The sequence below is a fragment of the Aquarana catesbeiana genome, linkage group LG06, assembly GCF_042186555.1.
Source record: "Aquarana catesbeiana isolate 2022-GZ linkage group LG06, ASM4218655v1, whole genome shotgun sequence".
In the NCBI taxonomy this organism is placed as follows: Eukaryota; Metazoa; Chordata; class Amphibia; order Anura; family Ranidae; genus Aquarana; species Aquarana catesbeiana.
The window spans coordinates 100,311,324-100,435,613 of NC_133329.1; the positions used below are offsets into that span (position 1 = coordinate 100,311,324).

Below are 124,290 nucleotides of genomic sequence, written 5' to 3' on the forward strand. Positions count from 1 at the left end.
TTGGCCTGCTGGGAGATCTTATATATTCGGGTGAGGTCAGGTGATCTGTGTTCTGTGCCACCCGGACTGCCATCTGGGTGGATGTGTGTCATCTGCTCCGGGCTGCTAGGCCAGAGATTGGGCCTATCCCGGGGGCATCTGGCTGCTAGGCTTTGTGAGAGCCTATCCAGAAGTAAGAGGGCAGCGCAGGGTTGGGATTGCGGCTTGCAGTCCAACCAAAAATGACGGTTCTGCCGGCCGGAGAACCTACCGTGGTCGGAGGTAGAAGGGAAGCTGCTGCAAAAGTGTGAACAAGATATGGTGAAAAATACTCCTGCGCTAGTGAGATCGTTTGCTGTAAAACAAAGGTAGTATTGTAGTCAGAGATAGGACTGGGGGAGATGATGGAGCGTGTCCCGCTGCCTTAGCTGACCAGGGGTGGTCTGGAAAGGACTGTTTAGTAGGAAGTGGGTGGAAGGCGCGTGATCAGACGCTTACATCAAGAAATGTATGGTTTATTTATGTAAAAGAATATAGACATATAGTCATATAGATATAAAATCATACAAATACTACATAATATTAAAAAAAAAAAAAAGGAAAAACAGGTAACAAAATAAGTACTAGGAAGTTAAAATTGGGGTGTGCCCATATTGAGGCAGGTATTTAAGAAAGGCTGACGCGTTTCGAGGAAAACCTCTTCATCAGAGCCAGGAGAACTGGAGCACAGTCTGTATGGGCCGGTAGGCCGACATGTGTACATCTCGAGACGCTTTCTATCCAGGCATCAGCTGCCTCAAGGACACCTCCTCCTCCTCCTCCCCCCCTTCTGCTGCCAGGATCACACGGCTCTCCACTCCAAAGGATCTTTACAGTTTGCAGCTGTGTCTACACACTTCTCCTGAGACAGGCACATCTGACAGCCTAACAGCACCGCAAAAAGAAAATACAATCTATTTACATCCATAGAACACCTGGGTATGGAACTTGGAATAATCAATTGTCCATCACAGGACACATCCTCCTACTAGCAACACCACCTCTCCCCATGTACACATGTCGGCCTACCGGCCCATACAGACTGTGCTCCAGTTCTCCTGGCTCTGATGAAGAGGTTTTCCTCGAAACGCGTCAGCCTTTCTTAAATACCTGCCTCAATATGGGCACACCCCAATTTTAACTTCCTAGTACTTATTTTGTTACCTGTTTTTCCTTTTTTTTTTTTTTAATATTATGTAGTATTTGTATGATTTTATATCTATATGACTATATGTCTGTATTCTTTTACATAAATAAACCATACATTTCTTGATGTAAGCGTCTGATCACGCGCCTTCCACCCACTTCCTACTAAAAAGTAGAAGGGAAGCTGTCGCCACGAAGGGACCAATTGCCTTTACCAGGGACCACAGTGAATAACTGGAGCAAGTACTGGAACTATATTCTCAACAAAGGGCACGGTAGAGAATCAGGAAACTTCAGGCGGTGATCAAGTCAGGGACCCAATCAGCGGAGGAGACACTTGCCCGAACAGCCTTGCGTGTCAAGCCAGGGACCGAGCCAGTTAGCAGGGGTGAAGTTATATGAGTATCTGGAGTGCCAAGCTAGGGACCCAGCAGGGACGCATGGGTGAGGCTTGAGGGGATACCACCGCAAACCTTGAGGAGCTCAAGTGATTCATAGTCAGTGTATCAGAGGGTCCAGTGAGAGACCAGGAGCTCAGTATTGAAGAACTACAAGTAGCAGTTGTAGTGGAGCTGAAGGAACTGATACGTTTGAGTTAGGAACTGTTAAAGGACTGTTACCATAGGAGACAGCAATCTTGCATGTGCAGAAGTGGTGCCTTGCTGGGGCCTTTCCCTGTACGGCTGTTCTCCTATCTCAGAGTCTGCCAATTGAGTTTGCAACTATCTAAGGGTGTCCTGGCCCTAACCCTCTTTCCCCCAAAATATATAGAAATGACTATCAAAAGAAATAAAACCTCTTTACATCCAAGAAGTGTCTGGCGCCCAATGAATTTCACCATCTTTACACCCGCTATGCCTCACAACCCCCTACATATTAAAGCATGTTAGCTATCTTTGGCCTTGGAGGCCCTCATTAGACCAAAAGAGGTAAATAACCTTGCTACACACTAAAAATTGAAGCCAAACTCCAGCTAACACTTTATAAACAGTTACAGCAAACAGCTTTTTTCCCTTTTAGGATAAAGATCTTACATAAATAAATAAAAGCTAATAATTTTAGGCACCCCTCTCAGTGTTGAATAGTTTGTCTCATCCCTGTAACTGCTATTCTAAAAAAACAGACTTACTGGCCAGATCACCAGATGAAAATAGAAGCCTAAAAAAGAAAACGAATGCAGCCATCACATCTAAGGATTGGTAAACTGCAATACAATAAATGTTTGCTTTTGGGTTAAATATCGCTTTAAACACTTAAAGAGGAGCTCCACCCAAAAGGGGAAGCTCCCTTTGTCTGCCCCCCCGCTGCCACATTTGGCACCTTTTCGGGGGGGGGGGGGAGTGGGTTCATGGTTTTGACAGGTACCCGGGGATAATGGCACCCCAATCACAAGGCAAAACTTCTTTTGGGTGACAGGCATCCCACGATTCGGTTTGTTCGATATTCCTGCGATTTGTCGGATGACAATCGTGGTAAAACCATGCCGCGGTTGGGGTGCCATGGCGTGCGCCGCTAAAGTGTTCGGGTTTGGCTTGAAGAAAAGAGGCAACCCTAGTCATGGATCGTGGTAAATGAATGCCTTTCGGCGATCCTACAAGACAAACGAGCCCTATTTGATAAGATCTGGGAACCCTGGATCAAATACTTGTCTGACCCTTTGTGAGATCTCAGGGATTGGCCAAGTTAATATTATGGAGGGCACTTCCGCCTTTGATATTCCTTTCTTCTTACTTTCATTCTTCTCCTTTTCTTCTCCTTTTTCTGGAATTGCCTGTAGTCTTGGTCTTCCCTCTTCCTCCCCCTCCTATATGGAGAGTAGTGGAGGGACGGGGAAAGCAGAGAATATTTATAGTCATCTTCTAGATTACGGAAATGTTATTCGGTTTTGTATTTTTTTCCTCTTCCTTTTTGTTTTTGTTGTTTCTTTTTTATCCTTTTCTGAATTGGAGCAATAAGCTGTAACAGTTATGCAGGCCAGAAGATGATAGTTTACTTTTCTAAAAATGTTCACTGTATAGTAATACTGAGCTATGGAATGCAGTTTAACCTTAAATGTTAAAAATGTCTTGAAAATTTTCAACAAAAATCATTGAAACAGAATAATTGTCAATTATAAAAAGAAAAAACCCCAGAGGTGATTAAATACCACCAAAAGAAAGCTCCATTTGTGGGGAAAAAAGGACATCAATTTTATTTGAGGACAGAGGACCACAAACGCGCAATTATCAGTTAAAGTAACGCTACGTCAAAAAGCATAAAATGGCCTGGTCATGAAGGGGGGGGGGTAAATATTCCATAGGGTGGGTAATCAGGCCAAACATGTTACAGTGTCGATTGGCCACCTAACCGATTCAAATTTGTGTTTTTAAAACGCTTTTTGTATTTTAGAAATATTTAGCTGTATCTTGTTTTTATTAGTTCCTGAATACAGAAAAATTGAGTATAATTTTAAGAAAAATTGCGCGCGTCCTTACTTGGCCCTGTGCAATACAGGGAGGTAGTGCGTTGTGACAATTTTGTACACTATCTAGGCCATGTGTCGCTTTAGTGACAGTCGCCGTACACAGAACTGTCGGGGCCGAGAGCAGCCCATCCGTGTGATGTAGTAAATAACCATTCTTGAGGCGAAGAATGAGCCGAAGCCGTCAGGTGGAGGCGAGGACACCGACAGTTGCCATGGCGACTCTCCCCTGCTCGCTGTATCCAGGGAGGAAGGCTTCTTCTTTCTGCTCTCAGGGAATGGAGATAAATGGCGCGGCTCTACGGGCAGATCATTGGCAGGAAAATAGGTGATTTCAGGATAAGAGTAGATGGGGAGGAGGGGGAGCGATCGGAAGTCAGTCATCATTAATGAAGCGCGCCTATCACACCGCCGACTGTCAGAGACTGAAGTTCCCTATTCTTATCTATGGTACAAAATCACGGCGCCTTTTATTCTTTCATAGATATCCATCAGATAACCTAGCTGAGCAAAGCTTAGAATTCATGCCGGTGTTTCTCCAACCAGTTCATTAACAGGACATGTTTTCCAGATCTCTTGAGACGAAACAGATTGCTAGGTGTAAATTATGATGCTGAAGTTTATTCTGCTTATATTTTAACTTAGCAAGAGAAAAACTCACCCAAGCTCTACCGCTATATAATATAGATGGTGTGTAGAGTAGTCGGTGCTCTGGCTAAGTAAGCTCAAAATATCTGACGCGTTTCGGCCTTAGGCCTTCATCAAATGCTTTTGATGAAGGCCTAAGGCCGAAACGCGTCAGTTTTTGGATGCTGTTTTTGCTGTAATGCTTAAATTAATATTTTCTATGGAGAAGCTGTCAAGTTGCCGGCGTGTACTTTATATTTGAACTTCCCTAGTTCTTCCTTATCCCTTTCATCAACACGCTAAATGTTTATATGTTTACAAATACTGTAGCTGTTGACTTTTAATATTAGGACACTTACCTGTTCAGGGAGCCCGCGATGTCGGCACCCCACCTGATTTTCAGATCAACTCTCGGGTGCAGATGCCGCCATTCATGGTAAAGGAAACCGGCAGTGAAGCCTTTCAGCTTCACAGCCGGTTCTTTACTGCACATGTGCGAAACGTGCTTTCTAACTGGCCTGGCGGCGGAGGAAGGAGGAGGGGGCCGAACTTCCGAGGGATGATGTTGCAGCACCGTCTCCCAGAAGTGGGGAAGGGTACTTATCAACAGAGCCGGGACAAAGGGTGGGCAGGAGGGACGGCAGCCCTTGGCACTGTGGTATCATGTGAGGTAGGGGGCACCACAAGGAGATTAGGGGGGGTGGATTTGTTTTGGAAGGGGCTAAGTATTCTATTAGGAGGGAGTTCTATGAGGGGGCATGGGGGGGGTGCTAAGAGTAGTGATTTAGGAGGATTTGTGTTGGGAGGGGTGATGGGGGGAGATGTGTACTAGGAGGGAACATTTTTATGGGTAGAGGATTTGTGTTAGGGGGATGACTTTTTTTCTTTGGGTTGGGGGGGTGAAATTTATGCAGAGAGGGGGGATTTCAGCAAGGGGTTGGATTTGTACTGGGAGGAAGGGGAATTTATGCTTAGGGGGTAAGCATGCAGATTAGTAATCAGTGTCTAGCTGCAGCTAGATGCCATAATCCCAGTATTAAAGTTTTCTTTCCAATAAAAGTGATCCAAGTGGCTAATTAGCCGCTGGACTACTTTTAGAAACTGCGATTTTCAGTGGTTTTTCGGACTTACCTAGCTCATCGTGAAGCTTGAGAACCGATCCGGTGGTTGCGGTGGATGACCATAGAGATAAGCAGAGGAAAGGTGCCTTTCATGATATCACTTCTGCTTCACGGCTGGCATAAACAAGGCCATTTTTTCCTTTTGTAACCACTTGCCGACCAGCCGCTGTCTTTACACTGCGGCAGGTCGGCTCCTTCCCGCGAATCGCTGTACGTTAGCTCCTTGAAGAACCATAGCAGGCGCGCACGGGGGATGCGATGTCCGCCGGTTACCTGCGATCACGGGCAAGAGAGCCAGAACGGGGATCTGTCAATGTAAACCAACAGATCCCCGTTCTGACATGGGAGGAGAGACAGATCTGTTGTTCCTAGTGATTAGGAACAGCGATCTCTCTCCTTCTCCAGTCAGTCCCCACAGTTAGAAAAACCTCCCAAGGAACACATTTAACCCCTTGATTGCCCCCTAGTGTTAACCCCTTCCCTGCCAGTGACATTTACACAGTAATCAGTGCATTTTTGTAGCACTGATCACTGTATAAATGTCACTGGTCCCAAGAAAGTGTAAAAAGTGTCCGATCCGTCCGCCGCAACTTCGCAGTCATGCTAAAAATCGCAGATCGCCGCCATTACTAGTAATAAAAAAAAATAAATAAAAATGCTATAACTCTAGCCCCTATTTTATAGGCGCTATAATTTTTGCACAAAAACTAATCAATATACGCTTATTGCAATTTTTTTTTTTTACCAAAAATATGTAGAAGAATACATATTGACCTAAACTGATGAAGAAATTATTTTTTAAAAATTGTTTTTGAGTTATTTATTATAGCAAAAAGTTAAAAATATTGTTTTTTTTCCCCAAATTGTCGCTCTTTTTTGTTTATAGCGCAAAAAAAAGCAGAGGTGATCAAATACCACCAAAAGAAAGCTATATTTGTGGGGAAAAAAAGGACATAAATTTTGTTTTGGTAAAGCGTCGCACGACTGCACAATTGTCAGTTAAGGCAATGCAGTGTTGTATCACAAAAAATGGCCTGGTCATTAAGGGGGAAAATCTTCCGGTCTGTAAGTGGTTAAAGTATCAGATTCATGTTTTTTTTTTTTTTTTAATCTGATGCTTTCCAATGTAGGAGGAGAGATGTAGGGGTCTTATTGACCCCAGATTCCTCCAAAAAGAGGACCTGTCATGCCTTATTTCTATCACAGGGGATGTTTACATTTCTTGTAATAGAAATAGAATGGAACACAAAAAAATAATGGAACAGTGTAAAAATAAAAAAATGTAATAAAATAACAAGAATCATTTTTTTTTTAAGTACCACTTGTTCCCCCTGTGTAGTGGTGGTGGTGAACGCATACGTAGGTCACGCCCACATACGTAAACGGTGTTCGCACCACTCATGTGGGGTATCGCTGCGAATGTCAGAGCGAAAACAATAATTCTAGCTGCCTCTGTAACTCCAAACTGGTAACCTGTAAAAATGTTTAAAGCGCCGCCTATGAGATTTTTAAAGCATTTGTTACCCCAACTATATAATGATCTGTGCCTGCTGTATCATGTACTTATATGATAAAGTATCCTGTTCTCTTTGTATTGCTTCCTTTGTGTGAAATCCCTGGCATTCCTGCCAGTCCTTATGCTTTCCTATTAAAAACTGACCACACTAAGCAGGAGAACACATCATGGTCCGTTCTTTAGCTGTACTGGGAACTCAATGTACTCTCCTCCAATGATCAGACTTGTCGTGACATTCCTCCGCTGCACAGACATTCACTGGGAAGCTCAGTGTACTGTAGCTCTTATGCAGCTGAGAACAGAGGGAATGTGAAAAAAAGGGAAAAAAAGGCATTTATAATGTTTTTTTCCATCTATACAAAAATGTTTTGTCTTTCATTCCTATTTTAAACTGAATGGGTTGTTTTACAAGGTGATAGTTTACGCTCAATTTAAATACCATAGTTTGGCGCCATTCCACGAGTGTGCACAATTTTAAAGCACGAAATGTTAGGTATCTGTTCACTCTGCGTAACATCATCTTTCATATTTAAAAAAAAAATTGGGTTACATATTGTGTTTTTTTTTTCATTTATTAAAGTGTATTTTTTCCAAAATAATTGCATTTGAAAAACCACTGCACAAATAATACGTGACATAAAAAATTGCAACAACTGCCATTTTATTCTCTAGGGCCTCTGTGAAAAAAAATACATGTATACTGTTTGGGGGTGCTTAGTAATTTTCTAGCAAAAAAACCCAAAAACGTATTTTTACTTGTAAACAAAAAGTCTCAGAATAGGCCTGGTCTCACTTTTTGCTTTGATACACATGCAATGTATTTATCGGATTTACAGTAAACTAAAGGTACTATTGGTCTTTTAATGCAGAACTAAAGGGATCCTATACTCAATGTTCCTCCAATGGTCCTGTCTCTCGCCGACACCGGCATCGTCTTCTGTGTGCCAGTTTTCTGCCAACTTCATTGGCCAGCGCAGGGCGACGTCACTCCTGAGCTTGTGCAGGAGGTTGTCATTGCGGCAGGCAGGGATCAGTTCGGCTGCTGTAAGCTGAGCTGAGCATGCGCAGCTCAGTTTACACTTACCTCCCAACTGTCCCCTGATTTCGAGAGACTGTCCCTGATTTCGAGAGACTGTCCCTGATTTGGAGCAATGTCCCTCATTCCTCCTCATTTGTCCCTCATTTTGGTCTGATCTGTATAGTTGTATACAGGGCTTTTTTTCTCAGAGAATAGGTGCAGGAACTCAACCATACCCGCCACACACACATACCTGACAAATGGCATGAAATAGTAGCTCTTCCCTCTGCATACAACCCCTCCCTCCACTGCCCTCATCTTCTCCCCCCTCCTTAAAAGCTCCACCATCTGTCATATGTCTTACCTTTGTTGCAATATTAAGCTGAAGCACCTATCCAGCTGTAGTACCTCCCAGCATACTATAAACTTGCAAGGGAGATTATGGAGTAGGAGCATCAACAACTGGTCACCAGGGAAAAAATGGAGACCACAGAGGGTGCAGCCTACCACGCACCCTCTCCTGCCCATGACTGCACTGAACCATGGTTATTTGTTCTGTATCTCTCTTGTCCCTGTCCGGCACTCAGTGGGATCTGCGCAGGAGATCTGACCTGTGGGAGCTACTGGGAGATAAGCTATCACTTGTAAATGCAGAAGCTAGACTTCAGTGTTACCAAGTGATAGTGGTGAGTAGAAGACCCGAGCCAGAGGTGGTGGAACTGAGTTCCCCCTAGTTCCTGCTGAAAAAAAGCCCTGGTTGTATATAAAATGCACTTTTTATCTTCTAAAAAGGGTTTCCCAGTGCTAAACCTTTCATCCAATTTCTAAATTGCTGCATTTGAAAATTTTAAAAGCCAATATAAAGGAATAGAAGTGGTAAAAAAAAAAAAAAAAGCCTTTGTGGATTTAATTAACTTTTTTGGTTAATTCTCCTTTAAGGGGGTGTGGCAGGGGGCGTGGCCTATGCCTACATACGTTTGCTAGTAGGTGTCCCTCATTCCCATCTCAAAATGTTGGGAGGTATGGTTTACATGCAGGGAATCACTGAAAGCAGGCAGGTACGTGGGTTTTATTGCAGAGGAAGCATTGCATGGAGACTACAAACAACATTGGCAATGTTCCTTCTGCAGGCATGGTCCACTGTCGATGTCCCCATCAGGCAACCTGGAAAATGACATAGAGTGCATGTAGACATGAAGTGGCTGCAAAGGAGCTGCAGCAGATAAGTGCTGCTAAAAGAAAAATAACAAGAGAGAAACAGCATTTTATTAAACAAAGTTAGCTGCTTTGATACATGGGGGGTTAATTTACTAAAACTGGAGAGTGCCAAATTTGGTGCAGCAGTGCATAGAAACCAATCAGCTTCTAACTTCAGCTTGTTCAATTAAGCTTTGACAAAAACGCCTGGAAGCTGATTGGTTTCTATGCAGAGCTACACCAAATTTTGCACTCTCCAGCTTTATTAAATCAACACATGGCTGCATGTTACTTGATCTACAGAGAGTCTCATGACTCCTCTAAGCGGTCCTTGCACCCTTTCGTTGTGTACAAATAAAGATGCTAAGCAGAAAAAAAAAACCTGTAGATTAGATTTCCCTAGGTCACCGCATAATGCAATGTTCTGTGGATGCTAAAACTCCTCCGCACATTTCCTATTCCAATTGCGATGTTTATATAGCTGCAATCTCTCAAGGACAGCGAGGGGAGGGAGGGTGAGCGCACGTTGGAGAGCAAGGTGTCCCGGCTTGCCCTGGTAACCTGCCAGACTTTTAATGAGGGGAGGAGAATCAGCCTCAGCAGACATGGTAGAACCCAAACGCAGACTGCAAAACATCATTATTCTAATTCTCGCCAGTCCCAGGTGAGATACAAACACATCTAGTGAGACAATGCCGGGAAAACACGAACATAGTCCAACGTGTCATCCCTGGGAAAATCAGATGTAATAAAGGAAATTAAAGAGACCCTGTCACCAAACCATTCCTTTCAACAAACATCTTCCAATAGGGATATACAGTAGGTGCAATGTATTTATATATGCTGGCTATTAAGCCTCCCTTTTGTAGACATTCAAAAGCTCAGAGACTGCTGTTGGGTGCTGCCATCTTGGATGCGATGTCAGCATGGCCAACAGACTCAAGTGACACTCTATAGCAGTGATGGCGAACCTTGGCACCCCAGATGTTTTGGAACTACATTTCCCATGATGCTCCACTACACTGCAGAGTGCATGAGAATCATGGGAAATGTAGTTCCAAAACATCTGGGGTACCAAGATTCGACTGAAACATCTCTGCTCTATAGTACTGCCCTTCACTCCTCCCGGCACATACATACAGGTGTAATACAGGGAGGTGACTGGAGGGGCGGAGGAGCTGGGCCAGCATAGACAGTAACTAGACACTCCTAGGAAGCTATGACATACAAAGAAGGAGGTAGCTGTGCAAGGGAATAAACTCATCCTGGAGTAGTCATTGCAAGTGAATGAAAAATAATTTTCTATAAAAGGAAAAACATTGCAAGTAAGCTATTAAAATATGATGTCCAGTAACATCCACATGAATGGCAGGACCCAAGGTTTATGACTAAGCGAAGAAATTTGTGAAACGCGTCAACCATGCTCCCCTCTGTGCTGCTGTCATGATGCTGTAACCTCAATGGTTTTTCATGTTGGATGTTTTTATACCAATAAAGCAATTTTCCTTATCCTTGGAGTGCCCAACGCATCAAACTGCCTCTGCCGACTTGCCTTCTTCCCATACTGCATCCTGGAGCCATCTCTTCCCCAGGTAAGTGACACACACACCCAGCAATCCACATGATGTAAAAGAAAACGCGATTCAGCAGACCAGGCCGCCTTCTACCGTTGCTCTCTGGTCCAGTTCTGATGCTCACGTGCCCATTGTTCGCACTTTTGGCTGTGGACACAGGTCACCATGGGGACCCTGACCAGTCTGCGGGCCCTTACACAACAAGACATTGTGCCACTTCATTTGAACCCCTAGCCCAGAATTTGGCGAACCTTGGCACCCCAGATGTTTTGAAACTACATTTCCCATGATGCTGAACTACACTGCAGAGTGAATGAGCATCATGGGAAATGTAGTTCCGAAACATCTGGGGTGCCAAGGTTCACCATCACTGCCCTAGCCAGTGCATCACAACACACTTGCATATTACCACATTGCAAGCCCAGGTGTGACCATTTGGTACATTACAGTCAGCTGCAGTGTGAAAAATTCAGAATTTCTATTAAAATATGTGTGTGTTAAACCAATTCTTAGTGTATAAGTATGGAAGGGCCTGCTTCGATGGGCTTTTGTTTGGATTTTGCATTCCTATACGAGTCTTAAGCCTCGTACACACGATCGGATTGTTCACCAGCAAAACCTCTGACTTTTGTCCGAAGGACGTTGGCCCAAATTTGTCTTGCATACACACAGTCACACAATTGTTGGCCAACAATCACGAATGTAGTGACGTACTACGTGGTTTTTCAGGTCTTTAGCGCCACCCTTTGGGCTCCTGCTATTTTTGTGTTAGTAGAAGTTTGGTGAGTGTTGATTCGCGCTTTTCATTTTGCGCTTTTTATTTCACGCTTTTCAGTTCGTGCTTTTCAGTTCGTTTCCGAGCGGCCGTTCGTCAACCAACCATGTTGCGGAATCGGAGGAGATAACGTGTTATTTATTATTGGCCTTGGAGTATTTGCTTTGACACTTTTTTTTGGTTGAATAATAATGATTTGATTTGTTATATTTTCTTTATTTTTGGATGCATAGAATGCACTTTTTGGTTAAGTTCTATTGGCAGATAGCATGTTTAATTAAGTTTTTAAAAATTTTTTTAATGCACAATAAAAAAATTGTGGAGAATGATACTTGGCTATGTGTTTTACTTCAAATGACAGTTTGGGAGTAGGCAGTTACATTTTAAAAAAATACAATGTAAAATTGACAAGAGACACCAACATAGTTGTATCTTTGATCTTAAAAACTACAGGATAATGGTGTTGTGGTAACTTGCACAAATAAAAAAAAAAAACATAATAATATTATTTTTGATATCAGTAGAAAAAAAAAGTCTTTAAAAGTTTGTTTGCAAAACTCCATCAGTATCACCAGCAAAGCAGCTTCATTATTATCCCATTAAAGAAGAGAATTGTGCGCTGCATTTCGAGATTTCATATTTTTGCCGCGTCACGAATGTTAATTCTCCATTACGAACGCTGGTTTACAAGACCGACCGCTTCTGCTTCCGAGCATGCGTGTTTGTACTTTGGACTTTTGTACACACGATCGGAAAATCATACACATTTGTTGGCGGAAAATTTGAAGACATGCTAGCCAACATTTGTTGGCGGAAAGTCCGACAACAATTGTCAGATGGAGCGTACACAAAGTCGGATTTTCAACCAACAGCCTGACATCGAACACTTCCCATCGGAAAGCCAGATCGTGTGCACGGGGCTTAAGAGTAAATTAAAGGCAAAACTTTTTTTTTTAGTTTTGGATAGAGTGAAGAGAGATTAAAACACCTGTCAGTTTTTTATTGCTGTCTGTGCCCCGGTTAACCTCTTCCGGACCGCCCACCGCATATATACTGCTGCAGGGCGGCCCGGCTGCGTAAAATCATGTACCTGTACGTGATTTTGTGCATGCGGTGTAGGGGCACACGTGTGCCACTGGAGCGCCGCTCCCGCTGTGATTGGACACAGCGAGAGCCAATCAGCGGGTCCGGCGGCCGCGAGGGCCGCTGCAACTTGCCGATCGTTCTGTGGAGAGACAGAGCAGCGGCCTGCCTATGTAAACAAGGCAAACCGCTGATCTGTCAGGGAGCAAAAGAGGGATCTTGTGTTCCTCAATCTCTCTTTTCCTCCAGTGTATCTACTCCCAACCACAGTTAGAAAGCACCTCCCAGGCACACACTTAACCCATTGATCTCCCCTGGTGTTAACCCCTTTCCTGACAGTGTCATTTATACAGTGATCAGTGCATTTTTTTAAGCACTGATCGCTGTATTGGTGTCACTGGTCCTCAAAAAGTGTCACTTAGTGTCCAATTTGTCCGCCGCACTGTCGCAGTCCCACTAAAAATCGATGATTGCCGCCATTACTAGTAAAAACAATTAAAAAATTAAAAGGTCCCTAAATATATCCCATAGTTTGTAGACACAATAACTTTTGTGCAAACCAATCAATATACACGTATTGGGATTTTTTTTTAACCAAAAATATGTAGCAAAATACATATTGGCCTAAATTGATGAAGAAATTAGATTTAAAAAAAAAATTATTGGGAATGTTTTATAGTAGAAAGTATAAAAAAATATTTTTTTTATTCAAAATTGACGCATTTTTTTGTTTATAGCGCAAAAAATAAAAACCGCAGAGGTGATCAAATACCACCAAAAGAAAGCTTTATTTGTGGGAGAAACGGGACATCAATTTTATTTGAGGACAGCGTCGCACGACCGCGCAATTGTCAGTTAAAGCGGCACAGTGCCGTATCACAAAAAATGGCCTGGTCAGGAAGTGGGTAAAACCTTCTGGAGGTGAAGCGGTTAAAGAGATTTAACTTCTCTAATTGTCCTGTTTTCTGCTTTCACGGAAAGTAAAAAAAAATCCCAATTTTTGGGTTGTCACCAGAACAGGAATAGAAGGGAATTCTTCCAAAGGGCACACTAGTTTTGGTGATCCTGGAGACAACCAGGGATTCCCTCTGTTTAGAGGTATTTACCTCAGCCTTTCTCAAACTTTCCACCCCAGAGGACCCACCCCTAAAATAGTTTTCAGGTCTCAGAGAACCCTTACTAAAACCATTTCACTGGGGATCAAGGATAAACATGCCCCTTACAGTGGTCAAAATGCCAACCTTACAGACAGCTAAAGATATGATTGGTGTCATGCTGCTGGCTCTGATAAGTGGCATTGGTCCTTATATCTATGAAGGCACCATCAAATGGGAGGTCAATCAGCCACAGCTCAAGGAACCCCCCAACAACCATTCTAGGAACACTGATTGGGAATAGCTGGCCTACCTGTTGGATACAAATTAACTGGATAAAATATCTTCATATTACACAGTGTTGGCAAATCTAAGGTTGACTGTACAAAAATTGTAAAAAAAAAATAGTATAAAAAGTATTGCTGCTGGTCAAATAGTGGCTGCTATCTTCAGAGAGCTGGCTCTGTCGTAGGCAAGAAAAAAGTAGAGAAGGAAGCGCCACCTGAGTGTAATATTAGGGAATGCTTTAATAACACAATATGAGGTCACACTTACAGGAAAAGGAAGTTAAAAAGGCTCATCTGTATATGAGATGGTCCATACAATGGTCCTCAGTTCCAGTTCCGGTGGTGCTGCAGAGAATCGTTGATTCTTGGCCTTAGGAACGTCCTGTGGTCGTCAGGAAGAGGCTAGGGCCGGCGTGGAACACACGTGGAGTGCACGTTACGTCACGGGTCATACGATCGCTCCGGAAGTACTTCCAGGGGAGGACTTCAACCAAGAAGAGAGACTCTGGATTGGCTAAGTGCTCGGAGCTGCTGCTCCTTCAATAGGCCGCAAAGGGGAAGGAAGACTTCTTGGTTGAAGTCCTCCCCCGGAAGTGCTACCGGAAGTGATTGTATGACCCGTGACGTCACGTGCGCTCCACGTGTGTTCCACGCCGACCCCAGCCTCTTCCTGGTGGCCACAGGAAGGCTGAGAAACAACAATCTGCAGCCCTGCATCTCTGCAGCACCATCGGATCCGGAACTGAGGACCATACTATGGACCATCTCATATACAGATGAGCCTTTTAACTTCCTTTTCCTGTAAGTGTGACCTCATATTGTGTCATTAAAGCATTCCCTAATACTACACTCAGGTGGCGCTTCCTTCTCTACCTCTTTCTGTACAAAAATTGTAACTAATGGTTATGGTGATCTCTATGGGATGCAAAACACACAGGAAGCAGGTCAAACACACTTGATTTCTGAGTGATAACAAGCTTCTCAGAAATAGGCGTGCACACAGGTTGTGCCAGGTGTGCCTGGGCACACCCTAATCATGCGACACAAATTCCCCCTGCTTCTTGGCCCCAGCCGTGTCCACCCTCCCCCCACAGCTGTGCTGGATTCCCTCTTCTCTTCTCCCGCTGGCTGCTGCTGCGAGTATGGAGAACAGGAAAAGGGGCCGGTAAATCTGTAATTTACTGGTCCCTTCTGTCTGAATGAACACAGTGAGTGATTGATACTGATCGCTCCTGTCCATTCATAACTGTGTTTACTATGCTGTAGTTTGTGAATGAACAGGAAGCCTCTCAGCAAAGAGCACTTCCCATTCATCCACAGTCCAGTGCAGCTGAAGCTGCATAAACTTTTCTCTGGGGAATCTCTGTCCTTAGTCTCTTTTCTCTGTCTCAAAAGTGAGACATCAGGGGTCTATTTAGATTGCTGACAATTCACCTAAGCTTCCCAAGGGGGCTGCTAAAAAAAAAATTATAAAAAAATGAAATTAAAAAAAAAAAATATTGTAAAAAATAATAATTTAAAAATTGTAAAAAAAAAAAATACTTACACCGTCCCCCGCCCTACTGACAACATCCACTGCCCTACTGACAATATCTACTGCTCCACTGACTGACACCATCCACTGTCCTACTGACACAAACCTCTGCCCTACTGACAACGTCCACTGCCCTACTGAAAATGTCCACTGCTCTACTGACACCGTCCACTGCTCTACTGACTAACACCATCCACTATCCTACTGACAACCTCCATTGCTCTACTGACAATGTCCACTGCCCTACTGACACCATCCATTGTCCCACTGACACTAACCTCTGCCCTACTGACAACATCCATTGCTCTACTGATGACCTCCACTGCCTTACTGACAATGTCTACTGCCCTACTGACAACGTCCACTGCTCTACTGACACCGTCCACTGCTCTACTGACACCGTCCACTGCTCTACTGACACCGTCTACTTCTCTACTGACACCTTCTACTGCTCTACTGACACCATCCACTGCTCTACTGACACCTTCTACTGCTCTACTGACACCATCCACTGCTCTACTGACACCTTCTACTGCTCTACTGACACCATCCACTGCTCTACTGGCAATGTCAATTGCCTTACTGACACTATCCACCGCTCTACTGACACCGTCTACTTCTCTACTGACACCATCCACTGCTCTACTGACACCTTCTACTGCTCTACTGACACCATCCACTGCTCTACTGACACCATCCACTGCTCTACTGACACCTTCTACTGCTCTACTGACACCATCCACTGCTCTACTGACACCTTCTACTGCTCTACTGACACCATCCACTGCTCTACTGACACCTTCTACTGCTCTACTGACACCATCCACTGCTCTACTGACACCTTCTACTGCTCTACTGACACCATCCACTGCTCTACTGGCAATGTCAATTGCCTTACTGACACTGTCCACTGCTCTACTGACACCGTCCATTGCCCTACTGACACCATCCACAATTCTACTGACACTAACCTCTGCCCTACTGACAAACTCCACTGCTCTACTGACAACGTCCATTTCCCTTCTGCAATATCCACTGCTCTACTGACACCATCCACTGTCCCACTGACACTAACCTCTGCCCTACTGACAACATCCACTGCCTACTGAAAACGTCCATTTCTCTACTGATAACCTCCACTGCCCTACTGACAATGTCCACTGCTCTACTGACACCATCCACTGTGCTAATGACACTAACCTGTGCCCTACTGACACTAACCTCTGCCCTACTGACAACATCCATTGTCCTACTGACACCAGCCTCTGCCCTAATGACAACTGCCACTGCTCTTCTGACAACGTTCACTGCCCTACTGACTGACACCATCCACTGTCCTACTGACACTAACCTCTGCCCTACTGACAATGTCCACTACTCCACTGACTGACACCCTCCACTGTCCTACTGGCACCAACCTCTGCCCTACTGACATTGTCCACTGCTCTACTGATTGACACCCTCCACTGTCCTACTGACACTAACTAACCTCTGCCCTACTGACACCATCCACTGTCCTACTGACATTGTCCACTGCCCAACTGACACTGTCCATGTTTTAATACATTTTAAAATGTTTGTTTACATTATTTATAAGAGTACAGTATATACATACATACACATGCATGTGTGTTTGAGCTTTGGGGTGCACATCCTAATGTAATAGGCTGTGCTCATCGACACAAGTCCAAAGCCCATCAACACGGGCCCTACACCCAGTTGAAAAGCCCTGCTCTCTGGAGAACCTTACTTTGTAGACTTGTTTGAGTGGAGCCCCCTCCTCTAATTTTCAACTCTGTACGTGTTTTGTCTGAGGTTTGTAATCTTCCCTCTTTTATTACCCAATGTACGATGTTGCATAACACGCTGTTCTTTCATTCATAAAGGATAATAATAATCCTGCTTTATTAAGAAATCAAACCTACAATTTACACAATAATGCTCTGCTTTTACGATACTGTATCTACAAACCCAGGCTGTCGAACTTAATTAACGCAGCCCTGGTGCAATTAATCACACGCTGACGCAAAATACAGCACATTAGTACGACTGATACAAATCATTCCCCTTTATTAGGCTCACTGGGGCGGCAGAATCCTCACTGGGGAGCTTATGAGAGCGACTTAGAGTAGTCGGAGCAGAATTGGAAGCGAGTGAAGCGGAATGTCGCCCCGTGGGGAAGGCACATGTCTCTCTACGGACGCACATGTTAAAAAGCCTTCCTAGTATAACAAATATGACATTATCACTGTGAAATACTGAGCTGGTAATATTACCCAGGACTCCACAGAGCTGGAGAAACACAGGTGCAGCTAGTATTGAAGAATGAGGGGCAAATATTAAAGCGCTGTTATATTTTCCTTCAAACATCATGAAATCGATTTTTTACCACTTGCCGACTACAATACGTATATATACATTGAGGTTTGCATATAGAGGCCCCTCCCCTCTCCAATGTATACAGTTGGGAAGAGAACTACCTGCCCCAGGGAGATCCCGTGGCCCACGGACACCACAGAGCTGCCGATCGCCGCCTCCCACCTCATCCCACTGCATAGAGAACTGCAACAGAAGTGATCTGATGTTCAGGGGGAGATGCTGACCACAGACTATCAACATGTGGGTGAGTGACTATGGGGTGAAAGTGGGGGGTACAACGATGTGCTGAGGGGTTGGAGGTGGAGTGGGTAAAGATCACAGATGTGTTAGGCCCCTTTCACACTGGCGGACTGATCGGTCCCCGTCAGTTTTTCAGGCAGACTCGATCAGACCATCCATTGCCCTCTATGCAGCGGTAGATATCAGCAGACCTCTGTCCACTGACACCCGTCACCATCAGATCTGGTCCACTAAAAACAGACAGATGGGAGATCCATTCTCCATTCATCTGGCGGATCGGATTGGGTGGTCTGTTTCTATCCAAAAGCCCCATAGAGAGCAGCGTGCTGTGTCCATGTCCACTCTGCATCAGCGGACTGGACAGAGACATGTCATCCATTTGCTCAGCGGTAATCAGGGGAGAGATCCCCCCACTGAGCAAGCGGATTCCGCTCTGTCAACTTTAATTTAATTTGCCGGGGTCCTGCCTCCTGGTTTTCTCCTTTGACAGACAGCATACTTGTCCAATGCCGGGACATGTGTGCTGTCTATCATAGGTAGGAGCCGTCCAGGAGGCGGGACTTGTGTGACAGTCTGGTGAATCAAATTAAAGTTTACACAGCGGGAGACGCCGGCCTGACACCCCCCCCCCCCCAGTGTGTGGGACACTGGGCGGACCGCCCTCCCTCTGCCTCAGCACCCGCCCAGGATCTGTGTGATGATCTGCCAATTTTTGGTAGAACACCGGCTCTCTTCTCCTCTCTGATCCCCTGCACACATGAGACTGCATTCCTGGGCACAGGTGAGGCTCCATTGCTGCGCACAGGTGAGGCTGCATTCCTTGGCACTGGTGAGGCTGCATCCTTGGACACTGGTGAGGCTGCATCCCTGGGCATTGGTGAGGCTGTGTTCCTTGGCACTGGGGAGGCTGCATTCCTGGGTACAGGTGAGGATGCATTGCTGGGCACAGGTGAGGCTGCATCCCTTAGCACTGGTGAGGCTGCATTCCTGGGCACTGGTGAGGCTGCATTCCTGGGCACTGGTGCGGCTGCAATCCTGGGCACAGGTGAAGCTGCATTCCTGGGCACAGGTAGGGCTGCATTGCTGGGCACTGGTGAGGCTGCATACCTGGACACTGGTGAGGCTGCCTTGCTGAGCCCAGGTGGAACTGCATACCTGGGCACCGGTGAAGCTGCATACCTGGGCACTGGTGCGGTTGCAATCCTAGGCACAGGTAAGGCTGCATTCCTGGGCACAGGTAGGGCTGCATTGCTGGGCACTGGTGAGGCTGCATACTTGGGCACTGGTGAGGCTGCATTGCTGGGCACTTGTGTGGCTGCAATCCTGGGCACAGGTGAGACTGCATTCATGGGCACAGGTGAGGCTGCATCCCTGGGCACTGGTGAGGCTGCAGCGCTGGGCACAGGTGAGGCTGCATTCCTAGGCACAGGTGAGGCTGCATACCTGGGGCACTGGTGAGGCTGCATTCCTGGGCACAGGTGAGGCTGCGTACCTGGGCACTGATGAGGCTGCAATCCTGGGCACTGGTGCGGCTGCATTGCTGGGCACTGGTGAGGCTGCATACCTGGGCACAGGTGAGGCTGCATTCCTAGGCACTGGCGAGGCTGCATTCCTGGGCACTGGCGAGGCTGCATTGCTGGGCAGTGGTGAGGCTGCATACCTGGGCACAGGTGAAGCTGCATTCCTGGGCACTGGTGAGTCTGCATTCCTGGGCACAGGTGAGCCCTGCATTCTTTATGTAGTGCACTCCCGAGCCCTTCACTCTGTTATTTCTCTGTCTTATCTTCATAACATTTGGCAGTCATATCTCAAAAAATTCTAAGCAGTATCTTTTTTTTTTTTTATCTTTATTTATGGACGAAACGTGAGAAATTCCATAAACACATAGCACATACATGCATATATAATTTGAGGAAAATATGCTTATAAAATAGTTTACCATTTGCCAATAAAAAAAAAAAAAAAATATATATATATATATATATATATATATATATATATATATATATATATATATAAATATATGTCCCCAAATTAAATTTGAAAAATCTGTTCACCTTACTATAGGTAAGCCTATAATAAGGCTTACAGAGCCCTGTGCCATAATCGGTAGGCTCCCACGCGCATGTGTGGGAGTGACGTCACGTGGCTTCGGCCAGTCACACAGCCGGAGTCCGCGGACCCAGAAAGAAGACGGGCAGAGATGGATGCGTCCTCCAGCGGTGACAACGAGGGCTTTGTTTGCAGGTTAGTTTCACATAATGTGCTAGTATGCAATGCATACTAGCACATTACGCCTTTACATTGCAGGTCAGCTAAAAAATAAAAAAAAAAAAGAGACAATGTTTACTTCCTCTTTAACATTTCAAAATCTTTTTTCTTCTTTTGAAAGAACCTCAGATAGAGGCAACATGGTTGAAAGCAAGGTGAATTCCCTTTCACATGGACAGCTGGCTGAAGAATTGCGTTAGAATTCTGGAATTAAGAAAGTATATCTGCAAAGGTGAAAATGTGATGGATGTTTTTGCTGGCAGGAGGTATCAGGCTGCTAGCAGTCTTATTAATCATTACACCACTCTACACAGATACAGTATATGACATATCACAGAGTGCAGAAGAATTCAATCAGCTTGCCAAAGGTCTAAAGTTTACTCATCACCTATGCTCGATAGAATAAACTAGAGTATAAGCAAGCAAAAAAAATATACATTTTAAATACAGCACATATACATGTTAACTAGATTACCTGCCAACGGAAATGTTGTTCAGTACAGCCTGTCTTATGATATACATATATTAGCCAAGCAGGAGGCACACCTATTTCCTAGGTAAGTTTTTCAGCTTCCTTGCTTAGCCCCTCCGCCTCCAGTTTGGCCACTAGACATCGAATCAGCATTATAAACTCAATGAGCAGAGAGACGATTTAGAAAATAAAATAAATGGTGATGGTCCTGAGTGTATGCCATGCAAACATGCTGGAAACTTTGCGTCACATTTGTTTGAAAATGTATGGTGCAAAATATGACATGCTTTGTACTTTGTATTGCTGTTTCAAAAACTATTAAAAATTATTAGAAAAGTAGGAAAGAAAATAAAAGGGCAGGTTTTGTTCAATACTTACTTTCAATCTGGGGCTGTCCCCTGCAGCACTACTTTCCCACCACTAGATGTCCTCAGTCTTCTGGATTAAATGATAGCATCCTGCTGTGTCATTGAGGCCAGGATGAGGATCCATTGAGCAGAGCAAGGTCCACAAGAGATAGACACACCCACAAGTTTTTGGTTCTGAAGTTTCTTCAAGCGGCCGGTTCCTTTGATTATAGCAGCGATCAGCTAAGCAGGCAGCTGGAGATTTTATGATTACATTTTGCTTCTGAAGAGAGCACTTTGTTTTTACATTTATTTTAATGACAGGTTCACTTTAATTGTCAAGTGCGCCTTTTACCAAACTTTTGGTAACTCCTTTAACCACTGGACCTCCAGAAGATTTACCCCCCTTTATGACCAGGGCATTTTTTGTGATACGGCACTGCGTTATTTTAACTGATAATTGTGCGGTCATGCAACGCCGTACCCAAATAAAATTTATATCATTTTTACCCAAACAAATAGAGCGTTCTTTTGGTGGTATTTGATCACTATTGCAGTTTCTATTTTCTGTGCTATAAACAAAAAAATACCAACAATTTTGAAAAAACAAAACATTTTTTTTACTTTCTGCTAGAAAACATATCCAATAAAAAAAAATGGAAAGTATCAAATTTCTTCATCAGTTTAGGCCAATATGTATTCTGCTACATATTTTTGGTCAAAAAAATCCCAATAAGTGTATATTGATTGGTTTGTGCAAAAGTTTTAGTGTCTACAAACTATGGGAGATATACTGGAATTTTTATTTATTTATTTTTTATACGGTTAGGCTCCGTTCACATCTAGGCGTCCTGGATTCTTCTATTGGGGCGACAGGCGTCCCACAATTCTGTTTGTGTGATTTTAACATGATTCAACGGGCGACAATTGAGGCAAAATCACGCCATGATCGGGGTGCCATTGGAAGTGAGAGGGAACGCACGGGCGGTCCGCGATTTGCCGTGATTCGGGATCGCGATCGGAAACGCCGTGATTCTGCCCACGATCTGTGGCGCCTAGATGTGAACAGATAATAAATGTGCAAATCCAATCACCAGGCAGTGATAATCAAGGCAATAATGAAGCCTACAAGTGCAAAATAAAGCAAAAGCATATACACAATCAAATCTTCAAAGTGCAAAATGGTCAATAAGTATCCTGAAAACGTTCAATGATATAGACCTGTAAGTAAATATATGATTCCCAATACTGATAAGATGCAAAATCTAACAAATAAAATGCATAAAATATCTTCAATACAATTCATAAGTGAAGAAAGTGCAAAAAACAATCGATGTGCAAAAAAGGGGGCGATTAATGTCCAATTCATAGTTCCCATCCACAGTGATGCAATAGCCAACAAAATAAATGTGTAAAAGTATCTTCAAAACAGCTCATATGTGAAGAAAGTGCAAAGTGCAAAAAAACAATCGATGTGCAAAAAAGAACAGTTCATGTCCACTTCTTCCCGTCCCATTCCGCAGTGCGCCACCTGTTCCCCTAGCCTCTCACCTCTAGCAGCGGCCCCTACGGGCCAAATTGGACTCAAATCACCCAGGGACGATGACTTTCCACGGAATGATCGACCTTCAAACATTCAGCAGACACCTTCAATCTCCAGGCTGTAGAAATGAATGGGGCTGCGGAATCATGCATGAAGAGGAGTTAGCTGGGACCTTGTCAGAGGAAAGATCTCCAACAGGGTGGCCGCACACTTAAGTTTGGTCCACATAGGCAGTTGAACCACTCCTGGGCTCTAAGTGGAACTGGCTCAGCAGGATCCCACAGGAAAATCCAGAGAAGTTGTCATTTACTGCATTGTAAGGGGAACGTTGAATATTCCGTCCTGATGGAAGCCGTGTTGACTCAAAAGCTCTCCTTTAAACGACCCTGCAAGGGGTCAAACACGCCTTGCACCCTGTGCAAACATTCCCTCTCAGGGATCGTCAGAGAATCTTGGTGGCTCAAAGGATGAAAGTAATCAAAAGCAGGTAGGTATTGAGTAATTTTTTAGGTACTGAGTTAAAAATATGCACTGTCACTGTACTAATGGCTGGGAAGGGGTTAAACATCTAGGGTTAACTGTGTGCCTAGCCAGTGTTTTACTGTGCTATGTGTGCTGCTTTTACTAGGGGAAGAGATGGATCTTATTCCCTGCTTTGTAGGGACACAAAATCCATCCCTTTTCCCCCTGTCAGAGCAGAGATCTGTGTGCTGTGAGTAATCACAGCAGAAGCGGGGCGGCAGTGGCACACACTCTCGGCGTAAGTGCAGAATCACGTGTATATGTATATGTATGTAGCACTGACAACTTTTGTTTTTAGCCCTATGTGTGTTATACAGGACATAAGTTGTTATCGTGCCATCTTGTGGACAATTGAAAAGGTACAATACTTTTGTGTTTCATGATTAAGAGAAGTGACATGGAAGTGATTGATTGTTTACTTCTGAACTTTAACTGTGACCCACCCACAATGCTCCTGGACAAGAGAAGAACTGAACTGCATTATGGGAGGATATAAAAGGGCTGGGAGCGGCCATCTTAAGTCTCTTGTTCCTGAGACGCGTGGCCTGCCAGCAGGACTCTGTGGGTGCGTGTGTCCCACAGGGTTGTGGCCTACTTTTTGAGGGATCGGAGCGGCAGCAGGGATCCTGCCATCATATCACAGTGTGCTGAAGCAGCAGAAGTGATTGTTTCGGAGACCCGTGGAGGAGGTAACCGAGGACTCCTGGTCGTTACTGAACGGAGCAGTGTGATGGCGTGGCGGTGGTTCCGTACGGACTGAGAACTGTTGAAACAGAGGCATCCATCCGCCCAGATCCCGTGTGGTGAGAGGGTTAACACCCAGAAGTTTGTTTAAATACTATACACACTTAGAACTGTTACAGAGTATTGCTAGGACTGATAGTCCCACGGAACAAGTTAAGTTGGAGAACATTACATCTGTATAGACTTCAGTATTCAAGAATTGATATTAGATGTTTGTCTCCTTCATATAAGAACACTTAACCAGTCTGCTGGATTATAACTGCTTTAGTGTATTACCTTACACTGCGCAACACCCAAGAGGAACCCCTTTTGTGGATTACAATGACAAATTCATAAGCTAGCAAAGACTGAAGACGTCAAGACTATCTCTTGTACTGCAGGGCCCTGCACTTAGTTACAAAGGATAGTGACTTTACGGTTTAGAGCAGGGGGAGCTCCCTGGTATAAATATAGATATATACTTAAGTATATTTGTGTATGTTACTAAGACTGTTATAACTGTTTACTATACTGTGGCACTACAGTTGTGTCAAGGGGATTGAACAATTTAAGAGGGGTAAAGAGATAAGAGGACAGGCCGCTTTAAACCAGCAGCTCCACCGAGAGTTACTGCTACGTGTGTGTGTGTGTGTGATATTGAACAGGAGGGCCATCCTGTAGCAGTTAATCTTCTATGGGGCAGTCCTTAAGCGGTTAAGAAGACATGTACAGAAGACACTGTACCCAAAAAAGGGAGTAAGAGGGCAAATGCTTAGTCACCTATATTGCCTGCACATACCAGATTTTTGAGATGGGTATAAGGGACACCTATTAACAAAAGCATGTAGGCATAGGACAGGCCCCCTAAAAGGAGAATTATATGTATAAAAAAAATGCTTAGTGCTCTTTTTTACCACTACTATTCCTTTATGCTGAAAGATTGAAAGATAAAAAGTGCATTTTATATACAACTATATAGATCAGACCAAAATGAGGGACAAATGAGAAGGAATGAGGGACAGAGGGACTTCCAAATCAGGGACATTTATTAGCTATGCCTGTGGTCTCCCTATAGTACACACTGTTCTTCACTGTGTCTCTGTGCAAAGGCAATCCTCTTGGTAGAAGTAGGGCTTTGCTTCCTCATGTGAGAGCCTCCAGTGAAGAGAACAGTGATCAGCACACTAGTGACATCACCAAATCTCACTTCAAAGCTCCTCAGATTACCCATAAGAGGCAGCAGTGCCTTAGAAGAAATAACACTGCAGATATACAGCTATGAGGCTGTACTGACAAAGAAATGATCCATCTATAATTATAATGGTAGGTTTATTTTAACAGTGAGTGACAGAATAACAACAAAAATATCCAGAAGAACGCTTTTCAGAAAAGTTATAAATTGATTTGCATTTTAATGAGTGAAATACGTATTTGATCCCCTATTGATCAGCAAGATTTCTGGCTCCCAGGTGTCTTCTATACAGGTAACGAGCTGAGATTAGGAGCACTCTCTTAAAGGGAGTGCTCCTAATCTCAGCTTGTTACCTGTATAAAAGACACCTGTCCACAGAAGCAATCAATCAGATTCCAATCTCTCCAGCTTGACCAAGACTGAAGAGCTGTCCAAGGATGTCAGTAACAAGACTGTAGACCTACACGAGGCTGGAATGAGCTACAAGACTATCTCCAGGCGTTTGGTGAGGAGGTGACAATAGTTGGTGCGATTATTCGCAAATGAAAAAAACACAAAATAACTGTCAATCTCCCTCAGTCTGGGGCTCCATGCAAGATCTCACCTCATGGAGTTTCAATGATCGTGAGAACAGTGAGGACTACAGAACTACACAGGAGAATCTTGTCAACGATCTCAAGACAGCTTTGACAATAGTCACCAAGAAAATAATTGGTAACACACTACGCTGTGAAGGACTGAAATCCTGCAGTGCCCGCAAGGTCCCCCTGCTTAAGAAAGCACATGTACAGGCCCGTCTGAAGTTTGCTAATGAACATCTGAATGATTCAGAGGAGAACTGGGTGAAAGTGTTGTAGTCAGATGAGACCAAAATCGAGCTCTTTGGCATCAACTCAACTCACCGTGTTTGGAGGAGGAGCAATGTTGCCTTTGACCCCAAGAACACCATCCCCACCATAAAACATGGAGGTGGAAACATTATGCTTTGGGGGTGTTTTCCTGCTAAGGGGACAGGACAACTTAACCACATCAAAGAGACGATGGACGGGGCAATGTGCCGTCAAATCTTGGGTGAGAACCTCCTTCCCTCAGCCAGGGCATTGAAAACGGGTCATTGATGGGTATTCCAGCATGACAATGACAAAAACACATGGCCAAGGCAACAAAGGAGTGGCTCAAGAAGAAGCACATTAAAGTCCTGAAATGGCCTAGCCAGTCTCCAGATCTTAATCCCATAGAAAATGCATGAAGGGAGCTGAAGGTTCGAGTGGCCAAATGTCAGCTTTAAAACCCTAATGACTTGGAGAGAAACTGCAAGAGTGGGACAAAATCCCTCCTGAGATGTGTTCAAGCCTGGTGGCCAACTACAAGAAACGTCCGACCTCTGCGATTGCCAACAAGTCAACTTTTGCCGACAAGTACTAAGTCATGTTTTGGTAAGGGGTCAAATACTTATTTCACTCATTAAAATGCAAATCAATTTATAGCTTTTTTGAAAAGCGTTTTTCTGGATGTTTTTGTTGTTATTCTGTCTCTCACTGTTAAAGTAAACCTACCATTAAAATAGGCTGATCATTTCTTTGTCAGTGGGCAAAGTCAGCAGAGGATCAAATACTTTTTTCCCTCATTGTATGTATGTGTGTGTATAAATATAAATTATACACACACACTCTATATATCTATAAATATATGTTTTTTTGTATATAAAGGTAATCTATAATGAGGAATTTCGAAGCTGACCTCTCCTCCTGGAAACACTGGTTTGCTGGCTGCCATGCTGATGCAGTGTCTGTACTTTCTGAATTAAAGCAACAATGTGTTAGGCACTTCTATTTTCCCCACTGTGCATTGATTGTATATGTAAAATTGTTGATAAGGAAATCCTGCTAATAGCCCAACATGTCTTCATTAGGTGCATGAAGAATTAAATTGAAGATATATTTATAGCTCATTACTGCCACCTAGAGGCAATTTAGGACACAGCAACAAAATACAATGCAGTTTTACAAATACTTATGCTAGACTTCCCTTCTGTGAATGACGGAGCCGATCAGCAGGTTCCAGTGATCAATCGTTGGCCAGGACCCGCTGATCACCATGTGCTCTAACAAATCACAGAACAGCTGGGACAACCGGAACGTGCTGCCCCCTACTTGGAAGTGCTGATCACGACCAGATACTGCATGTGATCCAGAGCAGCCGCCCTGCAGCAGTGTATCTGTAGGGGCGGTTCCAACATTTAGCTAATGTTTTTGCACAGATATCTTTTTAAGGGACTCTAACAAGTAAAAAAAGTAAGTTCACCCTGCAAAGCAGTAATACTTGGGACCTGTGCACACTGGGCGTTTAGCCCCAGAGCAGGTGAATGGTATGGGTATGTTACTGGCAGCCTGTAAAAGACTATAAGGGGCTGACAGCGGCTATGGCTGGATGTTGCACCGAGCAGCACTAATGTTTAAAGTGCAAAGCAGGGGGAAAAACAGCAAGATCGGTTAGTAAAAGCAGCTCACATTGTTAGGCACACATTTAACCCCTTGATCGCCCCTAGATGTTAACCCCTTCCCAGCCAGTGTCCATACAGTGACAGTGTATAGTATTATCACTATTGATGTCAGTGTCAGTTTTTGTAGGCCCCAGCCAACATCAGCTAGTGTCAGATTTCCCGCTGCACTATCACAGTGCCACTATAAGTCACTAATCACTGCCATAACTAGTATATACCGTAGTTTGCAGACACTATAACTTTCATACAAACCAAATAATTTACACTTAAGGGGATTTTTCTACCAAAGACATATAGCAGAATGCAGTTTGGCCCAAATTTATGAAGAAATTCGAGTTTTGAATTTTTTTATTGGGTATGTTTTATAGCAGAAAGTAAAAATATTTTTTTGTTTTCCAAATTTTCCGTCTTTATTCGCTTATATCGCAAAAAAAAAAAAAAAAAAAAAAAAAAAAAAAACATCCAGTGGTGATCAAATACCACCAAAAGTAAGCTCTATATGTGTGAAAAATAAAAATGTAATTTGCTTAATGTTGCATGACCAGGCAAATGCCAAAGTGATTGTAAAGTCCTGTTTAAAAAAAAACAACAAACATGTTATGCTCTATTGCAGTGGATTTGCACAGAGCAGCCCAGATCCTCCTCTTCTCGGGTCCCCCTTCGCTGCTCCTGGCCCCTCTCTCCTGTCGAGTGCCTCCAGAGCAAGCAGCTTGCTATGGGGGCACCCGAGCCGAGCTGCAGCTCCGGGTGTCCATTCAGACACAGATGCCATTAGGCCCCAGCCCCCCCTTCTCTCTCTCCTGATTGGCCAACTGACTTTGATTGACAGCCACATGAGCCAATGGTGCAGCTGCTGTCTCTCAGCCAATCAGGAGGGAGAGTCTCGGATGGCCAAGTGACTCGTGGACATCACTGGATAGAGATGGGGCTTAGGTAAGTACGAGGGGGTGCTGGGGAGGTTGCTGCACACAGAAGGCTTTTTAACTTAATGCATTAAGACAAAAAAAACGTCTGACTTTACAACCCCTTTAAAATAGCGCAGTGCCAAATAGAAAAAAAAATGCTCTGGTCATGAAGGGGGTAAAACCTTCCAGAAGTCAGGGCTTAGATCTTGCAAATATGTAAATACATGGGAGGTGGGGGGAGACAACTGCATGTGCTATATAAGCAGTCTATGCTTACTGCTTATCTTCATATGTTACACATAAAGACTGCATGGATGAAAACCATAGAGGCCATGTCTTTTTGCCTAGGCTGTGACAGGACAATAAAGTGTAGAGCAGAGGTTGTTATTCATGGCAAAAAGAACATTATTAAAAAGGAGTAGAGACGAGCTGGGGAGTCAGCTTGTGATGCTTCCGAGACTGAGAATTCATTGACAGGTGCATTTGACCTCCTTATGACCTGCCCCTGGCATAGTGCCTTTATTAAATCAACCACGCTGTGTCCAGTTTGAAAGAAAGTGCATCTACATACGCTGCCCAGGCCTCCTAAAATCAACAACTTCTTAGTGCTTACCGCTTTATTTGGTGTCGCCATCCCCTCCAATCGTCAGTATTTGCTGTGGCTACTAAAGGGCCGTACACACGGGCCGAATATTGTGCAGCATCGGCCGGTTCAACAGAAAGCATTTACTATACCTGCTTCATTGAGCAGCAGGTGCTGGTTCTGTGTATGCAGCCATCTTTGAGGTAGACAATCTGTTCCTTGCCAACATTAAAGAGCGCTGTTTGGAGACAGGAGACCCACTTTGAAATGAACTGAATGAATGATTCTTCTACTGGGAGGCACATTATTCAGAACACAGCAGGATGTACACAGCCAGAATTCTGCAAAGCAATGTTGCTGGAAATAGGAATTACGGCTGGAAAACGAAGCCATCATACTGGATTTTTTTAAGAGGCTCCTCCGATTTAAAGGGTTAGTTCACCTTTACCAAATACTGCCTTAGCAGGCAAGGGGCATCTATAGAGAAAAACTGTGCAGCTTTGATAAAGTAATATATTGCCCTTGCTATAGGTGTAGGCCATTTACATACCTCTTGAAATCTGCCCAAAAACCTCCCGTCCTGCCTTGTTGCTAGGACATCACTAAGACACTCCCAGCTGCTACTGCACCCCATTATCAGAGCTCAGATCTAGGGTAAGAGCGCTTGTGAGGAGGGTGGGTTGAATTGGCTGGGAGTGTCTTAGCAATGTTACAGCAACAAGGCAGGACAAGATGAGGCCATCTCTGGGAGTTTTTTTGGCCAGCCTTCAAGAGGCACATAAATGGCCTACGCTTATAGCAAGGGAATTATCCAACTTAAGGTAATTTTGTCTACATGCATCCCTTATCTGCATAGGCAGCTTTTTTTTTTTTATTTTGGTAACAGTGAAATAACCCTTGAAAGCCCACATCCAGGAAACCTAAAATCCCTCCCTTATAGTGGGACTGGACATGCACTGCAAGAATTGACTGCTCTCTCCTGTCTAGAGGCGGTTTTGCTTACCCCCTTCTTTTGCTTCGGCTGTGGACTGTTCCTCAGCGTCCTCATGTCCAATGCTCAGCTATGGTCCCTTTCATCAGTCCTGATACTAACAGAGGACCTTAGACCTCTGGAGCTTAGGGGAGAAGAGGCCGAGTCTAGCAGCACAGAGTAGTCTGCATGAACAAAAGATCGGGTAAGTAAATCTGTGTTTCCAAGACCCTTACAAACAAGCAGCTAAAGCAGCCCATAGATGATTTGATTTTTTACTTTGAATTGATCAATTCCCTCATCAACAGCATTTGATGGGGGGATGCCTCCTGCAGCAATATTGTATTCTGCCGGCAGGGGGGGGGGGCAGAGGTAGCACTAAAGCAGCTGGCAGTAATCGCATGTTAAAAAAAATCGATAGGCTGCTTGTACCCAAGCTGATCGATTGATCAACTAGTTTACATTCAGTCCCTGCTGAACTGTCAGAATTTCGATCCATGTATGGCCAAGCCTAATCCTTGAAGTGCAGGACCAGCCCCACTGCAAGGAAGGGTTTAGGTTTCTTGGAATACAGCTTTAACAATACCTTGTAGTTAACAGATATTTAACCAGCTTTCCATTCCTCACAGCCCACAGGAATATAAAGAAAGTTAAATTCCAATTGCACTCCAGCTTAAAGTGGTTCTAAAGCCTCAAGGTTTTTTACCTTAATGCATTCTATGCATTAAGGTAAAAATGCAAAAAAAAACAAAAACTGTGCTGCAAGAGCCCCCCCCCAGCCCCGCTTATTCGCCCGATCCAGCAATGTGCATAAGAGCAGCGGCTTTTGTCACGGTCTCCCTCCACAATGGGCAGATTGATTGATGCTGTGACGAGGGAGCTGATGGCAGGGCCGAGATGCCCAGTCTGTGTCAATAGATGCAGACTGGGCGGCCCAGGAGTGAGCACACATGGGTGTCCCCAGGGAAAGTGGCTTTCCCTGGGGGCACATGCAAAAGAGGATGGGTCTGTAATGCTGGTGGGGTAAGCTGGTGGGGGTCCCCAGAAAAGGTGGATCGGGGCTGCTCGGTGCAAAACCACTCCACAGAGCCGGTAAGTACGTGTTTGTTATTTTAGTTTAGAAAAAACAGAAGGTTTAATATCACTTGAAATCACAGCAGTCACAGAAATGTGTTAAATTCAGTATTTATTCACAGAAAAAAAAATATCTTTACACCGCTTTGAGGTAGGGTTGCTTATGCTTACAGATTATAAGAAACATTTCAGACAGGAGAAGATTAAGTTCTTTGCTTTCTCTGCACAGTGCCAGCTTGGTACAGGGATACATTAACAGGAAGCAAAAATAATCTTCCCAAAAACAGGTCTCCTGGTAAAAAAAAAAGTGCACAGAAAGCCATGTAGAGCAGCATAAGCAGCAGGTAATGCCACAATTTGATATGGTGACTACTTCAGTAGAATACCTTGATTTTCAGAGGAACCACCAGTGGCTGAAATAGACCAATCTTATTATCCAGATCAATGTTTTTTTTTTGTAAAACTACAACATGCAGCAGCTTTATTCATAAAGCATGAGAATGTCGTGTTTATGAAGCCAGTTTGGCACACAATGATTTCAAATAGTGTGGAGAAGCTCTTATAAAACCTCCATAACCAAAGTTCTTTAGAAGTTTTGGAGTCTGACACTGATTTAATTGCAGCAAAGCTCTAAACAAGACGACTGATTAAATGATATATATAAAAAAAGGGGCTACAGAAAAGAAGTCTCATTAAACATGGTTTTACAAATTATTAACCATTTGTTATATTGTACATTATGTGCACATGGTGTCTGCCTTAGTGTAATTTAGAAAGGGGTAATATGTTAAATTAAATTTGTCATGCACCAAGTTGCTAGTGCAGGAGCCTCAGGCATATGCTGCTGTTTTCTAAGTAAATGGCTACAAGCTGGTGCTGTTACAGTAAGGATTCACTGCCTATCTCGCTACATCCCAGGAAAGAGGTGTGCGCATTCCAAAAGTCTAAGGCTCGGTTCACACTAGGACGACTTGTCAGGTGACCTAGTCGCCTGACAAGTAGCGTCCCGTTCTGTACAATGGAACCGTTCTAAGGGGAGCGACGCAAGTCGCTCCGACTTAGAAAAAGGTTCCTGTACTACTTTGGGGGCGACTTGCATAGACTTCTATAAAGAAGTCGTTTTGCAAGTCGCCCAGGCAGTCGTGTGCAGGTCGCCTCGGTGAGGCGACCTGCAAGTCGTGCCGCCCCTAGTGTGAACCGAGCCTAAGGATGGCATTTTACATCTGAGGCATCTCATACACAGGCAGGCATGACTATTGACATCTCCCAACCGTGACTAGGGGCAAGAGATATGAGCACAGTAGGCCTGAAAGAGGAACCACAGGCAAAATCAAAAGTGACAGATGATGCAGTCTGTCAATAACCATTAAAGTGACACTAAACTCACATTTATAAAATAAATGCCATATGTTTAAATATAAGTAGAATGTATGTTCTATCTCTGGCATCTTTCTAATGCAAGCTTTACACTAAAGACTTCCTGTCTTATAAGGGTGGCTACATTTGTGTATGTGAACAAAAGCCACTCTTTCCTGCTTATCCCCCAAGATGGACTACACACCTACAGGCAGTCCCCGAGTTACGAACACCCGAGTTACAAACGACTCCTACCTACGAACGGCCTCAAATGCCGGTCCTGGATACCTCCGGACACATCCCATACTGCAGTACTACATGGCCAGAAGAGCCCCAGATAACATAACAAGCTCCCGGAACATCCCACATCCATGCACAGGCGAACATTACACTTACGGATGCAGTGCTCTGACCGGAAGTTACACTTACAAATGCAGTGTTGCGACTTACAAACAAACCTACAGTCCCCATTGTGTTCGTAACTCGGGGACTTCCTGTATATGCAGACACATTCAGCTCTGTAGGAATTGTATTTCGCATAGAGCAGATCATGTGACTAGAAAAAACTGGCACGGCTCACTCTACACTAGTTTTTTTTTTTTCCCCTTTATTTACACCTGGTGATCTGGTCAGTAAGTCTGTTATTTTTCAACTTTAACAGACCAAGCTATCCAGCAATTAAGAGGATTGAGACAACCCATTTAACACTGACAGGGGTGCTTACAATGCTCAACTTTATTAATTTAGTTAAAAGATTTATCCCAAAAGGAAAAAAAAACTGTCGCTGTAACTGCTTAAAAAAATGTTAAGTAGATTTCAGCATTAATTTATTTAAAGCTTATCGAAATCTGCTAGTGCACCCAACACTACCCCCCCCCCCCCCGACTATCAATGCTACTCTCCATATGTGTATCCGTTGTTCATTTAGAGTGCAGACCTCCCCCCCCCCCCCACAAGACAGGAAGTGTGTTAATGGCAGGGTCACCAGGTAAAAGAAAAAAAAAAGTTAATAAATGCAGCCATCACATCTAAGGACCGGTAGTATATATATATGACATTTTGTTTTTTTTAGTTTAATACTGTTTCAAAGTGGAAGTAAATGTAAAACCTACTCCCATCCTCATTAGAAGTCTAATCAATTTAGCCAAGTAAAGAATTTTTTTTTACCCATTTTGTGGCTCCAGTCCAGTGCCATGCTGAGCAGTCAGTGGTGGCTTCAGCATGTAGGAGAGGCAGCCAACAATAGAAGCCAATAGGAACTATTAGAACAGGTAAGTATAGCATTTTTTTCTTTACAGGGCTAGATAGATTAGGCTTAGCTTTTACTTTTTCCCCTAAAAGTCCTTTGTTCCAGGTTACCCTATCCACAGTGACAACATTGAGGTTTTCACTGCAGAACAAGCAGTGTTGTCACAATATAGAAAGTAGAAAATAGAGCTAATGCCAGGACCAACAAGTTCCAGGAGAAATTTAGAACACAAAACAGTTGTTAGTGACAGGCTGCATGCATAATATGTGTAATTTTTGCTTTTGCCCATAATTTCACTTTAAAGCATCTGGAAGATAAAATGCCTTTAATATCCCACAACCACCCACCAGATTTAAACTTTCACTTTCCATACTTTTTAGGTTCAAAATTCAATGATAAACCTGACCAGTAGGTATAGGGCAATGCAGACAGTTATTTTGGATGTTCTCACAAAGAAAACCCATATGTGTTAACTGTAAAGATAAACAGACGTACTGCTGCTGTAAAACAAAAGTAGGGAGCGATGAATAAAACTTTGTGGTAGCGTCAGAGACCCTTTTATATGCCTAACCGCTCCTACCAAACAGCCACAATATTCATATGCTGATAAAATGCAATGTATATTAAACTGCCAGATGGTAGGTTTAAAAGATATGTCTGGCCCTGGCTCTAAAGGAGGAGAAAATTGCACTGTGCGGAGTACACTTCTTCAAAACGTATTGGCGTCAAGTCACAAAATGGCTTCCCAGTGGTTTAGCAAACCTGTGTTTAGAAATACTTCAATGACTCCTCATATATTATATACATCTCATCAAGATTAAAAAAAAAAAATATTTTACATGCATTTCACAGATGAAGCTGATGAAAGTGCAAAAAAACAAAAACAAAGACACTAGCCTATTAGATAAACCTAAAGACTTGTGAGGCCAAGCAATCTAAAAGAAAGATGTGCAAGGTACATCAACCCAAAGCAGAAGTCATCAGTGCTGATCCAACTACAGTGGAAGAACATCTGGCCCGGATTGGTCGCTGTAGTGTGCACATCACTGTGCAAGGTTGCTGTTCCCACGGCTTTGCCTAATAAACCTGCATATGACGTTGGGGAGTATTAGGAGACTGGGGGTTTGAGAAAGAAAGCGGCACTTTTATTTTTTTTTCCTTTCCTAATTTTTAAATGGTGTGAACTTAAAATGGCTAACAAAAATAAAGTTTTTTTTCACAGTACACTAATTCCCACCTGAATAAAAAGCAAATTGGCAGAAAGATAAATAAAAAAGAATCATTTTGCAGCGCGGTCACAACAAACGCATTTCTGTACAAAAAGGTTTTTTTTTTTTTGTTTTGTTTTCTTTTTTTTTATAAAGCTCTAATGTAAAAGTCAAATCAATACATTAGTTGTGGCACAATTTCCCATTATTTACATAGCAAGAATTTATATATTACATGGATGGAAAAAAAAAAAAAAAAAAATGAAAGGTAACAAGGTGGAATATTGTCCTATTTAAAGACCTTAGTTGGGTGCTGGAGGCTTGGTTTTTGCCTCCTCTCGGTCAGTCTCTTTGTCTTTGCTCTTTTTAGATTTCTTTTTTTTGTGTTTGTGTTTTTGGCTCTTTTCAGTCTCTGACTCATTGCCAGTGTGCTTCTTATGCTTCTTGTGTTTCTTATGTTTTTTGTGTTTCTTTTTCTCCTTTTTCCTCTTCTTTTTCTTGCTGTCTTGGCTGCCTGCTGAGCTGACACTACTGCTGCGGCTGTGAGATTCCACAGGGCTGTGGCTACGGCTGCGACTTGCTGTTCGGCTGCTTGGAGCAGTGGCAGGTTGGCTGCCTGGCTCTGGGTTATCCACAGGTTCCTCATCCTTGTTTTTGGTCTCCTGAGGGTCATGGGCAAGGTCTTCCTGTTTGACAGAGGCCTCGCTGTCACTTTCATTGTAGTCAGGCACAAAGGAAGCTTCGTCTGTCTCTCTAGTCAGGTCCGTTGAGAGCCGTGTGGATCGGCTTTGGGGGACCTTGGCCTTTGAAGAGTCTTTTTCACTGACTTCCTTTTCAGTTTTTGTTTCAGGGGAAGAGCGTTTAGAGGATTTTTTGTCACCGTCATCTGTTGTTTTTGACTTGGGGGCTTTCTCCTTTCCCTTATCACTATTTTTATCAGATGATGGCTGGTCAGTGTTTGGACGTTTAGTGTCTGATTTCTGCTCAGTCTTCGATGTGTGCTCTTGTCTTGGACTAACTTTAGACTCTTTTGAAGCCTTCTTAGAAGAGTCACTGGACTTGTCCCTGGGTCTTTGTTTTTGTGAAGTATTGGATGTTTCTTTTGTTCTGTTTGGAGAGTCTTTTTTCCGCTCATCCCGTCTCTTGGAGTTGCTATGGTCCCGACCATCATGGTCAGGTTTCCTATCCTTCATGTCATGATCCAGTTTCTTTGTCTTGCTGTCATGGTCAGACTTTTTGTCTCTGCTCTCATGCTCGGCTTTTCTCTCCCGGTCTTTTCCATCATGCTCTTGCCTTCTTTCTCGGTCTCTGCTATCATGCTCGGTTTTTTTGTCCCGGCTATCATAGTCTTGCTTCTTGTCCTGATCAGGTTTCTTGTCCCTTTCTCTGCTGTCATGATCACCCCTTTTTTCCCTTTCATTTTCAACTTTTTTATCCTTGCTGTCCGTATCTGTTTTTTTCTCTCGATTGGGGGTGAAGTCTTTACTAGAGCCTCCACGACTAGAATCTGGTTTCTCAGAAGCCCTCTCTTTAGAAGAATGCTGGCTGCGATCAGAATTGCTTCTCCTGTCATCAGCTGGACTGCCTTTGTCTTTTGCTCTGATCTTGGTTAGAGATACTAAGCTATCTTTGGAAGGTTTTCCATCTTGTGACGTGATGTCTTTTCCCTGTTCTTTAGTTGTTTTTAGTTTTTCAACCTCTCTTTCAGGCAAAATTACAGTTGACATTGGTTTGGTCACAACACTCACTGGCTTTCCGACATTGGACACTCCCTGTGAATCTTTTGTATCATCTTCGTCAGACTCAAAGTCATCCTTGTCCCACTTTGACTGAGGGACCTGAACCATGATAATAACATCCTCCGGGGGTGCTGTGCTGTCATTGTTGTACTCCTCCATGGTTTTGATAACCGTTCTCTTGATATCTTGCCTCTCTTCTGCTTTTCGAACAGGGCTTCCACCAGCGGAACTAGTGCTGTGTGAAGATGAACAAAACGGACAAGATTATAACACAAAAAAACAAAAACTTAATAAAGCAGCTGCTTTAACTACACAAATTATTCTAGATTGTGCAATTAAAAGAAAACTTGGAAATAGCCACATATTGTTATATAAACATGTAATGTCTATGGGCAAAAAAAATGAATAAAAAAAATACTATAGATCTTACATTTACCCTTGTTTTATCTTTTTCAATATAATGCAAGTACAAAAAAATACCCGCTGGTTATCCTGCTAGAAATCCAGTGAGCGTTAAAGGATAACTTCAACTTAGGAAACATGTTCCACCTGTTTTTTAGGGTGGAACATGCAACCCCCATTCCTGCAACCTCTCCCAGATCCCCCTTCTTTTGACAGTGACCCAGGGATCATCTCCCCACACCCTCTGTCAAAATTTGAAAAGAACTGAGTTCTCAGAGTTCTGTGAATGAACAAGTGCCGACAGCCTTTGTAGCTGATGTCTTGTAGTGCTCAATGAACTACCAGGGCGCTGGTGAGCACTCTAGTAGTTAGATTCTTCCTGTTATTCAATAACTGCTGGCCTGTACGAGGTATGGGCAAGACAGCTACACAGACAGTCTGCAGGAGCCTGAGATTGCACTCCTGAACTGCTGATCGCGATTGCAGTGCTTTACAGGCTTCTTAAGAAAAAAAAAAAAAAAAAAAAAAAAGCACATTGACTGAAACTCCAAGCAGTGTTTACAGCTCTGCCCAGTTCACCCCTGAACTACAGAACACCCTCCTCCCTCCACATTATGGCGATAAAAGAGGGAGGTGTTTTGTAGTCCAAAGAGGGAGTAAGCCTCCTAGAGTGAACGCTGCTCTTACCCAGATACAATACAGTGAGCGATGTTAACCTAGGAAAGAAAGTGTGTTACTGGCAGAATCAACAGGGGAAAAAGCAGCCCAGGAATACAATCCCACAAAAAAAAAAACACATCTAAGGACTAGCAAAGCTTCGGTATAGGGCATTTTCATTCTTGGGTTTCGTTAGATCTGTTTTACCTTGGTTTTTCTGCGTGTCAAAAATAAAAAATATTTTTCTTTTTTTAAAGTAGAGTAAGGGAAGTCTAGGACCTTGCTTAGCTATTACTGCTGTTTCTGTGTATGAGATTTACCTTCACTTCCAGTCTGGGGAAACGGTCATCACCATGACAGTTAATGCTATCTAAAACCCCATATAGCAGTAAAAACCCAAAAGGAGATCTAATCAATTTCCACTCTATCCAAAAAAGAACTAAGGCCTCATGCACACGAAACGCTGTTAAACTCGTGTTCAGAGGTAGTTGGACACTTTTTTCAACTGCCCCTGAACACATTCAATGGTATCCTATGTGTCCATGTACACAGTCTTATTTTTTGGCGTTTTTAGGCAGTTGCATTTAACTTCGTTTTTCCAGAAGCAAAAAAATGGGTTCAGACGCAAAAGTTTTCCACGTTTCAGATGCCAAACGCAGTTAAACGCGGCTAAACGTCGGTACCGCGTTTAGCCTCGTGTGCGTTTATAAGTGTTTTTACAGGCCGAATTTGGGGCCCCATATCCCGGGGTCACTTGATGCTAGGAACCTCAAATTTGGTGTGCTAACACAGTTGAACTAACAATATAACATATCCAAGCACTTTTCTGCAGCAGAGAATGACATTTTCCAACCTGACTTTGGGGCCCCATATCTCGCGGCCACTTGGTACTAGGAACCCCAAAATTGGATATGTTGTAGTGCTAGGTCCATTGTGTTGACACCAAATTTGGGGTTCCTAGCACCAAGTGGCCCCGAGATACGGGGCCCCAAAGTTGGGTCGCAAAATGTCATTCTCTGCAGACGCTTCTAGACGCAAACGCGGTAAAACGCAGCTAAACGCGGCATGCAAATGCGGCAAAACCGGCGTTTCTAAACGCCGGTTTCAGCTTTTAAAAACATGTGTTCAGCAGAGTTTGCACCAGCGTCTCATGTGCATGAGGCCTAAAGCTTTTGCTGGACATTCACTTTAAGCGGTTTTTGCATTCCCTACTGATTGTTCAAAAAACAACTACTGTTCTAATTAGAAAACAGCTAATTAAATCTCATTCAAGCACAAAGCTTAATTTACCTAGCATAGTCTACGAGGGTAGAGCCATCAGCAGCAGTGATTTTCTTCTTTACTTTTCCCTTAGCACGTTCTGATTTAGCTTTGGCAACAGCAGCAGACTCAGTCTTCTCTTGGGTTTCCTCTGGCACACCAGCAGCATCGGAGTTAGCAATCTTCTTGCCGGTTTCACGATTTAGCTTTATCTTTTTCACAGTTGTTGTGGTGGCAGGGGAGGCGGTGGTGGTGGCAGCAGCAGCTTTCTCTTTCTCTGGGACTTTTTCAGACTTTGTCACTTCTGACTCGGTCTTCACTTTGGCAACAGGTTGTTTTGAAGCCTCAGCAGTCTCGGTTTTGGCAGTCTTAACTGGAGGTCTCTCTAATGACTTCTCACTGGATTTATCATCGGCTTTTCGTTTACGTTTTTCAGGCTTGGAGTCCACAGTTTTAGGTTTTTCTGCAGCTTTTTTAACCTTTTCCTCTTTAGCTGCTGGGATGTCCTGTTTCAAATCTTTGGAATGTTCTTTTTTGTTTTTGTCATCCTTAGATTGTTTGCTATCCGGAATCTCTTTTACAGCTTTAAGATGGACTTTGCGGGGCAGCATGCTGGATTTCTCATCCTTCGGTAAGGTAGTATGCTTGGAGTTTTCCGTTTTTTGGGTCTCATCTTTGACTTTCTTTGTTGGGGGTTCAAGAGATTGAGGCTTTGCTTTATCTCCATCGCTGCTTGCTTTCTCAGTCTTCACAGCCTTGGAAGAGTTATCCTTTTTGGGCTGGACACCTTCTGTTCTGCGCTTTGTCTTTTCAGGTTTCCCTCTGGGTTTGTCTCGTCGATCCTTGTCAGAAAGAGATTTTGAAACAACAGACTCTGCATCCATAGGCTCATCCCTAACTGGAGTAGCATCATCTTTGCTTGTGGGAACAAAGAGAGGTTCACCTCTTTTGACATCTTCCCCATGAGGGTCTCGATGCTTTCTAGAAGGTTCAACAGGTTTAGAAGGACCTTCGCCCTCCTCTTTCCTTTTTTTGCGATGTTTCCTGTGTTTGCTTCCTCTGGAATCTCCAGCTGGGACGAAAGCTTCCCTCTCCTTAGATCGTCTAGTTTCTTTCACCACGTGGACATCACGGGGCAATAGCTTTTCAGGATAACTGCTAGCCCCAGGGCGAAGTCGGGGAACAAGAGGTGGAGGATAATTGTCTCTGTGGCTGCGATTAAATGGAGAGTGTTCCCTCCGGGCCTGAGGGGGAAGGAGATATCTGTTGTCTGGAAAGTTTTCCCTACCAAGAGGGGACCTTGGTCTTGGCATAGGATTCACTGACAACCCTTTATAAAACTTTTCATACCAGTCACTGTACTTTCGTTCCCATTCTCTAAAAGCTTCCTTTTCAAAAGGATCCCTCAGATCAGGCTGCCGGCCGTACATTGCCTTGACATCATATGGTGGGATTTCACGAAAACGGACGTAATCCCGATCTCCTTCAATTTGGGGGAGCAGTCTCTTATTGTTGGGAGATGGAGGTCTATATGAAGGAGATTTAGATCGAGAGTGGTATCTTCTGTATGGAGATCTGGATCTGGAGCGGGGGTAGCCATGAGAACGTGATCTGGAGCGGTAAGCACGGCCCTTTCCCTGGGTCTTCCTCTGGTAAGGAGGGGATCGTGAGGGAGACCGAGAGCGTGATCGACTGAAAGAGCGAGAATAGGAGCGTGACCTTGACGAAGATCTTGATTTGGAGTACGTGTAGGAACTTTTACTGTAGGATGATTCAGAGTATGGAGATCTAGATCTTGGAAGAAAACACCAAAATTAAACACATAAGTAACAGTGGGTTTAACATTATTCACCTTTTATAAAAGTGCATTTGTCACCACACTTCCAAGTTAACATATTTCAAAAAGATTCTGTGCATCCTTGACTTCTGGTTAAAGTATAACTAAAAGCAAAACTATTTTTCTTTTTTAGTTTTGGATAGAGTGGATAGGGATTAGAACACCTGGCAGGTTTTTACTGCTGTCTGTGTCCCTGTTAGGGAGATTCACCCTCTTTATGTGTCCTGTTCAGAGTTCTCAAAAATGAAAGTAAAAGAAAATCTCAAATTTTGTCCCCAGAATAATAGAGGGGAAATCTTCCAATAAGGACACTAGTTCTAGTGATCCTGGAGACAACCTGGGATTTCCCTCCCTTTGTTTTGGCTATGGGACAGGAAGTGAAGGGAAATCTCCCCAATGGGACACAGATGTCAAAAGAAACCCGACAGGGGTTATAATACCCCTTACTCTATCCAAAATGGAACAAAGTTTTTCCTGTAGTCCTACTTTAAGAGTGCTTTCACACCGAAAGCGCCGTTCATTTTAGCGTCGATTTAGCGCCACTTTTTGGCCGCTACCAGGGCCCTTTTAACCCCGAAAAAAGGTTAAAAACTCCTGTGTTGTGGTGCTTCCGAAACACTTTTCAGGAGCTTTGGAAAGTGCTGCCTATTCATTGCAATGGGCAGGGACGTTTTGCTCCCAACCCACCCTAAAGATACTGCTTGCAGGACTTTTCCGAATGTCCCGCAAGCGCACCGCCCATGTGTGAAAGCACCCATTGCAGAGAATGGGAGGCAGTTTTCAGGCGCTATTTCTAGAGCTAAAACACATGAAAACTGCCTCAGTGCGAAAAGGGTCTAAGTGTTTTAGCACTTCACACATCAAAATTCAAAAAGCATGCCTCTGCCTTTCATAGTAGTCTACAAAGAGATGCACCTTCTATACTTTGGGAGGCAGGAGGTGCGGCAGAGTTCTTGACTTTGGCTGGAAACTGATTTACCTATAACAAGCACTGGCTTGGGTACGTTTTTGGGGCACCAAGAAGTACTTTTTAAACAAAAATATATGCTCTAACTTTTGGCTGCCTTTTGGCAGGGAAATTACAAACAGAAGTAATGTATGTGTGAGTTATGGGTTCCTTAAAAAGATGAAAAGTAACTAAATATAAAATTCAAGTGTCTCAGACAATAAGCAGCTTTTAAAGTGGTTTTAAACCCCCCTGACCTATTTTTACACGTAGGCAAGCCTATAAGGCTTACCTATATGTACTGAAAATATCTCCTACATATGCACCGTTTAGGAGATATTTGCCTTGTTGGCACATGCGCAATAAAGAAACGGCCCTGCATGCCGTTTTTTCCCCAGGGTGTGTTGTGACTGGCGGCTCCCGCGCTCACAGAGCCAGAGTCTGCGGCCCCCATAAGGAAGAGGAGTGAAGATGGATGCCTCCACCAGCGGGGACATCGCGGATATTGTGCAATGCATACTAGCCAATTATGCATTTACTTTGCAGGGGAATAAAAAGGAAGTAAAACCCATCAGGGTTTACTTCCTCTTTAAGGTCCATACACCAAGTTTACACAGGCATTCCCTGAAATTGCGGCAAAATCGTGGGACTTTGAAGTCGTGACAGCGTAAAAGGGGCCTTAGGCTGCTTAAACCAGCTGCCTACCGACTCAGTGTTTTAACAACAAAGTTGATGGGGAAAATGTACACTTTATGAATACTCAAATGGTAAATGATGTGGCATGAAAACAATTAAACATGCAGTTAATAAAATATGAGCAAAATATAACATAAAAAATGTAAAAAAATCAATCATATGAATGTGATATAATGAAATGGGTGCAAAATCCAGTGTTAGGTGAACATATAAAAAGTCCTTTCAATGAAAAAGTCCTTTTCAATAATAAACAAGTGTGTCCATAAAGTGCAAAAGGTGTAAAAGTAACATTGATTGATGAAATCCACCACCAAGCACCAACAATTAGCATACGCTTCTTACCAGATAGCGTGGACCATAAATTATAATGGTCATAAGAGCACAAAATAACCCACCATCCGAGATAGGCGATGGCTGCTCAGCAGCAGCTCCAAATGGATCGGGTATAAAAAAAAAAAAAAAAAAAAAAAACAAGCAGTGAAGCCTGCTAACATTTAAGTCCTTTTATTTAAAATATGTAGGAAGTACCTTTCGATAGGTTGTATCTGACATTTGGCCTGCCCCTGGAAAAACATTACTGATGACGAAACGCATCAGGATTGGCTGTTACTTTAGACATCACGCTTGCTTAAGCTATCATCCACGGTGTTCCTTTCTCATGAGCTGACAATCTGGCGGTTCTTGACTCGTTTGTGCTTGTTTACAACCTATCAAAGGTACTTCTTACATATTTTAAATAAAAGTACGTAAATGTTAGGCTTCGCTATGCTTGTTAATTTTTTTAATTCCTGATCCATTTGGAGCTGCTGCTGAGCAGCCACCGCCTATCTCGGATATCGGTTTATTTGTGCTTTTATGACCATTATAATTTATGGTCCACGCTATCTGGTAAGAAGCATATGCTAATTGTTGGTACTTGGTGGTGGATTTCATCAATGTTACTTATACACCTTTTTGCACTTCATGGACACTCTTGTTTATTATTGAAAAGGACTTTTCCATTGAAAGGACTTTGTTCACCTAAAACTGGATTTTGCACTTATTTCATTATATCACGTTCATATAATTGATTTTTTTAAAATTTTCTTATGTTATTTAACCACTTAAAGACCAGCCTCGTTTTGGATTTTAGGTGTTTACATGTTTAAAACAGTTTTTTTTGCTAGAAAATTACTTAGAACCCCCAAACATTATATATTGTTTTTTTTCTAACACCCTAGAGAATAAAATGGCGGTCATTGTAATACTTTTTTTTGCACCGCATTTGCGCAGCGGTCTTATAAGCACACTTTTTTTTGGAAAAAATTCACTTTTTTTAATAAAAAAATATGACAGCAGTAAAGTTATCCCAATTTTTTTTTATATTGTGAAATATAATGTTACGCAAAGTAAATTGATACCCAACATGTCACGCTTCAAAATTGCGCCCGCTCGTGGAATGGTGTCAAAATTTTACCCTTAAAAATCTCCATAAGCGACGTTTAAAAAAATTCTACAGGTTGCATGTTTTGCGTTACAGAGGAGGTCTAGGGCTAGAATTATTGCTCTCGCTCTACCGGTCGTGACGACACCTCACATGTGTGGTTTGACCACCGTTTTCATATGCGGGCGATACTCACGTATGCGTTCGCTTCTGTGCGCGAGCTCGTCGGGACAGGGTGCTTTAAAAAAATTTTTTTTTTTTTTTATTATTATTTATTTTACTTTATTTATTTTTTCACTGTTTTAAAAAAAAAAAAAAAATTGGATCACTTTTATTCCTATTACAAGGAATGTAAACATCCCTTGTAATAGAAAAAAGCATGACAGGTCCTCTTAAATATGAGATTCAGGGGTCAAAAAGTCCTCAGATCTCATATTTAGACTTTAATGCAAAGAAAAAAAGTCGTTTACAAAAAATGACACAAAAAAAATGTGCCTTTAAGAGAAGTGGGCGGAGCTGACGTAATGACATCGCTCCGGCCATCCTATGGTATGGAGACGGGTGGGCGCCATCTTAGCCTCACTCGTCTCCATACTGAGGAAGGGAAAGGACCCGATCGCCTCCTCCGCTACCGACGGCACCTCTCCCGCCGCCGATAACGGTGATCTCGCGGCGAACCCGCCGCAGAGACCACCATTATCGTGTACAGAACCGCCGGTCCTAAAGATGGATACCTCGGTTGTGGCAGCAGCTGCTGCCGTTACCGAGATATCCATCTTTAAAGTAATGACAGTGCCCGGTCGGTAAGTGGTTAATTCACTGCATATTTAATTGTTTTCATGCCACATCATATACCATATGATTATTCGTGATTGCACCATCAGGATTTAGCACTGCTTCTTATTTATATTGATCATTTACAGCTGGTATTATAGTTGAAGAGGCTGCTCACTTTTTTTTTTACTTGACCCAGCGCGGATTGTATCCCAATTTAAAAATGTACGCTTTGTATTCATTTTTGCGTCTAGTCCAGCAGTTACTACCTCCTTTCAAACCCTGTAGGGTTTACTTCCTCTTTGTTTTCCTGCAAAGGTAAAGCATAATGGGCTACTATGCATCACATAGTAGCCCATTATGTGTTACTTACCTGACACAGGAGCCAGCGATGTCACCGCTGTCCCCTCTGCTACGGAGCGTCCATCTTCTTTCCGGGTATCGTGGCTCCGGCGCTGTGATTGGCCGGAGCCGCGATGACGCCACTCCTGCGAATGCGCACGGGAGCCGCCACTAAAGGCATATCGCCGTTAGCAGCGGCATGCTCAGTGCGCCTGCGCGCCGCTGTCCGGCAGTGGTGCCTGTCTTTTTGCAAATATCTCCTAAACCGCGTAGGTTTAGGAGAAATTTCTTGGACCTACAGGTAAGCCTTAATCTAGGCTTACCTGTAGGTCAAAGAGGTCTGTAAGGGTTTACAACCACTTTATTTCGCATCAAAGTCGGACCAAAGTAGTTCAGGGACTACTCTGAAGCTGGTGCGACTTGAAGTCACACAGATATGAATGGTTATCATTGGGAATCATGGGGTACGATTTGTCATGTGACTCTGATGTTACAGGAAAAGTAACAGTTACAGGAAAAGTAACAGTTACAGGAAAAGTTGCACAAGTGTGAAAGGGGCCTTAAGTCAACTATATTTGTATCTGGGAATTTGTAGCTAGACAATTTTTTGATATGACACAATCTCAGTTAATCTTGACAATGCAGATAAATATTGCTGCGCCTCTTTACGAATTAGCAACCCATTTTTAACTAAAAAGGAGGATGTGAGTTATACATAAATGGGGTCTAAACATCCAGAGTTCCTCCCAAGGAAATCACTAACAGCAAATGAGACTGTATATAACAAAATATCTTGCAAGCAGCACAACCCTATTTTGCAAACCTGTCCAACTTTATTAAAAAAAAAAAAAAAGGAACCCATTAGGTTTTTACTGCTGTCTTAAAGTCTTCGTGACCCATTTCCACAAGGACTGAATGTTAGGGAAAATCTAAAATGGATATTTCACAGGAACAGAAACAGGAGGGCAAATCTTCCATAGGAGACAATGGTAAAATGGGATGGTATTTTAGGTTTACCTGTAAAATCTTTTTCTTGGAGTACTTCACACAGAGGGGATGATTTACTAAAACTGGCTATGTGCAAAATCTGGTGCAGCTGTGCATAGCAAACCAATCAGCTTCCAGGTTTTTGTCAAAGCTTAACTGAATAAGCTGATGTTAGAAGCCGATTGGCTAACATGCAGAGCTGCACCAGATTTTGCACTCTCCAGTGTTAGTAAAACAACCCCAGTGTGTCTCATGTTCATTATGAATAGGGTTAGGCTGCCACTTGCAAGTGACGGGACAGTATCAATAAATAAAAGACGACAGCAAGTCCCCTTCCAAGAATAAACCCTCCCTGTAAGGCAAGGATTCAGTTTTTGTAGCGGGCCATGAACCACAAAGAAAAGAGGGTGGGATGTCTGTGTTATGTGATGTACTTGAGGAGAAGGATTTTTACAGGTAAACCAAAAATCCCATTTTCTTTACCGTGCATCATAGGACACAGTATCTTATATTTATTCTGAATAGGGATGTCCCAAAGCACTGAACCATCTTGTCACTGTGAAGCACAAAGAATAGTTCAGTACAGGAAAAAGTAGCCAAATTTAGAACTGTGTGGACCGAAGTAACAGCAATTTCCTGGATGGCTTCAAACTGAGAATTCTGCAATATAGAAAGAGTTGAGTTAAGATCACACAGAAACCTGACCAGTGGCACAAAATGATGCCTGACACAAAGACACACCGAGGAACTTGAAGAAATCAGTCTCTGAAAAAGAGACCACCAAGGCAGAAATCTGATCCTCAATCAAACTCAAGGTCAGTCCAAGATAAACACCAGAATGGAGAAAACATGGGATGTGACCCCACGATAAGCTTGTGAGGTGAAAACCTCCAGGCTCACACCAAACAAAGCAATATTTCCAAAATCTGTGCTGAATCTTTGTTGAAGTCACCTTCTAAGCCTTCAATATGGTAGGAATAACCAAAAAGCAACTCCCAATCTCAAAAGACCCTGGCTCCAGCAGCCATGTCACTAAGTCAGTGACTATTAAAAAAAAAAAAAAAAAAAAAGGACCGAAGATTGGATCTTGGGACAGAAGGTTGGGACAATCTAGAAGATCCAAGGATTGTCTGCCGGCACATTCACAATGTCAGAGTACCTAGTTTTCCTGGGCTAAGGCTGAGGTCAGAAACACCAAATGTAAATGAGGAGAAAGCTAAAATGACAGAAAGGCATAAATTAGGAAGTCCAACAGAACCCTTACAAGAAGGCCCTTCAGCTGCATGGATCAATGCAGTAGGGCAAGGTGAATGGCCCCCAGACCTAGGATGTTGATGGTCAATTACCTCTCCTGCTGTGACCAAGTTCCCTGGATTAGGAAATTGTCCAGAACTCCACCCAAGCCCAGTAGGCTAGCATTGATCATCAGGACCCTCCAGGTTACAAGGGGGAAAGATTTTCCCATCTTCAGGATCCATGAAGAGATCCACCAGTCAAGGGACAGTCTTGTGTTTGTATTTAACACTGGGGAATCCAACGACTGCATCCTCCTGTTACATGCCCAGAATGTTGGAGGCACCTGAAAGAAAGCTGGGCAAAGGTACTTCCTCGAAGGAGGCTACCATCTTTCCCACAAACCTTACGCAAGTGTGAATTAAGGGATTAGTTATAGTCTTGAGTAAGGCTACCTGAGCTGTCAGAGCACGACAAAAGTCCAGGAGGAATATAGCTTTGATGATATCCAGGATCAGGCCTAAATATTTAAAAAAAAAATCCTAAACATTTTAACCTTTGGGTTGGGGCCAACTGTAAATTCATGGCCCATCTGAGCCTCACTAGAGTGTGCACTGTGTGACACACACTAGTTTCCAGCAGATAAGCGGATTGCTGCCTCAGAAGTAAGTTGTCTAAATATCAACAATGGAGATACCCTGGTACACAGAAGCCCCAAAATCAGATTCAGAACCTCGGTGAACACTATGGGAGTTATGGCTATGCCAAATGGCAGGGCTACAATTTTAATTGACAGTCCCCCACCGCAAAATGCAGAACTTTTTAAGAGGTAGAAGGATCGGAATGTGCAGGTAAGTCTTTGATGTTCAGATGTCAGTAAGTTCCCTGCTGAAGAGAGGTCACCACAGAATGCAACGATTCCATTCAAACTTCTGCACTTGAAGAAACTTGCTGAGTATCTTGAGATCCAAAATGGGACTGCCATTTAATTTCAGAACCTGTATAAACTCTGAGTAAAAACTGTGAAAACTTTCATCCTCTGGGACTGGAATGATCAAAAGCTTGCAGAAGAGTAATTTTTTCTGTGGTCTCTGTGAAGGCTTGCAGATATCCCCCACCTGAGCAAAAGAGGAGGGCTTGTTCCCTGGTGTAGCAAGCAGAGGAGTCCCTGATTTCTCAAGGAAACAGAGCTCTAAGAGGCCAAGGCCTGAGGTGGCGGAAATGATGTTTTTTTTTTTAATTATAAGAGGCAGCAGATTTTTAAACTATAAACTTAGTCTGCTAAGCTAAGGGTAACAAAATACTATATACTGTACTCACATTCAGCTGCTGGATGTAAGCACTTAAAGCATTCCTTCTAAAAAGGTGAATGTACGACATGTATTTAGCATGGCATTTTTGGCAACATTACTTCAGCCATGAAAACCTGTGTAAGCACACAGAGAAGATCCCAAGACACGAAAATGGGAAAACTGGATAAAGTGCTTTAAAGTGGTTGTAAACCCGCACATATACCCAGTGAAGCGACTATCATCAGGTGAATACAGGGATGAAACAAATCCTCTTACATAAGTTGTACCTGTCGTCTTCTCTACATCTGTTCAAAGTGCTGAATTACAATGCTTGTCTGAGAGTTTTGAAAAAGGGGGCGGAGAGCTGAAGTTACACACTGCAGAGCTCAGTAAGGAGAGCTCTGAGAGCTGCTTGGAGGGAAGAGACACACCCCCTTCATACAGCAACAGAGCTGAGGCTGTCAATCCGCTGGAGCTCCCTTCCCTGTCACCTTTTCCCTCTTGGTGTTAGGAAAAATTGTCAGACGTGACTGATAGAGGAATGAAGCAGCAGACAGAAATGACACTTAATGCCCTTAATTGACACAAGTACACACTATAAAGGGATACAATTTATTCATATTTCATGTCTGAGGTTTACAACCACTTTAAGGCATCCCCTGAAAATCCAAGGGCAAGTGGAAGATCCTCCAGGTTTCTGCTCAATTCAGTATTTTCATTGGTAGAATCCCTCCTTTCCTCATGTGACGAGCCCAGACCTTAATACTTTGGCACACACAAACAGCTGCCACAGCCAGATGTAAAGCTGTATCGACCAGCATGAATGAGGCCTAAAATAAAGGCTCTAGACCTTTGTCCAAGGCATCCTTAAATACCTGTACCTCGTCCACAGAGCACGTAATAGTCTTAAAGAGACTGTCGGATTCACTGTTGTGACCTGAAGTCCCACAAGGAATCTCCGCTGTGACCTGTAGTCCACCAGCAAGGCTGCAACACAAGGGCCCTTTCTGCTATGACTTGTCGATGTCCAGACGTTCGATCCTCAGTCATTGACCTCTCTTGCTCCTGCCAGCAACAGCTGGATGGAAGCTGTTTTTGCCTGCTGCCAGTGTCCCACCGCACTGCAGCACCTGTGTAGCTGCAACCATGATTCCCCCAAGAGCCCACACTCTGCTGCTGTCACAGGGGATCCAAGATGGCCACTGCTAGGGCGCTCTGCCCAATTCGTTATATCACAGGCTGCACTGCGCACACGGCTCGACCATCAGAGTGAATGCAGGGGGTTGAGAACTATATCTCCGCCTCCTGCATTTGGCACCCTGAGGCTCCCAGGCCACCACTCTGCTATGAATTATTTGGGGCAACCGGGGAAGCTTATAAAATCTAATGTAAATCAAGAAAATATTAATAAAAAGCTGTAAACGGTCCCCTGAAAAAAAAGGGGGGCCCTCTTTTCCCACCGGAGAAGGAAGAGTTGTTAGTGGCAGATAGGGTGTCACCAGCAGGAGTGCTACAGGGCACTTACTAGTCCAGCCGCAGGACCTTCTAGGGAGTTTAACCTTTGCCAAAAAGAGACTTGATTTACCTAGCTGGAAGACACTGCCATGGACCTGTATAGTACCCTACCAGTTCACCGGGCAACAAATCAGTGTGCAAGGTCCAATACCAACCGGCAACATTACAGGCCGTTCCCGCAACATTACGTGTGGGGTCCGGGTAACATTCCTCTGAACGATGAATAGCCGCCGGCATGGATCCTAATAAAGCCATTCTCATGCACTGGGTGGAACCATTGAGAAGACGGCTATTTTCGTGCACAGCTGTGACCATCACCTTCAGCCACTAGTAAAAAACTAAAGCCTTCTCTAATTGGGAGGTGTTATACCTGGGAGAAGATTTCCTTCATTTTTTTTTTTTGCCAGTGTCCGAATCACCTGTAGGTGGCAGCATAACCCTATTATGAATATAAGCATTACCCCCATAACAAATATAAGGCTCTCTGTGTCCCGTGATGTACGTCCCTTCCGATTTGTTTACTAGACAGATTGTAAAGGGAAATCAATTTTTTTGGGAAAAAAAAAAGTCTAATCCATACTCTTTCCCACACGTTGACCTGAGGTTTCTCAAGCAAACCATTATGAGAAGTTGCTAATACTGGGTGCACTTAGAAGAGGTTAGTGCTTATAATATTTTAAGGGTTCATTATCCACACAGTGAGTTCCATCCACAACCATAACCGGGTAGCAGAGATCTCTTAAAATCAAACGTCTCACACCTTGAATATGAACGTTTCCGCTCTTTTTGCAATTTCTTGTATTCCAAAAGTTCCTTAGCAAAATCATTTGTAAACTCTTCAAATTTTATTTTGTTCTTCTCTCTGGGATAAATAAAAAACAACAACAAAAAAAAAACAACAACAATGTAAGCAGATCTAGATGATACAGATTTCAACATTAAGTCTGTTAAAGTCTGCATGTCTCATAAGTACAGAAAAGGTGATTACTTGCATTCACATATGCTAATAAAATAGATGTTTGTACTCACCATAAAAACCTTTTCTTGGAGTACATTGAAGGACAAAGTCGTCTTTAGCCTTTGGGTTATACTGCTGCCTCCAGCATGCCTCAGTTTTGTAGCAAAGCAGTACCAAGAGCATGATCATAAACACAGATGTGTCCCTCACTAGACTAAAAAAAGGCTTTTACGGTGGGTACAAATATAATTTCTTTTTCATCCATTGAAGGACACAAAGTCTTTAACCTTCAGGACATTCAAAAGCAGTCCAACCAAGCGGTGAACACCACAACAAACGAACAGGCCCAAGAAAAAAAAAACAGAACTAGGAACTACCTGCAGCTGGAAGAACTTTGCACCCGAAGCCTGCATATAGCAGAAACATCTTACCTGGTTGAACTTGTGAACAGAAGACATGGTGGCAGCCTTGCAAGTCTGGGAAACCATTGCTTGATGCCAAAAAGCAAATCACAGATCTAGTAGAGTGCACATTTGACAGGAAAGGTTAGAATCCATTTCTTGAGCCCATAAACTTGGAAAATGGTCTGTCGGAGCCACTTCAAAATGGTGGGACGAGAAGCCAGTGCACTCTTACAGGGTCCATCAAGGATGACAAGAAAATGATTTAGCCTTCCTGAGAGAAGAAATAGCTGAGAGAGACACTCAACAGCCAGCGCCAATAGATGGTAATTTCCTTTTGGTAAACTGGATCCAGACAGACACACAAACAATATACTGGTTAAGGTGAAAAGCAAAAACTACCTTATGCGAAAAGGGACGTCCTGGCCCTCAACACCATCTTGTCCCTTATGCAAAACCGAAAAGGGTTCTTTGCAGGAAAAGGTTGCTAATTCCGACACTTGCCTTACAGAGGTGATGGCTACAAGAAACACAACCTTGTGGGTGAAAGTACAAAGGGGAACATTTCTAAAGCGCAAAAAGAAGCTCCCACAGGGAACAGATTAGGGGAAACGACATGGGAGATGCCCTGGTACAAAGGTCCTTAAATATGAAAGCCAATGGTCTCCAGGCTGAAGGGTCCACAAACTGGTAGTACAGAGGCCCCACAGCTAAGTAAAGAAATCGCTGTTGCACTAGAAGGATAGGGACATGTAGGTAGGAATCTTTGATTTCCACAAACCAGGAAGTCTCACTGGTGAAAGCAGGCGATGACAAATTTGGTAGGTTCCCGCGCAATTTCTGGACTTCAATGAAGACATTCGGAGTTTTGAGATGCAGCATGATGCTCACAGTGGGACTGTAACTTCATCTCACATGTAGAATCAAATGTTGTGACTGCATGGCGATAAAGCAATATATAGGCTCAGGGCAAAAGGCAAGGCCCCAGGTAATCATGCAACAAGGACAATTGGTAGCAGGTGAAGGTCAGATGGCTGGATGTGACCAAACTCACTGTAGGCTGGCAGCAGAAACGGATGTCTCTTTGCAAGGAAAATCAACAGATAGGAAATTCTTCCTTAACACTGTGTAGCAGGAAAGAGTGAGGAGTTTGAATGGGCGATACCTTCACCTAACGAATTACATCAGCGATCAATCCCACATGATAAAACCAGCAAGAATGGAGTAGAAAGGACCCAAACGTTTGAAGTGAACCCTGGTGCTTGGCCTGACTGGCTTACTCAATGAGACTGAGGAAATGTGAATGCACCTGGAAAGTGCTCCACAGTTAACTTTTACCAGAATGGAGTCTGTAAAGTGCCCTATATGGAACCAAGGCCCAAAGGTCATTTTCAGGCTTTCCAAATAATGTCCAGTCCATTGGGGTCTGGATGCATTAATCCAAACACAAGGCTAGCAAGCTACAGCTGACAAGGCTATGACAGCAATGCACGGAAGAGTCTTGCGTAAGGAAAAAAAAAAATGTTTAAAAGGGTACTAGCAAAAAATCAAGTTGGTCTAACACAGCAGAGCTGCAGAAAAGTTGTTTATTCTCCTAGAACACTAGAAAATGACCAAGCCATGCTGGTTGTGGGAGGGGTTTATCCTGGACTGGCCTACAAGTTTTCTTGTGTTTTCCACTGTTCAATCCTCCTTTTAGGTGGTAATTTTAAAGAGATGCTAAACTCTGGTGTAAAAAAAGGAAAATTCTATTCAAATGTATTTTCTCAACTCAAAAAAAGGGGAGTTTTGACTTGCCTGTAAATGCCATATCTTGGTGTAGAGTACAAGACATGGACAACTTATTCATAAACCATGGATTACAGCCTTGTGCCTTCAGGTGATTAACACTGGCAAGATTTTGAGGACACATCCCTGAGGACAAGGAGAATGGTTCCATCACCTTCAGACACTAGCAAAAAACTGAGGACTCACGGAGTGAGGAAGGTTTAGGGGAGGAGCCCCAGGGGGCATATCCTTAAAAGCTTCCAGCATCCAATCACCTAAAGCAGGGGTCTCCAAACTATGGCCATCCAGTTGTTCAGGAACTACAAATCCCATCACGCCTAGTCATGTCTGTGAAGGGCAGAGTTTTACAATGCCTCATGAGATGTGTAGTTCCACAACAGCTGGAAGGAAGTAGTTTGGAGATCCCTGACCTAAAGGACCAAGCCAATTACCCATGGTGTATGAATAAGTAGCATGTGTCTTGTACAATAATTAAGATAGTACACCTTGTATTGTTCTCAGCCTCTTCCAAATTCCTTTTTGCTGTGGTGAACTGACTTCCTGTTACAGGGTGGCTACATTTATTTTAGTTTGTCCCACACTATATATAGAAACATAGCTACCCTTCTCTTGCTTGCTGCCAGGATAGACTATGGAATTTGTAGTGTGTAAAGAGCTGTGCACATGACCACAATCGTGCATTGCTCATCCAAAACACACTGAAGCGAAGGAGAAAGGGTGAGGTTCAGGAGCTCACAGAGGATGTTACATGGCGGCATAAAACATAGTGAGAAAATGTAATGAAAAATAAATTACAGGGTCATTAAAGAGGTCCCTTTAATGCTTGTACCTATACGTAAGCCTAGAATAAGGCTTACCTATAGGTACTGTAAATATCTGTAAATATCTCCTAAACGTGCGCCGTTTAGGGGATATTTACTGTATACGCTGATGAGGTCATCGGCGCATGCACTCTGAAGGAACAGCCACCCCTGCCGTTTCTTGAGGAGTGTGTGCCGTGACCGGCAGCTCCTGCGTGCATGCGTTGAAGTGACATCACGCGGCTCCAGCCAGTCACACAGCCGGAGCCCATGGCCCCGGAAGGAAGATGGGCGAAGATGTATGTGGCCTGCAGCGGGGACGACGCGGGCTTCGCTTGCAGGTAAGTGCCACATAATGTGCTAGTATGCAGTGCATACTAGCACATTATGCCTTTACTTTGTAGGGAAGGAGATTTTTTTTTTTAACAGAGTTTACTTCCGCTTTAAGTAGTGGATATGTAAGGATTACTTGTGGGAATAAGGATATTGTTTAGTGTAACTTTAAGGTTAAAGACTTCTTGTGTCCCTTTAAAAGATGAGAAAGAAAAGAAGTCTAACGCAAAATATGCACAATCCGTAAATATGCTAATCTGCATTAAAAAATAAAAAAGAACAAGAACTTTCAATTTTTTAAATGGATAAACAGTACATTCAATATTTGTTTTATATCATTTTTTAAATATTACATATTAATTATAACAGACAGAAGTGGCTTATGCTCAAATGTTAAAGTGAACCAAAACAGGCCTACATCTCACCATGATGCTTCAGGGTAAGTGTTATGGTGCTTAGAAATACTTGTATTGGCCTTGATTCCTACAGAGGAGTCCCTCAGACCCTAGGGCTAAGGCTATACGTCCTACTCTTATTATTAAATTGCCAAAGAAAAAATGCTTAGTAAAAGCTCCAGTAGTTCACTGACAGTACTTGACTGACAGAGGTGGGGCTAAGTTTCAATCGGAAGAAACTATAAATCCTGCGTAAATTCTAGGAATACCATACAAAGGGCTTCCACAGGGCTCAAATTAAAAATGAATACAAGGTGCAGCACTGCAGCAGTATTGTTAGCCAAGGTACTTTCTAGTCCAGAACAGGTTCAATTCCAAGTGTAATAAATGGGACTTTTTAAAAAGGTACCAAATTTGTTTCAAAGGTTTTCCATAAAATATAATGTTCATTCATTCAAATACATGAAAACATCTACATCATATTTTCCTTAGAAGCCAGAATAGGTTCACTTTAACATTTTTTGTTACGAGCTGCGTACCTCTTCACTATATGCAAGCAGCACAGAGGTTTCAATTAACTCCAAAAGCTGCATCAGATCAACTATTTTCACCCTATTTGCATACCACTAAGCGCAAAGTGACACTGGCACACTTGGTACATGACGCAGAATGTAAGACGCAATACAAAGACCAAAAAGCAACTTAAGGGAGCAAGGTTCATTACTTACTCCTCTTTCAGGCGACGCTGTTCTCTATAAAACTCCTCTTTGGACAAAGGAGGTGCCAGCGATTGGGCTGGTAGAGCACTAGCATGAGCACCCTGAATGGCTGGGGCAACCCATGGAGCAGACACTGTGGCAGGTGCTGAGGGAAAGCCTGGTGGAGGAACATTATAGCTGGCAGTTGGAGGCTGACCAGGAGGAAACTGTGGAGGAAACTGAGGTGGTGGTACCCCAGGAGGAAGCTGAAGTCCATGTGGTGGTGGTGGAGGAAAAAGAGGTGTTGGAGGAGGGACATAGACTGGGCCTGAGGAGGCTATAGATGGCCCTTGGTTTCTAGGTGGACGATCATTGTGAGGATGCCGCCCGCGGCTATGGCTGTAAAATATAAAGAAAAAAGTTAAACTGAAACTTCAAATACTACTTACTGATAATAAAATAAAACTTAGCTGGAAAGTAAATAAAAAAAATCTTTATAATAAACTATCTCCACAGTTACAGCTCAACATTCCTGGACTACAAATCTCCAGGATCTAGCAAAAATTGAACTATCAAGTTTTTGATGATGTGTATTTAAATGGAAACATTTTTAAGAGCTCTACATACTACATCTAATTAAGCTAATATACTAATATAAGCATTATCATATAAGCAATAAGAATAGAGCATACAAAATACTCACTTGTCCCATCCCATGTGTGGTCTTGGGAGAGATGGCCTGGAAATATTGGCTCGCATAAGGGGAGCTGCAAAAAAAAAAAAAAAAAAAAAAAAAAAAAAAAAAAGATTAAAAAATATCAGTCATTTCTGTAGGCATTAATAAAGGAATTGTCAAAAACCGTGTGTTTATATTTTTTTTCTTTTTTTACAATTTCTTTAGTGAGTGACAATGTACCCCATATACACACGGCTCAAAACGCATCCAACTTGCATATCTGAACGGAGCCTTAATTATAGAATTCAGACTATATGACATTATTGCCACAAAAACCAGAGTCACTTCTTACTTGGGGCTGGAAGGTTGTGAGTAACAGGAGGTGCCTGGCCAAGTACTGGAACATGGAAGCCCTGGAACACACAATACAAAAATATACATTAGATATCGCAGTTCATGGGGGCAACATACCTAAATATAATCCAATGCGTAATAAACATACTTTGTCTCCTACCAGTAGGCTGTTCGATGGTTGTAAAATACTAGCTGATGTAACTGGAGCAGAAGACCCAGTACCTGAGCGGGAACTCTCTCGCTTCTCCTGACTGCTGTTTGAAAGAAGGAAGTAAATAAGTAAAAATAAAACCATAAAATGGAGATTATGTTATCACGGATGCATTAGAGCCACTTTGTAAAGTTTAATGATGGGAACCATATTAAAGCACAATTATGGTCAAAAATTAGATAATATTAATTTCCACATTTTTATTGCAATTATTTCTAGCCCAATCCTATACACCTGAAAGTCCTGCAATTTGTAAACTTACTTTGGGAAGATTCTCACATATTTACTTTACTGAACTCTCTCACACATTCACTATTCTGCTGTGTCACACATTTCACAGAGCCTGCCTTCTAAACTACATAGCTGCTGAGAGGAGTTTAAGCCGTTACTAAGGGAATCACTGCCTGTAGGCACTAAGGTGCCATGGGAGATGTAGTCTATAGACATCGAACATGAAATGCAGAGGAGAAGCTGCAAAGCATGCAGGGAAGTTGTGGAAAGAGATGGTCAGCAGAGAGGCAGCACTCAATATGAAATGCGATTTTTCAAGCAAGCTTATATTTGATTGCCAAAAATAGCTATTGTTTGCATAGCTTGGTCAACGCTGACGTTTTAAAATAGAAATGTATGCTGTGACCATAGAACCCCCTTTAATAGTCAGATACATTTATTTTAAGGAGTGTTGTATAGTGTCCCACATGTACAAATAAGATGCAAGCCTGCTGTGGCAAACAGCTGGAAATAAAAAGTGCTTTTCTAATTGGTAGCTGCGGGGAAACAAAGAATAGTTTATTCCTAAAGAGAACCAGTCACTAATAGGAATTTGTATTATTAATTTGCACTTGACCTCTTAGAAATAACATTGATTTGTGATAATTTAATTGTATTCTCTCCCTCTTAAAATAGCAGTGTTAGGTTGGCCATACATTATACAATTTTTCTTTAGATTTAGATTAGATATGCAATCAGGCGCGGTTCTTGCACTACATAGTTGAAGGTAAATCTAAAGAAAATTGTATAACGTATGGCCAGCCTTATGCCCCGTACACACGGTCGGACTTTGTTCGGACATTCCGACAACAAAATCCTAGGATTTTTTCCGACGGATGTTGGCTCAAACTTGTCTTGCATACAGACGGTCACACAAAGTTGTCGGAAAATCCGATCATTCTGAACGCGGTGACGTAAAACACGTACGTCGGGACTATAAACGGGGCAGTGGCCAATAGCTTTCATCTCTTTATTTATTCTGAGCATGCCTGGCACTTTGTCCGTCAGATTTGTGTACACACGATCAGAATTTCCGACAACGGATTTTGTTGTCGGAAAATTTTATCTCCTGCTCTCCAACTTTATGTGTCGGAAAATCCGATGGAAAATGTCCGATGGAGCCCACACACGGTCGGAATTTCCGAAAACACGCTCCGATCGGACATTTTCCATCGGAAAATCCGACCGTGTGTACGGGGCATTAGACTGTTAAGGCTGTCCTGTCCCCTGCATGAGTACGGTGGTGGTAGCAGACATCAAAAAAACTGTCACATAAAAAGTCCTATTTGGGCAGTGTGAAAGAACCTAAAAAGCTTTGCTAGCTGATAGTTTTATCATTGTCCAGCAGAATAGAAAGGTTCTGGACTTCTCAACCTTGAGCTCAGAGCAGGTGCAGCACTGCAGCAGTATTGTTAGCCAAGGTACTAAGAGCAGGTAAGGTTGCACTATTAAACAACCTAATAGGAAACAATGATTTGGGGGAAATTTTTCGTTTTATATTTAAACTGATGTTATATCTTTTTTTTTTTTTTTTACGATTTACTAACTGCGCAGTACATATGCGGCAGGAAGAAAAACGAGCCAACCCTCAGCCACCGCACATATGCGTCCAGGGCAGCATGAGGTTGTGTGCGGAGAGCACAGTCACTGCATGCGCCCAGTACACTGACCAAGCTGTCACCGACCGCCCTCTGTCAAGACTTCGAACCAGCAGAAAGCAGGACAGGCTCCAGATCTTGTGATAACCGATCACAACACTCACATTATACAAAAGCTGTGCCATCTTCTGGGCATTAAAGCCCACTTAAATGGTCAATTTTTATTAGTATTTACTAATTTAAAGGGCACTAAACTTATCCTTTACAGCCAAGGAAACTTCCATTTTAGCATTTTGGGTTTGCAGTTGCCATAGAGCTGCACATGGGACCAGTTATGAAACCAGCCATTTGATAGGTTGAGAGTTTGGTTGAGAGCACAAGCAAATGTGACGGTTATCATTCACGGCATGCCTTCAATGTAACTGATTTGGGCAACCATTAAAATTGTTGGGTTTAACTTCAACTTAAATTTTTACTACGTGTGCAAGATTTCCTTCACAAACACTTAACAAATATGTAAAAAAGTACACTAATAGCACGATGGAATCCCAAAAGAGGCAGCAAAGCATTAAGCAGACTGGAGGCTCAGTTTGATGGAAACCTCAAATGGAGCTTTATTGTATGGCTGGCAGTATAGATTTCAGCTTGCATTTTTATGGCCGAAGCTTTTTTGGGCCGTATTCCTGGGGATCACAGGAGCACTTCGTTTTGCACTCCTGTGTCCTGGACATCGGCTGACATCACAGAGCGAGTTCTGGCTTTGCAGGGATCCTGACAATGTCAGGTTCTGCCAAGATCTTTGTCTGGCAGCTGGCTCAGCCTCGGAATGCACTGCTGAGAGCCTGAGTCAGCCACTCTTGTCCCCTGCAGTAAGCGCTGGAGGGGCAGAGAAAAGAGTCGATGGCTGACAGTCACTGGCTCTCTGCTCACTGAAGACCAAGAACTGAGTGATCAGTAGTCTTTGATCATCCAATTCTCTGTGCAATGCTGGCAGGGGAGAGCATCGATCCATGTAGGGAAGTATGAATATTTATTTTGTAAACCTGCAGTTCTCTTACGATTTGTACATAATTTTATGGAACAGGTGAACTAACTTACAAACTGCTGTAAAGACTTACTGAAATGCAGGCTCTGTTTTCTCTCTCTCCTTGGGGGCAGGGACTGGCTGTGCAGCTGGTGGGTCTGCAGGGGGAACAGTCTGTGGCTGAGCATTAGCTGGAGGGTTAGCTTGTGTTGTACTGGGCGCTGTGGAAAGGCTTGTAGTAGTTGTCTGTGAAGCAGAAGTTGTTGCTGGTACAGTAGCACTAGTCGTTGTAGTAGTAGAAGTAGAAGTAGTAGTGGGGGCAATAAGAGGATCTTGCTGGCGAGAGGTCAATGGACGAGCTGGCTGTGCTGCAGTGCGTGGGGCTGTTTGCTGCTGCCGTGGTTGCGGAGCAGATTGCTGTTTGCGGATGTTCTTCGCATAACCGGTTTCATTCTTAAAATTATTGACAGCCTAGACAAAGCAAAGTTATTATATAAGTTTACAGAATTTATCATTGCAATAAAAAAAATAGTGGCTATAAAAATGGCTACAGGTACATTTTAATGTAGCTACAAATAAGAAAAATGTCAGGGAACAAAAAAAAAAAAAAACACAAAAAAAAAAAAAAACCTGCATTGGATAACTATAACTTCTGCATAAAAGAACAATTCTCCAGCACTTGATCCAGCTAGTCAATGCCAAAGGCCTAATTATAAAGACTTTAACCACTTCCAATACCAGGCCTATTCCGGCACTCCTCTCCTACATCATAAAAAAAATCATAATTTTTTTTGCTAGAAAATTACTCAGAATCCCCAAACATTATATATATATATTTTTAGCGGAGACTCTAGTGAATTTTCAACTTTTTAAGTTGCACGGTATTTGCGCAGGAATTTTTTTGGGGGAAAAAAACAGTTTCAGGAATAAAAAAAAAAACAGTAAAGTTAGCCCATTTTTTTTTGTATACTGTGAAAGATAATGTTAGGCCGAGTAAATAGATACCTAGCATGTCACGCTTTAAAATTGTGCACGCTCATGGAATGGCACCAAACTTTAGTACTTAAAAATCTCGATAGGCGACCTTCAAATTTTTTTTTACAGGTTACCAGTTTAGAGTTACAGAGGAGGTCTTGGGTTAGAAATGTTGCTCTTGCTCCAATGCACACGGCAATGCCTCGTGTGAGATTTGAACGCAGTTCAATAGGAAACGTGCGTGACAAGGGCGCTTTAAATTATATATATATATATATACACACACACACACACACACACACACACACACACACACACACACACAGTGGGGACGGAAAGTATTCAGACCCCTCTTAAATTTTTCACTGTTATATTGCAGCCATTTGCTAAAATCATTTAAGTTCATTTTCTTCCTCATTAATGTACACACAGCACCCCATATTGACAGAAAAACACAGAATTGTTGACATTTTTGCAGATTTATTAAAAAAGAAAAACTGAAATATCACATGGTCCTAAGTAATCAGACCCTTTGCTCAGTATTTAGTAGAAGCGCCCTTTTGATCTAATACAGCCATGAGTCTTTTTGGGAAAGATGCAACAAGTTTTTCACACCTGGGTTTCGGGATCCTCTGCCATTCCTCCTTGCAGATCCTCTCCAGTTCTGTCAGGTTGGATGGTAAACGTTGGTGGACCGCCATTTTTAGGTCTCTCCAGAGATGCTCAATTGGGTTTAAGTCAGGGCTCTGGCTGGGCCATTCAAGAACAGTCACGGAGTTGTTGTGAAGCCACTCCATTATTTTAGCTGTGTGCTTAGGGTCATTGTCTTGTTGGAAGGTAAACCTTCGGCCCAGTCTGAGGTCCTGAGCACTCTGGAGAAGGTTTTCGTCCAGGATATCCCTGTACTTGGCCGCATTCATCTTTCCCTCGATTGCAACCAGTCGTCCTGTCCCTGCAGCTGAAAAACACCCCCACAGCATGATGTTGCCACCACCATGCTTCACTGTTGGGACTGTATTGGACAGGTGATGAGCAGTGCCTGATTTTCTCCACACATATCGCTTAGAATTAAGGCCAAGAAGTTCTATCTTGGTCTTATCAGACCAGAGAATCTTATTTCTCACCATCTTGGAGTCCTTCAGGTGTTTTTTAAGCAAACTCCATGCGGGCTTTCATGTGTCTTGCACTGAGGAGAGGCTTCCTTCGGCCACTCTGCCATAAAGCCCCGACTGGTGGAGGTCTGCAGTGATGGTTGACTTTCTACAACTTTCTCCCATCACCCGACTGCATCTCTGGAGCTCAGCCACAGTGATCTTTGGGTTCTTCCTTACCTCTCTCACCAAGGCTCTTCTCCCCCGATAGCTCAGTTTGGCTGGACGGCCAGCTCTAGGAAGGGTTCTGGTCATCCCAAACGTCTTCCATTTAAGGATTATGGAGGCCACTGTGCTCTTAGGAACCTTAAGTGCAGCAGAATTTTTTTTGTAACCTTGGCCAGATCTGTGCCTTGCCACAATTCTGTCTCTGAGCTCTTCAGGTAGTTCCTTTGACCTCATGATTCTCATTTGCTCTGACATGCACTGTGAGCTGTAAGGTCTTATATAGACAGGTGTGCGGCTTTCCTAATCAAGTCCAATCAGTATAATCAAACACAGCTGGACTCAAATGAAGGTGTAGAACCTTCTCAAGGATGATCAGAAGAAATGGACAGCACCTGAGTTAAATATATGAGTGTCACAGCAAAGGGTCTGAATACTTAGGACCATGTGATATTTCAGTTTTTCTTTTTTAATAAATCTGCAAAAATGTCAACAATTCAGTGTTTTTCTGACAATATGGGGTGCTGTGTGTACATTAATGAGGAAAAAAATTAACTTAAATGATTTTAGCAAATGGCTGCAATATAAAAAAAGAGTGAAAAATGTAAGGGGATCTGAATACTTTCTGTCCCCACTGTGTATATATATATATATATATATATATATATATATATATATATATATATTAATATATATATATATATATATATATTAATATATATATATATATATATATTAATATATATATATATATATATATATATATATATATTTATATATATATTTTTTTTATTGTTTATTTTACCTTTATTTTTACACTTTCTCTTTACATCTTTTTTTTTATCACTTTTATTCCTATTACAGGGAATTGAAACATCCCTTGTAATAGGAATAGTGAATGAATGAAAGATTTGTATAGCGCTGCAAATGCGAACTGAATCACATCAAGTCCGTGACAAGTCCTCTATAAGACCCCACATCTCTCCTCCAGGCTGGAAAGACCGAGATAAAAAAAAAAAAAAAAAAAAAAGAAAGAACTACTTTCCAGCCGAGTCCCTGGCTTTGTTAACATCCGCCGGCCCAGATGTGACGTCATAACGTTGTGCCCAGGCCTCCGTGGGTCATAGAGATGACTGGGGATCATCTGGTCACCAGAAATCTCTATGATCAACTTCCAGCAGGGACCGATTCGTTCTCCCGCTCGCTGATCATACGGGCGAGCCCGGAGAAATACCGGGGGGTGGGATGTCTCCTCCCGCCACCTGTAAGAACGATCAAGCGGCTGAACTGCTGCTATGATTGTTCTTTCGGTGCAGAGAATTGCTGGCTGAAAAAAGATACAGTATCCCACAAAAGTGAGTACACCCCTCACATATGTGTTAATATTTTATATCTCTTCATGTGACAACTGAAGAAATTACACTTTGCTACAATGTAAAGTAGTGAGTGTACAGCTTGTGTAACAGTGTAAATTTGCTGTCCCCTCAAAATAACTCAACACAGCCATTAATGTCTAAACCACTGGCAACAAAAGTGAGTACACCCCTAAGTGAAAATGTCCAAGTTGGGCACAAAGTGTCACTATTTTGTGTGGCCACCATCATTTTCCAGCACTGCCTTAACTCTCTTGGGCATGGAGTTCACCAGAGCTTCACAGGTTGCCACTGGAGTCCTCTTCCACTCCTCCACGATGACATCACGGGGCTGGTGGATGTTAGAGACCTTGCGCTCCTCCACCTTCTGTTTGAGGATACCCCAAAGATGCTCAATAGGGTTTAGGTCTGGAGACATGGTTGGCCAGTCCATCACTTTTACCCTCAGCTTCTTTAGCAAGGCAGTGGTCGTCTTGGAGGTGTGTTTCGGGTCGTTATGTTGGAATACTGCCCTGCGGCCCAGTCTCCAAAGGGAGGGGATCATGCTCTACTTCAGTATGTCACAGTACATGTTGGCATTCACGGTTCCCTCAATGAACTGTAGCTCCCCTTGTCTTCAGCAGTTTGCAGGCTTTCTTGTGCATCATCTTTAGAAGAGTCTTCTTTCTGGGATGACAGCCATGCAGACCAATTTGATGCAGTGTGTGGCGTATGGTCTGATCACTGACAGGCAAACCCCCCACCCCTTCAAACTCTGCAGCAATGCTGGCAGCACTCATACGTCTATTTCCCAAAGACAACCTCTGGATATGATGCTGAGAACGTGCACTCAACTTCTTTGGTCGACCATGGTGAGGCCTGTTCTGAGTGGAACCTGTCCTGTTAAACCGCTGTATGGTCTTGGCCACAGTGCTGCAGCTCAGTTTCAGGGTCTTGGCAATCTTCTTATAGCCTAGGCCATCTTTATGTAGAGCAACAATTCTTTTTTTCAGATCCTCAGAGTTCTTTGCCATGAGGTGCCATGTTGAACTTCCAGTGACCAGTATGAGAGTGAGAGCAATAACATCAAATTTAACAAACCTGCTCCCCATTCACACCTGAGACCTTCTAAACACTAATGAGTCACATGACACTGGGGAGGGAAAATGGCTAATTGGGCCGAATTTGGACATTTTCACTTAGGGGTGTACTCACTTTTGTTGCCAGCAGATTAGACATTAATGGTTGTCTGTTGAGTTATTTTGAGGGGACAGCAAATGTACACTGTTATACAAGCTGTACACTTACTACTTTACATTGCAGCAAAGTGTAATTTGTTCTGTGTTGTCACGTGAAACATAGCAAGCAGTTTGGACACAGCCATCACGTGATTGGAAGGGCCAATCACAGCGCTCATATCCCGATCTTTGCTCGGCTAGATCCTGTGATCACAATGGTCACAGGATGGGGCCGCGCTGCGAGCACTCGTTCTGAGGATATTCCAGAACGTACACTCAGAGTGAGGAAAGGGCTACCCGGCCATTTATATACAGTGGCCGGGTGGGAAGTGGTTAAAATGTCTGGATGGGAAGCACATATCACTGCTCTCAACTGACCCCAATCCCATATATCTTGTGAAACTGGAGTAGTTTTTCAATGCACAGCAGCTAATACTTTATCCAACTCTTGATCATAAAAGTGATCAAACATATTAAGGCAGCCTAAGCCCATCTGCTTTTTACATGGCATTTATAGCAGTGCGTTGTATAATCTGTTTGACAGTTTTTTTACAACCAAAACATGCTGTTAGAAAATTGCCATCATTTATTAAGTCTGCTGTTACCTGACGCAGGAATTTGTTGGCGATTAAGTTATCTGGTGAAACATCATTTTGATGACAAGTGGGGCACGTATGCTCATCGGATTCCAATAAAGACGTGCGAATACCTATAACAGAAAAAACAAAGGGGGGAAATCAAAGCTGCTGTCCCACTTTTCTGGCGTTAATCACTCTTGTTAATGTATTGAGCCAAATTCATAAAGCGACATTCATTAAACAAATTCATTAAAAAAAAAAAACGAAAAAATAAAAAATAAAAAACCAGCTGAAGTTTAGTTTTTCCATCCCAATTGTTTCCCATGAGACCAGATCCCACCATCTCAAATGACTCACCGGTAGTCCACATTTTTATAGCTGCAAAGAACACTGCTTTATTTTAAACATATAATATATATATATACATACATATATATACACATATACACACACATACACACAACTTTTTATTAGTTGTGGATAGAGTAGGGAAACACTTTATCCTGGCTGTATTCCTTTGGGAGAGGGTTCTCTTCTTTCTTGTCCTGAGACCCAAATGAAGTGACAAAGTGAGGACAATTTTTTTGTCTCTATAACATGTGGCCATTTTGGGAGACTCTCCCTCATTCCTGTTCTTAAAACTGGAAAATTTAGCATTTTCAATCACCTTTTGTGACAATGTTCATAAGGACTAAGAGGGTGGGATCTCTTCCGAAAACACAAAAAAAAAAGGGAGGTTCAAATCACCCCCTGCTCTATCCAAAAAAAAAATAAAGGTTTTGGTCTCTCTACAGACAAAACTGCAAAGCGGGCACCTAGAAGGTTATGCACATATCTGTCCATACCAGGGTACAGGTTGCTGAGCAAAACTCACATAAGACAACCCTTGTGTAATAATGGTGATTGGCCAGCTCATAATTGCTCATATTTAAAACACCGATCACTTTGACAGCCCTGACCAATCAGTATCCAGCTAGTCTGTCCTGGAAGCACTGATGGAGAAAAGCAGAGATTTCAAATCCCCGGACCACTGGAGCAGCTACACTGTCCTGGTGTAATGACAGCGGGGAACTGGGGAGGTTTCTGTGAAGATGAACTAACCCTTTAAGTTGAAGCTCTGACCCACCTCTCTTCAACGACAGCTAAGCTACTGGTCAATTAGGCCAGCCATCACATTAATAGGCCAATCACGGGATGTAAGGGTAAGAACTTCAGGAAATACATTTCCATTTGCATAACTTATTGCATTGGGTTTTGGGGCTGCAAGTTAACTTATGAAGAAATCAATGTGTAGCCCCACTGCCACTTTTGAACTTTGCATGTTGGCTATAAGAGCATTGCTCTGAATAAAAGATGTAACACAAATGCAGAGCTACTTACATTCATCACAATAGCTGTTGCCACAGCAAGGGATTACCACTGCATCAGCCATAATATCTTTGCATATCATGCACAGCAGCTCGTCAGGTATGGGATCTTCCTCTTCAGAAGAGGAAGACTGTTCATCAGGCAGAAAAGGAGGCTTTTCCTTTTTCCCCATGGCATATGCCACACTGCAAAACAAGGTTAGAAGTCAGGTTAATTGCCAGGTATGTACTACTGTCCCTGTATTAAAAATGCTGAGCAAGACACTTACGCATCAATAGTTGGTATGGCATATGTTCCAGTGTTTGTAAGCATAGCTCCCCTCATATTGGGATCCTCAACCTCCACCATAAAACTACGTGGGATCCCTGTGCTCTTTTTTATCCTAGGCGCAGACTCAAAACTTTTGTCCTGAGAGGTAAACACATACAGTAATGGTCAACATTAATTAATAGGTATGAAATATTCTACAAAACCTGAAAAAAAGAAAAAGAAAGAAAAGGTAAACATCTTTGTTCTTTGAATGAAATATTCAATTTACTTTTTGTATGTTGGGCAAACCCAAAGCCCATACGCACATAGATTCCTCCCACCCACACTAAGAGCCCTTGCACACTGGGGCGGTTTGCAGGAGCTATTGCGCTAATAATAGCGCCTGCAAACCGCCCGAAAGTGCCGCTGCATGTATTCCTGTGTGAAAGCCCCGAGGGCTTGCACACTGGAGCGATGCGCTGGCAGGACGGTAATAAAAGTCCTGCTAGCAGCATCTTCGGAGCGGTGTGTACACCGCTCCTTTACCGCTCCTGCCCATTGAAATCAATGGGACGGCGCGGCTATACCGCCGGCAATGCGCCTCTGCAGAGGCGCTTTGCGGTGGTTTTTAACCCTTTCTCGGCCGCTAGCGGGGGGTAAAACCGCCCCGCTAGCGGCCGCATACCGACGGTAAAACGCCGCTATTAATGGCGGCGTTTTACCGCCGACGCCGCCCCCGCCCCAGTGTGCAAGGGCTCTAAACCGTGTGGAAGGAATCTGCGCTGCCAGCTATTGTGCTTAAATACCCGAGACCAGGAGGTACTCAGTACATCCCAGCTTCCATAAAGGGCCACTGGAGTGCAGAGGTTTATTTTAATAGAAGCAGCAGGCAGATATAAGGACTTATTCCAATGGCTTGTCCATACCTACAGCTCAGTTGAAAAGCAATCCGATGGAATGCTTTTCAGAGGCATTTGACAGATGGTTCGGAAGAGATACGTCGTCTGTGGGATGCCTGTTTAAATATTGTAGGGCCACTACATTGTGCCACAACTGCATAAATTACAAGCTTTTGCGGTGTGGCCACATTTACTTATGTTTGCCGATGCTACTGCCCGCAACTTGTGGAAATATTTTTGTTAAAGCTGCTAAGCAAGTGACATCATAAATATGCAAAAGGATGACCACACTCCCAAACTTCAGAAAATTTGATGCTTTGCTATGATACGCGAGGACAATAGCAGCATGGCTAACATGATTCACAAATCAAAACGCCTAATCATAACCCTCCAAGCAAATGTGCAGTTAACCCTTAAATACTTAAAATGACAGCAAGATCAATTTAAACTAATTAGTGCTTGGAGTGCGCTGGGTGTCACCTGCCGTGACTACACTAGTGAGATTTCTGTGGATGTCTCCTTCCATGGTCTGCATATGTGTCAGCTTTTTGACTTTTTTTTTTTTTTTTTTAACGTTGCTACATTTTTTTTTTTTTTATATCACATTCACATGTAGCTAACTTTCACTTCGTGTTTTTTTTCATATTTTTTATGTCAATTGCACTTGTTTTTTTCTGTTTGGGGCAGCACACTCCAAGCACTAATTTGTTTAATTTGATCTAGCTGTCATTTGAAGTATTTAAGGTTTAACTGCACATGTGCTTGGAGGGTAATGATTAAGCGATTTGGTTCGTGAAAACATGTTAACCATGCTGCTATTGTCCTCGGTGAGGTTTCATGTCATACCTGGAATTTTCTAAAGATTGGGAGAGTAGTCATCTCGTTTGCATAGTAGTCAAGTTTTCAAGTTCACGGACTGGAACCCTGCCTTAAGTTTACTAGTTATATCACCTGGAGCGGTGTTGCAGTCTTCCCTGTTATTTATAGCACCTAATGCCTCAGTTTCCAACAATAATAAAAATATATTTTAAAAAATATACACAGGTTTTTTGTGTTCTTATGCAGCCGAGTACCAGCCTGTAATACTCCAATACCAGGCTAGTTTCAGTGTTTGTTAGTTTGGACTGACAATTACTCCATCATGCAACACTGTGCCCAAAAAAAAAAAAAAAATGAGACAGGTAGAGCTTTCATTTGGTATTTAATAACCACTAGGTTTTTATTTTTTAGCCAAATTCCTCCTACTTGATATGTTTTTTTTTTCATAGGAGTGTGTAGGCCCCCAAATGACCCCTTTTTGGAAAGCAGTCATCCCAAGGTAATCTCATAGTCTGCATAATTTTTTTGCAATGAAGAAACATGCTGGTATTGAGGGGGCTAAAACGTGGGAGCTTGGTAATGATTCATAAATCATATGCAGGGAGAGGAGGTGGTGATGGGGTTAATATACAGGTCTCCTTCAGAGAGACTGGAGATTAGATGTGTAGGAGAGGGGAGGAAGAAGGTTAAAAAAAATTCTCTCAATTATTGTGTTTCCGCTTGCGATTTCACATATCGCACATAGGGCAGCCCATTCACTTGCATTGGTGTAAATAACCCCCAGCATTGGTGTCCATGGACACAAGAGTATAGGGGGGTGGGTGTAAACTTTCACTGCCATGACTACAAATAAAGCAGGGGGGTGGAAGGTGGTGTGTTAAAATTTTACTGCAATGACCACCATTGCAAGGCAGGGAGATATGGGGATTAACTTTCACTGCCACCGACCTCCAATGCAGTAGGGTCAGTCAGTGGCAGTGAAATATAGCCCTCCACCTCTATCCGCCATTGGTGATCACCATGGCAGTGGGCACCAGGGCTGTAAGCACTAGCATGTGATTATCAATCAAAAAAATACCAAGCTGCTCAGTACACAGTGCTGTACTGCAGTAGAAAAGCAGTCAAAAGTGGTGTACAGTGAGCATATATGCCATTTGTCACTAGGGAGGGTGTATTAGCTACAAAAGCTCTGATCAACTTTTAAAGGGTATCTAAACCCCAAAACAAGGTTTAGAGGCTGCATTTGTTTTTGTTTTTTATTTAATGTTATTTTCCCTTTATTGTATTTATGGAAGGAACCATGGTTGTTGCAGTTTGGATAAGCTGGTGGATTGATGGAACTAGTATTTTACAAAAATGAGACCACCATTTATGCTGTCTTTTCAGCTTACATTAAGTGACAAGGACATTGCATTTCTGGCAAGATCAACATATCTGTTGTACTTTCTGAAATTGTGCCTAGCCTGAAATAAAGAAAAAACTAATGCAGCTAACACATCTAAGCATTGGCAAGCTGCAATATATTACATTTTTGTTTTGAGTTTAAATACACTTAAGACCTCATGCACACTGGGCTTGACAGTGCATGAGGCTTCGGCATTTAGCTGTGGCTGGAGGGCACAGGTGCACAGTCCAGACCCGCTGCCAACAGGCTCTGAGTTTGACAGGCTGACAGCTGCTGCAGTTGGATGGGGCTGGGCAGTGGACCTAGTGGTATGTACATTTAGGGCAGTCTGCACCCAGGGATGAATGCCTCAAACACAAGCAGTCTGCATTCCAGACATTCGTCACTAGGAGCATACTGCTCTAAAGAAAATCCCACTGAGAACACAGTGCAGCCACCGCAGTGAGTTTGACAGGCTGTCAACAGCGGTGCTGGAGAGTGCGCCTGTGCCCTCCAGCCACATCTAAACACCAGTGTGCATGAGGCCTTAAAGAAAACAAGTTATGTGAGAAATATGAAGGACGCTGTTGCTGAAGCTAGTTGCCTGGCTTTATTGCCGGACTTAATATGTTAAGTTGCTGCCCAGAATAAATCTGAAATTTCCTGCTATGCATGCTTGTTACGGGTCGGGTCAGTGACACAAAGTATCAAAACGAATGTGTCAGCACTGCAGCCAGTGAACTAAAGGTTACCGATGACAACCAATTGTTTAACCACAACTGAGATATCAGCCACACAGGGAGAAAGTTGCTTTGTTAAAAGAAATAGCAATACAAATTTATGAGGTGCTGAAAACAGGAAGCCGACTCTGCATCTGCAATGAGTAAAGATGGCAGTCCCGTGTGCAGATATTACAAACTAAACATAGGTTTTGTAAAAGAAAAGGAATAACTGATTCAAAGATTTACATCAAGCTGATCTCTTACATTTCATATTTATATAAAAAAAAAAACCAAATGATCATTCCACTGAAAAAAAATATGTACAGTTCGCATGTTAATGACTGCAAATGTCTGAGACATGCACTTACTCCGTTTGTAGGGCAATTCTTAATGTAATGGCCAGGCTTTAAACATCGAAAACACGTATATGTTGGTGGTGGGGGGCCAAGTGGCTTCTTCATATAGCTGTTAGAAAGTTAAGAGAGAACATATTACTGGTTTAAACCCCCGTTATTCAAGGAGAAGATGAGTGAAACTTCAGTTGGCAGATACACTTACTTGCTGGGGTCGTAATCATGGCCAGACTGTGACATCATTGCTCTGATTTTATCTTCCTCAGAAGCATTGGCTTCAGCCAGATTGGCGGTCTGTTCAACAGGCAATTGATTAAGGGGGAAGAGAAATTAGTAAGTCAGATAAGATGATGTTGCAGGCCTATACACAGCCTGGCACTCACACACTCAATGCTCTTGCATGCCATTAATGCCCGCTCCTACATCCGGGGTGAACCGTGAGATTTTGATTGGTGAAGAGGGGGTGCGGGGATGTTCGGTTCGTAACCAAAAACTACTGTGTTTGGTGTAGTTCTACATACAAATATTCTGGTCAATTGACCTCTACAATTCTGAAGATACTCAGTACTATAAAGGTCCACTAATAACTAGGCCATGTTTATACCTGACTTATAAATAACCTAAAAAAAAAAATAAAAATTGAGACATGCACAGTGATGAGCCAAACGTTATGAGATATGGCAACATTGCAAAAAACATTACATGCAAAGGTTTAATGGCAAATCAAAATATAGTAGCAAAGTAACACCAAATGATCCTTGTCAAAGGAGCCTGATAAGAAGTCTTCTGGGATGTAGCATCAAGAGCAAAAGAAGCACTTCGAATGGGCCATTATGCTGAGTGAACCTACTTGGTAAAGTTTCTACAGACTGTGTCCTGGTTGTGTTTATGGACCTGAAAGAGTGCAGTATATGCTCCCTGTAGGAGTAACCCTTTATGGCATTTGTCTTGCTGTTCAATTAAAAGTAGAATTCCATGCAAAACCTAACTGGTCCTTAGAATGCTCCCTCTAACCTCCCAATACCTATTCTGACTAAACTGTGTAAGAAAGCTTTCTATACCCATTTTCAGACCACTCCCGTCCAATCAGGTTAACTTCCATGTCAGCCAGCACCAGTTGCAGGAGAGCACACTCAACAATGGCTGGCAATGCCTGGGAGCAGTGACGTCACCCATAAGGCTCCTATAACCCATCCGATGTCGGTGCTCCCTCCTCTTCCCAGCATTCGCAGCTGGCTGACAGAGGGGGGCTGGGTCATGTGACCGGACCAGCCTGAAAATAGGCAAGTGTATATATCTTTTTTACATCGGTTAGTCAGCATAAGTGTTAGGACAGGGGAAGCAGCATTTTTAAGGCTAGTTAGGTTTTACATGGAATTTTACTTTAAAAAGAAGGATAAGTTCATCTTTTGGAGCATGTTAAACATTACACCCATATTTAAGGTGTAAATTCTCCAGCACATGTTTTCCTTACCCCCCCGAATCCTCCCCCCACACCCGCTGTCACATTTTAAAAACAGAGCAGCTCTGCGAGGCTCCAACCACACAGCTGAATCATTTACAGGAATCTGTAAATGAAAGAACTACAAGCGATGTCTTCCACCGCGGCAGACAGCTTGTACTTCTCAATTAACACGTAGTTCATTCACAAGCCTTGCAAGCTTTCAAACTGACAGCCCATACAGCAGTACAAGATGAAAGCTATAGGGCTTGTCTGCAGGAGCCCAAAACTGCACCCATGATTTACTAAACACAGATGCAATGCTTTGTAGCCCCCTGCGAGAAAAAATATTCCACTTTTTCTGCAAAAATATGTGCATTTTTATTCCCTAAAAAGCTGAACTTAGCCTCAAAATTGCAGGCACATTTGAACAGAATGAGAAAAATGCAGCGTTTACAGTCAGCTGTCAATCATAGTAATTATCACACCGATTAGTGTTCAATGAGAGAGAAATTTAATTTTTTTCCTCATGCACATTTAGAAAATCAATTGTGCAAATGCTTTTGAAGATGCAAACATACTTTGCAATTCTCTCTCAGTGAATGTTGGCCACAGAGGGAGTGCCAACCTGTAACATCTAGCTTGCATTGGTAGACAACTGATACTGTGCTAAGACACAGTCTATTTAAAAATGTTACATAAGCAAAACTCAACGTTTAGCACTACACATCTGGAAATATATGGTATAGAAATAGGACTACTAGTGCTGAAGAGAACAATTCTTTGATAGCAAAAAAAACAGAGCAGTCATTTAAAAGGGGAAACCTGCACTTAAAAAAAAAAAAAAAAAATGCTCAGCTTCTAGTTTCCTAGATGTCGTCAAGTTAAATAACTTGAGTTCTAATTTCATGTCTGTATACTTGTCCCAGGTCAGTGACTCAATATATTGAACACAAAAGAATGGCCCGCAACAACTAGCATTTTCAGAAGATGGTCACCAGTAAAGGCATTCTACATATTTTTTCTTGTACATGTTTTTAGGAATATGGCATTCAGCGTGGCCTACTGAATGCAAGTGAAATGTGACTGGTGTGTTAAAGAGTAAGTATGCGTCCCAGTGCCATTTAACACATTTGTGTTTTCTCAGCAAACGGTGCTTGGTTCCATGATTGTTGCAGGCTTAGGAGAAGATCAGAGCAACCACAAAATCTACGTCCTTGTGCATTAGCAGATGCGCTGTCCTCTGACCTAAAATCAAGCTGTAGGCACGTGTGTTAATATGTGGCAATGGGAAATTTTAATTCTTCTGCATATATGCCATGGGGCTTTAGATTACATTTCTTTGGTACTGTACAACTTAACCGTTTCACTAGGAAACAGTTATGTGTGGTGCAACCGCATGATTTACATTCAAAAACTTAATTGAAAAATTAGCAAAGAAAGGAAAATACTTAGGTAGTTAACCACAAAAAGACTCTACAGATCACTTGAGAACTGTGAAGAAAGATGTTTGCAAAGGTGCCTATCCAGGAAAAAAAAAAAAAATTAAATCCAGCCTGGCCACAGACATACAAATGTCGCACCAAGTCATGTATCCATACTCTGTAAGGACTTGTCATAAGGCTCTCACTGAGCTGACAGACTATGGTGAGGCTTGCAAATGGTTATAGCACATGGTGTAGAAGTCAGTGTTTCCTTTTCTCCTAACAAAAAGGAATAAGCAGAACCTATTTGAGATTTTCAATAGGATGAACAATCTGATTGCTATAACAAGAATGTATGGGCATTCTTAGGGGGTCCAGTGTAAGTTTACCTTACAGATTTTCTGTAAAGGTGAACCTACACTGGACCCCCTCCCCCCCCGGTCCCACTGTACCGGAGTCCCGCGATCCCCAGCTGTCAGACACTGGGTCACTGCTTCACTGGTCCAAGGGTTCGACATCCCCATGGCTTAATCTCCTATCCATACCTCTCAGCGTGTACAGATAGGAGGCATTCTAATTTGTCAGGGCCATCACAAGGACGGCACTGACCAATCAGAATACACCAAGCCAGTCCTGTCAGCTCTGGAGGAGAGGAGAGGAGAGAGAAAAAACAGGATTTCCACCCCCCCCCCTTGGCCCAGTAAAGCAACGTCCCGGTGCCTAACAGTGGGGGGATTGCGTGACTCCGGTACAGCGGGACTATGAGGGGGGGTGTCCAGTGTAAGTTCACCATACATGTTTTCTGTAAAGGTGAACTTACCCTTTATTGTGTAAATGGCTTTGTATACAACAGTTTCAGAAGCTTATTAAAATTGTTACTACCACTACATGCATCAAGTCACATTATTCACTGCACACAGACCACAGAACTGGGTCTAATATGGCTTTCCCTACTTCTCAGGGAAAGGCAGAGAGAAGCATGGAAGATGCAAGAGGGCTAGGATTTGGGATAAAAATAAAAAAAACATTTTGTTTTTAGTTGAATATAAAATTGAAAATGTTGTATTATAATGCTATGTAGACATCTTATAGCATTTAAAAGTCTATTTCTCAATTTTTAAGAACAGGTATAAACATGGCCTAATGGGAAGCGTAGCTGGTTGTCTTTCTTCAGCGTTTACTGACCCAATTCCAGTGATGGGCCAAAACATATGCCTCTTGTACATTTCTTTACTCCTGATCCAGTGCCATTTTCAAATAAACTATCCTGGCATAGTTGGGCTCAGCATTCACTCACAAAACAGGCAAACTGTTAAAATGTTTATTATTATACAGAGAAAAATTTACATCAATATTAACTTCATAGCCATATGTTTTTAAAACAAAACATACAGAAAAGCAATCCAAATTATTCATGTATGAATGTGAGGCAGTATTGAACAAATACATTTATCAAGTGCATTAATACAGCAAAACAAAGCATTCAAATTATGTTCTGACTGTAAGCACTGAAATCCAGAAATGGTACAAAACATTCAACTGGGAGCCATTAACTTTAGCAAGATTTTAAACACCACATTTCATCATTTAAGAGATGGCCTTGATTACAATTTTGGGGAGCAGAAGTTGTGTCCTTGTATAGCATAATTAAAAAATAAATAAAAATTAAGAGAGGTCATCGTCCATATACGACAAACGTTAACCCATATTATCTTCCTTTTTTTAATCCTTGAAATCTCAAAAAGGCAAAAAAAAAAAAAAAATTCTATTCTTCTTGTAAAGAAAGCTTCAGTTTTTCTTCATCTTGAGAATAAGTGGTTACAAAGTAGAATTTATAAAAAAAACTCCAATATATTTGCTTCTCCCTGGGGGATTTAATTTAACATTGCAAACTGCATAAAATTTACATTTCAAGAAGCTGAAATATTTTTTTGCAGCAAATAAAAAAAATATGTTACAAGAGACGTTTCAAGTGTAAATATTATAAGAAGGGACACTAGTTGAACAGTAATGTGCATACATATACCTTAGAAAGCTGGGCCAGAGAAATAGATGCAGAAGCGTCATCAATCTGTTCACAGAAAATTAAATAAACACGTTCAAGTATTACAGTCACAAAGAAAAACAGGGAAATTTTCAGTCATTGACACATTTAATGCAAAATTTCAATGTCCCTTATTGTCACATGTGACTCAAAAGCCGAACAGAAAATATATTTAAAAAAAAAAAAACAAAAAAAAAAAAAACATAAAAAACTTGCATTATAAAAAGAAAAAAAAAAAAAACAAACAATATGGCATTAGAAAATGAATAGGCCTAATTCACACGTCTGTATTTCACAATGCAAGTTAACCATGTCATCTTGTCCTTTTCTACAAGCATTAAAAAGGTAAGAAAAATACAAAACACATTAAAAATGTACACATTTTTTATCATACATCCATTTTTTGACTAATTGAGGTACATTAGATTCTCTTATCAGTTCTAAATTTTTTTTTTTTTTTTTAAAGTAGAAGTTCAGTCAAATCCTAGCTATACTCAAACCTGCCCCTACCCCCATTTAAAGCCTCTTCAAACTACCCTGTAAAGGAAAGATGCATATACTTACCTATACAGAGGGCGCTCCGGTCCAGTCACATGATCTCTTCAGTGAAGAGGCGAGATCTCCCGACACGACTGCAAAGCCTGTCCGGTGACCTCACCCATAGGCTTAATATGGGGCATTTGTTGTCGACTGTCCCTCCTCTACACTGAAGCTGGTGATCATGTGACCGGAGCGCCCTCAGCACAGGTAAAATATATGCACCTTTTCTTTACAGGCTAGTTAGAATGGTCTTAGAATGGGGGTGGGAGCAGGACTAGGTATAGTTAGGATTGGACTGGACTTCCACTAAGTGTAAATGAGGCCTTATAAAATATTTTTTTTACCACCTTCAACATATAGAAAATTATAGATGGATAAAAAACAGCCCAGTAAAGTTTATCATCTTTGCTTGTTCACAACCTAAAAAAGGTCATTGAACAATGAGTCTTTCATCATCTTTCTCCTCTTCCAATTAAAGAGAAAACATTTATCCAATTGTCTCATAACTTCAGCAAAGTGGGGAAGGCGTAAAAGGGATTGCTATATAGAACCTGGAAGATTAGAGATTACTCATTTATCTAGCACAACACCACTCCTAAAATAGCTTTAACAAACTTGCAACATGCTAACCCATAGCATAGTAATGCAAGTTTGTTCCCATCTTGAGCCGCAAGCTTCAGTCTTGCTTTTCTCAACATCAACATGTTACAAGCTTAAGCGCCATACACACGGCTCGATAGAAACCGGCCAATTCGGCCTGTGTGTACTGCAGGCAGTCCAAGAGAAGCTGGCCATTCGGCTGTCTTCTGTCAAAGGGGCTTGACCAGAAAAGGTCTGCTGATCAGCATCCAATCAGTGCTCTCAGCCAATAGTGGAGTGAGCTGACCGGTGTGTTGTGGCGGGGCCGTCCCCCCTCTCAGAACACAATAGCTCATCAAGGGAGATTGTTGTACTAACATCAGACAGTTAGTACAGCATGAACTAGGCTTAACGTTAAATCAACCCTGTCACTATGCTAAACGTATTCAGGCAAGGCATACCTGTAAAAAAAAAGTGTAAACACTTACCTTTTCATGCCTGTGCTGCCAAACGCTGTTCCATTCAGAAGAAACCACTCAAGGAAATCTGCTAGGAAAGTGGCACTTCCAAGAATGTTGATGTTCCCAGTAGCTCTTGCTCACTCCTCATGCTAACCTCCATTTCATTACAAGAGGCAGTAGTGACATGGAGATCGGCAAGAACCACCAGTGAGACCTGCTGGGGGCCTCACAGACATCAGGGGATGATTTTTCATGAACAGTGTAGAGTTTAGCAGAATAGATGGCAGAAGAAAGAAATATTTACACTTTTAGACCTCTTGCACATGATACTCCTGTGTTTGAGCATCTACTTTTTTTTAGATGCCAGTTCAGGTGTTTTTTTGTATGTATTTGTGTACATTTTCACATTGTCGTTTTGTACAATATGCGCGCATGAGGCATAAATTACTGACCAAAAATGACAATTTTTTTTTTTTTTTTTAACTGAAGAATGCACGGTGCTTGTTTACTCTGTATAGATAGGCACGTTACAAATAATGGGCTGTATTTTAGCTCAGAAAAAAAAAAAAAAAAAGCTGTACTCAAGCTGCAGTGTGCAAGAGGCCTTACAGATATGCATTGCCTGGAGAAGTTTAGCACGGCAAAAGGGTTTTTTTAAGTCAACATTTCAGTAACAAAGCTTGGAAAGATTTACCTACAATGGGCCTATCAAAACTGACACTAAAATGGAACAGTTGCCATTAAAGTAGAATAGGCACATTTTTTTTTTTTCATTTTGGATAGAGCAAGGAAGGATTATAACCCCGGTGAGATTTTTCACCATCTGGGTCTCATTGCTAAAATATTCCTTCACTTCCTGTCCCATAGCCAAACCAGAAGTGAGAGGAAATCCTTGCAAATTAAGGTCTTGTTGCAGGGATATTCCCTTACTTCCTATCTTAGTGACATAGGTGGGTCAATTGCATGGAAAGTATAGGAAACATGAACACAGACAGCAAATAAAAAGTTCATGGGGGGGGGGGTCTAGCCTTTCCCTTCAATACTAAAGGAACTTTAGAGCCTGAATCCACAGGCTTTGGGCTTGCGCCAATGGAATCAGTTTAAGAGGCTTCTGAGATCATTGGAATAAATGGACAGGTGACTTCCTTCTGACCTGCTTCGAAGGTTTTGTGTTTCCTATAGATTTTTATAGGAATACAGAACCCAAGTGAGCAAGCCATTCGACGCAGGCCCATACGATGTTACTAAGATAGGAAGAGAAGAAAAACCACTTTATCCAAAGCTGAAAAAAAAAAAAAAAGGTTTTGACTGGAGATATCCTTTAAGGCAAATGCCCTTGAGCTCAAGTATAATTTAAACATTCAGAAATGTGGTTTAACAATGTAATTTCTACTAGTTAGACAAACTTCTTTGACTGCTTATGTTAAACAGAATTCAAAAGAAAAAAAAAAAAAGTTTTGGCCAATCAGACAAAGGTCAGTTGTCATAATATATTATTGTTCTTTAGCTCAAAGTGCTGCTACAAAACACATTTGTAGAGTCTTGCACATGTAAATAAAAAAATTAAATTACATTCTCTTCTACGAACTGGTAGAGATCAAAAATTAACAAGGGATAGGTTTAAAAGAGTAGAAAAACAAAATGCTATCTCATACATGTGCTGGACAGGTAGCAGCGGAATAAGAGAAAAATACGATCTGTAAATGTAAGCTCCATGCTGGTGTGTAGTTAAATGGGAAATAAAATTTATATATATATATATATATATATATATATATATATATATATATATATATATATATATATATATATATATATATATAAAATTCTCTCTCATCAAATCAGTAAGGCCTGGATATGGATTTAATATGTTTGTGTTCTATTATGTCCTAGATAAAAAAAATAAAAAAAAAACTACTTCACAAGAAACCTCTCAAAGTGATTCAGAGCTAGCCTTTCACCTAAAAAGGTAAAGAATTCATTTAACTTCACTGGCTTCACCTATATATATAATCACTAAATCAGATAAACGCTTACAAAACGTTGACATACGAAGAAAATAATTTTAATTAGAAAAAATGGTTGTATTATCTCCTTTTCCACAGATCTACTCATTTAATTTGTGTCAATAAGGTTACAGAAAATAAACGGAGGAGCCCCCCATTAGGAGCTAAAATGGAGCTCTGCTTTTGAGCCAATTTTTGTGTAAGTGAGAGGTGGCTTCTCAACTCCAAAAGCAACAAGCTCCTGCAATTGTCTATCCTATTGCTGTGAAACAAGTACATCCATTTAGATATAGCTGATGACATGCATCATAGCCGAGTGATCATACCAGTTGAAACCTACATCACAGAGGAGAGGTTTTAGGAATATCTCTAGGCAGAGGTAAAGGTCCAGATTTAGGTAATGTGGAAAACACCTAAATAAAATGCACAAACCGATTTGAAACTGCGGGGGCACATACGCGCACTATGAAGTACACAAGAGTCCAAAAAAAACATTAGAGATGCACCAAAAATTCTGGCTGAAAATTGTGTTTTCAGCATTTTGTAGAAGAGAGAAAAAGGTGCAGATAATGATGCCGAAAACGCATCAAAATAATAACACAGGTGCGTTATTGATGCATTCATGCTGCGTTTGCAATGCATGTCAACAGGGAGGTGCGTTTTTTTTTTTGTAACTGCCCATAACAGAAGCGCAACGAACCAGTGTGAAGACATGCATTGAATTTAAAGGGATGCATTTTTCTTGCGCTAAAGGTGCCAGCATTGGCTGACAAATTCATATTAATTTAATCTCATGCTCATATTAAAAAGTCAAATACAAATTTATAAAAAATATATATTTTTAAAAACTGTCATTTTCAGCCAAGTGCATCCTGAACTTTTGGTTTCTGTAGCAACATTTCCATTTTGTGCACCTTAATAAAAAAATAAAATAAAAAAAGGGAAAAGAAATTAAAAAAAAAAAAAAAAAAAAAGTGTGGGGGGCTGCAGATTTGGCAAGAACCTTTATATGGTTCTCACTGAACAGTTTTTGTACAGATTTAAATATCGACTTCCCCTATGAAAAGAAAAACTAGCAGCTAGACTAGCCTGACAAGTACATGACTGCAATGGCAAAGCCTCCAACATCCATGGTCACAGTAAAAGGATCTTAAAACGGTATTAAACCCAAAACCAAAAATATACTGCAGCTTCCCAATCATTATAGATGTGGTAGCTGCATTCTTTGGCATTTTCCCCTCTGTTGTCACCTGGTGATCTGGTCAGTAACACCACCTGCATTAGTGAGACAGCTCTGGAGGAATGAGGAGGCCACACAGCAGCACTGTCAGCCGGGGGAACAGGGGTATTGTTAAATGTATTAGCAGATTTAGATAAAATAAAAAATTGAAGCCAAACTATAGCTCACACATTATAATCAGTTACAGCAAAGGTTTTTTTTTCCCCTTTTGGGGTATGGCTAGGCTCACATTGATGCAGTGCGATTTCAATGAATTTTGTAGTGCGATTTGAAGGATAACCACTAGTGCGACTAAATCCATGTTCATCTGCGATTTGGATGCAGCTGAGATTTTGATCCCTCTCTTGAGAAACACAGCAGAGTCCTGAAAAACACACTTGAATTGCATTGTATTTGAACTCCTCGGCGCTTTCCATTCACTTATATGGGGCTCAAAATCGCACCACATTGTACCAAATACGCATCGCGTTCGCACTGCATATATGTGAAAGGCCTGCACAGAAACGTGTTTTCACTAGTCAAGTGAATCAATGTGTTCTAAAAAAGCATTCAAAATTGCATCAGTGTGAATCAGGGCTAAAGATTCTGCATGACTAAAAGCTTAAATGACTACTGTCAGTGTTAAGTGGGTTGTCTCTTCCACGTAAACTGATACATTCTGGAGTTTGTGCTGTGAAAAAACAGACTTGGCTGGATTACTAGATTAAAAAAGGAGAAAAAGTATGAAAAGGAAAAAAGCGGAAGCAACCATCACATCTAAGAGCTGGTAAGCTGCAATAAATTTTAATTTTTGGGGTCAATACTGCTTTAAGCTGCATAGATCTGCGATGCAAAACTATTTAAAGTGCACATGTACATTGACAATGAACATTAAGCCATTTACATATTCCTAATAAGCCATCCTGACCTCCCAAGCTGCTTTTAATGTGAGGGTTTTCTTTCTCAAAGATCCTTAAAAATCATCGAGACTCAAGAAAAGCCATTCTCAATTCTGTGGAACTCAAGGGTTCCCCTAGAAGTTGCCAAAGGGTCCTTGAGCGGTGGTAATTGACCCGCTGACAGATGGTGCCTGCATAGTGCTGGGACCAAAGTCACTTGTAAGAACCGCCTGTATGGCATTAGTGGTGTCTCTAAGTTACCAGTAAGGAATGGATTCTTCCCTCTGGCACATTCATCGTACTATCAATGGAAAAGTGCATGTCTCCACAGATCACCTAAAAAAGGGACCACTACACTGACCAAAGCAAATGGTTCTGGTGCCATTTCCCTTTCTGGCCATTACTAGATAAACTTATTTTAATGAATTTATTTAATCCACCTTGGGCGTCAGATACTCTGGAAATGCCACATTTATTAAGTATATGTACTTCTTACTGATCATACTAATGAACAAAAAGCTGCAGATATTTTTAGCAAGGGTTGTCCAAAATCTGCAAATAATAATTTCAAGTGTTCCTTTGAGGTAAGGAGCTTGAGAAAGGCTGCTATAGGAGTCTGGTTTAAGTGTTTTCAGCTTAGAAACACTTTCTGATTGTTTACATTAGAAGGCCAGAAGCCTGCCATGAGCTGGTGCAAAAGAAATAGGGAACGAGCTAATATTTAATTGCTGGAGTTATGAAATTTAAAAATTAAAGTGTATGTGTGGCCACATACAGGATCACTTTAAGTACACAAAAAATAAATAATTTTTTTTTTCAAAGAAAAATCAAAACCAAAAACTAAAAAGCCAAGCAGGGGTAGGCAACCTCGGCCTTCCAGCTGTGGTGAAAGGACAAGTACCATGAGACATTACAAGAGCCTGACAATCACAGGCATGACTCCTAGAGGCACGATGGGATTTGTAGTTTCACCACAGATGGAGTGCCGAGGTTGCCTACCACTGAGCTAAAGCCTTCTCACAGGGACAGTTCTGGCCATGAAGAACAAAATACATTGAACTTGAAGGTCAGCAAGAAAAACCAAGATCGAGGGGGAGGAAAAAAAAAAAAAAAAAAAAAAATTTTTTTTATTTATTTATATTATAATATATATATATATATATATATATATATATATATATATATATATATATATATATATATATATACACATATACACACTCCCCCTCGATAGACACACACACTCAGGTTACCATTAACAGGGGTAGATTAAGGGCCCCTTTACACCTTCCAACATTTTATGAAGCACCACGCTTAGGCAGCCTGTTAGTTCTAACAGGCTGCCAACTCATAGCAACAACATGAAGAACTGGACCTGCACATTAGCAGTTAACGCACAACAAGGAATAGAAAACAGCACCTCCATCAATTTTCTTTTTTTACTTCTTTTTTAATAGGTACAGCACTAGAAATTTTGGTGCACTACTGGATACTGTGCCTGTGCCTTGTGGTGCCATTCAATATGAATGGCACCACAAAGTACAGCCTAGAGTATGATGCCAGCCTTAAGAAGGTTCAAGTTATGAAAGTGCTGGAATTCTAGTAACTATTAGATATTTTTACTATACAACCGTAATCTTTACATATCACATTTGTGGGATCTGCTAAAGAAAAAGAAAACAAACAAAAACAAAAAACAAAAACAAAAAAAACAAGTGTTTGCATAAAAATGCTTGGAATTTGTTGCCTCAAATATGGGTGATTGAACACTAGTATCCATCTGAAAAGTATATCAGTAGGGCTTATCAGTTACATTTAAATGCAATAGACATTCCAAGAACACAAACTGCTAAATAAATTTTAATTTTATTTCAAAAACATGTGACTCATTGTATACACATGCTATAAAAAGACAAATTAAAATGCAAATTATTGCAAGAGAATGTTTAAAGACTTGCACAATATATTACAAGTTACCACTCAACAGGTTAAAAACGAAACTTAATCTGGGATCAATACAGCAAATGGTTTGCTTATTTCTACATCATAAACAGAACTGTGGACATTAACCTAAAGCTGTTAGTGAAATATACTAGCAGTAAGATTAAAAACCATTAACAGGATTACAAATGTTCCAAAGATGCAGAGATCAGAGTACCAGCAATTAACATTGCATAGAAGGTGGGTACTGAAAATACATTGGAAAGAAGAAGGCACTTCTGCGAATGTTATGTAGATCCAAAAAGTGCACAGTTTCTTTTGCTTTGCAAAAAATTATTTGACCAGGTTTTAATGGCAATCATAACGTAAAAAGAACCGTTCATAAAAGGAAAAAAAAAAAAAACCCTCTCTTATCTGATTGCAGATATGGTAGTTATCCCATTAAGGGATTTCCAGGAAAACTGGAAATCCCATTTGTTCAAAACCACATTGTACAGTAAATGTGCAGGCATTTTCTAGGAACATAGTACTGCAACTGTATGTCATCTATAGCACACCTGCTGGCCATAAAATATGACAGCTCTGTACATGAATTATGGTTCCCACTTGTGTCTATGTGATATAAGAACACAATGATACCCTGAGAAACAAGGAATTTCACTTTTTATAATCTTCTTTACAAACACTGGGATATGAAAAAAAATAAAAAAAGGTCGCCAAGATTTGTTGGTGTGGACATCGTGTTTATCTGTTCAGTCTTCCTGACTGCAGACAGAGCGCACCTTCAAGCAAGGGCATAAAATTGTGACAGACTACAGGCATGGAAACAGACAGATCGAAACAGTGACAGTATGGGACAGCAAGAATTTTTTCCAATTCTTTGTTGGAAACCTTGTCAAAATAGTTGGTCGCAAATTTTTTTTGTTGTGGTTATCAATTATGTTACCATTTCTAAAAACCGTACAGGATAAAAAAGGCAGATGGGTATTCAAGCAGTGCGAGAACCTTGCAACCCACAAATTTTATATATTGGAGATTAAAGTGGCTGTAAAAGGCAATTCTTTTAAAATAGTAAATAAATGAACAGGTTATACTTTCGTGCACAGAGTAGCCCCAGTCCTCCTCTAAGGTCTCCCGCCAGCACTGTCTGCTCCTCCACTTCTGCATGGGCCCCCCAGAGCAAGCCGTTTGCTATGGGGGTACACATGCGGATGAGCTCCCGAGCCAGGCTGTGCCCATCCATAAATGTACACAGAGCGGCTTGGTCCTGCCCCCTACCTCCCTCGCAGGATGTGACTGACAGCAGCAAATCCCCCTACCTCCCTCGCAGGATGTGACTGACAGCAGCAGGGGCCAATGGGTGCCACTACTTTCAGCAAAGCCTGTGAGAGTATGGAGAGAAGAGAGACCCCAGATGCACCCGTGCATATCTGGCACATTTTTTACCTTAATGCAGGGAATGTCTTACACTGAAGTACAGTAGCTGCTTATTTTACAACATTGTCCAAATTGTGACCATTTCTTTGAAGTAGCAGGTGGAACCCAAAAGTTCCTACTGTTCTGCGTATAGCAAAGTTATGACAGATTTCAAAGACATAAAATAGCGGTTAGTCTTTAGAAGCAAGCCAATGCTCATCCAATTCTGTCAATGTGTTTCGTTGCTTCCTGCCCACAGCTTGTTTATTAGGCCTCATGCACACTGGGAGTTTATCCAGCTCTTCTGAACACATTTCTCCTCACAAGAGAAAAGCAGCGTTAATGAACCTAAAAAAGTTGCATTTAGGTGCGTCGGACGTTTACAGTATTCATTTCAACGGCCAGAATATTTATTTAATCCCGTCACTAAAATGAATGAACACTCAAATGCTAAATGCGTTTAGGCGTGTTAACATGCAGTTAAACGCACCCGGAGTCTCCTGCCCTAACGCTCCTCACCTGAATGCAAATTTTGACGAGTTCAGATTTCTAGCCCTAAACGCATAGGTGTGCAGAAAGTGCTGGTCAGTGTATTCTGGGGTGGGGTGTTAGTTCCCCTGTCGGAATACATGTCTCAGCGGAAGAGATCCCCACATCAGCGTCACTTTTTCTGATGTGGGGGGGGGGTCCATTCGTTTTTTTTCATTTAATCCACTGGTATGTGTGTACCCAGCTATAGGCCAACATTGGGGCAAGCAGCCTCTAAGCTCTGACTATGCTCAGAAAACTGCCCTGTCAAATACAGTGATCTGAAGCCAACCAGCAAGGTTGCAATCATGTGATCACTATGAAAGCCAATCACAGCGAGTACATGGCTTTGTTTACACAGCTGTTATTGTACCTAGCAGATGGAGGCACTTTGACAGAAGTAGTTGGCAGGATGCAGCTTTAAGAATAGCATAGTCAAAAAGAAAAAAAGTGTTCAGAAAAGTATAATTAAGCGAATTTGTCATATTTTGTCCATCAAACAGTCCAGTTCACATTATCTGTTAAACTGTACTGCGTGTTAAGGCAAGCAACGTCATCGCAACCCATTCATTTTTAATGGGTTGGCACTCCACCTTAACGCAGAAAAAACATGATCTTTCTTAGCATGTGCATTGGTTACTACTATAACAACTTTGTGAATGTCTTAAAAATAGAGAAAATGCAACGCACAGAGCGTTGCAGTAACCACAAAGCAAAGATCTGCACGAGCCCTAAAACACTACCAAAATATTATGCATATACCCCTGAAAACTTGAAAATTATATAGGCAAAGTTCTAATCAAGATAACCAATGCTCCTAAAATATGGCTTGGCCATCAAGTAACCCTGGTCATGAAAATGTTAGGTACACAGAAAACTGCTTAGATTGTAAAGTCTCCTGTTTTCCTTTAGTAAAAAATAAACATGTCATACTTACCTGCTCTGTGTAATGGTTTTGCACAGAGCAGCCCCGAGCCTCCTCTTCTTGGGTCCCTCTTCAGTGCTCCTAGCCCCTCCCTCCTGGTAAGTGCCCCCACAACAAGCAGCTTGCTATAGAGGCACCCGAGCCCAGCCACAGATCCCTCTGTCTATTCAGACACAGAGCCGAGGCTCGGCCCCCTTTCTCTCCTCTTTGCCCAACTGACTTTGACAGCAGCAGGAGCCAATGGAGCCATGCTGCTGTCTCAGCCAATGAGGGGGGATCTGGGCAGCCAAGACACTCCTGCATCAATCACTGGATAGAGACGGGGCTCAGGTAATTATTGGGGTGCTGCTGCAAACAGAAGGTTTTATCTTAATGCATTAAGGTAAAGAAAACCTTCTGCATTTACAACCTTTTTAAAAAAGCATTTGCGGAATTGTGCAGACAGACCTAACAGAATATTTGCCTGATCCTGCCAATTTCAGCAAAACCAGGAAACCACTGTATGCCTATAACCAGAAAATGTCACTGCAGGTTTCCTCCCTGCTTTATATGCACAATGTAAGTGTGTATATCAGTACAACAATCAGAGACAACTGCTTGGTAACTGATCACACAAGACAATCAACTAATGTCTACCTTAACCACTTCAATACAGGGCATTTTCACCCCTTCCTGCCCAGGCCAATTTTCAGCTTTCAGTGCTGTAACATTTTAAATGACAATTGCATGGTCATGCAACACTGTACCCATATGAAATTTCAATCTTTTTTTCCCCACAAATAGAGCTTTCTTTTGCTGGTATTTGATCACCTCTACGGTTTTTAGTTTTTGCGCTATCAAAAAAACAAAAAAAAAAACAAACACTATTTTTTTTAAATTTTGCCATAATAAATATCCTAATTTAAAAAAAAAAATTCTTCCTCAGTTTAGGCCAATATTCATTTTTTTTTTAACCAAAAATATCGCAATAAGCATATATGGATTGGTTTGTGTAAAAGTTATAGCGCCTAAAATATAGGGGATAGATTTATGGCATTTTTATTATTATTTTTTTTTTTTTTACTAGTAATGGCGGCGATCTGCGATTTTTGTCAGGACTGTGGTATTGCGGCGGACAGATCTGACACTTTTGACACTATTTTGGAACCATTGACATTTATACAGTGATCAGTTCTATAAAAATGCACCGATTACTGTATAAATGTCACTGGCAGGGAAGGGGTTAACACTAGGGGGCGATCAAGAGGTTAAATGTGTTACATAGGGAGTGATTCTAACTGTGGGGGGAGGGGACTGACTGGGGGAGGTGACCGATCAGTGTTTCTATATACAAGGAACACAAAATCTGTCTCCTCTCCCCTGACAGGACGTGGATCTGTGTGTTTAAACACACAGACCCACGTCCCTGCTCTGTGACAAGCAATCGCAGGTGCCCGGCGGACATCACGGCTGCCGGGCACGCACATAGACTCCGGAGTAACCAGGCAGCGCGCGCCCCCTAGACGGAGGTGAAGCCGAGGACATCATAAGACGGCCACCCGGGATGGCAGAGCCACTTTGCGGCTGTCACATTACTATGCGCGAGATGGGAAGTGGTTAAACTGGAACTCTAACAAAAAAAAAAAACAAACACAAAATTGCCAACAGGCAGGAGTTTTAATGCAGAAGGGACATGCCACATCAGTTCTGTATTCTAGTTACTTCCTTGCCTGTCCTCACTGTACACCGAGCTGCACAGCTCAGTTTAGATGTTCAGCAATGCCAAGATGCCAAGTATACCCACTGTTACACCAATCCCAATTTTCCATACAGGACTCATTTTATAAACTGAGTAGTTACAGTAAGTAGCCTTGTAATTATAACCCAATCTACCAAACTCAAAACAGTTTTGTACTATTCTACCTAGCAGTGATGTAGCGCCACTAATTTTATACACCAAGCGTTTTACCTAATGTATAGCATGTTCTGTAGAACAATTTTACACGAATTTACAGTGCTGCAAGACAGATTGCTATAGGCCTCATTCACAGGGGCACTGAGGCCCATACACCATGAATGTACGGTTTGTTTACGCAGCTGGACAAGCCAGGTGCTGCATGCAGATAGCCTTTGCAAGTGTATAGGAACACAGCGGTTGCAAGAACGCAGGTGTGGGGGTTCCGGTGAGTGGAACCAAAATGCAGATTGTGTATGTTTGGGGTTGCTCACCCGCTGTGTCCATGTAGCCGCTGTCTACCAAAAGATCTACATGGGCAGCCTACAAGCAGCACCTGGCAGCTTCAGCTGCCAAACCAAGCTGCCAATCAATGGTGTACATGCTTAACACGTGTGAAAAAGGTCATAATATTGAAATTGATTTTATTTTCTACATTTAAAGTGGTTGTAAACCTACTTTTTGGACTTTTACCTATAGGTAAGCCTAGAATAAGGCTTATCTATAGGTAGTGGAAATATCTCCTAAACATGCGCCGTTTAGAAGATATTTCACTTGTAGCCCGTCGAAAATTCCAATGGCGCATGCGTGGGGAACAAAAACGAAGTGCCGTTTCTTCCCTAGCCTGTGCCGATAATCGCGGCTCCCGTGCGCATGCGCGGGAGTGACGTCACGCGGCTCTGGCAAATCACAGAGCTGGAGTCCGCGGCCCGGAAGGAAGAGGGGCCAGAAGATGGACGCTGCCTACACAGGGGACATAGCTGGATTCTTTTGCAGGTAAGTGGCACATAATGGGCTAGTATGCGATGCATACTAGCCCATTATGCTTTTCATTTGCAGGCTTTGCAGCGAGCAAAAGAGGTAGTAAAACCCATCAGGGATTACTTCCTCTTTAATTGGACAATGCCATGTAATTCAGTTTTGATACCTTAACAGCTGCAAATAACTAAAATTCTCAACACAAATCCATGACCGGATGTGTTAGATACTTTTTACACATGGCTGCAAGTCATGTCCAGAGCTCAGACCAGTGCACTGACAGAGCTTGGATTTCCAGGAAACCCGATTATCCAGGGCACTTGGATGACTCCATTTATCCCAAGAAGATTGTTAACATTGCTTTACGTTAATAGAGTATAGATCTTTGCTTTTTTTTTTCTTTCCATCTTTTATAAAAGGGAAGACAAACAAGGTGCTTCCAAAGACTATGTGGCTCTAGAGATTTGTCCAGCACTGTATTATTATGAAATATATAGCACTGCAATGTTGGACCCTGGGGACTGGCAACACACAGCAACTGCCTAAGCTAGGGTAAAAATGACTTGGCTCCAATGCTTTTGAGACATCACATGTGACAGACAATAAGGTGAGGCCGCAACCCAGTAGAGAACAGGTGCATTGAAAACAGATAATCTGTAATTAGTCAACAATATACTGTAACATCATCATTACATAACATGCTGCAAGAAATTCTTTCAAAGCAGAGAAAAAGGCAGTTCATAATAAAGATTTAAACAATACACATGTAAAATGATGTAAAATGTAAACAACCCAGTTTCATAATAGAAGTTTTATAAAAACTGACACATGTAATACTTTATTGTAAAGAAACAATACAAAAGACCTATATACAAACAGATCTTAAAGTCAAAACACAACAGAACATGACAGCATGTTCACACTAGTGACCGCTCATACAGACGGTACAAGGTCCTGTATAACAGGAAATCATTTTGCATTCAATATGAAATACAGCACCAAGGGGAAATGTGCACTTTCACAAAGAGCTCATCATTACCAGTATGCAAAATACAGTGGCTTTTACAAATTCACAGTTTCAACAGAACCACACAGAAAGAGGAGCAGGTGTGTGCCTGCACTTTAAAGGCTGGAGTAAAGAAGTATAAGGAAAAGGGTGATTGTGGGTTTTACATACTGCTTTTGATGTTCCACTCACTGGCTCATTACGATTTCTAGAATGCAAATGAGAAAAGAGCAAAGCAATTAGCGAAATCAATTCGCATCCAACATAAAGTAAAACAAAAAAATTCTGAGCATGTTCATACTGAACTGGTAGCTGTAAGGACTATAGGCCAGGTAGCACATCCATATGGCTATATGCACTCCCGGGTAAATCTCTTATTAAAAGATTTTTAGAAAGATGCAGAGCCCATCAAAACCAGAAGTCCCACTATATATTCAGATGCATACTTCTGTTACTATTTCAAAGCCCTAGATACACAGTAACAGGGTCTAAATACAGTAAACTAATGGTTGAAGCCTGGCTTCTTGGCCGGTCGTCTCTCCCCCCCCCCCCCTTCATGCTGGATCATGTTTCTGACAAAGTTCAAGTATTTGCTTAACCACTTCAGCCCCGGAAGATTTTACCCCCTTCCTGTCCTGGCACTGCGTCGCTTTAACTGACAATTGAGGCCATGCAATGTTGCACCCAAACAAAATTTGCATACTTTTTTCCCCCACAAACAGAGCTTTCTTTTGGTGGTATTTCATCAGCTCTGCGGGGGTTTTTTGCGCTATAAAACAAAAAGTGACAGTTTTGAAAACAAAAAAAAAAAAACAAAAAAAAAAACAACACTTTTTTTTTTTTTTTACTTTTTGCTATGATAAATATCCCCCAAATTGAAAAAAAAAAAAAAAAACAAAAAAAAAAAAACTTCATCAGTTTAGGAAAATATGTATTCTTCTACATATTTTTGATTAAAAAAAATTGCAATAAGCGCATATGGATTGGTTTGCGCAAAAGTTATAGTGTCTACAAACTATGGGAAAGATTTATGGCATATTTATTTTTTTACTAGTAATGGCGGCAATCTGCGATTTTTAGCGGTGTTGCGACGGACAGATCGGACACTTGACATTTTTGGGACCATTGACATTTATAGAGCAATCAGTGCTATAACTAGGCACTGATTGCTGTATAAATGTCACTGGCAGGTAAGAGGTTAACACTAGGAGGCGATCAAGGGGTTAACTGTTCCCTCAGTGTGTTCCAACTGTGTGGGGATGGGACCAACTAGCAGAGACGACAGATCACTGTTCCTACTTTGTAGGAACACACGATCTGTCTCCTCTGCTCTGACATCACTGGGATTTGCGGGTTTACACCCACAAATCCCTATGCTGGCTCTCGTGCATGCGCCCGCTGGCCACACGCATCGGGTCCTCCCGCTGTGCAGTGAGTGCACGCACGCCCTCTGGTGGCTCTCCTGGGTAAAGCCGTATATATACGGAATTTCACCCAGGAGAGCCATTCTGCTGCAGTTTATCTGCGTGAGCCGGTCGGGAACCGGTTAAGCAACCTATGACCAGCTGGTTGTGTGCTTAAAGAGCAAAACTGAAAACTATTCAGATACAATATTACAACTGGCCTAAAACTACATTCTAAACCTAACCCCTATTATACTCCCCCAACTATCCTGTCTCATCATCTCTATTGTCAAAAACCTCTCTTTCTGATATTTATCTAGCAAGCCTTACCAGTCAATAAGTTACACCTAAACAAAGGTGTCAGCAGTTGAAAGCAACCATAAACCACCCACCTTTGCCAAGGCAGACTGTGTAAGACAGCCCACACAGTGTTTACATTCAACCCACAGTTTGAATTAAAAAAAACACACCTTTAAAAAAAAAAAAAAAAAAAAAAATGGACCGGACCAGATTCCCCCATCTACAGATTAGAGAAAGATGTGGGAATCCTCCTGCTGGTCTATTGTACTCCGACAGTGGGGATGCGCCCCCCCCCATCAGAATACACTGATCAGTGCTGCAGTCTTTAGCCTGCGGTGATGATCATGCAGAGAAAATGTGACAGAGCAGTTGTACATAGGTCAATAGGCAGATCAACTTCTGCACAACCACAGTACCCATACATGGATCAAAATTCAGCCAGTCCCAGCTGTACCAGCTGCATTTCAATCCATGTATGGGCAACTTAGGTATCACAAAGCAGATATTATGATTAAAAAGGTGACAGGAGTGGAGGATAGATTTAAGCAATTAGATCTGCTTTAATTGCTGATCAAAATGTATTTCCAACAGCAACCCAATACGTTTTCAAACCCCCAAAGCATGTTGAGGGGAACATTGGAAAACTAGCCAGTCACTAAAAGCAGATGCCTAAATTTTCTTATGCAACATACTACTATATAAATACAACATAGTGAAAAAAATTACAACAGCACTTACACGACAAATGTTTTTGTTGTAGTTCTTACTCCACCAATAGGAATTCTCCTAACAATGACGGATGAGTTCTTAGGAATAAGAGCAGCTTCATCTGTGTACTCTATAGTGGTTAAAAAAAAAAAAAAAGTAAAGCATTAAGTACAATGACTGGAACAACTTCCGCATGAAACAAACTGGACACTTAAAAGGCTTGCATTTTATGAAACGGAAAATATTTAAAATAAGATACTCCTTAAAACATCTTCCCTTTACCAAAAGCTAAGACGCTTTTATGGAAGGTTTAGATTTTATAAAGACTGGGAAGCAACATTTAGCAAAATTTCGAAACTTGTACAACTCTCATCACCTTCAGCTGCAGGCAATTTGAAGATAGTTTGGCAATTCAATGTTCTAGTCATTTTGGGGGGGCCTGTCCTAACCTTACACATACATAATGATGCACTAAAACCTGCATTGACTAAGCGCTCTAAAGCACAGAATGTTAATTACTATAAATTATTTATTAATCTAGGAAATGGGACACTATTTTTTCACTGAAAGGAACGTAGTTATACTCCTGCTCTTTAAAGCAGGAAACTCAATAAAATTAGGTTGGTTCCACATTAAATACTCAAACAATTGAATGGACGCAAAAAGGTAAGAGGTTCATAGTTCTAGAAAGTATATTTCTGCCCTTAAGAGGTTTGGAAGTTACAAAATTATACAGATCCCACTAGTGCATGTGATAAAACATCCATTCCTATTTAAATATTAGGCAGGGTCTGTGCACTAATGTAAACTGTACAATGTACAAGTTTTAACATGTTACCGCTAAAGGCAGCCAAAATCCTTCATACTTGGAACATAAAGGCTGTTTGCGTTAACTATAGAATTTACAAGTAAAACCCAACAGATGGTTCTAGCAGAGCATTTTAAAGACCAGAAGTCGAAATGTAACCAATACAGTAAAACCTTGGATTGCAAGCATAATTTGTTCTGGAAGCATGCTTGTAATCCAAAGGGCTTGTAATCCAAAGGACTTGTATATCAAAGCGAATTTCCCCATAGGAAATAATGGAAACTCAGATGATTCGTTCCACAACCATTTATTCATAAATCCTTCAGTTTATAGTCCATATAAAAAGATTCTAGCAATGTGATTGGTTGTGTAACCATAAAAATGTCCATCCACAAATGGAAGCCTCCACAAGGGGGTTAGAAGCAAAATCCAGCAGGTGCTACAGAGTATAAAAGAGAAGAGAGGCGTCTAAGTGTAGCAATATGGTTACATGTAATGAAGGTCCAACATTCAGCAACTCACATGGTTGATGATTAAAACGGGCACATCTAAGTATGCAGACATCGGGGGTAAAGCTGTCCACATAGACCGTCCTCCGCACCACCGGCTCTCACTGCTGTCAGTCTGCAATCGTGACCAGGAAGACTACCCTGCAGTAGAGCGATTTGAAAGCGAGGCTTGAATGGCCCTTGGAGGGCAGCGTGGAAGTGACAACGCCAATGGCAGTGCGGGCGACGGTCTATGTGGACAGCTTTACCCCGGATGGCTGCATACTTTGATGTGCCGATGGCTTGGTTCTCACAGATCCGAGCGGAAAGTTGATGATTGTCAATCAGCAGCTCTCTGCTCAACTCCTCCTCGTTCATTGGAGCGCTGAGCTGTGGAGGGGTGGGGAGCGGCCCTCTCAGGCTCTCAGCGGCTCGCTGTGATGGGCATCAGTCCGGGCACCTGGCAGCACCCGGACTTCACTGGCGCGGTGCCTGGACTGATTCCAGGGACATCAGCAGAGAGCGGACTGAAAACGGGTCCTGTGACCCCCATAGGAGAAGCCCAGCCAAACAAGCTCAGGCTGGACTTCTCCTTTAATGGCTTCAATAAAACAAACACCAAAAGTAACAGAGGAGACATTTAGGGTTGGTACACTCATAAGCAACAATGTTCTAGAATAATCTAACGGATTACGAGACAGATGCTAGATGGGTGCACAGCTGTAACATATTTTATACACACATTTCAAGTCTACCCCTGAAAATCTAAAAGGCAACCAACAACCCCACATCTCTGCAGCTGAAAAAAAAAGCAGAGATATCAAAATTGGGGTACTCTGATGATAACCAATTGTTGGCCTCAGGAGTCGTATGTCACATTTCATTTACATACATAGCACAGGTGTGGCATCCCATACCATAGTGAACTTAAGGTGGGTTCCGGCCGGGAAAAAAAAATTTAAAGTCAGCAGCTACAAACACTGTAGCTGCTGACTTTTAATAAGCACACTTACCTGTCCTGGGTGCCCGCGATGTCGGCCACCCGAGGCCGACCAGTCCCTCAGGTCCCGGCACCGCCATTCGAACTAAGGGAAACAGGCAGTGGAGCCTTGCGGCTTCACTGCCCGTTTCCTACTGTGCCTATGTCACGCAGTGCTTTGTGAATGGGATGCGATGTGTTGTGGGACACACACAGTTCCCATAACACACCGCGCCCCATTCCCCAGAAGACAACGCGGGCAGAAGACTGAACATCACCGCGGCGTGGGAAGAGGTACATTAGGAAGACTGCCTAGCAACAGCCATTTCAGGTGAGTTAAAAAAAAAATTTTCCCTCCAATTTTTTTTATGCAATTTTTTTTTTTTTTTTAGGGTGGACCTTCACTTAAGTATTGCCTGTGTAAGAGACATTTAAATAGCTGCACAAGTTATTTTGTAATTCAATAGGATTAAAAAAGGGATTTCAATTTGAACCAACATTTAGAAGTCCCCAAATCTGTTAGAGATGCACCAAAATTTCGGTGTCTGAAAAATATCAGCTGAAAATGGGGGTCTTATAAAGGGGTTGCAAGTTTTAAATATAACCCCCCCCCCCAAAAAAAAAGACCTATAAAAACTATTGGATGTTATGCTATTGCACATATTACCAACTATAAACGACTAATATAAAAAAATAAACACTTTTGCTTATTTTTTTTCCCTTTCAGCACTTTAGTAGTATTTTTTTTGGAGGGGGGGGGGGGGGGTCACAGCACTAGAAAGGTTGAGAACCACTGGTCTATGGGAATGTTTGACCATTCTTCCCTGAGTTCCTTCCACTCGTACAGTATTAAAAACCCTTAGGCCCCTTTCACACGGGGCTGTCCGTTTTCACTACTCTGCTTGCTCAGCTGGGTTCGCTCCGTTGGTCCCCACTGACCCGCGGATGACAAGTCAGTCTCTGCACTCTGTGCAAGGATGGACCTGTCAGAGAGTCTGCTCTTCCCCATTGGGGGGGGGGGGGGGGGGGGGGGGGACTGGATCATTACAGACCGCCTGTCCGTTTTCATCCGATCCGCCAGACGGATGGAAAACAGGACATCCATCCGTCTGGATTTTGCGTATCGGATGTCAACAGATATGTCACAGCTGACATCCAATGCTCCATAGAGATGCATGAAGCGACCGTTCAGATCCGCCTGAAAAAACTGACAGGCAGATCTGAACGGTCCGCATGTGTGAAAGGAGCATATGGTACATTTTAGGATGTACTACTCTTTGTTCTGTTTTCTTGCTTTTTTTCCCCATCCTCTCTAGCCATCTTTCTTGTTCTTATTCTTTCTCTCCCTTTTTTCCCTTTGTTCCCCCCCCCCTCTTTTCCTCTCCCTTCAATGTATACTCTATTTTTATTCCTTCTCTTACTCCTTGGTGGGGGTGTAAGGAATGGGATGAGTGATGAGTGGCAGTGCTGGCGCGGAGTTGGGATGAGTGGAAGTGCTAACTTAAGCTGCTCTTGATCATCTGCTGATCTGAGAACTGTAGTGGGGACTTTTAATCACGGGCAGTGTTACTCACTGTGTCTCCGACTTTGTGGTGTCTCGTAGCAGTGACACCTATGCTGAAATTAGGAGATAGGGTCTCCTCCAGCCCCATCAACTTTACATTCCTCACCAGTCATCTGACCTCTAGTCTCTGCCCCTCAGCCATGCCGTGAACTGAATGGGCGGCTGCGAAGAGGCTGAGTGGGCGGCCACAGGCTCCAGGGACAGCCCAGCTGGGCGGCCACAAAAAGGCTGGGAAAGCAGTGCGGACTTCAGGAACAGCCCATTAAACTGTGACCCCTGCAAATCATCTTTCGACCCCCAGGTTGAGAACCACTGCCATAAAGCATACCTGTCATTGCTATTGCCGTCAAAAGGAATGTTTACATTCCTTTTGGACAATAAAAGTGATCAAAAAGCACCCCCGTCACCCCGTGCTCACATGCAGTGACTAATGCACACGTTAGTTCCGCACACATATGTAAACAGTGATCGCACCACACATGTGAGGTGTCACCGTGATCGTCAGAGCGAGAGCAATAATTCTAGCACCAGACCTCCTCTGTAAAATCACAAATGGTAACCTGCAAAGCAGGGTGGATAAAAATCAATTGGATTTTTTTGATTTGTATCCAATTTTTTTTTTAACAAAATGCTTTTTGATTAAAAGATAGTTTATAGGTATCTAAAGATAGTTTTCCATTTAAGATACATTCATAAAACTTTCCCGACCTTCATCCCTAAAAACGCACAGGGCCCCAAATGCTGGTACTACCCAGTACAATGTTCAGCCTGCCACAGACTGACAAGCTGTCCCCCTCTTCCTTCCTGGGCCAACTTTAGCTGGATGACCCCTAAATTATAGGATTAACCACTTGCCACCCACCATATAGCAAAATTATGTCGGCAAAGTGGTTGTGTTATCCTGACCGAACGTCATGACGTGGTCAGGATAACAAGGGGGGGGGGGGGGGGGGGGGGGCGCATCGCGGCGATCGTTGTTGAGGCGTGTCAGTCTGAAACACCGCAACTCCAATCTAGGTAAAGAGTCTTTAACGAAGACTCCTTACCACGTGATCAGCCGTGTCCAATCACGGCTGATCATGATGTAAACAGGAAGAGCCGTTGATCAGGTCTGTGCTGTTTATCAGCGCAGCTTCCCCTAAGATGCCTGCCCAGGACAACCAGGTATGCCACCCTAGACCACCAGGGAAATGCCAATTAGTGCCCAGGTAGCTGCCAATCAGTGCCAATGAAAAATGCCTGCCAGTGCCACCAGTGATGCTCATCAGTGAAATCAGTGCCAGCCATCAGTGCCACCTATAAATGCCCATCAGTGCCCACCATGTTGGCCTCTCCTCGGTGACGCCTTAGTGCCCATCAGAACAGCTTATCAGTTCCCATCAATTGGCCTGGGCAAGAAGGTGCAAAAGTGCCCTGTATTGAAGTGGTTAAGCCTCTGTTCACACAGAGCTGAACATGTGAATCACACAGGAACTGCAGTGAATTCCTGTGCCATTCACATGCGATTCAGTGCGGTGCGATTTGAGCCCATTCATTTTGAATGGACTCAAATCACACCGCATTGCCCCAAGGTAGCGCAGGAAACTTATTTTGGAGCCAAACATGGTAACTTTATACCATGGGATCCAATGCGGGCAAACTTCCTTTTGGGTTGTGGTCAACTTTGTATTGACACCTGCAGCGGATTGCAAACACTGTGTGAATGCGGTTCGGGAAATGCACAGGGACAACTGGGTTTCCCGTGTGTGTGAACCTAGGCTTACCCTAAAGCCTCGTACACACGATCAGATTGTTGGCAGGATTTTATCTATTGACAGACTGTTGTCCTAAAATCTGAATGTTTGTACACTCCTTTTGACAATTGTTGTCCAACTTTCTGCCAAAATTTTTAATTTTTGGCGGACAACAGTTGGTTGTCAGATTTTCTGATGGTTAGTACACAAGTCTGTCACACAAAAGTTGAAAGCACAAATACGCATGCTCACCAAACACGAATCTAGCAGAAAGGGTCCAAAAGGGTGGCGCTCAAGAGCTGAAATTCCGCCTAGTACGTCACTACGTTCGTGTTTGTTGGCCGACAATTGTGTACCGTTAGTATGCATGAAAAGAACCAGGCACACAACCTTTTGACAAAAATCAGACGTTCAGTTGGCCAACAATTGCATCCTGTGTACGAGGCTTTACTTTCTCTGCAATAATGGTTGCCACAGTAAGGATATGAACTAAACCCCCCCCCCCCCACACCCTTATCAAAAAAAGTTTCTGCCTCTACATGTACACACTTTAAAACCACCCTTCCTCTGACAAACTTATCTGTACTCACGCAAACAATCAAAACAGGTTTATGATTAAGCTGGCAAGTCATTTACACATCGATCCTCACTTATGAAATCATACTATTGTATGAATCATTCAAAAAAAACGAGAAACCTGTCAACAGGAAATGACAGAAGAGTTTGGGTGTAACCAATTTTAAATTAAATTAAACACCCAAACACAATCTATAAGGATGGTTTCAGAATTGTGCCAAATTGAAAAAAATAAAATCTAACCTGGCCTAAAAGGACCTAAGGCAACAACCATAATGAGTTGCATTCATCTTGTTGTGATGCAAGTACCTGTTACTATAAACCCCTGTACCATTGTGGAACACCCTGCATTCTAAGCTCAGGCTGTGCAAAGGGGGGTTTGTACTTCTCTACAAATCAAGAATAATGCTTGCTCTGAAGGCCATGATTAAACTGGGAAATGCCAGACCCTGTACTGCTTACTGAGATTACTAGCATTTGATAACTAAATGGCATAAGGAGGAGCTTACCATCAGGGGTGTAGCTTAATCTTGACTCAGAGAGAAAAGTCAAGGCCCTGTGCACAGCCAGTGTTTACGATGCAAGTGTTGCCACAGGGATCAAATTGAAAAAAGTGATAGTTATATTTTTTAGGCAAATCCAGCTTTATTTTGAAAAAAATCAGCAAAATTTTAATATTCTCATTTGATAGAATGGGGTAAGGTTATAAGTGAGATTGCAGTACTAGAACCATATCCGACCCCTTGGCTGTCACTATCCAGCCCTCTATGCATCAACTGTCAACATCCTTACCAAGGAAGGACAGGCTCAGAAAGGCAGGTTGGCAGATGCCCATGTGGTGAGCTGCAAGAAGTGGAAGGAGAATGCCTGAGGAGCCGATTGGTACAGTAGAGAGGCTCGGCTCTGGTGTAAGAGCATCGCCTAGGAGACGTCCTGATACTCTGCTACCCAAATTCTTCCTGTGTTAACGCTTGCATGCTGCAAACTCCAGGACCCGTGCAACTCTCCTTCACTCCAGGTCAAGATGGCTCTCTCCTTGCAGTGAAATTTCCAGAGGGCATTTGACAGGCAGTGAGGTGATGTTATATTGCCTCCTACCTGCCTGTTTTAACCCTATAATGGCACACTACCATATGCCTACGTACTTAAAGACCTTCCCAGGTCTGAAATGATTACGGAGAAGAATTAAGTACGGCCCTCCACAACAGTGCCAGTTTCTCATGTGCCTCCTTGCGGAGATGAATTGCCCACCATTGTTATAAACAGGTTTTTACTGATGTTTGTTTCCATTAGGGAGAGTTCTACTCACTCTTTGTAACCAATAAAGTAGGGCTGAAACAACTAATCGACAACTAATAGATTATTAAAATAATCAATTACTATTTTCATAATCAAGTAATCGGCCAGCCGATTAGTTGGCCTGCATACAGAATGCATTTTTTTTTTTTTTACATATCAGGAAATACAGTGCAGCACACATACAGCTCAGTACATCATCCATACATGTCAGTAAGTGCCTGAGAACTTGTAAATATGAGAGGAGCAATTCCTCATGGGACATGTAGTCCTAGGCAGGAAGTGAGTGGTTCTAAAGGCAGGAGTTTTCTTTACCTTGCTATTGGGGCACTCTATACTGTACTTAAAGCGGGGGGTCCACCCACACCGCCAAAAAAAAAAAAAAAAAAATATATTAAAAGCCAGCAGCTACAAATACTGCAGCTGCTGACTTTTAATACATGGCTACTTACCTGTCCCAGGGTCCAGCGATGTCGGCAGGCAACGCCGAGAACCCGCTCGGTTCTCGGCAGCTGCCGCCGCCATCCTAGGTGAGGGAATCAGGAAGTGAAGCGTTGCGGCTTCACTTCCCGGTTCCCTACTGCGCATGCGCGAGTCGCGCTGCGCATCCCAAGTGGTCCCCGCCTCTCTCCTGGGAACTCCAGGAGACAGCGCGGAGGGGACGGGAAGAGGCGTAGACTCCCACGGGAGTCTATGCCGGAAGTGGGTGCAAATACCTGTCTTAGACAGGTATCTGCACCCCCCTCCCCCCTGAAAGGTGCCAAATGTGACACCGGAGGGGGGGAGGGTTCCGAAAAGCGGAAGTTCCATTCTTGTGTGGAACTCCGCTTTAACGCACAGCAAAAAGCACTGTAGAAACAGATCAAAAGCAAACTGCATAGGTGTGTACCGAGCCTTTATGCTGGCCACACGGATCAATTTTCAGATGAGAATATTCATATGAAAAATCTTTGTACATTCGCTGAATGAAAGAATGTTTGAAATTTTCACATTCTGTTTTAAAATGAATGTAATTTCTGAACGAAAACCACATACACTGTCTGAAAATTTCCTTTGACCAAGAAGTTTTCTATTTCTAAATTTTACTGTCACTGTGGTTGAAACGAACGTCGATTTGACCCTACTAACGATTCGAGAATCGAACAAACGTTCTTAAAATGACTGTTTTTAAAGGAAGACATTGTTTTTGTATGGACAGCATATAATATATTACAGTTCTGTTATAAAATCTGCAAAACAGTCCAACTTTTTTTTTCTTTTAAAAAACATCTGAGTCTGATGATATTCACCAGATTCAACCTCTAATAGTATATACAGTATATCTCTTCTAATAGTATATACAGTATATCTCTTCTAATAGTATATACAGTATATCTCTTCTGTGTTATTCTCAGAGTGGATTAGGGATTTTGCTCTCTAACCATATAGTTGGATATTTAGATTTACCACTGCACCAATAAAATTGCCTTTTTTTTTAAAACTTTACATATTAACTAAATTATACTCCGCACTATTTTTAAGGTTAACTGATTAATTGAAACAATAAAATCGGCCAACTAATCGATTATGAAAAAAAAATTTTTAATTGCAGCCCTACAATAAAGCAATCAAAACTTTTAAGCAATAAAAGTTTAGAACCCCACCCCCACTGTGGAGATTTCCCTCTCACTTCCTGCTTACCCGACACCCTTTGATCAATGGGACAAAAAGAAATCTCCAGCAGCAAGTACACAGACAGCAATAAAATCCTGACAGAGGATATCTTTCCTAGATATGCAGTCTTGGAAACATATTTGAGGGGGAAAAAAAATGGAACTATGATTACCTATACAACAGCACCCACTCCATACCTTATACAAATCCAGACAATGCCAGTCTAGATACATGATCAACACCCAAAACTGCAAGACCATGCAAGTGCCTTGTGTATGAAAACCATTGCTGCAGGTCACAAGCAGATTTCATTGAAAGCAATGATAGATCTGATCAGGGAAATCCAATCAATTTAAAGCGGACATTTCATTCAAAATTTTCTAACCCTTATTGATCAGGCCGTTTCTCCAAAGTGAAATTACTCTGCCTTCCTGAAAAATCTGAGCAGAACTCATTCTCATGGGCTTTGGGATGTTTAGCTTTGTTGGTATTCCACAAGGCGGCTGAGTGACTTCCTTATAGTCTAGCAAGCACACTAGACGCCGTTCAGTATTACTTACCCCTTTCTCGTAGGTTTTGGTTATTTTTTTGGGGGGGGGGGGTGTGTCCTAAAAGAAGAAGTGATTTTAAGGTGTATGTAAAGCCCAAACTTTAATTTTGTGTAGAAGGGTTAAATTCCCTATTAGTTCATTTCTTGCAGTGTCCAGCTGGGAGAGATCCCTTCACCTCTTACCCTGAAGCTACAACAGGAAATCACGTTTTTATAATTTCATTCTTTAATTTTCCTTTTCTGCCTATGTAACAAAGATCACCAAAACACAGACAGGTAAATCTCCTGGCCATTAATTAAAAGATGAGGGGATCTAATACAGATGCCAACATCCTCATATAGGTATAGATATAATTAGTACAATGTCAAGAACCTGACTGAATTCGGGAAAAAAAATAAAATAAAAACCACACACACACACACACACACACACACACACTCATCCAAATAAATTTAGAGTTCTCAATCAATTCTGGCTGCCATGCTGATTGGCCATAGTGGAATTTTGGCAATCCTTTCTGATCAATCTAAAATATTTGCATGTAAGGAAAATCTTGGTGGTTAAAACCTCTGTTGGTGTTGCCGTCTCTTCCTCAGTTAAGGAGACTTGTGCCCCGTACACACGGTCGGATTTTCCGATGGAAAATGTCCGATCGGAGCGTGTTGTCGGAAATTCCGACCGTGTGTAGGCTCCATCGGACATTTTCCATCGGATTTTCCGACACACAAAGTTGGAGAGCAGGAGATAAAATTTTCCAACAACAAAATCCGTTGTCGGAAATTCCGATCGTGTGTACACAAATCCGACTGACAAAGTGCCACGCATGCTCAGAATAAATAAAGGGATGAAAGCTATTGGCCACTGCCCCGTTTATAGTCCCGACGTACGTGTTTTACGTCCGCGTTTAGAACGATCGGATTTTCCGACAACTTTGTGTGACCGTGTGTATGCAAGACAAGTTTGAGCCAACATCCGTCGGAAAAAATCCTAGGATTTTGTTGTCGGAATGTCCGAACAAAGTCCGACCGTGTGTACGGGGCATAACACTTTAATTTTTTTGTACTGAGAATAACTGTCACTGGACTAAAAGTACTGTAAAGGAAAATCCACACTTCTGAGTTGCCACCAGAACAGGGGAAAAGTAATACATTGGGGGTGTCTGTTCTGGTGACAAACGGGGGATGTCTCTTGATTGTCTCACTTCCTATTGTGCAAACAGGACAGGAAGTGAAGAAATCACTTAGACAGGACAGAGATGGCAAATAAAAAAAATTTGACAGGGGTTTTAAAAACAGTCCCTACTCTATCTAAAATGTAAAACACTTTGGCTTTTACTCTACTTCTAGCCTAGGTTCACACTGAAGCGGGTAAGGGAATGCGTGTAAATTGTACTCGTTCCTGCACCTGCGGCCAAGACATGCTGCTCTTTAGCAGAAGCACATGAGGGGGGCATCAATTCTTAATCAAACCCCACGCATTTTTGTATGTGTGAAACCACAGGTTCCACAAGGCCACGTCTTAAAGGTCAAGGAGCTTCCCCCAGCATTTTCTGCAGGTAAAGCAGCCCATTCAAATGATAAGACTGCCCTCCCATGCAAACGCAAGCCGCACCACCCACAACACTATGAACCTAGCCTGAAGTAGCATTAAACCCTCTTTAAAGTATTCACTTACACCAAAGGAACCTACAGCATCAAATATTTCCTCAATCACCTACTCTTTACAGATCTATAGCACTAGCTTGAACTTCTGGTCCAGAAGCATGCACTGTAGAGAACACACGACTGCTCACATCATCACTAAATAATTCCACGGACAGCACATGTAAGCCTCTGTCCTAGGCCCACTTAAGTCAGGTTTACACCCAGTCCCCTCTTTTTTTTTTTTTGCAAAAACAGTGCATGCTCACCCTGTCCCAGGTTGAAACACACACACACCCCATTGCATCTCATTATGGTCAAATAACTGTGCTTTATCCCTAGCACACATGCAAGCCCGGTCACAGGCTGAAGCGCGCACATAAAAAGGTAGCTCCATAGGACCCTGTAAGACAGCGGAGCAACCCTCAAGTTGCAAATGGAGAACAGAGAAACTGCTAAGGCAGAATGCAAACAAGTGACAGGTTGCAGACAGAAAGCAGAGATCAAACATGGCAAGTCCTACAGTACACTGCTAAATATTAAATTTCATTCAACTGGGTTTAATACTATTTTTCTTAAAAGTGGAACTAAGACCTCTTGAATTCTTTTCAATGAATGCATAGTGTTTTCTGATTGGACAGGGGGTAGATTATGACATTTTCCACCCCCCTTCTCCAAATAAAGAACATTGAGAATAGAGAATATGTTCTGCATGGAGAAGTTGCTTATTGAGCAACCTTCTTTTCATTGCACAAAACAGGAAGTGGCAGAAGCAGGTGGAAAAAAATAAATAGAAATCAAAGCTCACACTGAATCTGGCATTTAACACAAGTGTGAATTTTACTGACACTAGATACCAATCATTAGCGATTACTAAGCTTGCTCAACCCAACTTCATACCTAAATATAGTATAAAACACCTGATATAATTCCCTGAGGTGGTGAGCAGTCAGTGCACTGGCTTGTAGTGTCCTCCCAGAACCTCAGCAAACATGAAAGAAAGCCAGCACCTCGGTTGTATGGCTGATTAAGGCTACATGCCAAAAACATGCAAGGCCTGTATTTTGTACTACATCTGCATTAATAAACTCATTCACTGCGGAAGATTGAGCTGCTGGCTTTGTTTCACCTATAACTTGAAAAAAACAAAAATATTTCCTGGAGTTGGGTTTTAAAAGCTGAACTTCAGGTATAATCTTAACTGCATAGTTACAATTTTCCAAATATAAGTATTTACATTTCATAAACAAGGAACTGTTGTGGAAGTTGCCCATCACTGTACTAGTTGGCACTACCAGTCACAAAATATTCTGTATATTTTCAATGAGTACAAGTTGTTCTCTAATTGGACGAAGTGGAAAGGAAAAGTCCAATTCAGAGAATGCCTTATATTCATTTAGGAAAAATAAAACTTTCTCCGGATGGCAGCGGTGCCAAGCGAGTGATCCCCGGTGGTTAACATAGAACTGTATACAACCCCCCCCCCCCCCAATTTAGTATAGAGTATGGGAGGGTTATAACCCATCTAGGGTTGCACTGATAGCGACCTTACCAGCGAGTACTGATGCCCTCAGTCAATTACTTGCGATACATTTGTGGAGCGATTTGAGCCCATACAGGATGTATGGGCTCAAATCGCACTGCAAAAAAAAATCAAATGCGATTTGAACAGGAATGCAGTGCAATCCCTGTCGGAATCGCATGCAGTTTCCCGCCACAGCTCCTATGTGAACCCAGGCTGATGTCAATGACAATCTTGGGTTTACACTAGAGCTGCACAATTAATCGTCAAGAATAGTTATCGTGATTAATCTTCAAGAATCGTTATCGTGATCTTGACTAAAGTGTTTCACAATTCTTTGTATGCAAAGAATTCTCTCTGCTCTTCTGAAGTCACAGCCCTCAAAAGAAAGGAATTGAAAAACCGGGCAGTCTGCCAAGAAACCAAACATTCTTTATCAGTTGAACTTAAGTATAAACATTGTAACAATTTTGTCAATGGAATAGACTTTGTAAGTGAAAAAAGTCTAACCACTTAAACACTAAACCTTTTTCTGACATTTGTTGGTTTCAAGTTAAAATCGTTTTTTTTTTGCTAGAAAATTACTTAGAACCCCCAAACATATATATTTTTTTAGTAGACACCCTAGAGAATAAAATGGTGGTTGTTGCAATAAATTATGTCACACTGTATTTGCGCAGCAGTCTTTCAAATGAAATTTCTTTTTTTTTAAATTACTTGAATTTAAAAAAAAAAAAATTAACCAGTAAAGTTAGCCCATATTTTTTTTTTTTTTTTTGTATAATGTGAGAGATTTTACGTCGCGAGAATCGTGATCTTTTTATTCTAAGCAAGAAAATTGTGATTCTCATTTTGGCCAGAATCGTGCAGCTCTAGTTTACACTGGCTACAAGGGCGAGTTCAGAGGGTGGTAATAAATAGGGAATACTCTGAATGATCAGGGGTGGGTAGTGGGGTCCCCCAGGGTTCTGTGCTGGGACCAATCCTATTTATTTTGTTCATAAATGACCTGAAGGATTGGGGTAAATAGTTCAATCCAAGCTGCTGCTAACAAAGCAAACAGAATATTGGCATGCATTAAAAAGGGGAGCAACTCCAGAGATAAAACGATAATTCTCCCACTCTACAAGACTCTGGTCCGGCCGCACCTGGAGTATGCTGTCCAGTTCTGGGCACCAGTCCTTAGGAAGGATGTACTGGAAATGGAGCGAGTACAAAAGTACAGAGAAGGGCAACAAAGCTAATAAAGGGTCTGGAGGATATTAGTTACGAGGAAACGTTGCAAGCACTGAACTTATTCTCTCTGAAGAGACGCTTGAGAAGGGATATGATTTCAATATACAAATACCGTACTGGTGACCCCACAACAGGGATACTTTTTTGCAGAAAGGAGTTTAACAAGACACGTGGCCACTCATTAAAATTAGAAGAAAAAAGGTTTAACCTTAAACTACGTAAAGGCTTCTTTACTGTAAGAGCGGCAAGGATGTGGAATTCCCTTCCACAGGCGGTGGTCTCAGCGGTCGATTGTTTCAAGAAACTATTAGATAAGCACCTGAATGACCACAACATACAGGGATATACAATGTAATACTGACATATAATCACACACATAGATTGGACTTGATGGTCTTTTTTCAACCTCACCTACTATGTAACTATTTATACAGGAGCAATGGGGGAACCGCATAGGATTCAGACAGGAATCGCATGGTATTCCTGTTTAAATTACATGCAATTCTTTGCAGTGCGATTTGAGCCCATTCATTTTGTATGGGCTCAAAATGCACCGCAAAAAGGTATTGTTTTCAGCTATTAGAGCACGCCTCCCCCCTCCCCAACTTTTCTGGGGACAACAACCCCAAAGTTTGGGATTTTCTTTTACTTTCAATAATGGTAAACAGCACAAATAGAGAGGGTGAATCTCCCTAATAGAGACATATATAGCAATAAAAACGTAAGGGGTGTTCTAATCCATTTCCACTCTATCCAAAATGGGAAGCCCTTAAGTTATAAATTTAAAGCGGTTGTAAACTATTACACTTCTTGTACCTACAGGAAAACCTATAAGGCGGCTTACCTGTAGGTACTGTGACTATCTTTTAAACTTGAACCGTTTAGGAGATATTCAGAGTGCATGCAGCTGATGACATCATTGGCGCATGCGCTGTGAAGGTCTGGCTTACAGTGCTGGAAATGGCAGCTGGAGACGTCATCGCGCCCCTGACCACTCATGTGGCCGGAGGCCGCAAACTTGGAAGCCAAACAGGGTAAAGACGTTAGCTGTCTCAGCGCTGAAATGCTTTGTTCTAAGGCAAGTCTCTCATAACGTGCTAGTATGTAATGCATACTAGCACATTATGACATTGCCTTGCAAGATTTTCTTTTTCACCACCAGCGGTTTACAACCGCTTTAATATGCAGGGGGGCACAGAACGTATTAGACACTAGCTGTACAGTAGATAGCATTTTTTTCAACTAATGCAGAGTGTTCTGATTGGACAAAGTGAAAATCACAACATCCTGCCTCTCCCTCATCCAATCAGAGAATACCTTGGCATTCACTGAGAAAAATGCAAGGTCTTCTGTGAATAGTGCTGGGCAATTGACCCCTACGCTAATTGTCGGCTTCCACATCAACCCCTCAGGCATGAGATAAGCATTCTTATATGATTCCAGGTCACACCAATGTACCTAGGCAAATAAAAGTAACTGAAACAAAACCACACATTGCATCATTCCTTATTTTAAATCAACACCCACATTACTTGTACCTAAACCAATCACATATATTGTAGAGCAAAGATAGGGTTCTGCTACCCAATAGGATCAGAAAATTTTTTTTAGCTACCTGGGTGCGGAAAGGCGAGTCGCACAGCTGCAATAGCAATCATGAGAAAAGATGGTCCGCAACGCCTTGCTTGCTCTTTAAGGCTCCGTTCACATCTCCGCATTCTGAATTGCAATGGTGGCAAATCTCAGGACGCCAGTGTGTTCCTGGTGCGTTGCCCTTTGATTATAATAGCACCCCAAGTGCTATTATAATCAAAGCGCGATTTTCCCATGATGAAGTCAGACGACAATCGCGGTAAAAACGCGCACAGGGTCGCCTGAAATAAATACAGGAGCTTCTTTTGGGTGACGGGCGCCCCGCAATTCTATAAGCGGAGATGTGAACGGAGCCTTAGATCTTCAAAGTTTGATTCTCCATGAAAGAAACAGGAACACACACCAGATGTAAACGCGTTTCTGCCTTACAGCACAAGGCTGAAACGCGTTTACAATCACACATATACAGCCTACCTTTATATTCAATTTTTCACTACCTAATGGGTTTCTTAAAAGAAGACACACATACACAAAGACAACAAGCAGAGCTGAACGATTACCTTCTTGTGTCTGCGCGTTGGTGATCTGCAGGTCGCAGTCGGCCGCCTTCAGCCTCTCCCGACCCATGATCTGCTTCTTGAGGTCGGCCAGGGAAATGTGCATCCCATCGAAGGTCACTGTGTCATAGTTGAGCTTGGAGGAAAACTTATAATGCACGCAGGACATGTTAACAATTGTCAGGTATTGGCAGAGCTAGGGAGAGAAGATCACTCACTCACACAATCACACACACACAGCACGCCTTGCACACACTCACACACACAGACAGGGGGCGCTCAGGAAGCACACAGTCCCAGGAGGTGGATGGCGGCGGTGGTGATGATGGTGGTGGTGGGGGGAAATTGTGAGGACACAACACCGGGAGCCATGAGGAGGCGTCCTTCCTTCCTCCCTCCCACACAGTCCCAGTACAGTCCCACACACAGAGCTCCGCTCAGGCCAGTCCCTCCGCCACAAGTCCGTACAGGTTCCGCTCAGTCCGCAATGTCAATAAAGAGCACCCCAATCCAGTCCTCGCGGGTCCCCGCTCAGTCCGTAATGTCCTCCAGGCGCCGGCGTCCTCGCTTCTCACCGACCACACGCAAAGACAATGGCGGGCTGCGGCCTAGTCTCCCAGGCCCGGAGGCTCCCGCCCCCTCAGCGCTTGTAGGTAAACCAGTCCCCACCGTCCTTCCACCGATGCCACAGCCAACGAGAAGAAGAAGAATCCCCACCGGGTCCGCGGCCGCTCCTCGCCGCCTTTCTTCAAGCCAAACCGAACAGCCCAGACACGGTCTTCGTCCGCTCTCTCTCTCTCTCTCTCTCTCTCTCTGCTCCTCTTCACGGGGCTTCCAGTCAGATCTGCGAGGGCGACGTACTGCGTCAGCACGCACTCACGAGGCACACGCAAGTGTGGAGTACATTGGAGGGGTGGTGCGATGAGACCACGTGAAGAAGGAAGGGGAGGAGACCAGTCAGATTTTTGTACGGAAGTGACGTTTCGTCGCCGCCATCTTGCTATACCCTGCACTCGTCCACAGTAAGGATACAGTGAGAAGGCGGCAAGCGGACATCTTATTACACCCACCGGAGTCATGCATTTCACACTTATTTTTACCAGTAAACTGAGCTTATATCGTGAAATACAGTATTTAGCATACCTCACAACATTTTGAGCTGGGAATGAGGGACACTTACTAGTAAATGTGTGTAGGCATAGGACACGCCCCCTACCACACCCCCTTAAAGGAGAATTAACCCCCCAAAAAAGGGTTATTAAAGAGGGAGTCCACCTAAAAAAAAATATTAAAAGCCAGCAGCTACAAATACTGCAGCTGCTGACTTTTATTAAATGTACACTTACCTGTCCTGGAGTCCAGCGATGTTGGCAGCCAAAGCCAATCAATCGCTCAGCTTTCGGCTGCTGCTGCCGCCATTCTCTATGAGGGAATCAGGAAGTGAAGCGTTGCGGCTTCACTTCCCGGTTCCCTATTGCGCATGCGCGAGTCGCGCTGCGCGTCCTAAGTGGTCCCCGCTGTCTCCTGGAACCTGTGTGTTTCCCAGGAGACAGCAGGGGGGGGGTGCAGGAAGGGGCGTGACTCCCGCGGGAGTCTATTCCAGGAAGTGGGTGCAAATACCTGTAGTAGACAGGTATCTGCACCCCTCTCCCCCCTGAAAGGTGCCAATTGTGGCACCGGGGGGGGGGGGGGGAGGAATCAGATGAATGGAAGTTCCACTTTTGGGTGGAACTCCGTTTTAAATCCACAAGTGCTTTTTTTTGCCACTACTATTCCTTTATATTGGCTTTTAAAATGTACAAATGCAGCCATTTAGAAATTGGATGAAATGTTTAGCACTGGGAAACACTTTTTGATAGATAAAAAGTGCATTTTATATACAACTATATAAATCAGACCAAAATGAGGGACAAATGAGGAGGAATGAGGGACAGAGGGACATTGCTCCGAAACAGTCCCTCAAAATCAGGGACAGTTGGGAGCTATGCATTTCACACTTATTTTTACCAGTAAACTGAGCTTATATCGTGAAATACAGTATTTAGAACTCAGTGACACTGTTTTGATGTTGAATTTGAAAAGCTGCTTTTAAAATTCAACATCAAAATAGTGTCACGGAATTCTAAATACTGTATCTCACGATATAAGCTCAGTTTACTGGTAAAAATAAGTGTGAAATTCAAGACTTCGGTGGGTGTAAAAAGATGTCCACTTTGCAACTTCAGACTGTGGGCTTACTGCGGCTGAGTGCGGGGTGTACAAAGATGGCCGTGACGGAACGCCACTTCCTTTAAGAAATCTGACGCATCGCCTAATCTGAGAGAACAGCAGTACGGTGTCCTGTCAGAATCAGAAAACGTAATGGAAGTGATGTACTGAGCAAAAAAAATGCTTACTGCGCATGTGCCATGCGTTTCAACATGGTCGCTATGCGTTCCAATAGGTTTCCTAATCTGACAGAACACAAAGCAAGCAGCTGACATCTTCTTACACCCAGGCAAGCATGCAGAAGGTGGCGATGGCCATCTTGGTACACCCCACTCTGCTTAGCAGCAAACTGATTACATACTGAAATAGACTATTTCATTCTGTCGTGGTGAAATAGTATAATTCAGTATATAAGCTGATTTAAGTGCTAAAATAAGTGTGAAGTTTAAGACTTGCATGGGTGTAAGAAGATGTCCGCTGCCGCCTTCGTGCTCTGCCACAATAGGAAACCTATTAAAACACATAGCGGCCATGCTGGAATGCATGCGCAATAAGCAATTTTGTTTGCAACGTCACTTCCATAGCATTTTCTGATGGGTAGCAGTATTTTGATAGAACAACGGCGTGACCACGTAAAGAGGATGCAGTCATCGGCGGCCATGTTGGGAGTGGGCATTGAAGATGTTTGCCTAGTTATAGATGTAATGAACTTCTAGATGGACTTTGATTGGCCATAAATTATACAATTTTATTTCTTTTCCAGCTTAGGCCTCTCAAACTAACTTGTCCCATTCCTTTTCCCACCTCCTCTTCACCACTCCTCTTACCCTTTTCTAATCTGGGCCTCGTGCTCGCCACTCTGCTCTTCCCCTCCCCTTCTCCCACCCCTGTTGTGTGTGTGTGTTGTAGGGTGACCACATTTCCAAACTGCCATTCAGGGACAATTTTGGATGGGGGGGGGTGTTGAATGTAGTTTCGGGGTTGGCGAGATTTCGGCGACGAGTGATTTGTCTGGTGAATGGCTGGTTTTAGCACTTATATCATCCCAATACCATGCTTGAAATGTATTTCTATTGTTACATTGTAATAATAGACCCCCTCCCTTAGTACAGTACCCCTTCCCTCAGTATATACCCCCCTCCTATAGTAGGGAACCCCTTCTACTAACTATAGCCCCCTCCCTCAGTCCAGCCCCCTCTCCACTAAGTATAAGCCTCCTCCCTCAGTACGGACTCCCCACACTAACTATAGACCCCCCTCCCTCAATACAGACCCACCTCTCCACTAAGTATAGGCCCCCTCCCTCAGTACAGACCCCCCCACTAACTATTGACCCCCTCCCTCAGTACGGATCCCCTCTCTACTAACTATAGACCCCCTCCCTCAGTACGGCCCCCTCTCCACTAAGTATAAGCCCCCTCCCTCAGTACAGACCCTCCCCCCCACTAACTATAGGCCCCCTCCCTCAGTACGGACCCCCCTCTCCACTAAGTATATACCCCCTCAGTAAAGACCCCCCTCCATCAAGTATAAATTCCCCTCCCTCAGTATAGACCCCCCTCCATCAAGTATAAATTCCCCTCCCTCAGTACAGACTTCCCCTCCTCAGTATAGACCCCCCACTAAATAAATACAGACCCCTTCTCCATCAGTATAGACCCCCCTCCCTCATTATAGACCCCCTTCAGTACTGACCCCCCTCCCTCATTATAGACCCCCTAGGTACAGAACCCCCCACCCCACAGTGCAGACCCCCCACTAAGTAGAGAACCCCCCACAGTACAGAACCCCCCCTTCCACTTGTGCTAGTGGAGAGGTGGGTGTCAGAAACGTGCAGGGCGGGGGCACTTTTTACCCTTTTCCTAATCACTATCCATGCCCCTTCTCTGTCCATCTACATAAACATAATATAAGCTTAGAACAGACCTCAGATCAGCGCCAGGAATCCACAGCGGTGTCCCTCTTCCCTCTCCGTATACTTGTAAATAGCCGAGGAGGGGGAGGCGGCTTCGGTCTGCTCTGCGGAACGAGGCAGAGAGACATCCAGGTAACAGTGCCCAGTGGATTAGTGTCTTTGAGGCTGCCCCCACTGACAGCCTTGTCCGGCATGGTGGAGAGCATTAGGCGCGGAGGAGAAAGTTAACTTCTCCTCTGCTTTGCATGCTGGGCAGTCTGTGAGGTCACTGGTTGCTAGCTGCCAGGCGGCTATAGCAACTAGTGGCCAGAGTCTCAGGTGGAGCTGGAGGCAGAGCAAGCACCAGCGCTATCGCGGGGTTTGCTCGCTCTGTCAATTCCATTCCGGGACACTGTATTGTCCCGGAATGAAGGTGCCGGGACAGACCTGCCAATTGCGGGAATGTCCCGGGCAATCCGGGACACGTGGGCACCCTAGTGTGTTGGGGGGGGGTTGTTTCTGTTCTTTTTTTCACTTTTTTTGGGGGGTTTTATTCTCCCCATTATTGCAGACAGTCCCGCTCCCCTTGTGCTCCATAGAGAACAATGACTGGTCGGATCGGGTTCGCCTGAAAAACTGACAGGTGCCTGGACGTAATAGGATCTCCCATGTGAAACCAGCCTAAATCTAAAGGAAATTGAACAAGAAAACTGAATATTGTATGGCCAGGTTTACCGGTTTCAGAATATTTCCTTCTCTGCATAAAATCCAAAAATAAAGGAGAGAACCTCCGTTAGGCTCGGTTCAAACCTATGCAAATTAGATGCGCCTTACACCGCATCCAATTCGCAGGACATTATAAAATACCTTCATTAGATGAGGCTGGTTCACATATGTGCATTGCATTCGCACTGCGCATTGCCTAAAAAACGTGTGCGTTTTCTGGGCATTGTGGTGCGAATTACAAGCACATTATCTTCTATCTTCCTTATTGAGCATCCTCAGAGAATGAACAATGATCATTAAACGGAAATCAGAATATAATGACCTTGCATTGTGTGCTTTGTATAAGATAAAGGGTGTACAATAATCCTTTCGCTGCCAGAGCCGTTTTTGCATTTTTTTGTTGGCACATATGTTTAGTCCCTTCATGACGAGGTAAAACAAATCCTAACACCTGAATGCAATTTTGCAACATTGACTTGTGTTGGTAAAACTTTGGCTTTTGAACCACTCTGTAGCTCAAGGCAATCCTGCCCCTCTGGACTACAATACCCATAGTCCCTTGCAGTACAGGAGGGAGGGGGAGGAACGCTGTGCTCTGTTCTCTCCCCTATGCTGCTGGGAGAGTGATTGGAGGGAGCAGAGGTAGGAGGAGATAGTAGGTATGCTGGGAGAGGGGGCGGTCATGTGTCCCCGGGATTGCGGCAGATCTTCAGATGCCAAATGGGGAGGAGTAGTGGCGGCTACAGTAGCACACTCTCAGGCTGGAGCCACTGGAACTCCTCCTCTCCAGCTCTGTGAGTACTACCGCGACCATGGATCTGGCTCCTCTCACAGCAACGCATCCCCTGTCCACCGGGAAACTGCCTGCCCAAGTGCCTGTGGCAAAACCGGGGGGCGAACGGAGTCCGGGGACCGTACCCTCAGTCGGGGGACTGTCCCTGGAAACCAGGGACGTCTGGTCACTGTAATCTAAACTCTATCTGGCTGTGCTGTAAACCTGCTGTACTTTGCACTAAACGTAAAAGAGACAGTAAAACTGTTTAATATGGTGGGAATATGCAGGGAGTTTTCAGTGTTCTACAAAGTGTGGAGTGTGCAGAAAGTCCATTCCGTTCTGTGTCTTTGCTGCATCTGTGACGGACACTTGAAGCTGCAGCAAAGATCGATATAGTGGTGATGGAGCACAGTGTTAGATGGCCCCACCCCTTGCTGCCAAGGAACCCAGCCAAATGTAATGCTGGCCATACACTATACAAAAAATCGACTGACATTCAGTCATTTCGATAGTTCGTTCGTTATTCGGCCAGTTAATGGGCACAAAATCTTTGGGACATTTTGAGACGAAAAAACAAAGGACAAATTTGGAAATTTTCTGCCGAACGAACGATAAATTGATGTAGAATTTTTGTGAATTTTTGGTAAGTGATAGAAATATGGGATCTGGTAAAAACTTTTTCGGAAGAAAGAGGCTTCTATTTTATTGATAATTCCATTGTCAAAAGCTGATTTGACCAAAACATCCACCTCATGGGCGAAATCAGTGGTGGGGTCCTTCTTAAGTTTACTATATGTGGCCCTATAAGAAGGAAGTCTCTGGGCAGCTTTTGACAATGGAATTATCAATAAAATAGAAGCCTCTTTCTTCCGAAAATGTTTTTACCAGATGCCATATTTCTATCACTTACCAAAAATTCACAAAAATTCTACATCTCCTCCTGGCAGACCCATCGTGGCTGCTATGGACAGTGTGACTACCTGTTTTAGCCAATATAGCGACCAATATTTGCAACCCCTAGTTCAGCAGTTACAAACCTATATCAGAGATGGTTCTCATCTCTTGGAACTCCTTGCACCATACAATGGGAACCTTCCTATATGTGGCTTTCTCTAGAGGTTAATTCCCTCTATACTTCCATTCCCCACCAATTTGGCGTACTAGCTCTGGAATTTTTTCTTGCTCAAGACCCACTCATTAATCCTAGACAAGCTGCTTTTATTTTGGAAGCCACAATTTTTTGTCTTACTCATAATTACTTTGACGGCGATTTTTACCTGCAGGTACAGGGAACCACCATAGGTGCTTATTTTACCCCATCATACGCAAATCTAGCCATGGGCTATTGGGAAAATAACTACATCTGGCGACACAATCCCTTTTCCGCCAATATCATTTTTTTTGAACGATATAACAACAATGTTATTGTGATTTGGGATGGCCCCCCTGACCTCATCACTCCCTTTGTGGACCACTGCAATCATAATCCTTATGGTCTATCCTTTACCCACGTCTCGGATCCCACTAACCTTGCTTTCTTGGATTTGGAATTAGGCCATTTAGCTGATACCATAATCGCCAAAAATTATACTAAACCTATGGCTGGCAATTCATTCTTGCACCACAAGAGTTGTCACTATCCCAAATGGATACAAAACATACATAAGGGACAGTTCTGTCACTTATGATAGAATTGTACCTTGGATACTGACTATGCTTTACAAAGTATCCCACTCAAAAATAAATTTATGGACAAGGAATACCCAGAGGAACTAGTATAGAAGGCATGTGACTTCTATTCTAAGGGCAAACATGCCAAAATAGTAAGAGAACAGACAGACCATTCTACTAGGTTTATTATTACTTTTCACTTTCGTGAAGACCTCATCTGGAATATGCAGTTCAGTTTTGGGCACCAGTACTCAAAAAGGATATCGGGGGAACTGGAGAAAGTGCAGAGAAGGGCAACCAAACTGATAAGAGGCATGGAGGAGCTCAGCTATGAGGAAAGCTATGAGGAAAGATTAGAGGAACTGAATTCACTCATGAGAAGAGGAGATTAAGGGAGGATATGATCACCATGTATAAATATATAAGGGGTCCATATAGTGAATTTGGTGTTGAGTTGTTCGCTTTACGGTCAACACTGAGGACAAGGGGGCACTCTTTACATCTAGAGGAAAAGAGATTTCATCTCCAAATACGGAAAGGTTTCTTAACAGTAAGATCGGTGAAAATGTGGAATAGACTCCCTCCAGAGGTGGTTCTGGCCAGCTCAGTAGATTGCTTTAAGAAAGGCCTGGATTCATTCCTAAATGTACATAATATAACTGGGTACTAACATTCATAGGTAAAGTTGATCCAGGGAAAATCCAATTGCCTCTCTGGGATCAGGAAGGATTTTTTTTCCCTGCTGTAGCACATTGGATCCTGCTTTTCTGGGGGGTTTTCGCCTTCCTCTGGATCAACTGTGGGTATAGGATTGGGTACAGTATATGATTGTATGATTTTTTTTTTTTATGGTTGAACTAGGTGTCTTTTTTCAACCTATGTAACTATGTAACTTTCAATATAAAAAATGAAAAAAATACTCAGTAAACATTGGAACATTCTACAACAAGATCCACATCTGAAAACTGTCCTCCCGCCGGTACCTAGAGTCACCTATCGAAAAAGCCCCCAACCTCAAAAGCAAAACAGTAAATTAAAAACAACTCACTTGAGTGGTTTAAGAGGAAACATGTAAATGTGTTGGAATGGCCTAGTCAAAGCCCAGACCTCAATCCAATAGAAAATCTGTGGTCAGACTTGAAGTTTGCTGTTCACAAGCGCAAACCATCTCATTTGAAGGAGCTGGAGCAGTTTTGCAAGGAGCAATGGGCAAAAATCCCAGTGGTAAGATGTGGCAAGCTCATAGAGACTTATCCAAAGCAACTTGGAGCTGTGATAGCCGCAAAAGGTGGCTCTACAAAGTATTGACTTTAGGGGGGTGAATAGTTATGCAAATTGACTTTTTCTGTTATTTTGTCCTATTTGTTGTTTGCTTCACAATTAAAAAAAAAAAAACATCTTCAAAGTTGTGGGCATGTTCTGTAAATGAAATGATGCAAATCCTCAAACAATCCATGTTAATTCCAGGTTGTGAGGCAACAAACATGAAAAATGCAAAGGGGAGAATACTTTTGCAAGGCACTGTATTTTTGGTAAAAAATCGCAATAAGCGTATATTGATTGGTTTGCGCAAAAGTTATAGCGTCTACAAAATAGGCGATCATTTTATGGCATTTTTATTTTTTTTTTTTATTAGTAATGGTGGCGATCTGTGATTTTTAACGTGACTGCGACATTATGGCGGACACATCGGATACTTTTGACACTATTTTGGGACCATTGTCATTTATACAGCGATTACTGTGTAAATGACACTGGCAGGGAAGGGGTTAAACACTAGGGGGCGATGAAGGGGTTAAGTGTGTCCTAGGGAGTGATTCTAACTGTGGGGGGGCTACCACTGACATGACAGCGATCACTGCTTCCGATGACAGGGAGCAGTGATCTCTGTCATGTCACCGTTCTTCCTCTCCGTGACATGATCACCGGGCACTCGGCGAACATCGAGTCCATGGGACACGCGGTCATTGAGCACGTGGTGGGCGCGAGCACCCACAATACCGCATCTTAAAGGGGACGTACTTGCACACCCATTTGCCCAGCTGTGCCATTGTACTGACGTATATCGTCGTGCGCTGGTTAGCAAGGGGTTAAGTGAGGCCTAGTCATCACTGCTCACCTCCACCATCACAGGAGTGAGCTCTTTCTCTGATTCATACCCCCCTCACATACTCTTTCTCTCCCCGACGCAGTAGCTCTGAGCTCAGCATTTAAGAGTTCACTCCTGTGATGGTGGAGGTGAGCAGTAATGACTAGGCCTCACTTAGCAGCATCCTGGTAGTATTCTAGTAAGGCTTTATGGGTATGTAAATGGCCTGCACCTACAGGGCTTTATTCAACTTTAGTCAGAGCTACACAGTTTGTTTTTATCTACAGATGCCCCTTATCTGCATAGGCAGTTTTGTGGTAAAGGTGAACTAGCCCATTAAAGTGGTTGTAAACCATTACAATCCACTTTTTGCTACAGGTAAGCCTATAATAAGGCTTATATGTAGCTACCCCGGATATCTCCTAAACCTACAGATATCCCCTGTATCTGCATGTGCCAACGTTATAGGCACATGCGCACTGAAGCAATGGCACGTGTGTGCTGTTTGCTTCAGTGAGTGTGCCGTTACGTCATCGTGGCTTTGGTCAATCACAGCGCCGGAGCCGCGATACCCGGAAGTAATTCCGGGGAGAAATGTCGCTGGCCGGTGCTGTGTACGGGCACCGCAGCGGGGGCTTTGATCTCAGGTGAGTATTACACATTATTGTGCCTTTGTCTTGCAGGTCTTTTTTTTTATGTGGGTTTACAACCAATTTAAAGTCTTCTATGAAGATTAGGCATAACAAGGCCTTCTTATACTGGTGAAAATAATGAAAGTATTGTGCGCTGCCACCTAATTCCTAACTGTGATGATGGCTGCTGCTATCATTATATATGTTCCCACACAAGAAAATAAAATATACAATATGTGATAGTGCTGCCCAATTATGAACTTAGTAAAACGTGAATAAAAATTATTGCATAATGAATAATAATTACTGAAATGGATGCCAAATCAAGGTGCCAACAGGTCTGTATTAAACCATCAATTCAATTATTAAAATGTCCAAGTGATGATAATGATGATTACATCTTTTTTTTTTTAAATGTAAAAAAAAAGTGCGCATGCGTGCAGCGCCGGGAATAGTCACGTACTGACTGAACGCCGCACGCCTCCGGCCCAATAGCATAAAATTAAGCTATAAGGGGCGCTCGGATCAGCACAATAGCAGCAGTCTACAGTTCGGGAGCAGATAATGCAGCGGAGGACGTCGGGGACTACCAAAAATAAACCACCTTTAGCAATCACAGCAGCCACATTCAACGTGTGCCTATCAGGCCCAGAAGCAATCTCCCCAGACTAAGATGGAGAAGGGGAAGTGGGAAACAGTGCACGGCAGCCTCCAGACCCAGCAACAGTCTCCCCAGGCCGGGACGGTGCAGGGGATAGGAAGTGCAGAGCGAGGCAGCCTACAGACCCGGCAGCAACCTCTCCAGGCTGTACTGAAGCCAGGACAGGAAGCCCTGGAGAACGTAAGCCCTCAGGCTCAGCAGCGGCCCCCTCAGGCTAAGATGGCACCAGGCAAGGGAGATAGGGCGTGCAGTGGCCATCAGATGCAGAAGCCAGCCTCACCCTGCCTTGATACTGCTACACCGGACAGCGCTGGGAGAGACCCCTTCTCTTTCCAATCTCAGGAGGAGCTTTCATCAACACCATGAGGTGAGCACCCACAGCTATCTCCCTTATCTATCTCCCCAGAAAGGGCTTTAGAATACGCTGATTCCCCAGCCTCCTCCACAGACAGACAGATGGCAGAACTTGCTGAGCTGGGTCTGAGCGAAAACAGTTTTGTGCATTCTCAGCCACCTATTCTTACCACTTCATATTCAGGAGATGCAGTTTTTCTGGCTAGATTTTTTGCTCTCCTGCAACAAGAACTACCTAAATCCTGCATAATTATTACTACTGGATTGAAAGATGATTTTCAAAATATTGGAGAAAGGCTGGACACTATTGAGTCCAAAATGGATGGTACAGTGAAGAGAGTTAACCAATTTCCAGAATGATTTCATCCATGCAAGACCAACTAGATCAGGCGAACACAAAGACAGAAGACCTGGAAAACAGATCTAGGAGGTACAACTTCCGTTTGCGGGGCCTCCCAGAATCAGTGGTGGATTTCGAGGACACTATACAATCCTTGATGTAAAATTTTATACCAGATATCTCCCCTCACCAGCTGGAAATAGACAGGGTACACCGAGCCCTGATGGCCCCCCCAGGCTGGACCGCCTACCACGAGATGAGATACTTAAGCCGCATTTCTACTGGATTAAGGAAAAGATAATGGTGGAGGCTAGAACTCTCTCTCTTTGAGACCAGTCTTCCTGCACCTGGGCTATGTCCAACATTGAAAACTTTTGAACCAACAGTTGACAGTCCCTGTTATGTTCTGTTCCTCAAGCTGTTTTAGTTGTCTGCCTACTTACAAGAGGTTTTCATTCTCCAGGAGAATTACCTTGTTCCTGATTGTGGACTTATTTTGCATTTATTACGCTAAGTCCGGTTAGCTGGTCCCTCCCTTCCCTTTCAGACGCTGTAAGAGATGGGCCGGAGCAGAAGCGTATACCACCCATGGTGAACTTGCCTCTATCTCAAGAGTGGAGGCAATTTCGCGACACGACAGGGGGGGTGGCACCCCCAACAAGACACTGTGACACAGTGTATGGGTTCTTTTTATTTGATTATACTTTTTGTATGTTTTTTTTTACAGGCTAACCAAAGACGTACAGTCTTCTCTCCTTAACTTTGTTCTTTTGTCTTCTTTTCGAGCCTTTCTTTCCCTTGGTGCACCCCCACTCCAGGAATGTGTCCGATTAAACAGGTCAAGAGGTCCCCGAACAGAATTCTTGAAGCTCCTTACAGGTGAGTACAATCCACTGAATCATTATCACCAGTAGATCCTCCACAAACTACAGTATTCTAACACACAATGTGCAGGGTCTTAACTCCAATACTAAAAGGGCAAAGGCCTTTCAACAATACCACAAAATGGGGACGGATATATTGCTATTACAGGAGCCACATTTCTCATGGACTTCTGCCCCAAAATATTTGAAAGCAAGATACCCTACGTTTTTTCTGTCAAACGGACCGGATAAAAAACGAGGAGTAGCTACTGTAAGTGATCCTATTATTTCCAAAGAAGTTGAAATTGCTCTCTGACAATACTTTCAGGAGAAACCCTCCTCAGCCACCTCTCCAACTATGATCTGGGCGGCCCATAAGGCAACCATACGCTGCAAATTAATACAAATAGCCTCCAGAGTTAAATGAGTGGAGAACAAACGATCCGACAACAGGATGAGGAGCTGCGGCGTCTCATGTGGGAACATCGAACCAATCAGCATCTCGATCTTAGAAATCAGATTGATGCAGCACGAATGGCCCTGAACTTGAGCCTTACCACGAAAGCAGAAAAATTTGCTATTGTTATTACTAGATCTTCACAAAGCCTTTAACTCCCTGTCTTGGGATTATCTCTTCTTCACTTTAGAACGCAATGGGTTTGGGCCGAAAATTTTGACGATTAAAACGATCTATAGCACTCCCACGGCACGCCTCGTAATCAAGGGTTATGAGTCACAAAACATAGACATACATAGAGGGACCCGACAGGGTTGCCCTGTCCCCCATATTGTTTATTATGGTGCTAGAATCGCTAAACATGGTACTACGACAATTTACTTCCATCACAGGTTTGCGAGTGAACCATTCCAAATCTCAAGCACTGAACATATCCTTACAAACACACATAGTCCGAGCTTTACGAAGCTCATTTTCCTTTTAAATGGCAAACCGAGGCCCTTCCGTATTTAGGTATCTTTTTGACCCCCTCCTTCCCCACACTTTATAGACAAAATTACCCTCCCATGTTTAAAAAATTATTGGAGGATCTCAAAAGATGGTCAAATAATCCCCCTTCATGGTTTGGTTGATTGTACTCTGTCAAAATGACCATTTTGCCTAAGGTTTTATACTTATTTAGGGCCCTCCCGATATCAATATAAGTGTCTGATCTGAGGAAATTTCAGGCAAAACTGCTGAAATTTATATGGGGAGATAAAAGATCCAGGGTGAATAGGCGAACATTATACACACTGTTGGAAGACAACATGATTTAATATGTTTCTGGAGTTTCTTTCTGGTTGATACAACCAAGCCTTTGCTTTCTTGGGGGCAGTCTGGAATGTAACAGGTTGCACATCAAAGCTTTGTAGCATATCTGAAAGAAGAGATCAGGCCTCCATCAAGGCTGAACAAGCTTGGCTCCAGACCGTCTGATGTTATGCTATGCAAGCAAGCTTGAAAGGGACCAAAGCTGACAAGATGATTGAAGAATGTCCTGCTACAGAAGCTCAAAGGACCAAAAGGCATTGAAGATGCTGCCCCTAGAGGCCAATACAGCAGGACAGTCAGTAATATAATATATTGAGGAGGACTGCCCAGTAAATACGTTGATTCGTCAAAGGTCTATATGGACCAGAAATGGGGTTGGGTCTGGATGGTGTATGATTGAAGTAATAAGGGAAGAACGAGTCAGAGAGCTCTCTCTCTACTCCTTTTCTCTCTTGGCTTGTGCCTGAGCTTCAAGGCTCTCTACCATTTTGAGCCTCATGGCTATCTCTCTACCATTTTGGGCCCAGCCAAGGAGACCGTGCGATAAGTATCTTTGATGTTCTTATATTATATGTTCTGGTGTTATATGCTTTGTAATATCTTTCTTTAGTATTTTCATGTTAGCGTTTTCTTATTTTCTTGGGAAATAAATAAGACGTTGTTTTATTAAGCAGTGTTTGCTTTCATAGTTAACCTTATATTATTGTACTATCAACAGTAACATGTGATCAGAGTTGTAATAGACTAGCTAATTATTGGAATAGACAAGTTAATACATTTATTAAAAAAATAGAGGGAATCCATAATCACCTTTATTTTACCATTAACTTCAATTGGCACCCCAGAAGGCGTGTGGAATTTATTTCTGCACAGAATCCAAACCCTAATGTATTTTTGTCTTGAGTATAAGCTAAGGAATCAACTGCACATAGAACTGAAAGCCTTCTCTATGGTGGACAAGATTCGCGCTGGTTTGTGAATTCTGAAGCCCTACGTGAGTGGTCCTGAAAGTTCTAGGAAATATTTCATCAGTGAGCGGACGCGCAAAACCTGGTGAGATTTTTGGCTGGTATATGTATGTATGTTAAAGTTTATTGTATTGTTAGTGTGCGTTAGGCCTGTGTAGCCGGTCAAGAGTGCCCCCTTACATCCTCTAAAGTGGCCCCTTAGTACCTGTGAAATTACCTTTTACATCCTCCAGAGTGCCCCCTTACTACAGTAGTACAAAGCACTCTGGAGGATGTAGCTGGAAACTCTGGAGGTACGAAGGGGCAACTCTGAAGGAGGATGTAAGGGGGGCACTCTAATAAAGGAAGCACTGTGGAGGATGTAAGGGGGCACTTTGGTGGTACTAACTTAGTACCTCCTGAATGCCCCCTTTCATCCTCTAAAGTGCCCCCTTAGTACTACTAAGGAAGCACTCTGGAGGCACTAAGGGTACAGTATAGTGGTACTAAGGAGCACTTTGGAGGATGTAAGGGTGCACTCTGGTGGCACTAAGGGGGCACTCTGGAGGCCCTGGAGGGACATTGATGTAGGGGGGCACTCTGGAGGATGTAAGGGGGCTCTGATGTAAGTTAGGACTCTGGAGGCTCAGATGTAAAGTGACACTCTGGGGACACAGATGTAAGGGGGTACTCTGATTTATAGGGGGAATGCTGGGGACTTTGATGTAAGTGAGGACTCTATATGTTGTTTTGTTTGTTACTTACCCCTGCACTCTTTACTTAATATTATACATAGACCTGACCAAGGTATTCATTGTCTCAACATTTGCTGGTTTAAATGAAGTTCTTCTTTAAGTTAGACTCAGAAAGACAAAAATATTCCAATGAAGTGGATTATTCCATGTCTGGGAAATGCGTTGAGCTGAAAAGTCTATCATTACCACTACAGGAGTATATGAATGTTATAATTTAGGGGTTCCTCCATTAAATCTATATGTGTGCTTTGGTTATATGGGACATGGTTTGGGGTCTGTACTATTACATTGCCCTTGCTACCTTCTTTTTTATTTGTTTTATTACACTATTTTTTAGATTTTTGTATAAAATAAAGCTGTATTGATTTGAAAACTAAACTGAAATTTATGTGGAGCCTTAAACGTCTTGCCTCCTACAGATCTTGTTTACAATGACTTGCATGTAAATTATTTCACCTGCCTAAATATTTGTAATTGTGTTCAGCCAGATACGTAATCCACACACCTCTGCCAGGCAGCTTAACCAC

At 42.7% G+C, this 124,290-nt stretch overlaps 1 protein-coding gene across 5 annotated transcripts; it reads right to left on the minus strand.

The window, feature by feature from the left end:
- Window positions 1-31,270: 31,270 nt before the first annotated feature.
- On the minus strand, window positions 31,271-109,494 carry RBBP6 (RB binding protein 6, ubiquitin ligase). 5 transcript variants are annotated; one of them, XM_073636526.1, is made up of 17 exons: window positions 108,582-109,494; window positions 92,413-92,512; window positions 90,143-90,179; window positions 75,742-75,786; window positions 71,056-71,144; window positions 70,866-70,962; window positions 66,693-66,832; window positions 66,437-66,609; window positions 65,084-65,187; window positions 59,692-60,068; window positions 56,655-56,745; window positions 56,493-56,553; window positions 56,168-56,231; window positions 55,495-55,863; window positions 50,852-50,953; window positions 39,077-40,840; window positions 31,271-36,962 (listed from the first exon to the last, which is right to left on the minus strand). In XM_073636526.1, the coding sequence occupies exons 1-17, from the start codon at window positions 108,745-108,747 to the stop codon at window positions 35,291-35,293; spliced, it is 5,451 nt and encodes a 1,816-aa protein (XP_073492627.1). In that variant the 5' UTR covers window positions 108,748-109,494; the 3' UTR covers window positions 31,271-35,290. The 5 variants fall into 5 exon arrangements, with proteins under 5 accessions (XP_073492627.1, XP_073492625.1, XP_073492626.1 ...); XM_073636524.1 differs by having other exon boundaries at window positions 56,643-56,745; XM_073636525.1 differs by having other exon boundaries at window positions 56,655-56,748.
- Between the last annotated feature and the right edge of the window lie 14,796 nt (window positions 109,495-124,290).

Bases quoted from the DNA above. Each gene is read 5' to 3' on its own strand.
- RBBP6 (XM_073636523.1), bottom strand. From the start codon at position 108,747: ATGTCCTGCGTGCATTATAAGTTTTCCTCCAAGCTCAACTATGACACA. The intron at 90,180-92,412 runs GTAAGTGCTGTT...TTTGCATTCTAG, and splicing joins ACAACAAAAACATTTGTCGT to AAATCGTAATGAGCCAGTGA. The intron at 70,963-71,055 runs GTAAGTGTATCT...ACTTTCTAACAG, and splicing joins CATGATTACGACCCCAGCAA to CTATATGAAGAAGCCACTTG.